General features: G+C 45.1%; 1 protein-coding gene across 1 annotated transcript; it reads right to left on the bottom strand.

The window, feature by feature from the left end:
* Positions 1-34,876: 34,876 nt before the first annotated feature.
* Positions 34,877-80,652, bottom strand: ACSF3 (acyl-CoA synthetase family member 3). Its single transcript, XM_044270593.1, has 9 exons — positions 80,274-80,652; positions 75,088-75,243; positions 69,212-69,366; positions 68,776-68,921; positions 59,022-59,134; positions 58,054-58,180; positions 41,438-41,572; positions 40,544-40,655; positions 34,877-36,595 (listed from the first exon to the last, which is right to left on the bottom strand). Exons 1-9 carry the CDS (start codon positions 80,346-80,348, stop codon positions 36,478-36,480), a joined length of 1,137 nt encoding a protein of 378 aa, XP_044126528.1. The 5' UTR covers positions 80,349-80,652; the 3' UTR covers positions 34,877-36,477.
* Positions 80,653-144,179: the final 63,527 nt, after the last annotated feature.

The following is a 144,179-nucleotide window of genomic DNA, read 5'->3' as shown; positions in this document are numbered from 1 at the left end:
TTCCAGGAGCTGTACAGAGTTCTCCTTCAGGGTTGCGGAGAGCAGCTATATAGGCTGATTGTTGCTGCGCCTTAGAAACCGTAGCCAGTAATCTACCCGCCCTTTCTCCTTCCTCATAATACGTCTGTTTCTGAAAAAAACGTTTATTTCTTGTGTTCAGTAGCAAGCGTTCATTCAGCCTCTGTTGTGCTCCTCGCCATTCTTCCTCTTGTGCAATAGATGGGTTTACAATATGCCTGGCTTCAGCCCTCTCTACATCTAGTAGGAGGCCTTTTACTTTGGACATAGTCTCGTTTCTTTTTTTGTTTACCTCTACAATTAGTACCCCCCGTAGGAAAGCCTTCATAGTGTCCCAAACTATGAGCTGGGGTTCCAAGGGGAGATTATAAAGAACTCCTTCAGTTTGTCCCCTATACCCGCCACATCCACCAGCACATTAAGCCAGTATGGGTTAAATTTCCACACCCTGTATCCCCGCAATACAGGAGGAAGGAAGGTGGCCGTGACAAGCACAGGGGAATGGTCTGATATTCTATTGGGAAGATAGTGTATGCCCTGAATTAGTTGTCCCATCGCGGTGTTGCCCAGTATTAAGTCTATCCTGGATAGTGATCCATAAGTACTAGAGTAGCAGGAGTACTGTTTTATCTGCGGGTTCCTCAACCTCCAATAATCCAGCAGGAGGGCCTCCTGCAATAATCTCCCAAATAGAGTAATTTCCCCAGGTGTTGGTTGGGTATTAGGACAGAATCTATCTAAAGCCGGGTAAATTACATTGTTAAAGTCCCTAAGTAATATTACCGGGATGTCTGGTGACTCAGCCAGAAAAGAAAGAACCCTCCTAATCACCAGCGAGATATACAGTAGATGCCTACTATAATACAGGGGACCGTAAATATTTTGCCTTGCAGACATATATATCCCCATCTATCTTCATCTATCTTTTTAGATATACATTCAATTGCTATGTTCCTATGGATAAGGACACTTACTCCTCTTGCATAGACAGAGTAGGTGGCATGATAGCAGTGGCATGATAGCAGAGCGAGTAAGTGGGTCTGGTCCTCCATTAAGTATGTTTCTTGAAGGCAACATATCAGAGGTTGTTATTGTTTCATACTATACATTATAGCCCTCCTATTATTGGCTTCCTGACATTCCAGCTGAAAAGCCTCAGCGAACTAGCCATATACATCCCATAGTAACATAAATGAACCCCTCGTGTAACTCCACAGTCAGTGGCAGGTATACGCCGTGCTCTCGGGTTATAGCACAAACCCTTATTGTACTTCTCAAAACCTCATATCTTATAGTTGCAGTCCCCCAGGTTGTAAACCCATAATGTCCCTAAACTTTACCTCTAGAAAGGCTATTTGAAGTGCTGATCTTCCCAGCAGGCCCCCACTAAGGCACCTGTAGGTCTGTGGGACCAAATAGTAGCTGCTGGCAGAGTCAGCCAAGACTGGTTAGCTAGCCCACCAGTAAGAGGGTGGCGCTCCTTATACAGATGTCAACAAAACAGCATTAAATACAGAACAATGCTTATATATAACCACGATTTATAAAGCCATCTACTCCTTGGCTCCCTGCATGTCCCTCGGCAAGCCTTTGAACAAGGCCATCCATTCCTATATACTCCCTGCTGCAGTCTGTGATATCCGTACTCTCCCTTTACATGACCCTGTCAGCATACCATGTTAACCCTACACAACAATCCCCCGCGCCATCATGCCCACATACACTCAGTCTCATTGTGTGTCTTCATGGTACTTGCGCTTGGATGCGAGTCTGTTTATTTAATCCTCCCAGTTCCTGTCTTCTCTCAACTGGCGTTCATGCCGATCCAGCCATCTCATCGCCTCCTTTGATTCCTCAAAAAAGCTGGTGGAACCTAGGGCAACCACTCTAAGTTTTGCTGGGTACAGCATGGGCTATTGAGCCCCCTCAAGCGATGCTTTACATCCAGAAATCTCGCTCTTCTCTTCTGTACCTCTTGGGGATACTCGGGAAAGAGCGACACCTTGTGACCATTGATAGAGAGTTCAGGCAAGTCTCTAGATTTCTAAGAATAATGTCTCGATCTCTATAGTGTAATATTTTCATTAGCACAGGCCGTGGTGGCACCCCCGGTGGTAATGGGCGAGTTGGGACTCTGTGGGCTCTTTCAACAGCAAATAGTGGGGTCAAAGTCTCCACTCCAAACTTTTCCTTCAGCCATGCTTCAAAGAATTCTGTGGGGTTCACCCCCTCTAACTTCTCGGGCACCCCTACCATCCGCACATTGTTCCGGCGTAGCTGGTTTTCGAAGTCATCTTGCTTGGCTGCCACAGAGTCCTACGTTCATGCATGTTCCACTACACCACTTTTGAGTGTTTCTATGGCGTCCTCCACATCCCCCATAAGATCTTCCAGGGCTGTTGTGCGTTCAGCGAGTTTCTTTAAGTTGTGTCTAACAATGGTAATGTCCTCTTTTATTGTTCCCACCTGTACTGTAAGAGTGTTCAACGATTTGCCACATTGGCTCCTCTGAGTCCGAGTCATGGGCCCCCAAATACACTTCTGCGCCACGTGTCTGCAAGACGCTATATCTACTGGGGCTACATATGGCCTCTGCTCTGGCACCGACTGCCTCATTATCTGAGTCCAGGCCTGACTCATCTTGTGGAGGCAGCTGCTTCTTGTGAGCTCCTTTTGAAGCTAGTGTTGATGTTGAGTGGGCATATTTTTTTTAACTTTGCCGCTGCCTCCCGCTGCACCTCCACTGCGCGGCTCAGGAGTTGCCACTCCAGCGCCATCTTGGATGTCTTTATCTGCACTTTTCGTCTCCTTTTTTATAGTTATGGCGAGGAGGTATTTTTCCTGCCAGGTACCAGAGGGATCCTTAAGAGGTCAGGAGCAGGGTAAATACTTTTGCAGCGAGGGGATTCAGAAATTTCAGGATAAACAGCCAAGAGTGCACAGGAGCTCAGCAGACAAGCAGCCGCTCACATCCCTGGCTAGCCATGTGCACAGAGCCTTACATATCATCCAACATGGCAGCACCTAGTCATAAGAACTGGGTATATAGTCAGATGTGCCATAAGAGGCCTGAAGGAGCAGGGTCCAGGGGCGGACTGGGAACTAAAAGTGGCCCTGGAAAAAAAGGTGGCCTGATGTTGCAGGTAGGTCCACATTGAAAGAAGGCACCATAATTAGGCTGGGACAAAAGAAGTGGGAGGGCCAACAATACCATAGAGCAAAGCAACATACCTCCCAACTGAACCAAATACCACAGTGCAGCACAAAATACTGCCACTAAATTCAACTGTATAGATGTCCTGAAGACACCTACGGCTGCTGGCCAGGTGAGTGGGAGAGAATCAGATCATTATGTACCCAGCTTGCAGCAGTGAGGTGGGCTTGGGTGGCCCTCCTATGCATCGGCCCACCAGGAAATTTCCCTGTAGGGTCTATGGCCAATCTGCCCCTGGCAGGGTCACAACCGCTAAACTGTAATAGTGGCCATAGTGGTTGTCAGATGGATGTACATAGTAATATGAGGATAACTCTAGGACTTACTGGAGTCTGGGAATCATTTTTTTTTCTATTTTGCAGGAGTAATCCTTCCCAGTATAAGATGATGCACTCCCTTAATCTCAGGACAGATGAAGCCTCCTTGACCCTCAAAGTGTTAACATCCTGTAATTTCAGTTTAAAGGAAAAATGGGAATTTCAGATGTTATCCAGAACAAACCCCGGATTTTGCCGTTACCATGATGTTTTGATGATATCACCGTGGCTGGTAATTTTCAGTTAGTTAACTCAGTCACGTCCAGGCACAGATGGACTGTGATAGTGTACAGAGGTAATAGGGCCCCTTAGTTTGTGGTCAGCATGGGGCCAAAAAAGGGAAGAAAAAAAAATGATAGATGTACCAAGGCACCACTGTAACTCAGCCTCCCTAAACATCACTGGCACAGCGGCCCTCTCTAGCAATGAGACAGTTACGTAGAAAGGAGAGGCTGAGACAGCTGTCAGTGACTCACACTTACCAGGCACTAAGACAGTCGGGGATAAACAGCCAGAGAGGGAAGAAGGAGAATGCTAAAGACACAGGACATTTCGGAAGACCCATTTGTTGGGTGCCAATGTTTCCCCCTAGATGCAGGTCCAGATTTTTGGGAGGGAATCACCACATTGGGAACCCAGGGCTTTAAATCATCCACCCTGTTTAGGGTCCTATCCAGCGGAAAAGAGGTGGCCATGTATAAATGTGATTCTCTTAAGGAGTCGCTGGCTTGGCTGCTTCCATAACTCTCATGGTCTTCAGTAGAGAAGTCAACGCTTATATGCAGTCAACTCTCCTATATGTGACTGCCTTAGGGGTCATGTGGAGTCCAGATCCAGAGGTGGGAAGGGGGCACCCAACAGCCTGCCTAGATGTCAATACTGCTTATTGTAGTCCCAGAGACGAGGATGGAGTAGTCCATACTGAGGGTAATGGTGATATGTGGTATCACCCTTAGGCCAGACGAGTGATGCATAACACTCGCTTGTCTTCTGGCCAACTGGCCTTGTGCGAAAAACCAGACCAAAATAGTGCATGCTGTAATTCTCTCTGCGGGGACTGATGGTTTGCACAGAAAATCGGGCATATGAATTGGCCCGATGACTATAACAGGTCAGTGTTCAGTCCGTTCTACATTCTGACAGTGCACGGACGAGAACATCGCTCGCCTGAATGAGCTCTTAGACGTTAAATACGTAGAGAGGGCAAAGTGTATGGGTGGCTCGGTGCTCAAGGTTTCCCGAAAGGGTGGAGGTAGTGATACCTTCTGAGTGGGACGCAATGGATTGGGCAGTCATAGAAGATGTTACATCATGAGGTTTACAAATCCCTATTTCCAGGACTAACTTATTACTGACCTATCCTTAGGATGGTCACCAATTTCAGATTGGTGAAGGACCAACTACTGGAAATCCTGCCGATCAGCTGTATTGGCCCCTAAACCAGGCACCAGACCTACACAGTTCTGTATTCTGTATAAGCCGCACCTCGTTACTGACTAATCAGGGCCAGAACAGAGCATTCAAATTCTGGTGGTAAAGCAGCTGAGCAGCAGGGGTTCTAGGACAGTGATGGTGAACCTTTTCGAGACCGAGTGCCCAAACTGCAACCGAATACCCACTTATTTATCGCAAAGTGCCAACACGGCAATTTAACTTGAATACAATATAGTATATCTTTAATGTACTTTATCATATAGCTGCCTGTGCTGTTTATAGTGCGTCCTGTGCTGATGAATGGCAGGAAAAGTCTAAAGCATATTGGTACATCATAGGCTTTTTCCAGGGCGCAGGTGCCCACAGAGAGGGCTCCGAGTGCCACCTCTGGCACCCGTGCCATAGGTTCGCCATCACTGTTCTAGTATTTGGACCCTCTGATCTGATATTTATGGGCTATCCTAAGTATAATCAATCAGTTAGTCCTGGAAAATCCCTTTAAAGCGGTTTTCCAGTATTCTCAAGATAGGTCATCAGTATATGATTGGTGGGGGTCCGACACCCGGGGCCCCCCCGCTGATCAGCTGTTTCAGAAGGCACCACAATCCTGTAAGCTCCTTCTCCGTGCTTACCACGCACAGCTCCAGTCATTGTATAGTGGTCGCGCTTGATATCGCGTTTAGTCCCATTGAAGTGAATCTGTACACTGAAAACAAAGTTTTGAGAGATAAAGTGACAAAATCCAAAACATCTTGCCCCAAAAGGATATCGGCGCTGAAAAAGTAAAGCCAGAAATGATGTGAGATAAAACTGAGATCCCGATTCCTTGTCCCTGTGGACGACACCACAGTTTATGAGGGGACTATGGTGTACCCAAATAGTGCCACAAACACAAAACAATGCATGCATCAAGCAAAGACGTGATACATATAACTGGGCATAGAGACCAAGATGTTATAAACCACTGCCCCGGTGAAAGATGCCATGATCCCAGCCGTAATGGGCACAGGCCGCCAGGACCCCTACCTCTTTCTGCCTAGCTTCGCACCCATGGATCCTTATTAAAAGGGTTTTCTGAGACTTTTATACCGATAGTCTACCCTCTACATAGGTCATCAGTATCTGATAGCGCTGCGGCCTCTCAGTTCACCAAGCCCAGCGCCGTTCATAGTATAGCAGCGGTGCTTGGTAATGCAGCTCAGCCCCCTTCACTTCAATGGCTCTGAGCTGCGCCTAGGCCATGTAGCCGACGAACATGACATCACAAGGCTTAGGCTCCGCTGTGCTACTGCAAGCGACGGTGCCTTTCTTAAATAGCTGATCAGCGGGGGTCCTGGGTGTCAGACCCCCACTGATCAGATACTAATGATCTATCCTGAAGGATAGGTCTTCAGTATAAAAGTCTCAGAAATCTCCAAGGTAAAAAGTCTTGCAGACAGACAAACTTTTTGGACTTTTTTTTAAGATCCATTTTTAGGTTTAGCCTCTTTTAAATAGGAGAATTTGAACAATGGACTAGAAATATGTCATGAAGGGGTTAACAAGCCGTCATGGGTCCCATTTGTGTCTGTAAGTCATTATAAGAGCAGCTGGCAGCGTTCAGCACTGGAGTGTATAAAATCATGATCGATATATTACCTGCATTAGTCATAGTGATCAGCAGACCGTTACTTTCACAGGATGATGTTAGGTTCACTTTCGGGTGAGCAAAAACAGCGTAAAAAGAGCGCCTCCACATCAAGGGCAATCAACGACCTCAGATGCAGTGCAGCACAGGGGATCTTCTTACCACCAAATGAAATGATTGCAGATTTTGGGACCATGATGCACTGGAGCGCCGCATTCAAACTCCTTCTAGGTCACACAGATGATTCCCGACATGTACAGGGAAGGAACTGTAAGCAATGCTGTCTCAGGACAGTGGAAGCCTCAAAACAAAAATCTAAACTGTGTCATCCTCTGGCAAGGGTTCACACCATCACATATCATTAGAAGACGGTGCAGGCGGCTTCATTTGCCAGAGGTAATATGAGCAGGGGCGTAACTACCATAGCGGCAGACCATGCGACTGCTATGGGGCCCAGGGCAAAGGGGGGCCCAGTCTGTGTTGGGATTACCTTCTCTTCTACTGGAGGTGAAAACTTGGTCAGGACTCTACTCTCTGATGGAACAACTTTTAGCAAATGAGGCAGTGTCATTGAAAAGGGTTTAGGCAGAAAACCTTCTGTCCTGTGTGGGGGCCTGGTTTGATCCTTGCTGTGGGGCCCTTACTTCTCTATGTACGCCACTGAACATGAGGGCCCACGGCCTGACCATTAGTTCACGGCCATGAACTCCAGGACTCCATGTTCACCCGTATGAAGTTAACGTAGGGGTACTTTTAAGAATTGCTCTCAAGCCTTGGACTCCTGCATTTCTAATTTGCATAGGTCACAGAAAATATTTTGGGACACTTTTCATATTTATGAAACTAGGTCACTAGTTGTTGCTTGGGGACCAGCTTCCCCTCCCTCCCTTCTATTGCCAGACAGTAGAACCGGCAAATAAAAAAGGGAGTAACAGATGACTGCAGGATCAGACTACACAAAGGGCCTGTTTGTAGTCTGTAACCAAGGAGACACACAGAAGCTGTATAAGCAAAACAGCAGGAGATTCTGATTGGTCGCTGTTATGATTATATTAGGCGACTTTCACATTTGCGACACAGCTCTGCACTGGATGCCGGGAATTCGCTGGACAAAAACCATTGCATGCAGGGGGTTTTGTCTGGCCAAATCCTTTCATATTTGCCGGATCTCTGACGGACCCCATTATAGTTAATGGAGAGGACAGGCATCCTGGTAACCTCCGGCAATGCTATATCTGGCAGGCTGTTCCAGCAGAGAAACTGCACAATTTTGCACACATCCTGGTACGAAGATATAGACTGGCACACATGATGTAACTATACACTTTTCTATGAACATCTGCTTGAAGACTTGTATGTGGCTCATCTTGTTAAGGGGCCCCTTGCTCTATTTCTGCCCTACTTGTGGATGGTACTTTCAGGATTACTGAAAACCGAGCACACTGTAAAATTTACAACAGCATAGCACCACCTACAGGCTGTTAAAAATACTGCATCGAACCAAAAATTTAGATGCTTTTATGAAAAAAAAAAGAATCGAAAAAGAAAAGATTGTTTTCTGAACAGTTACAGGTAATGTCAGTATTATATACAAAATACAAGTAAAATACAATCAGATCATTAAGGAGAACACAGCAAAGAAAACATCAGTAGAGGTACATTCTACTAGTACCAAACACAGACAGTAGGTGGCGACAAAGTACACCATATATGCTGAACCTGAAATGCTGGCCATATAATGAAGCCTTATGTTTGGGTCTCATATATGAGATAGTTCACTGCAGTCGCTAGGTGTAAGGCTGCGTGCATGCGACCATAAACCTCGGATCCGCAAAATACTGATACCACCTATGTGCATGCTGCAATTTTCTCACTCCCTTTACCCAAACTGGCTATTCTTCACTAAATGGACAAGAATAGGACAATTAGGACATGTCCTATATTTTGTAGAACAGCCACACTGATGACATCCGTGTGCTGTCCGTATTTTTTATGGACCCATAGAAATTAATAAAAAAGCAGCAGTCGAGGCTCACCTGGTCATGGTTTGAGATGGAGGCACGGATAATCGCCAGGAACTCGGCAATAATGGAAATGTAAGAAAAAAGGAAATCCAGCTTCCAGACGACCATATAAATGCCTTAATGAAAAAACGTGCTAAAATCCGTACATGTCCGTAGCACGTTTTTCATTAAAGCATTTGTATGGTCGTCATGACATATATACAGTGCATACTTTTTCCCCCTTTTTGATGTTGCCGCATTGTGCTAAAATAAAAAAAAGTTCCAGTTTTAACCCATCATTCTGCACTCAGTACCCCATAATGATAGTAGTGAGAACAGAATGTTTGAAATCTTTGCTAATTTATTAAAAAAGGAAAAACTAAAATCTTGCACTGACATAAGTATTCAGACCCTTTATCCAGGACTTAGTTGAAGCCTTTTTGGCAGCGATTCCAGCCTCCAGTCTTCTTGGTAATGATACCATAAAGGTTTGCACATCTGGATTTGGGGATTTTCTGCCATTCTTCTTTGCAGATCCTCTCAAGCTCTGTCACGTTGGATGGGGACATCAGTGGGCAGCTATTTTCAGGTCTCCCCAGAGATGTTCAATTGGGCTCAGGTCAGGGACATAGTGATGGTTGACTTTCTGGAAGATTCTCCCATCTGCACACACGATCTTTGGCGTTCAGTCAGAGTGACCATTGGGTTCTTGGTCACCTCTCTTACCAAGGTCCTTCTGACCGATTACTTAGTTTGGTGGACAGCCAGCTTTAGGAAAAGTTCTGGTTGTTCCAAACTTCTTTTAGAATTATGGAGGCCACTGTGCTCTTGGGAGCTTTCAGTGCAGCAGAATCTTATTGTACCTTTCTCCAGATCTGTGCCATCACACACTCCTGTCTCTGAGCTCTACAGGCAGTTCTTTCCTCCTCATGGCTTGGTTTTTGCTCTGATATGCATTGTCTGCTGTGAGACCTTAAATAGACAGGGCTGGGTCTTTCCAAATAATTTCCAATGAACTGAACTTACCACCGGTGACTCCAATCAAGATGTAGAGATATCTCAAAAGATGATCAAGAGAAACGGGAGGCAAAAGGTCTGAATACTTATGTCCACGCGAAATTTTAGTTTTACCTTTTTAATATATTTCCTAGTTCCCTCTTCACTGCACCATGCCACATTGAGGAGGAGCTTTAATGGAGCACCAGTTGAACACGCATGGTGCTGCTCCATCCAAAGTCTATAGGACTGATGAACATAGTGTGCAGCTCTCGGCTGTCTCCATCAGTCCCACATGTTCGGCCACTGCTCCAATCAAACTCCTCCACATATCATACATGCAGGGAGTAGGTACTGGAATCGCCAGTCAATAAATTCCCCCCAATATAGCTCTACATAGCAGCGCATCTGTGTAGGTAGGGTACCATCCTCTATGAGTTTAGCAATGGTGGCCAATAGTACGAGAGTTTTCTTCCCAATTTGGGGCATTTCTTTACAATCATCTCTGCAAATCATGAATTTCGTGACACACAGAAGCACGGCGACTTTCTTTACACCTCAGTACGCCATTTTGGGCCCCTCTGAAGTACCTTCTGCACTCTTCTGTGGCAGCCAAAGGGTTAAGGGGATGATAGTCACCTTTGCTTGTCAGTGAGACTTACTTCAAATAAGTTATTTAATCAGTATGTATTGTGCAAATAAACACACCAAGGCGGGAGAGTTGCTGCCGCAGGCCATAGCGCTGCAGAGGCCCTCCTGGCTCCTGCTGTCACAGCTCATATAGTCACAGAAGCTGTGCCACACAGGATACCCGCAGGCTGTGCCATCTTGTCAGCCCACATATGCTCCGCTCGTATGACAGCAGCTGGAGGTAAAAGGCGGTGTCTACAACACGCACACGTACACTGTATGTGTTCATCCCACCTGACCGGCCCCCATCTCTGCAATCGCGCTGCCTCGGTCAGCAACTGGGAGCCCAACCAAGTCCTAGACGCTCTCTCGGAGCCACAGCTGGGGACGAGACTGGCACATACGACCTGTTTTACATAAAAGAAAGAATTTACATACAATAAAAAATGATCCTATTCTCGGCGGATTTAAAAGGCCAGTAAACATAATAGATAAGCGCACAGGAAATGTGACAAAAGGTATAGTCTCATCATCACATTTCATCGGTTAGGTTTATTGGCTATTGCTTTTGGCTTAGTTTTTTCACTAGTTACCTAAATGGCCTCATATCATTTCTACGATCTGAAAATGGGGAACCTATAAAAACAAACAGGACTCATCACAATCAATGGTGAACTTGTTCTCGTATAGCAATGCTCTGCAGATTTAAAGTGAATGTCCATCTTTTTACACCAGGTCACCTTTTAAGTCCAAAATCTTGTGCTGATTCATTTCTTCATATGTCCTATTCTTGTCCGCGCTTTGCGGACAAGAATAGGCATTTATATTGCCAGAGCCCGTTCCGCAAATTGCGGAAGGTAACACGGACGGCTTTAGTTTTTTGTGGATACGCGGTTTGCGGACCGCAAAAAACGGCACGGCCGTGTGCATGAGGCCGAACTTAGATTTTTTTTTAAAATAAAACTATTTTTTTAACTATTTATTAGCCCTACATGGATTGGCGATTCTCTGATGACTTTCATAATACAATGTATCAAGTGTATCAAGCTGTCAGAAGGATACAATGTATTAGTGAAGGATGCAGTGTATTATGCGGTCAGAAGGATACTATTAAGGAGTGCCAAAGGGCATATATGCATAGGGCACACCTGGGGTCCTTCATTGGAACCTATTGCTGTGTACTGACATTGGCAACCCACTATTGACAGCAGCATCTAAGGGGTTTAAAAAGCTGGGATTAGGGCTTCCGCCAATCCAGGCCGTTAGAGCAGCAGCCCAGCTTTTATGTGAGAATTTATTCTGGGCCGCTTAAAGGGGTTGTCCTACAAAAAATATTCTACAGCACCTGCATCAGAATACTTTTGCAATTGCATGTAATAAAAAATTAAGCAAAGCCACTGAATTATTCAATAAAATGTATCAGTATGGCGCCACCTGCTGTTTTTCTTTTCTCATTTCTTTGACCTGCTCACTGAGAAGGCCGCACATGCTCAGTTTCATCCTTCAACTACCTCCTGAGCTGTGATAGGGAGAGCTGAGACACGCCCCCTGAGTTGTGATAGGGAGAGCATGGACACGCCCCCTGAGCTGTGATAGGGAGAGCTGAGACACGCCCCCTGAGCTGCAGCAGAAAAGATACTCCCCTGAGCTGCCAGCTTGATATAAATCTAGCAGAGCAATGAATGGGGAGATCTCTGGATCCATGTGAGGTACAGGGCTGGTTCTAGCTTTGTTAGAAGGAGATTTTCATGCCCTACACGATGTCTGATTTATTTATTTTTTACATTAGTCATGGGATAGCCCCTTTAATGACCGCTAAAAATAGATGAATTGGCAGTCATTAAGGGGTTAATATTCTACACTGCCACTACTAAGTAGATCATATGCAAGTACACAGCCCCATAGTAACAATGAGGAAGCCACTATGGGGCTGATAAGTGGAGGTGCAGAGTTGGACCCCCACCGATCTGATATTGATGGCTTATCTGAAGGATAGGCTATCAATATCCTGAACCTAGCAAACCCCTATAACTCTATGGCTAAGGCTTCAATTCTATGTCACCAGGATTGTCCAAAGACACACTAAAAGATATTTGATAGTTCAAATGTATATACAGTATTGAGGAATGCACCATCCAAGGCGTGGTGGAAACCTCACATCGCCATGACTGAAGGAGCCACATCCTGACAGACATATCATCCATTCCAGATTTAAAGAAAAGGGTGTCATTTCAGTTCGAAAAAAGGCTACAAGCTCCTCTAGAAAAATAACTAGTGCCCTAATTGACTGTCACCTATCCTGCAAGAACTGCAGTTCAGGGCGCCGCAGCAGAGCTTGCCATAATTTGAAGATGTATACACTTCTACCTTGAGGATCAAGGGTTTTGATGGGTGGAGGTACACCCACTGACATTTCGCAGAGGCCCAAACATCATCCATGTGGTGGTAAAAGATACCCAATAAGTCTACGTGGCTCATGAGAAAGCCCCTTCCTTACCAAGCCTTCAGCAAGTCCATTAACCCCCAGCAGAGGGAGCACTTGAGCTGGCACAATATTGGCTGGGTAAAGGTTGGCAGCTGTTCGCACCCCACACTGCAGAAAGGAGTTGCAAAAGCTGCCTTCACAGACCCCTGCAGTCTCCCTGTGGGAATGTCAGCTCCGCAGCAGTGTACACACAGTCAGCCTTATCTTCTGATACGGCTGAGGACACACAGGGCTCCTGTGATACAATAATGCGGGCAGGAGAGAGCTGGCATCACGTTTACAACTTTATTCCACCGCTGGGGATAATATGCAGCGTACGGATGCTGAGTGTATTAAAGTGTTAATGGATCGGGAATGCTGAGCGAGGAGAAGTGTTAATTTTTATGGTGTGTGGAGCGATGGGGGACGAGCGCAGGATGCTACACACAGAGATGTTAACCGTCCTGCACACGTATAGGACTAGTTATGTGCGGATGTGGCTGGAAGCATTTTCAGACCAGTCTAAATGTACGCACTTGTTACTGGTTTTCTGAGAGTCATTAGAGAATAGGATACGTCCGCATCTTCCCACTAAATGAGGATCAGCATTCATCCAGGCGCATTATGTAAAGTAATGCACTTTGATCACATGCACCGCTAGTGGTTTCGCTTTTAAGGGCCCATACACACACAAATTTGTCACTGGGGTTTTTTACCACTAGAAACCACCAGAACAAGGCCTCATGCACACAACTGGATCTGTTTTGCTGTCTGTAAATCTCAGATCCGCAAAGTATGGATGACGTCCTTGTTGCATCCACCTTTTTTTTTGCGAACCCATTGACTTCGAGAGGTTCATGGCCCGTATTGTAAAGTATAGGACATGTTCTATCCTTTTGTGTAACGGACGTACGGATGCTGAAAGCACAGAGATAATCCATGTGCTTTCTGCATCCGTATGTCCGTTCCACAAAAAGACTATGCCTGCAAAATGCGGACCACGGACCCATTGAAAACAATGGATCTGCAAATAAAATGTGGACAGCACACAGACCGCATCCATATTTTGCGGATCTGCAAAACGGATACGATCATAAGCCTAAGACCTAAGTACCAACATTATTATTTGCCACCTGTGTTTTTTGCCAAAGTTTTGCTCACAATTGTCTCGATATCCCCCTGCACCTCCGGAGGATGCACTTCATTTATGGCAAGGTGCAGGCCTCGTCATAAATGGAGCACATCCGCCAGCAGTACGTTGGGCCTAGATTGAAATCTACGCCGGCTCATAGCGGACATACATTTCAATCATCGTTTATGCCAGTAAATCATATGTAAATTATGGTAAATTTGCCCGGACGGATTGTCCCCTTTTGGAAAGTGAATGGCTTTCAAAGGTTGCAAACCCACGGCATGCTACTTTTTTACACTAGAAAACTGTCATAGGGCTATTGCAAAGGACTCCTAGTCTCTTACCACTAGTCAAAATGCCTGAAACAACGCCAAGAGCTCTGGCATGCTGCATTTTTAAAAAGACGCTAGAAAGACAAAAAAACAAAACAAAAAACAAATGACTCCACCTAATGAACAAATGTGGCAGGAGCAAAAGTTTAATAAAAAAATAAATAAACACTTCCGTGTCATGCGTTTCATATTTCTCAAAGATCTTCAGCCAACATCTGGGGATGGTAATTTTACTAGAAAAAAACACAGGTGCAAAAAAATACTACTAAAAATGTAAAAGTGCAGAAAAAACGCCAGCAAAATCCTACGTGTGAACCCACACTAAAGGTGCTCTCCACTTCAATGCATAAAGAATTATGCAACAAAACAACACCCCTATATCAACGCTGTATTAGAAGATTATAGGGGCACATTTATTAAGACCAGCGTTTTAGACTCCAGTCTTAATAACCCCTATATCTGGCGGTGGATCCGCCGGAGTTATGATCAGGCGCCGGCGTCTACATAACTTTGGCTTCTAAATGTGCAGCTTCCTTGTTGTCTTACATTTAGACCATTTTCTCCTGCCCCCGTCCACGCCAAGCCCACTTTATTAGACCTGTCACGATTGCGGCGCAATCTGTGCCAGAAATACACCTAATTTTGACGTATTTCAGTCCTTGTTTTAGTTTTCCAGGTGCCAGACAGGACTACCACCTGCAAGGAAAGACACAACAATAAGCACCCATAGTGGGCACCACAGCCCACCTCGGAATATACCTGGAAATTGCTTCTATAGTAATTTCCTAAGATACTTTTTGGTAGGATGCATGATATAGATTACTAGGAAGCAAAGTGATAGGTGACCCCCCCCCCCCCCCCCAGCCCACTTACCAACCATCTTACCGCCAATAATAACTTGATATTAGTGATATACGCACACAGCCATGTCATGGACCAGACAAATATTAAAAGCATAGGCTGTCAGAGCTCAGAAGTATAGGAATTAAAGGGCATCTGTCAGCAGTTTTGTCCCTATGACACTGGCTGACCTGTTACATGTGCGCTTGGCAGCTGAAGGCATCTGTGTTGGTCCCATGTTCCTATGTGCCCTCATTAATGAGAAAAATTATGTTTTGATATATGCAAATGAGCCTCTAGGAGCAACGAGGGCGTTGCCGTTACACCAGAGGCTCGGCTCTCTATGCAACTGCCGATCCCTCTCCACTTTGACGGACAGGGCCAGACGTGATCACATTTACAGAGAGAGCTGTAATCCTCTTACATCATCCTCTCCAGCTCCCGAGATCTCGCGCATGAGCAGTTCACCGCCGGGCCCGGGCATGTGCACTGTGATAACCAGGGCATCGGCTCAGTTTGCAGCAGTGCGCGTGCGCCTAAAGCGGATGCCCTCAGTGGTAATCGCAGTGCACATGCCCGGGCCCGGCTGTGAACTGTGAATGCGCGGGATCTCGGGAGCGGGAGAGGATGACGTAATATGATTATAGGCCTGGCCAGACGAGGCTGGGGAGGAGTTAGGAGCGCAAGACGCCGAGGGGCCTGGGCACTTACAGCCATAACGCTGCCCCTGGGCACTTGTGAGCCCTCACATGCATACCATTAAAACCTTGTTTTTGCAGCTTTAGAAAATCGGAACTGTTATGGTTGTGTATGTGTGTGTGCGGGAAGGCAATATAGACAGTGTAGAATGTGAAAGTCAGTGACAGACTCCCTTTAATAGTCCAAAATTGTGGTGACAGATTCCCTTTAAATGTAAGGTCTACAGAAAAAATTTAAATAAACCACATGGTATTGGAGATCTCAGGTGAAGCTGCCGGAAAGGGATCGCAATACAATAAAAGGCTAAAATCTTCCCCTAAGATGCTGTGCATGAAGCTGGTAATAGACGTCATTTAGGAAGAAATGCCGCAAAAAACTACTGATCAGGAAGCAACGAGGAAATGGACCCCGCTCGTCACCTTCATCTCCCGCCTGTCACTCTTCGCGCTCTCATCACTGCTGTCTGTACATCTATCTTTTAATCTCCGTGCCCTTGACAACTGTCACTGACGGATATTGTGCATTGTGTTTAGAGGACTAGACAGTTACAAGAAGAGCGCAGTCCACCCCCGATCTGGGCTTCACATGAGCGCACATCCTATAGCCCCAGGCGCCACCCTTCTTCCCCTCTCTGACCCGCCTGCTGCCATGCAGGACAGGGGCAGCTGAGCAGATGTTGCCTGCCACTGGCACTCTCTAGCCTGGGCATAGCCACATCACATCACATTATGCCAGAGCGGCGCACAGCATATTCTGTCTGTCCTCCACACCAGCTGAAGGATTCACGGTGCCCTGGGCACTAATACTACAAAGGGAGAGCCAGGGCTGAAAAACAAATCTCTCCACCCGCCTCCCATTGCCATGATAATAAAGTGAATGCATGCACTCACCTTGTATACATAACCTCTATATAGTCAAGGTAGTTCATGGCTGTGTGTACTGACAGCTAAAACCTTGGCTCTTCCTGTACCTGTAGTGCACCCGATCTGGTGCACCTACCTCCTAAGCTTTATCCTTAGACTTCCAGACGTCTAATGTCTTCTCAGTAGCAGCGTTTCCTGCATCATTTCGGTGCCAGTTTTCATCGTCCATAGTATAGAACATGGACATGCTTCCTATCTATATCACTTTAAGGGCACAATGCAGCAGATTCAGATGGCGGCCCTTCCTAAGGTCATAGCCATAGGGATAGCAAGATAATAATTGCGGCCAGCCCCTGACATCTAAGGGGCCCATAGTGTACCAAGTCTCATTAGAAAGCAATATGATCATGTTCTAAATATAAAATAAAGTAATCACGCCACAAACGCATATATGCATTATATAGATTGTATATGGCATGGCATGATTAGATCAGATGTGGTGGCATGAAGTCATGGGCAGCAAAGTGAGGGTATTCGCACTGGAGTCCAGTGGACCTAAGCCAACAGGACGTCATAGCAGATACAAGTACGTCATCCTCAATATAAGGCCTCATGCACACGACCGTTGTTCCGTTTTCCGTGATTTTCTGCGCACCCATTGACTTTCAATGGGTCAGTTGAAAACTCGGATAATGCACCGTTTGTCATCCGCATCCGTGATCCGTGTTTCCAGTTCGTCAAAAAAATACGACCTGTCCTATTTTTTTCCCGGACAACGGTTAGCGGACTCATTCAAGTCAATGGGTCCATGAAAAAACACGGAGGCACACAAGATTGTCATCCGCGGCCGCGTCCGTTTTTTTCCTATCATTTGCAAGGCAAACTTGACTTAGATTTTTTTTTTACTTTCCTTCATGTCTGATGATCCTCCAAAAATCAAGGAAGACACACGGAAACAGAAACGGATCACGGAACAACGGAATCCCCGTTTTGCGGACCGTGAAAAAATACTGTCGTGTGCATGAGGCCTAAGAATGCAAGGCTTCTTCTAGGTCTAGGCGGACCTGTAGGTGTCAGGCCTTGTTTTACCGCTCGGTGTCAGCACTTCTATGAAAGCTCAGTGCCCAATGTCTCTATACATCTAGATGTCAGTAATACATAAAAGGTAAGGTGCAAGCACTCAGGGCTGTCCAGGATTAGAAAGGCATGGCTGGCTGCTTTCTTCCAAAACCAGTGCCCCCCCTGTCTACAGGTTGTGTCTGGTATTGCAGCTCTGCCCCATTGACTCTAATAAAGCCATGCTGCCATACCAAAAACAACCCAAGGACAGGTGGAAGAAATCAACCATGTTTTTCTCGCAGATCTGCTAAATATAGGCCCTTCCTGGACATGTGCGATTCTGATTTAGTATCTAGTGACAGTGCAGCCTAGATTGGAGACATTATTATTATGGCAAAATCCATTATAATTTAAAAAATCCACTTTTTTGTGGCAAAACTTAGTAATACGCTTAAATTTACTCATTTTATACATATTTTAAAAGGATTTTCAAGTACCGTATTTATCGGCGTATAACACGCACGGGCGTATAACACGCACCTTCATTTTAGAGGGAAATTTCAGGAAAAAAAATTAAATTTCAAATAAAGCCTCTGATCTGCCCCCTCTGGTAACGCAAACCCCCCCCCTCCCTCCCCAGTATTAATCATTGGTGGCAGTGGCCACAGGGTCCCCCTCCTCCCCCCCATCATTGGTGGCAGTGTCAGTTCCTCGCTTACCATGGCAGCCAGGAGTCACGCTACTGAAGCCCTGGCTGCCATGGTATGTTAGTGAGCAGAGAGCAGCGCATGATACTCACGTGCGCTGTGGCCGCCGGTCGCTCCTTCTCATAGGTCTGTGCGGCGCATTGCTAATGCTGTAAGCATTAGCAATCCGCCGCACAGACAGAAGAAGGAGCGACCGGCGGCCACAGCGCACGTGAGTATAATGCGCTGCTCTCTGCTCACTAACATACCATGGCAGCCAGGACTTCAGTAGCGTGACTCCTGGCTGCCATGGTAAGCGATCGGAGCCCCAGCATTACACTGCTGGGACTCCGATCGGAACTGTGGGATATGGCCGGCACATTCATTGGTGGCGCAGTGGCCACAGTCCCTCCCCTCCTCCTCCTACTCTGTCCTCGTTGGTCTTCAGCGGCAGCCGCGCACAGTGGGGAGGGAGGGACTCCTTCCTCCTTCCTCCTCCCTCCTCCCTCCTCCTCCCTCTGCTGTGCCGGCCGGCTCAGTCCTGCCTCTCTGGCCTCCGGAGGACACGTTTCAGCCCTAATCGGCGTATAACACGCATACATCATTTGCCCCCTATTTTCAGGGGGAAAAAGTGCGTGTTATACACCGATAAATACGGTACTCGAAGGGGCTTTCCGGGATCTGGTCCCTTCTTAATTAGCTCCTGATGGCTCATGCACACGAATGTATTTTCTTTCCGTGTCCGTTCCGTTTTTTGAGGACCGTATGCGGAACCATTCACTTCAATGGGTCAGCAAAAAAAAAAACAGAAGTTACTCCGTGTGCATTCCGTTTAGGTATGTCCGTTCTGCAAAAAAATAGAACATTCGGACAAGGATAGTACTATTTTATTAGGGGCCAGTGGTTCCGTTCCGCAAAATACGGAATGCACACGGACGTCATCCGTATTTTTTTGTTGTGCATGAGCCCTAAGGAAGGACACATCCTCGCTTGTCACATGAGTCATTTTTAGGGTCCATTCACACGTCTGCAAGTGTTTTGTGGTCCGCAAATTTCGGATCCGCAAAACACAGACACCGGCGGACCGCACATGCCAGGCACTTTAAATAGAAATGCCTTTTCTTGTCCGTATCTGCGGACAAGAATAAGACATGTTCTATGTTTTTGCGGAACGGAAGTGCGGATGCGGACAGCACACTGTGTGCTGTCCGCATCTTTTCCAGCCCCTTCGGAAATGAATGGGTCCGCACCCGTTCTGCAAAATTCGGACCCGTTCATGCGGATGTGTGAATGGATACAGAGGATAAACACAGAGATGCTCCAGGATTATTTTATGGAGAATACAAGTATTTGGGGACAGGTAGTTGCTAAGTGCATGGGTCTCATCTTCAGTGCCAGATGCCGCCTTATGGGAGAAAGTGATGCTGCGACCCCAAATCCAAGATAACTGGGATACAAAATCTTGAGGAATAACCCTGCAATCTGATTGCGACATGAGACACACAAGTGGCACATTGTGCATATAAGACAAAGCAGGAATATCACTGTCTATGTATCACCGTCTAACGTTATGAGACCACCCATTTCAATATAGGAGCCTTGGAGCTTTAAGGAGTGGGGGAAGGTGGTATGCTATTCTTATATTGTATAGACATACAGATGAGGACGGTGCCCTAAGAAAAACAGGCAGAAGGGCATTAATGCCACCCCCCCCCCCTTTACAAAGTACCAGAAGTATACCGTGTGTTGTCAAGGGAAAGAATCCTGTGAGGATAGGATGAGCTGCACATATAGCAGTAATAAAACCAGCCGAGCCTGGAATTTTTATCTGGCAATAAAAGATAATGTCAGCTATAAAGAAACTTGGAAGCCCAGCACCCCCCGGGCACACATTCCACCGTCTGCTGATTGCTGCAAACACAGCACGGGCAGAGCACAGGGAGTGTGCACAGCAGAATACAGGGAGCAGACAACAATATAGCGGGCACACAGGACACAGGGCAAAACGCCACGGGAGCCAAGAGGGAGTGACCTCTGAGCCATAAGTGTTCATTTTGACAGACAAGTAGGGCACAGGGCGCACAACGGGCATATAACGGAGTGAAGAGTGCAGGGCTATAGCCCGCAGAACACAATGCGACTCCACGTTGGGGGGGGGGGGGGGGGCAGGTATATTGTAAAAGGATAAGCATGTCCACAACAAAAGACCAGCTTAAAAGAACATTACACCAGGAATGCTAATAGATACAGCAAGGGCAAACTAATGTCATCAATCAGGGCATGGACAAATGGCAACGCCATGGCAAGAAACAGGGGGCACTGGATGCCACACGCAACAATGGGCATGAAAGTCATGACGTCAACCATGCAATCTGTAGGTTATTAAAAAAGGTACAAGAAAACCCAGTTGCATGTAATTTATTGTTCCCTGGATCCTTTCACATGAACGATACGGATTGGCTCCGGATGCGACTAGGGGGGCGTTCCGTGAAACTCGCACCATTCTGCAAGCAAGTTCAGTCAGTTTTGTCTGCGATTACGTTCAGTTTTTTCCGCGTGGGTGCAATGCGTTTGATGCGTTTTTCACTCGCATGATAAAAAACTGAAGGTTTACAAACAACATCATTTGGCAACCTTCAGTGAAAAACGCATTCCATCCACACTTGCTTCCGGATGCAATGCGTTTTTCATTGAGGCCAGGACTGTGTGAAAAACGCAGAATATAGAACATGCTGCGATTTTCACGCAACGCAGAGCCATTGAAATGAATGGGTCAGGATTCAGTGCGGGTGCTATGCGTTCACGTCACGCATTGCATTCACGCGGAAAACTCTTTGTGTGAAAGAGGCCTACAAGTTGTTATCCCACGATTAATGGATCCAGAGATCTCCACATTCATTGCCCTGCTAGATTTATATTGAGCTGACAGCTCAGGGGGCGTGTCCTTTCTGTTGCAGCTCTGTCCTTATCATAGCTCAGGGGGCGTGTCTCAGCTCTGCCTATCACAGCTCAGGAGACAGTTGAAGTATGAAACTGAGCATGTGCGACCATCTCAGTGAGCAGGACAAAGTAATAAGAAAGAAAAAGAACAAAGAGCAGGTGGCGCTATACAGGCACATTTTATTGAATATCTTGGTGGCTATACAAATTTTTTAAATTACATGGAATTACAAAAGTATTCAGATCCAGGTGCTGGTTTGAAAAATGCTGAATATATTTTGTGGGTCAACCCCTTTAAGTGTTTTGCGCAAACTTTCATGTGTCTCTTTTACACAGGAGAGGCCATAAAGCCTTTGGGGCACGACCAGAGAGACCATTGGGTTATTGTTCACCTCTTTTACCAAGGAACTTTTCCCCTGATTACTTATTTTGGTGGGGCAGCCAGGTCTATGAAAAGTCCTGACTGTTCCCAACTTCTTCCATGTAAGAATTATGGAGGAACTTTGGGAACTTTCAGCACAGCAGAAAATTTTTGTACCCTTCTTCAGATATGTGCCTCAAGACAATCCTGTCTCTGAGCTCTAAAGGCAGTTCTTTCCTCCTCATGGCTTGGTTTTTGCTCGTATATGCATTGTCAGCTTATATATAGACAGAGGTGCACGTTTCCAGTCAATATACAGTACAGACCAAAAGTTTGGACACACCTTCTCATTCAAAGAGTTTTCTTTATTTTCATGACTATGAAAATTGTAGATTCACACTGAAGGCATCAAAACTATGAATTAACACATGTGGAATTATATACATAACAAAAAAGTTAACAACAACTGAAAATATGTCACATTCTAGGTTCTTCAAAGTAGCCACCTTTTGCTTTGATTACTGCTTTGCACACTCTTGGCATTCTCTTGATGAGCTTCAAGAGGTAGTCACCTGAAATGGTCTTCCAACAGTCTTGAAGGAGTTCCCAGAGATGCTTAGCACTTGTTGGCCCTTTTGTCTTCACTCTGCGGTCCAGCTCACCCCAAACCATCTCGATTGGGTTCAGGTCCGGTGACTGTGGAGGCCAGGTCATCTGGCGCAGCACCCCATTACTCTCCTTCATGGTCAAATAGCCCTTACACAGCCTGGAGGTGTGTTTGGGGTCATTGTCCTGTTGAAAAATAAATGATGGTCCAACTAAACGCAAACCGGATGGAATAGCATGCCGCTGCAAGATGCTGTGGTAGCCATGCTGGTTCAGTATGCCTTCAATTTTGAATAAATCCCCAACAGTGTCACCAGCAAAGCACCCCCACACCATCACACCTCCTCCTCCATGCTTCACGGTGGGAACCAGGCATGTAGAGTCCATCCGTTCACCTTTTCTGCGTCGCACAAAGACACGGTGGTTGGAACCAAAGATCTCAAATTTGGACTCATCAGACCAAAGCACAGATTTCCACTGGTCTAATGTCCATTCCTTGTGTTCTTTAGCCCAAACAAGTCTCTTCTGCTTGTTGCCTGTCCTTAGCAGTGGTTTCCTAGCAGATATTCTACCATGAAGGCCTGATTCACACAGTCTCCTCTTAACAGTTGTTCTAGAGATGTGTCTGCTGCTAGAACTCTGTGTGGCATTGACCTGGTCTCTAATCTGAGCTGCTGTTAACCTGCGATTTCCGAGGCTGGTGACTCGGATGAACTTATCCTCCGCAGCAGAGGTGACTCTTGGTCTTCCTTTCCTGGGGCGGTCCGCATGTGAGCCAGTTTCTTTGTAGCGCTTGATGGTTTTTGTGACTGCACTTGGGGACTCTTTCAAACTTTTCCCAATTTTTCGGACTGACTGACCTTCATTTCTTAAAGTAATGATGGCCACTCGTTTTTCTTAGCTGCTTTTTTCTTGCCATAATACAAATTCTAACAGTCTATTCAGTAGGACTATCAGCTGTGTATCCACCTGACTTCTCCACAACGCAACTGATGGTCCCAACCCCATTTATAAGGCAAGAAATCCCACTTATTAAACCTGACAGGGCACACCTGTGAAGTGAAAACCATTTCAGGTGACTACCTCTTGAAGCTCATCAAGAGAATGCCAAGAGTGTGCAAAGCAGTAATCAAAGCAAAAGGTGGCTACTTTGAAGAACCTAGAATATGACATATTTTCAGTTGTTTCACACTTTTTTGTTATGTATATAATTCCACATGTGTTAATTCATAGTTTTGATGCCTTCAGTGTGAATCTACAATTCTCATAGTCATGAAAATAAAGAAAACTCTTTGAATGAGAAGGTGTCCAAACTTTTGGTCTGTACTGTATTTACCACAGGTGACTCCAATCAATGTGTTGAAACATCTCAGAGATGATCAAGAGAAATGGCAGACCCCAGAGCTAAATTTCAAGCGTTGAAGCAAAGGGTCTGAATACTTATGTCCATGTGAAATTTTTGTTTTTCCTTTTTAATAAATTTGCAAACATTTCTAAAATACTTCAATAAATATGAGGAATGTCGCACTAGATTGAGATGGGGATCCAATAGAAGAAGGGGTCTTTCTTGTAAATCCCCAAAACGCGTCTGGTATCCCCCCTATTAAACGGAGAGGGTCTGCAAGTCCGAGGAAGTCTGGAGACTATTTGAGTACCAGTGAATTGCCGGCATATACAAGCGCTATTACACGTGAGACGAACTTAACCACGTGGAACAAACAATTCTACTGGCGCCAAATTCAAACCTGAATACTACCCCTTGAGACTGAAGGCTTCAACAATACGCCAAGTGGAGGGGTCACCATCCAGCATTAAGAATCCTCGGGTAAGATCTTGCATAGCCCACCTAAAGCGATCGCCTCCAATACAGCGGGACGCCGCTGTGCGTATAAACAGCTGATTTACTGTCTAAACAAACTGGTATAGCTGTATACGCTTGGGACCTTAATCTTTTCAAACACCTGCGATAAGGACTGGTACCGGAGTGAGCATTAGTGTATGGAGGAATAATATTGAATATCAACTTGTTCCAAGGAAATCCTTACACTTATTGGGATCTTATTTATATCGATACTCTTAAATTTAATATATTTTTATCTACATTCTTTTCTGTTTATTCTACCATTTTATTATTTTAATTATTATTACCACTTATACCGCTTAAATAACTTATCTGCCCTTTTACTGCTGATATTTTACTGCTGACATTACATTGTGATTGTTTTACTAGCTGATATTATATTGCGATTATTTTACTAGTGTGTTACAATAAAGATCCCTATACTTTAAGAGTGTGCCCCACTTCCATTTTTTATATATATTTCTAAAATACTGCTTTCACTTTCTCATTACGGGGTATTGAATGCAAAACGATGGGGGGGGGGGGACTAGATTTTTTTTTTTTGGGGGGGGGGATTTTATCACAAGGAGCAACATAACAAAATGTTAGTCCTGTCGAAATCTGAAAGGTTTGGCCAATGTAAGACATCTGCTCCTCGGTCCACTGAGCAGTGTTAATAAGAAAGCGAAGGTTGGACGGCACAGAGATATTGCAAAATTTCTGAAAATCTCCTTGTGCAATATAGGATCAACAAAAGTCACAAAAATTAGGATCTGAGAATACAGAGACATCTGCTAGAATGACATGCCATCTTTACACTCCTAAGAAGTACAAAATCTTTTTGATGCAGATGTTTTACTTGTTTTCCCTAGTTCTTCAGTCCTATAGATCAGATAATGCATTAAATTGTCTCCAGGAAAGCAGAAGAGCGTTATACAAAGCCTGGGCGACTCTGTGACTATATGTGGCTCCTTTCTGCTGAAACGGGATGCTGTAAAATAGACAGTCCCTGAATCAAGTTTCTGGAGGGAGCATAAATGACTAACATAGGAAAGAAATACAGCCACAGACCGAGGTGAATCTTCAGCACTTCTACAGATTGTGGTTTTAGTTACCAGTCATGTGCTATAGGTCATCATATTTTTGTCCACAAAACACGTAAAAAAAAAATTATTTAAAGAGTTGTTCTCATCTGGGACATTGATGGGATATCACTAGGATACGCCACAAATGTCAGCAGCGTGTCTCAGAGGTGGGACCCGCACCTGTCTCCAGAAAGGGATCCCGAACTTTCGAGAGAGTAGCACATACAAGGCCACCGATATGGGAGTTCCGAAAATAGTGGAGCTCGAGTTCGGCTATTTTCAACAGTCCCATAGCGGTGAATAGATAGGTGGTCACGCTTGCTTGGGTATTTTCAGAAGTCCCACAGCAATGGACGGAGAGCAAGCCACGCATGCGCAGTGTGCTCTCCTTCACTTCGAGGACCCCGTTCTGGAATAGAAGTAGGTTCCAGGAGTGGGACCAACACCTATCTGACATTGATGGCCTATTCTAGTGATAGGTCATCAATGTCCCAGATGGGAATACCCCCATTGAATGCAACATACATTACTCATGGTGGGTTTTGAGACAATTTTGTTGCTTTTTTTTGCACTTAGGTTATGCCTAATGCAGGGTGTGAGAGGGGCAGCAGATGGCAGGGATTCTTCCTTTGTATCCCTGTGCACCACGTAAGATCTGCATTAGACATGACACATTTTGCTTGGCGAGCTCCTTTAAAATTGGACAACAAAAAAAAAGAAAAGAAAAAACAGCTCAAGGACTTGGGAGAAGCTATTTCTATGCTGGAGACCTGAGGGTCCTATTGACTAGCGTACTTACCAAGTGGAATTGCACTGTAATATGGGATTCACAGGCCCTGGACTGTGTATGTCATTACTCTTGCAAGAATTAGTCCTGTCACTGGTCTAATGGGGGAAGTGGCATGTCACCAGTGCTGTGGCTAGGTCAGAAGGTTAATTGTAGCATGGAGGGCCAAACACTCCCACTTTATATCCCATTTATCACAACTGATTCATCTGGAATTATACTAATAATTCGGACCCCCAGCCCCCCTAACTCAAGAGACAAAGAAACACACATATTCCCCATCATTACCTACGGCTGAACTGGCCCAGGGATGGATCGTTAGCAGCCGGCCGGCTATTTATTCCCTGCTGGGTCCTGCCTGTCACAAGAGCAGTTATGAATGAGCCTCTGCTGCTCCGTATTGATCAGGCTGCCAAGTCCAGGAGATGTCACCAAAATCAGGGCCACACTGGGGACCAAAGCCAGGGCATTAACTCTTCGCGGGGCTCAGGAAAGCAATGGAAGCGTAGAACCGTGATTAGTTATATGATGATATTTGCCATAATGAAGTATACTTCTTTTTTTGCGGTGTTCGTCGCCTGGCACGACTTGTCTTGATCACACAGAATTACCTATGGTTTTACATAGGACTGCAGGTAAACCTACTGTCATCTTAGCCTAGAAAGTTAACACAATGCACAAAGGCATGTAATAGGACTGCGATCACAGCGCACTGCACGCTACATGTCTGATTTACGGCGTGTACATAATGTTCCATGTTACATGTTTTGTAATTGCAGAATAAAGCTTAATGGTACTTGTCGTATATAAAAGATATGACAGCTTTGTGAATAATTCCAGTGCAAGTCTGGGATAATTACAGTACAGAAACGCTCTGCAGGTAATTAGGGTATAATGCACTCCATGTTGTCCGGCTGCTCTGCAGATAATTACGGTATAATGTACTCCATGTTATATGACTGCTCTGCAGGTAGCTATGGTACAGCAGACTCCCTGTTGTATGACAGCTCTGCAGGTAATTACAACATAATGTACACCATGTTATATAACTGTTCGGCAGTAATTACAGTGTAATGGCCTCGTGCTATATAACTGTTCTTCAGATAATTACCATATAATGTACTCTATGGTATAGAACTGCTCTGCAGGTAATTAGGGTATAATGCACCTCATGCTATATAACTGCTCAGCACATAATTACAATATAATATACAGACCATATTACATACCTGATCTCCATATAGTTACAATATAATATAGACCATATTACATACCTGATCTCCAGATAATTACAATATAATATAGACCATATTACATACCTTATCTCCAGATAATTACAATTATAGAACATATTACATACCTTATCTCCAGATAATTACAATATATTATAGAACATATTACATACCTGATCTCCAGATAATTACAATATAATATAGACCATATTACATACCTTATCTCCAGATAATTACAATATATTATAGAACATATTACATACCTTATCTCCAGATAATTACAATATAATAGACCATATTACATACCTTATCTCCAGATAATTACAATATAATATAGACCATATTACATACCTGATCTCCAGATAATTACAATATATTATAGACCATATTACTACAATATTGCGGCTCTGATGAGAGTGGTACGAGACTGGCTACACTCTACGTCGAAATACACTCTGGTTACGCTGGACCAAGCCTTTATTCCACATATAGCACTACCGAACCTACTGCATATCTCATTCGGAAATCTCCCTCAAATAGTAAAAACAAATCCTCTCCTCATGACAACATGGCGGGCATGGTGCAGGGCAAGAGTTCTGTGTAAATTACATGCATCATTTTCGGTGCATCTGACACTAGTAAGGAACCCCTCATTTCAGAACGGATCTTCCCACTCAACGTTCAAATGCTGGCAATCGCAAGGCATCACCAACATTGACAAACTTATAAGCACGCAAACACGAATGGTTAAACCACTCCAGGACTTGCAGAAGGAATACCCACACATAGTTTTTCCCTTTTTCCCATACTTACAAGCAAAAAGCTATATCAATGAAGTGATTTCCGCCTTGACGGAACGTGAGTGGAGTCCATACTTTAAAAAATGGTTCTCGAATCCCAATGAGGGGAAGAAACAAATTTCAACAAATTACAAATTCCTCCATGTACCAATTGACTATTCCACATCCACAGTTCCCATGACTAGATGGCAGACAGAGGTACCACAAGCCACCCCATCAGTGATACTCCGGGCACTGGAATTCTCATACAAACATTTACCTGTAGCAAGATACACAGAGATGATCCTACAAATCTGTCATAGATCATATCCGACTCCGAGAAGGGGGTTTAGAATGGGTATATATGACACCACCAATTGCTTTAAATGCGGGACTTTGGACGCTGGACTTTACCATTGTCTATGGGACTGTCCAATGATAAGAAAGTTCTGGGACAGAGTCATCACCTTCACTAACGCACACTTGACCAATTTTACCCCACGCGACCCACTTTGGGCGCTGTTCGGTTATTTGGATAAGGACAAATACAACTGCACCCCGGGATGTAGGAAACTGCTACACTTTGTGGCAGCGGCGGGCACCAAGGCAATTTTGCAAGTCTGGCTTCAGCCCACAATTCCCCCTTTTAAATTATTCTTGGAGAAACTATCTTATATCATGCGCATGGACTGGGTGGAGGCGTCACACCAAAAAGACAAAAAAGTAGAACATTTCTTTCAGGTGTGGGAAAGCTTTATTAATATACTGCCGTTACATATCCGTAAGGCCATACACGAATGCTTTTCGGGGACCACATGGTTTCTGCAACAGATGACAGCTGGCGAAGAACCGGTTCTACTATCCTGATTGGGGGGTGGGGGGGGGGATCATTGAGCCCAAACAGTCCCGAGCATCTCCGTTTTTGTTCTAGCCTTTTCTTTATTTGTCTGTGTCGTTCTCTAATTCACTACTACAGGGTACAATAGGAATGAGACAATATCAGGGCATCTACCCCGGGAGCCCACTGGGGATCATATCAGTCTATAATATTAAGGCTCTCTCGGGGATGGCGGCTATTGTATCCCACGGAGGCGGACGGCTAATACTGACAGCTTAGTTGGGTTTTTGTCAGCCTCTGTATGTTCATGGACACTACAACTGGTAACTTTGCACTTGTAAGAATGGATACCAATGGTAGCAGTGCGACACTGCCTTTGTTTGTATGTTTATTCTTTAAATATTTGAAAACTTAATAAAAACAGTTAAAGATATTATAGACCATATTACATACCTGATCTCCAGATAATTACAATATATTATAGACCATATTACATACCTGATCTCCAGATAATTACAATATATTATAGACCATATTACATACCTGATCTCCAGATAATTACAATATAATACATACCTTATCTCCAGATAATTACAATATAATATAGAACATATTACATACCTGATCTCCAGATAATTACAATATATTATAGACCATATTACATACCTGATCTCCAGATAATTACAATATAATATAGAACATATTACATACCTTATCTCCAGATAATTACAATATATTATAGACCATATTACATACCTGATCTCCAGATAATTACAATATAATATAGACCATATTACATACCTGATCTCCAGATCATTCCAATATATTATAGACCATATTATATAACTGATCTGCAGATAATTACAATATAATATATACCATAATACATAACTGCTCTGCAAGTAATTATGGTATAATGTACCCGATGCTATATAACTGCTCTGAATGTAATTACAATATCATGTACACCATATTACATAACTGCTGTGCAGGTACCGGTAATTATGGTATAAGGACGCCATGCTATATAACTGTTGTGCAGGTAATTGCGTGATGTACTGCACTATTATATACCCTCTTTGTAGATAATTATTGCATAATTTACTCCAAGATATACGACTGCTCGGCAGATAATTATAGTATAATTTACTGCATACGGTCTGCAAAAAAACCCGGAACAGACACGGAAAGAAAACAAGTTTGTGTGCATGAGCCCTTATTCACACGTCAGTGATTCTGAGCCAAAACCAGGTGCGGCTCAAAACACAGAACAGGATCAGATCTTTCCCTTATACCTTGTGTCTGTGGAGGCTCCACTCCTGGTTTTGACTCACAATCACTGATGTGTGAATGAGGCATAAGACTTTTCATGTCCCTATGTCAGACAGCAAGTCCCTATTGGGTTTGAGTTTTCTAATATGAGCAGCAAGGAAGAGTCAAAATCGGCACTCACCACTTATAAGTCCTGTCTCTTTATTCTTCACATCAAACCATTAGGCGCACAGAGCATGCGGCATTGCAGCAGGGCCGAGGCGACGGCCGTTTAGTTTCCTCCTGTTTGAGATGATAACATGTGGACTGTTTTCTAATACAACTCAATGCAAATCAATATAGTCTCTTAATTGCATGTGTACTTACATTGGCGTGTGATTCATATTTGTGGCTATAACCTAAAAGAATAGGCGGCTGAAGACATAATGACAGAACACTTGTAGTTCTATCTGCATACTTCCCAACCATGGTTTGTCTCACAAAATAGACCTCAAGGGGGGGGGGACAGGTTTTATTCAAACGTGCCCTAATAATGGTCATTTCTGGGACGTCTAGAATATGAAAATATTTTGTGACCAGGGAGTCAAACGTTAGATCATATGAACTTGTATTGGATTACGGCTAGGGATGAGCGAACTTGTGTTTCAAGTTCGGCGTCCAAGGTTCAGGTTATCTAAGAATTCCGTCATGAATGGTCCTTGGTAGCGGATTCCATAACGGAATTCTTAGATAACCCGAACCTTGGACGCCGAACTTGAAACACAAGTTTGCTCATCCCTGATTACGGCTTTGTGAGCAAGGCCATAGGCAGTGATGGCAGAGCCATGCAGGCTGCCATCTTAACTCACAAGTCCAGCGATGCACAGGTAAGTCCTTACCTGTGCCTGTGCCACGAGCCGGTCTAAAATGAAATGCGGTCTCTGGGTGCAGGCAGTTCCGAGAACAGCCCGATGAAGGCCCCCGGAGGCTGTTCTCGGAACTGCCTGCTCCCGGGAACCGCATTTCATTTCAGACCGACTCCCGCACAGGCACAGGTAAGGACTTACCTGTGCATCGCCGGACTTGTGAGTCAAGATGGCACCCCGCATATGTTCGCAGGCGAACACGGCGAACTGGCCATCGGGCTCATGCACACAGCCATTGTCGTTTCTGCAGTCGGCAAATTGCAGATCCGCAAAACACGGATACTGGCCACATGTGTTCCACATTTTGCAGAACGGAAAGTCCTGCCCTCTGTAGAACTGTCCTATCCTTGTCCGTAAAACAGACAAGAATATATAATTTTGTGGCGCCATGGAACGGACATATGGATGTGGCTGTTCACATCATTTGCAGCCCCATTGAAGTGAATGGATCAACATCTGACCTGCAAAAAATGTGGATCAGATCCAGACTAAAAATCTGTCCGTGTGCATGAGCCCTTATGCTGTATTATGTTTAGAGGGTGGTCACCTGAAAATAATGGGGCACATTTATTTCAGTGTCTGCGCCTTTTTTCAGGCGTTAAATGCTGATTCAGATTGTCTTATTTTTTAAGTCTCATTTACCCACCAATTTTGCACCTTGTTTGTCTAATTCTTATTTTAAAACTAATCTTGGAGTGGTCTTCGTTTTGCGCCTTTTTTCCGATGTATTTATGTCGCAGGACCTTTTTTGCGCCTGAATACGGTCTTTTTACTCCACTCCTGACCAGGCTTATTTTTCCCGTCTGTTTTGAAGGGGAACTTGCACAATTCTTTACACTGAACAAGACATGAGTTAGAGATGAGACTTTTTTTCCCTGTCATTTGCGCAATTTTTTTCATGCGCAAACCAATGAAAAAAGTCTTAGTGAATATGAACCTGAAGAAAACAATCACTAGAGGTCAGACTTAAATCAAATACAATTTAAAGGATAACTGTAATATTTTAACTCAAAATTCAATTTTCATGTATGTTGTTGCTGCTGTGGTGATAATCCATAATCACCAATTATTGTGTTCACATACCACTTGTTTAATAAGATTCCGTCCATAGCAACCGCTCCTCACAAGACTTCTTTCTATCTTCTCATGATGGCCGCCGATGCCCTTACCCTGAGGCTAAGACCTCCCTCCCTAACTACCCATCATTCATTTAGCTCATGTCGGGAACGTGCAGCATTGCTCCAACCAATCGGCTTTCTCCAGACTTAAACACGCCCTCTTCCTCCTGAGTAATCGCAAACTTTTATCGCAAATATTCTAATCGAGAATTTTTATTCCAAATATCGGCACTATCCCGGTCCGACGGGAGCGCGCACGCAGCGTTCGGGACTGCCCACTACCAGTGATGGCCAGTTCGCAGTGTTCGCCAGCGAACACATGCGAGCTGCCATCTTGATTCACCCGTCCGGCGATGCACAGGTAAGTCCTTACCTGTGCTTGTGCGCGAGCCGGTCTGAAACAAATGCAGTCACCGGGAGCAGGCAGTTCCGAGAACAGCCACCAGGGGGCCTTCATCTGGCTGTTTTCGGAACTGCCTGCTCCCGATGACCGCATTTGTGTTTCAGACCGACTCCCGGCACAGGTAAGGACTTACCTGTGCATCGCCGGACTTGTGAGTTAGGATGGGAGCTCGCATGTGTTCGCTGGCGAACTGGCCATCACTGCCCACTAGTACGTCCTCCGTCTTCTGTATATAGAAGATAGGAGACAGAGGAAAAAATGCTGTTTTAGCTGCACCACTGAAATGCCTGGGGGAGGGACGAACATGCTGCAATTACTAGGTAATTCAATACCTATACAAAAGTATTAACTAGGGAACTAAGGTAAACTTAGACCAATCCAATTACATTAAAAAAATATATATAAATATGACAGTTACCATTTAAGGGGTTGTCTCATCTGAGACAATGGGGGAATATCACTCGGATATGCCCCTATTGTCTTAAAGGTGTGTGTCCCACTGCTAGGACCCGCACCTATCTCCTAAACGGAGCCACGAAAGTGGTGCACGCGCAGCCGCCCTCCATTCATTTCTATGGGGCCGCCAAAAATAGCGCTCGGCTTTTTCCGTCGGACCCATAAAAGTGAATGGGAGCGGTGGCCGTGCATGCGCGGTGCACTCCCATTCACTTCTATGGGGAGAGCGCTTAGAGGTAGCCGGACCGAAGTTCTCCAGCCACCACTTTGTCCGCTCTGTTCTCGATATAGGTGAGGGTCAGTGCGGTGGGACCCACACCTATCAGACAATGGGGGCATATCCTAGTGCTATGCCCCCAATGTCTCAGGAGGGAATACCCCTTTAAGCTGATTTATAAATTTACAAATACACCAGTCTTTTTTTACTCCTAAAAAAGGAAAGCTTAATAAATGTGTCCCGATGCCCAGTAATCAGCGGCAATCTGTGAAGTAACATAGCAGCAGGTGCTCAATTCCCCTGCAGGACCCCCTCAGAACACATGATGCATTGCATGTTGCCCATTGAAATCAATGCTGTCCATGTAATGCATTAATGTGCTGGGTCCCCCAGAGCAGAGTGGCAGTCTCGCAGCCTTGGTCTTGTATTAAGGGGTCTCACAGCCTTGGTCTTGCATTAGGGGGTCTCTTTGTGTCAAACCAACAGGAATGGAATTTCTCACGATACCAAAGTTTCTGAGCACAACTTCCATCCCTCTGCACACAGTTGTAATAAGTACGGCTTCACGTCTGTAAATGCTTAATGATGAACATATTTATTTTATTTTGCTAATATAGTCAACTATCATTTCAAATTAAATTTAATAAAACTAAACCAGGGAGTATGATCGGTCTCTTTATTATCATTTGTTTCTGCCATCTGTGTCTCTGATGTAAAATGTTCTGTCCCAGGGAATAGTGAGGACTGTGCGTGCATAGCATCGCCCGCTCTGTTTGTGTACTCTTAAAGGGGCATTCCCATGGGACATGCCATACACATCTGACAGAAATGGGACCCACTTCTTCAGACAGAGACCCCAATTCCCGTCCAAGCGTGCACCCACAGAAGTGAATGGAGAAAGCTGTGCACATGTATAGGCCCCCCCTGCATGCATTCTCAGATTGGATGTGGCATCCAGCGAAAGAAGAGGAGCCGGTGGACTTATGTTCTAGAAACAAGTGTGGGTCCCAGAGGTCGGTCCCTTTTGTATCAGATATTTATAGCCTATAACCCGATCCACATTTTTTGAAAATCGCACGTGGACCCTTTCATTTCTATGCGGAGAGCACAAGCATGTCATATGTCATCCATGTGCTGTCCGCATCAGTGCAGCCATCCCACCAATTATAGAACATGTCCTAGTCTTGTCTGTTTTGTGGACAGCAATAGGTATTTCTACAACATTGCTTGTGGAAAGTGGAGGATGCACGTGGCCAGTGTCCAAATTTTTCAGCCCGCATGTAGGAGGCATTACTAAGGCCTATAGGAACAGTGGAAACAGCAAAACAGTTTCCAGAATAAAAACAGCAAATACACTGTTAGGCATCTTTCACACGTCCCTGTCGGTGAGGACATCTGTGACAGGATGGTCCGTGGTTCATCTGTGAAGCTGTCTGAGAAAAATCCATGTGGCGTTTTCTGCCCTCTGTGTGTCGTCCCTATTCCACGGACACTGCTAGGCTGAATTTCCAAAGCATCTCCTACCAATGGTCCATGGTTTTCACGGACCAAGTACGGATGGCATCTGTGTTGCGGCTGTGGTTTTCATGGGACCGTAGGCTATAATGTAAATGAGGGATCCTTAAACTTACGGTCCGTATGTGCGAATACATATATTAACATTAATGGACACGAATGACGTGTGAAAGGCATGAGGTGATGAAGTGAGTCAAAAACATGAAACAATTTCCAAATAATTTATAAAAGCTGTTTCCCTGCAATATTTAAAAAAACAAAACAAAAGTAAAATTGCCAAAGAAAATTTTGAATATACTTACTTAAAGGGACACTTCCATCAAATTTTTTTATCACATACTTACAACCTATAAGTGAATATTCTATGACATTTTTTATTTTTTATAAAAACCAGCTGGATGGTTTTCTGGATATAATTAGGTGAAATCACTCCATGTATTCCACTTCCTGTTCTGATTAACATTGGGGAGATGCATCTGTTCTGACGTCTGATGAAAAATATATTTTTTCTTTTTTTCCTTCTCTAAAACTTAGGTGCGTCTTAGGTGCGGCCCACAAATTGGGGGCCGCAACGCACGACCACCCGCCACGGGGCAGCCGCAGCGGATCCATTTTAATGGGTCCGCGATCTGGCTGTTCCACAAACAGATAGGACATGTTCTATCTTTTTGAGGAACGGAAGTACGGGACGAAACCCCACGGAAGCACTCCGCAGTGCTTCCGTAGGGTCCCGTTCCGTGCTTCCATTCCGCATCTCTGGATTTGCGGACCCATTGAAGTGAATGGGGCACTTGTTGGCACATGGTCTACATAGGAGTTTTATATCTCAGTGATGACTGCTACAGGACATTTTGTATTTAATTTTTCATTGTATAGTACTGCTGAAATAAAAAAAAATAAAAAAAAGTTTCAATAAATACTGAATTTAAAAGATACCACTCTGATTAAAGTGTCCTTTGTTACTACCTCTGTTTCTATGCCGCTCCTTGTTTACATGGGTATATGATCATGTCATGTCCATAGTACCTGAGAGGTGTCATCCAAGGAACAAAAGGACATCAGGGAAACGGGATGGGGGGGTGTTTAGATTTTCATTTTATTTTTTATTTTCAAATAAGCTCTTATAGAAGATGGGTTTCAAGGAATTTTAAATTTTTATAGACTACTTGAATTCAATTTGCAATCAGTGCAAACCCCTAAAAGGTCACATTCACGCAGAGATTATAACGGAGATCCAATACTGTGATTTGGGTCAAAGAAAAAAAAAAAAACATGGTAAGCTCATGTGCGGCAGACTGAATGCAGAAATTGATCTGTTCCATACATGTAAATAGATTAGCGTCGCAGAATGTGCAATTTTCGGATTTCTGAAATGCAGAGGAGTGGGACATTCCAGCCTTTGTTTCATATCTGCTCTATCTAGCATAGTAGTAAGATTGTGTAATGTAATGTGGCATCTCTAATACAGAGCACAGCTCCTTGAGAGTAGAAAACAAGCACAGCACTCAATATCTGGTCTGGGAGGTACAGATAAAGCAGAGCTGAGTCTGTCACTTGGCACAGCTCTTGGTGATATCTTGATATGTTCCCAGTGGTGTTTCCAAAGGATTGCGGAGAAGCCTATGGTTTTATATTATCGCAGCGCAGGTGGTGGAATTGCAAGTTCAGCTCTGCACCATCTGTATACTGTCCTTACAGTATTCTTTGTAGACCCATGTATACTTTCCTTGATGTGATCAGTGTGTGAAAGATAGACTTGGTGCGTGCGCTGTGTGTTCAGGCGGGTATATTCTGATCCCCCCTCCCTTCTCACTGTGGATAGAAGAGAGCCAGCAGTTGTTTTTTATTGATTTTTCCCATCTGGTTTCGGGGAATTTCTTCCACCCGGATGAGCTCGGCAGGAATGCAGTACGGGGCCATGACTGCCCTAAATAAGAGAAGGGAACAGGGCTTAGACACATGAATCACGTATGTGCTGGGTCTGACGTGTCTGTAGGAATACCAGAAACCTATGGCAAGCCACAAGAAAGCTGCTAATGTAATAGTAAAAAAAAAAAGAGACATAAGGAAACATATGTGAGTGAAACACAGAAAACAGTAACAAAACAGTCTTTAACGCGGGGCAAAAGGGGCAGCTGCCTCTTCAGCCCCGCTGGCCACTGGTGAAGTGGGGGGTGGCAGCAGGGCACAGAGAGATGAGCGCTTCCATTGTGGAAGCGCTCATCTCCATAGTCATCTGTATCGCCGTCCTCAGGACAGCAATACAGATGGAAGTGCTGCGGCGGGGCAGGGGAGGGAGAGGCGTCTCCCTTCCCCTTTCCTCTGATAGGCTTGCAGCCTATCAGAGGGTGGTGCAGGCGGCGCGATGACGTCATCGCGCTACCTGAGCCGTACAGCGCGGAACACAGGCCGGAAAAGTCCTGCATCGCATCGCTGCCAGCCTGATGGAGGTAAGTATAAGTGTTTATTATTTTTATATGGTACTACTACTGGCACATGATTGGGGGGCATCTTTGGGTGCACCTGTTACTGGCACATGATTGGGGGGCATCTATGGGGGCACCTGTTACTGGCACATGATTGGGGGGCATCTATGGGCGCACCTGTAGGAGCACTATTACTACCATGTGTGCTCTAGCAGAGAATTATTCCTATTGATGGGACTTTTGGGAGCACTATTACTGAGGGGGCACCTTGGCATAGTATCCGCTTACCACAATTATTTTTGGGGGACGTTACGTTGATACTATTAGTGTCAGGGGCACTATTTGCTGGGCGCAGTTATTTTAGGGCACTGTGTGCCAATTATTATTAAAGGGCACTATCTGCATGGTAGGGGGTTTATCTGTTTCTGCCACATAATATTGGGGAGCTCAGCAGCCCAGTATTGGGGGTGGTAGGATGATTTGTCCAGAAGATGGGAGGATGATGGAAAAGTAGTAAACTAAGATTTTGTTTGTCAAACTGCAGAGACGAGAAATGACTGAAAAATGGTGTCTGGTCTGAAAGGAGAAGATGAGGAAAGAGAACATCTACATCAAAGGAGACGTCACTGGATGTAAGAGGTATGTGCGCTGTATTACCCTGTATGTAGGGGTGGATGGAGGGGTTAGTAGTACAGTACTATCTGCACATTGAAAAAAAAAAAGTAATCTGCAAAATACTATATATTTGTGTCAGAAGTTGTGCTTTTTTTAATTTTTAGAATAATGATACAGCCATTTTATTTGATACTTTTGTGCATATTCTTTTTTTTCTCTATATTAAGGGACACTATAGTCACCAGAACCACAACAGCTAAACGTGGTAGTTCTGGGGTCTATAGCATGTCTCTGCAAGCTTCTTAATGTAAACACTGCCTTTTCAGAAAAAAAGTCAGTATTCACATTACTGCCAAGGAACACCTCTAGTGGCCACTCATCATTATTAAAGGGAACCTGTCACCGGGATTTTGTGTATAGAGCTGAAGACATGGGTTGCTAGATGGCCGCTAGCACACCCGCAATACCCAGTCCCCATAGCTCTGTGTGCTTTTATTGTGTAAAAAAAAACGATTTCATACATATGCACATTAACCTGAGATAAGTCCTGTCCCTGACTCATCTCACGTACAGGACACATCTCAGGTTAATTTGCATATGTATCAAATCGTTTTTTTTACACAATAAAAGCACACAGAGCTATGGGGACTGGGTATTGCGGATGTGCTAGCGGCCATCTAGCAACCCATGTCCCCAGCTCTATACACAAAATCCAGGTGACAGGTTCCCTTTAAAGTTTACTATTCTACGAGGTGTGTGGATTTTTTTTTTAGTGTGTGTGTGTTGTGGAGGGCGTGATTGCATGCTAGGGTGTGGGAAGGCGGGATCCAGGGGCCCAAGTAAATTCTTGCCCAGGGTCCAATCAATATTAAAGACGGCCCTGGTAACAGCTGCTGCAGGACTACAAGTCTCAGCAAAATCACATTTTAAATGCCAAGTATACTTCACCCAATTCCAATGCTCATTCTGGCAATGCGCCTGGTGAAATGCAAAGGTCACAAAACAGATTATGTACGACAGATCTGCAGAAGGTTGGGAGTTAAAGAGCTCAACTGTTCACAAATGTATCCGTCTTGATGCATAGATTCACTATGGGACATGGCTGGTATTTTGTGATGCTGAGACTATAGGCAAGCTGCAGGGGGGGGGGTGACAACTAACATGTCCATTCTTAGGGCTCATGCACAACAAAGTATTTTCTGTCCGCTTCCGTTCCAGTTTTTTTGCGGACCGTATGCAGAACCATTCACTTCAATGGGTCCGCAAAAACAACGGAAGGCACTCCATGTGCATTCCGTTTCCGTATTTCCGTTTCGCAAAAAAGTAGTGCATGTCCTATTATTGTCCGCAAATCACAGTCCGAGGCCCCATTCAAGTCAATGGGTCCGCAAAAAATACAGAACGCACATGGAACATATCCATATTTCATCCGAATTTTGCGGATCCATACTGTAGAAATGCTATGCCCAGCCCATATTGCTCATGTGTTTGGTGATTAATAAGTTACCGTTTCAGTTTCCGATCCGCAAAAAAAAACGGATCGCATATGGAAACCATACCGATATGTTTTGTGGAATAACGGAACGGAAGAGGACTTAAATCAGAGGAAAAAAAAACTCAGATATGGAACAAGGGATCCGTGAAAAACGGACCGCAAAAAAACAACGCTCGTGTACATGAGCCCTTAAAGTGGTTCCTGGGTGGAAACCGCGGCCGGAGACCACACTCTGATTAGCCCCATTAAAGGTGCTTAATCAATGCAGTTCAATGATATGTAAAAATGTTAATCCGCTGCAGACTTTTTCCGCCATGTGAACATACCCTTAGCACTCTGAATTTTCGTTTCTATGCACAATGCTAAATGCACTTGTAAAGGTCAATTACTGACAAGACTCCTTACCAGTGTAAGGGTACTTTCACACTTGCGTTAAACTTTTCCGGTATTGAGTTCCGTCCTAGGAGCTCAATACCGGAAAAAAACTGATCAGTTTTATCCTAATGCATTCTGAATGGAGAGCAATCCGTTCAGGATGCATCAGGATGTCTTCAGTTCAGTCACTGTACGGTTTTTGGATGGAGAAAATACCGCAGCATGCTGTGGTATTTCCTCCGGGCAAAATTCTGGAACACTTGCCTGAATTAATTTCCATTGAAATGTATTAATGCCAGATCCGGTATCAAGTGTTCCGGTAAAACAGATCTGATTTCCAGGTCTGTGCAAGCGCAGACCTTTAAAAATGTGAAAAATAATAAATACTGGATACGTTTTTCCAGAAAAACAGATCCGGAATTGCAATGAATTTGTCAGACTGATTGGGATCCTGATCAGTCTGCAAATGACATGCATTTGCATACCATTTTTCTGATCAGGCAGGCAGTACAGGTAACTGAACTGCCTGCCGGAATCAAACAACGCAAGTGTGAAAGTACCCTTAGGATAGAAGTGACAGGAGTAACAAGCAGGTATGAGCTGCACTTCAGGGATACTGAAAGAATACAGAGTGAGATGGGTTCTGCAGAGCAATGTATATGGACTCCCCAATAAAGAAAATGAGATTAACTAGAAAATAAGCATAAGTTTCAAATCATTTTATCCCTTCCCTATCTGTGGTTAATAGAACATAAGATGCAGCCACAATGAAGAAATGTTGAGGTGTTTGCTGAATATTTGTTCCACGAGTCCTTTCATACAGTGAATGTAATAGCAATAATGCTTTTTACCAGTCACCAATGAGGATTTATAGGAACGCCAATGAAACAATATAAGGAATTGGCAGAAAAGAACACATCCCTTTAAATATCACACCTTCTTCCCTACCTCATTATCTACTCACCTTCCCCATTCCTTCAGTTTCTTCAAGGACAGTGTATGGCCATCCCGTAGTTTCACAATGGCTGATACACGCTGCCCCCATGTTGAATCTGGAGCTCCGATCACAGCCACATCTAGGAACAGAAGAAGGAAATTTCATTTTAAAGTTTGCTGAACTCACTTAAAGAGGTATTCCTGTATAATGAGGGGGCTCCCCTGTCCCCGTTCTGCCTGGATGCATCGGCCAGAGGTGGTCAGGACTATGGAAATTGCCTGCTCAACTACAAAAGTAGCTATTATATGCAATTTCTGTAGCCGAGCAGGCTATGCTTCTCAATTTCTGTAGCTGAGCAGACTATGATATGCTATTTCTGTAGCCGAGCAGACTATGATATGCTATTTCTGTAGCCGAGCAGGCTATGCTTCTCAATTTCTGTAGCCGAGCAGGCTATGATATGCTATTTCTGTAGCCGAGCAGGCTATGATATGCTATTTCTGTAGCCGAGCAGGCTATGATATGCTATTTCTGTAGCCGAGCAGGCTATGATATGCTATTTCTGTAGCCGAGCAGGCTATGCTCCTCTACTTCTGTAGCTAAGCAGGTTATGCTAATTCTGTAGCCAAGCAGGCTATGTCATGCTATTTATCTTGCTGTGCAGGCTATGCTCCTCTACTTCTGTAGTTCCCACACAAAGGAATGGGAGTTACAACGTAGTAGAGTGAGCTGAAAAGTTTCCACCTTGTCAGAGCCGAAAACGTGTCAACCTCCTCTTGCTATTGCATCCAGGCAGGACAAAGTCAGAGATGGAGATCGGCAATGGTCCCATCGGTGTGAGCACATCTATCACACATCAATGGATCTGCCATGAATGTTTAAGATGAGAATACCACAAACTACTAGGCATAGTTTACACACCTGCAATGCTAGGATGAGCCAAGAGGTGGCGTTCTACTTCTAAGGCGCTGATCTTATACCCTCCACTCTTTATGATGTCCACTGAGGTTCGGCCAAGAATCCAGTAAGAATTATCCTTATAGACGGCCGTGTCACCTGAGAAGAAACGCGTACAAACGTATAAATTACAGACTGCATTCAAAAAGGGATTACACCTGCAATCTGACAAAATAAAGCATCTGCTCTCTCTTAATATAAACTATGAATGGATGGCTATAGTTTTAAATGATGTCTGAGTCGCATGTACAGCTACTGTACCAGTGTATGGCGGTATCTCCAGTATACACACTAACCCCTTGCACAGCTACGGTACGGGTTTAGGACTTCCTAGCACAGCTACTAATGTAGATATCCTTTATTGTACCAGGACAGATAGTGTCACCCTCACTGCTACCATGGCACACACTGGTAAAATAACCGTACCAGTGACAGATGACACCACCTGCACCGCTGCCGATGTCTTTGTGTACTGTGCTGTTACTATATGCACAGATGACATCAGTTGGCAATAAGTATATTGATCTGAGTGAATAAATATCCAGTTTATATATTGACAACCACCTTCCTAGCTATGAAAGACCATTTTGGAGAGATCATCATGTGACCGCCCCCATTCAATACCACTGACTAAGCCTAGCTATCAGGTTAAGGCCCTTTTCAGACGAGGGAGTTCCACACTTCAGACTCGTAGCGTAAGTATGCGGCAGCTCCCGCCCTGACCTTTCAGCACTGCTGGGTTCGCATAGCATTATATTGATTTATGATGCTATGTAACCCTTACAGTTCTGGAATGTATATTGACAGCATTATGTCAGTGCTATCCAATACATTCCAGAACACGGGCGAGAATTCCGCGCGGGGGCAATGCATGAGGTGAACGCATTGCACCCGCACTGAATCCGGACCCATTCACTTCAATGGGGCTGTGCACATGAGCGGTGATTTTCACGCATCACTTGTGCGTTGCGTGAAAATCGCAGCAAGCTCTATATTGTGCGTTATTCACGCAACGCAGTGAATATATATTTTTTTTAACTCACCTTAGTCCACTTGTTCGCGTAGCCCGGCATCTCTTCTGTCTCCTTTGCTGAACAGGACCTGGGGTGAGCATTAATTACATGAATAGGACCTGTGGTGACGTCACTCCGGTCATCACATGTTCCATCACATGATCTTTTACCATGGTGATGGATCATGTGATGACCGGAGTGACATCATCACAGGTCCTGTTCATGTAATTAATGCTCACCCCAGGTCCTGTTCAGCAAAGGAGACAGAAGGAGATGCCGGGCTACGCGAACAAGTGGACTAAGGTGAGTTAAATAATTTTTATTTTTTTTTAACCCCTCCAGCGCTATTTTACTATGCATTCTGCTATTATTTTCCCTTATAACCATGTTATAAGGGAAAATAATACAATCTACAGAACACCGATCTCAAACCCGAACTTCTGTGAAGAAGTTCGGGTTTGGGTACCAAACATGCGCGATTTTTCTCACGCGAGTGCCAAACGCATTACAATGTTTTGCACTCGCGCGGAAAAATCGCGGGTGTTCCCGCAACGCACCCGCACATTTTCCCGCAATGCCCGTGTGAAAGGAGCCTAACAGTGAATGCAGATGAAATATGTTAAACTGGTGTAAACTGACCCATTGACTTTAACGGGTCAGTGTTCAGTTCAGGGCTGTCCATTCCTACACTTGGACAGCGCCCAGATACGAAAACTGCATCAGAATTCAGTATAAAGGGGCAATTTATTAACAATTGTGTTTCATAAGCCAGTCTTAATGGCAAAAGATGTGCCAAATTATATATTGGTAACAGGCTGCACTCCCCACACACACGTATACACGTTTTAGAAAAATGGCGAGTGTGGATTAAATGGGCCCACAGGGGAAATAAAGCATTACACGTTACCCACTGAACTCAACAAGCTGTCCATGTAAGGACTCATGCACGACTGTACTTTTTTCCGAATGCGATTTTTTGCAGATTGGATGCGGACTGGTACAAACCCCCAACTGGTTACCTCCCCTCTGAACCCTTACTGAAGGCTAATGGCAATTCATTCATAACTTCTAGTGCAAATAATAAACGAACGGCACAACATAGAGACAATAGATGCTTCATAACTGTTGTTACGTGGGGAATGCATGAAGCTATTAAAACAGACATGTCAGGAGAGGGAACAGGTCCTCTTTAAGTCAATTAAAACCAGATGGTGACACACATTGTTAGTTCTAATAAATCTGGTTTATTCTGATTGTAGATTTTGATTTTATTTCCTGGACATGATTATGGGGGTGGCCATCTTGTCTGAGCAGCATTTAGAGTTATGCTTTACAGCAGCCACCACAGGCCACAGAAACAACAGACTAGAGCAGGCTCATTGACTCCTATGGGAGTTTTCTAGGCATGCTCTGTGATCTGTGCAGAGGCCATTGTGCAGGTAGGGGAGTAGATAAGCTCTGACGCCACCTAATGTGAATGGTGGATTCTGTTATATACAGTATATAGGTGTTATATGGCTTAGGGCCAGTGCGAAAACTGCAGGACTTTATTTTTATATATATGTTGACATGGGAACTGAAGAAATTTGTTTAAAAAAATATACATACAAGCAGAAGGACCCGGCTTTCCACTGGTATATTTAATTTAATTTAATTTAATTTAATGTTTCTGTGTGTCGTTAAAAGATATCGACAGTATCCCCCATAACAGTGACTGCTACAGTACCCCGTCCCCTTAACAGTGAACTCCACAGCGCCTTACTCCTTAACACTGACCCCCCACAGTGCACCGCCTCCTTAAAATGGGACCTCCACAGCAGCCCGCCCCTTTAACAGTGAGTGTCACAGCACCCCACTCCCTTGACATTGACCTCCTCAGGGGCCCGCCCCCCTAACACGGACCTCCATAGGGGACCGTCCCCTTATCCGTGACATCCATTGTTCCCTTCCCCCTTAAAAGAGACCTCCACAGCACCCGTCCCTTTAACAGTGACTGCCACAGTACCCAGTTCCCTTAACAGTGACCTCCACAGTACCCCGCTCCCTTAACAGTGACCTCACAGTACCCTGCTGACTTAACAGTGACCTCCACAGCCCCTGCCCCCTTAATAGTGATCTCCACATTGCCTGCCCCTTTAACAGTGACCTCCACAGCCGTCTGCCCCCTTAACACTAACATCCATAGTGCCCACCCCTTTAACAGTGACCTCCACAGAAGCTGCCCCTGCCCCCTTAACAGTGACCTCCACAGCTCCCTGCCCCTTTAAGGCTAGGTCTACATGACATGTGTCGCGCAACATTTTGTCGTACCAATGTCGCGCAACAATTTTTATAATGATAGGCTATGGAGTCGCACTGCGACATGCTGCGACTGCGACACGACAGTCGCCAAAAATCCATCCAGGATGGATGCATGTAGCAGTGTAGTTGTGCCCTATGTGTTGTGCGACTTATTGTCGTCATGTAGCCCTAGCCTAAAGCTGACCTACAGCAGTGAAGAAAAATGGCTGGGTTGCTATGGAAAACTGGAGTAAAACTGTGTATATGTGGAGACTAAGGGCCTGCGAGCTTCTATAGGCTGATAATGGACATGTGACTGTGTGTATGGCAGTTGGGATATGAGTGAAAGACTTGCAAGCTTCTATTGGCTAATGCAGGTCATTTTTGGGGAATAGCTCAGGAACTGTACGTCCTAGAGAGCTGAGACCCTCCCGGACACCTGATGTACCTGTGTGCCAAATTTGGTGAAGATCGGTCCAGTTGTTTGATCGCGCATAAAGAACAGACAGACAGATTAGCAGATGCTAAGTCTTTGACTTAAAACAGCGCAGTGTTTATTCACACATAAATAAAAATGACATTTCGTCGTCTTGGTGTTCATTTACACCATGGCAAGTCCACAGAACAAAAAGCATTCACCTTGTCAGAGGTTTTGGCAGTAGCAGTCACGAACAGGCTTTAGGGCCTGCTTCTCAGCAATGCAGCTCTCAGTCCTTTAGTACGGCACACATCATGCAGATCTCAAACCACAGAGACCCCACAGATTCCCTGTGAAATGGAGGATAATCCACCCCAGCTGAGACTGCTGGCTGGGTTTTATATCCCTATTCAAAACCCGGCCTGGAACGTGGGGAACAGCCACCCACCCTACACTTTGGTTGCTCCCAGTAAGAGCCGGCCCGTATCGGCTTTACAGCCACACTAAATAACCAATAGTGTCAGTCAGCTTTAGCTGCCGCTGACACTTAAAATTACCGGCTCTTACCTCACCGAGGCCAGGAACCTCGGTGACACATACCTTCCTTGCGCTTTCCTACTATATATATATATATATATATATATATATATATATATATATATATATATATATAATATATAATTTTAATATTAAAATGTTTACTATACACGATTGTCATGTGATGAAGTAATTTTGGGTCATGTGACCAGATTGAAAACATGTGGAATCACTGATTGTAATTCACTTGTATTGAAGTGTGGGTATATATACCCTGTTATTTGCACTGTTATGTAGCTTGATAAAGGCCTCATTGAGCAGGCCGAAACGTCGCTTGGATTAAAGTTTGGGGTCTTAAACCCGTACACCAAAAGCTGGAAGTGCTGCCTCATTATTTACTTTTTATATATATATATATATATATATATATATATATATATATATATATATATATATGAGATAAAAAAATGGGTGAAAACAATAGGTCATTTTATGAGGACACATTCACTTTAAGAAATGGGTCACCATTCAAACATGGAATCATCCCTGTGGATGCCCCGGGTATAAGAACTTCTTCTGGGCACCTCACTCAATGTTATCTGCCCTGGCTAATGTATAGTCCTTGAAGCACTTTGTTTAGTGTGATCCTCCCCATGGGTGCCCCCATACATCAGATTATCCAATGATGCTACAGCAGTTTACCAGTGAGCACCCAGTTCTGGATGTCCCAAACGCTGGTATCCGTCTCTGTATGTTCTACCAAGTGACATTTGTGCCCGGCTTTCCAGTTTACAGCAATTGCTCCCAGTCTACCCTGTAATGTACACGACTCTCTATCCCAGCCTGTAAAAGGCATTGAGATAATCTATCCCCAGCCTCAAGAATGAGGTCTCTGAGGAAGTAAACACAGCAGGCCTCCCCAGGGCAGCAGGGAGGGGGGCTCAGAATGAATTAAGAGACTTTCACATCATCTATTTCCCGGAGTAGTCCGTGTAACTGGGGACTGGTGATGCAGCCGCTGGAATGGATCTGGAGAACAACAAAAAAATCTGATTTGGGGCCTATTTTGCGGTCCGCAAAACACAGACACCAGCCATGTGCGTTCCGCATTTTGCGGACCGCACATGGCCGGCACTTTAAATAGAAATGCCTTTTCTTGTCCGTGTCTGCGGACAAGAATAGGACATGTGCTATTTTTTGGCGGAACGGAAGTGCAGACGCGGAATGCAAGTGCGGATGAAGAACACTGTGTGCTATCCGCATCTTTTGCAGCCCCATTGAAAATAAATAAGTCCGGATGTGTTCCGCAACGTTGCGGAACGGATCCGGACTCATTTTGCAGACGTATGAATGGACCCCAACTGTAGTGTGAGCAGAAAACACTGGACAGAGATATGAAAAATAGATGGGAAACGGACCGGTGCGTCCAATGGCATGTTACTGACTGACACCACGGGCACAGAGAAGACTTGGGCACAAAATTAACATACATTTATGTTGTTTACAAGTAAATGAATGGGAATCTACAGAATAGTTCAGAGGGGTCATTTATCAGCAGCATCGTTTATATGATTTAGATGATATTTGATTCTGGTTGTTGGTGGCACCTTAAACGGGTTGTGATCAGTATCTGATCGGTGGGGTCCGACTGCCTAGGTCAGTGACATCACGCTCACCGGTCACATGGCCTAAACACCGCTCAGCAGTGCTGTGCTTGGTAAACTGAGAGCAGGCCGCAGCCCCTTCAAACAGCTGATCAGTGGAGATACCGGGTGTCGGACCCCCACTGATCAGATACTGATGACCTATCCTGAGGGTGGGTCATCAGTATTAAAACACTTGGACAACCCCTTTAAAAAATTAAAAAGGAACTTTGTTAGACCTTGTATTCCAGTAGGTACACGTTATCCTCTTTCCACAGGATATGGGATAACTATCAGATCGGTGGGGATCCTACTGATCACGAGAACGGGGGGGGGGGGCTGTACTATCTGCAGGCCCCTTGCAGTGGGGCGGACTAAACGCAAGTGTGCGCACAAGATCAGGCCTGATCGGGCAAACACTGCGTTTTTTGTAGAGCCTATAGAACATGTACTATTCTTGTCCGCAATTGCGGACAAGAAGAGGCATTTTCTATATAGTTCTGGCAATGTGCGGATCCGCAAAATGCGGAAAGCACATTGCCGGTGTCCGTGTTTTCTGGATCTGTGGATCCGCAAAACACATACGGACGTCTGAATGGAGCCTTACAGGGGGTGATCAATGACAGGGGGGGTGATCAGGGAGTCTATATGGGGTGATCAGGGGTTAATAAGGGGTTAATAAGTGACAGCGGGGAGTGGTGTAGTGTAGTGTGGTGACTTACAGAGCTGCCTGTGTCCTCTGGTGGTCGATCCAAGCAAAAGGGACCGCCAGAGGACCAGGTAGCAGGTATATTAGACGCTGTTAACAAAACAGCGTCTAATATACTTTTTTAGGGTTAAAAAAATCGCATCTACAGCCTGCCAGCGAATGATCGCTGCTGGCAGGCTGTAAATTAACTTCTCAGCCACGCGGTCACTGTGAACGTGCGCGCATGCGCATGTTTACGCGAAATTTCGGCTCTTACGGGATGACGCGCCGATGCGTCCATGAGGAATAACCCGGCAGCCCGCATCCCTGTGTTAGGCGATCGGGAGAAGGTTAAAGAGGACTTTTCATGGGTCCAGACATTATGAAATAACTAGCGGATTATATAAGGCACAGTGCAGGGATGTAATATTGCTTACTAGTTTGTCTGGGCACTGCTCCGTTCGCCCGCTGGTATGCTAATGAATAGCATTGGTACAGGGAGGAGGAGACTGCCAGGGTTTCTCAATGGGCGTCTCCTCCCTGGCTGTAGAGCTGTCCAATCACAGCGGAGAGCGTCACAGCCAGTGAGAAGGAGACGCCCATTGATAAACAGGTCAGTCTCGTCCTACCAATGCTATTCATTAGCATACCAGGCGGTAATAGTGAATGGGGCACAGCGGGGGAACGGAGCGTTGCCCAGACAAACTAGTAAGCAATATTACATCCCTGCACTATGTCATACATAACCTGCTAGTAATTTCATAATATCTGGACCCATGAAAGGTCCTATTTAAGGCCTCAAGCACACGACTGTTGTTTGGGTCCACATCTGAGCCGCATTTTTTGTGGCTCGGATGAGGACCTATTCACTTCAATGGGGCCACAAAAGATTGTTGTCCCCATCCGTTGCTCTGTCCCGTGGCCCTGCGAAAAAGATAGAACATGTCCTATTCTTTTCCATTTTGCAGACAAGAATAGGTCTTTCTATAATGGGCGGCCCCTTCTGCAAATTGGGGAATGCACATGAGCAGCATCCTTGTTTTGTGGACCGCAAAACATGGTGCGGTCGTGTGCATGTACCCTAACATTGTCTCTGCCCTGTACAGAGTTCAATGCATCCCAGATGATGACTGTGACTGGATTTCTCATTCTGCAATTCTCGTGGATGTAAACAGAAACTATCCCAAGTTAAAAATCCTATAAAAGAACAAAAAAATTCAGCAACCATAAAAAAAAATAAAAAAAAATGTAAGAATTATTGCTATCAATGATGAGAACCGTAATGATGCAGCATTTTTCGGAATGATGAATTATTTACCCTACACCCAGGTGTACTTTACTGATGCATTGTATAAGAACATATCTGGTTTCCGTGTTTTTGTTTTCCTTTTTTAATTCACCGATTGGTGATAGACAATTTTTTTTTTCTCTCTTTAATTCGGGAATACACTAAGGGGGTTCTCGCCCTCTGTGTCTTCTCAGTGGGGACTGTGTCTATCTCGTGTGTGTGGTATCCCCCCACGATTCACCCCCTCCCCTCTCACACACATAAGGAGCCGCATCAATAGTCCTCCATCTGCTCGCATACATCACACTCTTCATCTCAGTTTATTAGCCGGAATAAATCATAAATATTTCATTGTACATCAGCGAGGCCCGGCGGGGGGAGACAAGCCATCCATCTCACACCCGCTCCCGGAGACCTGCCACCCGCCAATAACCCTTTCACTCTATTAAACAAGATTGATACAGTGCTGGAATCTGCTCGTAGGGGGACACAGGGGGCCAGAGCTCTGGGGACCCCGGCCGACCAGCTCTGTACAGGAATTCACAAAATACGCTGTATTAGGAGAGAAGTGAGCAGCGGCTGTTTAAAGTGTGCGAAAAGGCAGAGCGCAGGTAGAGAGAGCAAGAATAACGCACTCAATAGAATACAGTAGAAAGGAAAGAGATCCAGTAAGGCCTTACTTCGAACTTAAAGGGATAATCCAAGAAAGACTACTTATTGGCTACAATATTCACAGGATAGGTTATACAATGTGTCTGATCGCTCGCGGTCCAGAGGGAACAGACGGCGGTCGAGCATGAGCACTGTCATTCCGTTCAAGCCGAGTAAAGTGCTCCATTATCTCTGGCAGTCCTATAGAGTTTGAATGGGGCAGCAGCACCCATACTCAACTGCTGCTCCATTCAAACGGTGGACCGAGACCCCCTTCTTCTGATCAATGAGGGTCCCTGCGGCTGGACCCCCACTGATCAGACAGGTATCACCTATACTGTGGATACCTGTCATTCTGGGAGTACCTGAATATGACAACATTTGAAACAAAGGTGTATGAGTAAAGAAAAATATTATGTAAATAAAGTTTAAAAAAATGTCAATATACATTTGGTATTAAAATTAAGGAATGAATAAAATAAGCACTCACCACCTGGTATAATATCAATAGTTTAACTCTTCAATAGTTTTTTTAAAAATTGGTAACATACAGCATTAAAACATAATTGTGTGGCTATTGGTATAATTGATGAATATAGCTAATATTTTCTAGCTGATAGCTAAAGTTGATAAATATCGCTGATCACTTGATGTCTGGAATATGTGACCTGCCTCCAGTATACCTAATACATTAACACCATATGTGCAGATACATATAAAAATATCAGATAAAAATGAGAATATCAAAAATAGCGAAAAGTGTATAAAAAAGTGTCCATAGTGTGGTAGAACATAAAAATAGTCCCCAAGATTTTCCAAAAGTATTCCAAAGATTTTTCAAAAGATATATTGGTTCGCAAGAACAAGTGGCAGAGTACATGTACCAGAGTTGGTATTAATTTCTGACAGATTTCCAGATCTCTGCTTGCAGTCATCCAGTAGAAACCTTCAAACTTCCAGCGGGTATACATCTGTCCTGGTCATGTGATGGACACACAAGTAATAGCTGTACTGTAATGAGTCGGGCACCTGTGTGTCCATGAAATGACCAGGACAGATTTGTACCCGCTGGAAGTATACAATGAAGGATCCTACTGGATGGCAGCAAGCAGAGATCTTGAGAGCTGCGAGGACTTGATACGTAAAGCATATAGGGATATTGGATAGCATTTCATTAAGCAAGGAATTGCCATTATTTGCTGAAACTGCACTATTAATCTAAAACTAGTAAACTGTCTCTTTCAGCTCATTTTACACGTTTTTGCAGCAAAAATAAAAATAGCTAAAAATTTGCATTTTTCCTATACAGCTCAATGTACAGATCTTTGTTGTAATCTAGATAATATGATACAGTATAATAAATGAAATGAAGAAATGTTACACGGACCTAAAAGATGAACTTTACACCTCATTACTGTCCCCAGCAGACAGTAATTACAGTTCATATGATGCATTAAGACCCTCTGGAGTCAATTCTTCTCGCACTGCAGCTCGACTGGCTGCATCACGAAACAAAATGACATGCATCTACAGCAGGGGTGCACAACCTTTTTTGGTCTGGGGGCCGCATTGTCACATCGCTCTATTTCAAGGGGCCGCAAATAAAATAAAATAAAATGTTGATCGGCGCTTATCTGCCTATTACACAAGCCAGTGCAAAGTGACTGGGGAGGACTGATCGCCGCCTTCATTTAGATTACACAGGGAGATGTGCTGCAGATAATCGGACATCTTTTATCCTGATAAAATATGCAAATCAGCCGAAAAATGAGCAATTCCTTGTTTATCGACTGATCAGCTGCACGATTATACCAGCCAGATATAAGATATGAGCGCTTCTATCAACACTAGTTCCCAGTAAATTGTCCCAAATATCATGCTGCAGTATAGCCCCTGAAACCGAAGAGTCATACTTACCTGCTCCCTGCCGCTCCGGTCCTTCGCACTGCCCCCGCTGTTTACACCTGGCAGTCCATGGACATGGTCATACACCACTCCAGTCAATGACTGGCTTAGGCTACTTTCACACTTGCGGCAGTGTGATCCGGCGGGCAGTTCCGTCGTCGGAACTGGCCGCCGGATCCGCCGATCTGCTGCTGCCTGAAAGCATTTGTGAGACGGATCCGGATGCGGATCCGTCTCACAAATGCATTGCAAGGACGGATCCGTCTCTCCGCTTGTCATGCGGACCGACGGATCCGTCTTGTACATTTTTCGCATTTTTACCGATCTGCGCATGCGCATGCCGGAACGACGGATCCGGCATTCCGGTATTCTGAATGCCGGATCCGGCGCTAATACATTCCTATGGGAAAAAATGCCGGATCCGGCGTTCAGGCATGTCTTCAGTTTTTTTCGCCGGAGAAAAAACCGTAGCATGCTACGGTTTTCTCTTTTGCCTGATCAGTCAAAACGACTGAACTGAAGACATCCTGATGCAAACTGAACGGATTACTCTCCATTCAGAATGCATGGGGATATGCCTGATCAGTTCTTTTCCGGTATAGAGCCCCTGTGACGGAACTCTATGCCGGAAAAGAAAAACGCTAGTGTGAAAGTACCCTTAGGCGGTGATGTGGCCACAAGCAGCATGTCACTTCTGAAGCCAGTCATTGACTGGAGCTGTGCGAGTAACCATGGCCATGCACTGCCAGGTGTAAATAGAGCAGGAACCAGAAGATGGAGGCAGCGGGGGCTGCGCAGAGGACCAGAGGGGAGTGGAGCAGGTAAGTATGAATCTTCTATTTCAGAGGCCATGCTGCAGGAACTTGTTAAAAATATTTTTTACCAGAAAAGTGACGACATTTCCTTCCATCCTGCCTCAGCTTTTCCTTCACTGCAGAGGACGGAGCTCACTGGTTATTACCATCTCCTGCCAATCCAGTTATAGGCGCCCTGCAGTAACCAGTAAGCCCATTACCTTGCTAGTGGGGAAGGCGCCTATTGGTTAACGCTTGAATGACCAGGCCCGAAAAGGCCTTAATGACCAGACACCTTTTTGTGATTTAGCGCGCGTGGTGGTTCAAATGGTTGTAACTATCTTATTTGTTGGACTACCAAAATAATTTTTGCAACAATTTTTATTTGGGGGAAACTGTACAAAACGTTTTTAAAAAGTATATTATTTTCAAACTATAGCTCCTTATTCTTTAAATATGCAAACTGACACCAAAATAAATTATTATAATTAGTTCCCTATTTTGTGTAGGCCGTTTTGTTATATAATATGAAAAGTTTCACGTGAATGGGGCGGTAATGGTGACGGTTTTGATTGGTGTGGGTGCTTTTTATTTTATTTTATTTTATTTTATTTTAGGTCATAAAAAGACCTTGGGGGACACTGTCACATTTGTAAATTTTGCACTTTTAATTTGCATTTTATTGTAATTTTTTTATAATTTTATTTTTAAAAAATTTAAATTTTCTATTATTTTATTAACGACTTCACATCCGCCCATAGGATATAAACGTCCTATGGGTGGATATTTCTCTCTGAATGGACATTCTGGAATGTCCATTCAGAGATGGCAGTTGTGGTATTTTTTCCGGCCAAAATCCTAGAATAATACCACACTTCCATAGAGATGCATTAATGCCGGATCAGGTACCAAGTGTTCCGGAAATTGCCGCGTCGCTGGATCCGGTTTTCCGATCTGTACATAGGAGGAGCAGGTTTCTCTTTTGATCTTTGAAAGAAAATTTAATACCGGATCCGTTATTCCAGATGATACCGAATGAGACGGATCCGTAAAAAAAAGTTTGTTTGTTCACGGCTTGCCGTATGCAGCAGGCAGTTTCGTTGCCAGAACTGCCTGCCGGAATAAAAAACCGCTAGTGTGAAAGTACCCTAGGCCAACCAATACTTGGTATAGAGTTAGACAAAAGTCTCTAGCCGTGCCCCACATTTATCATCCAGCCACAGCGGTGAATCTGGAGCAGGCTCAGACAGCCCGTCTAAGTTTACGCCTTCTATCGGACTAGTAAATCTGGGCCCGAGTATTTTGGAAAAATGTTGCTGCAGTTTTTCATGCAGGTTTTTTTTTTTAGCCAAAGCCAGAAGTGGATTAAAAAGGGATGGAAAATATAAGGGAAGGACTCAGGACTCAGTTTCTTTTGGTGATTCCTGTGTTCAGGGTCTTCATTTGTAAGCCAGTGTGAAATGCAGCTATAAAGGAGCCAGCACATCTGTGCGTTACTCTGAAAGCCCATTGATTTCAGTGGGAACTGTGTAATGCTTCAAGGGGAGTGAACACTTGCTGCTGGGTCCCTTGATACGCTGTGGTTGATTGCTGGGGGACAACCTGTGATTATCTTATAGTTGAACAACGCGACTTACAAAAGGTGATTGTCCTCAGCAATTCAATCACTGCAACTTGCTAAAATGGAATGACCCACATTTACTGATGTATTTGCACCAAAAATCCATCTACAAAAGTGGTGCATCTAGGGTTTCTACATCTTTTTCTGTCATGCTTGAACAGGGGCAGGGCTTAATGGAAAGTAGGCGGGGCTTCAAACGGAAGGGGCAGGCTAAAAAAATGACCTTTTTTAACCACAATTTTGGTGTAAAGATCTGTCTCAAACTAAGCCAACCAACAGTTGGTACAGAGTCAGAGAAAAGTGTCTATCCCTGCACCAGATTTATCATCCTCCCGCCTGAGCTCCTGTGAGTGCAGGTCTAGACCGCCCGCCTGAGCTCCTGTGAGTGCAGATCTAGACTGCCCGCCTGAGCTCCCGTGAGTGCAGGTCTAGACCGCCCGCCTGAGCTCCTGTGAGTGCAGATCTAGACCGCCCGCCTGAGCTCCTGTGAGTGCAGGTCTAGACCGCCCGCCTGAGCTCCTGTGATAAATCTGGTGCAGGTCTAGACCGCCCGCCTGAGCTCCTGTGAGTTCAGGTATAGACCGCCCGCCTGAGCTCCCGTGAGTGCAGGTCTAGACCGCCCGCCTGAGCTCCTGTGATAAATCTGGTGCAGGTCTAGACCGCCCACCTGAGCTCCTGTGAGTGCAGATCTAGACCACTCGCCTGAGCTCCTGTGAGTGCAGGTCTAGACCGCCCGCCTGAGCTCCTGTGAGTGCAGATCTAGACTGCCCGCCTGAGCTCCCGTGAGTGCAGGTCTAGACCGCCCGCCTGAGCTCCTGTGATAAATCTGGTGCAGGTCTAGACCGCCCACCTGAGCTCCTGTGAGTGCAGATCTAGACCGCTCGCCTGAGCTCCTGTGAGTGCAGGTCTAGACCGCCAGCCTGAGCTCCTGTGAGTGCAGGTCTAGACCGCCCGCCTGAGCTCCTGTGAGTGCAGATCTAGACTGCCCGCCTGAGCTCCCGTGAGTGCAGGTCTAGACCGCCCGCCTGAGCTCCTGTGAGTGCAGATCTAGACCGTCCGCCTGAGCTCCTGTGAGTGCAGGTCTAGACCGCCCGCCTGAGCTCCTGTGATAAATCTGGTGCAGGTCTAGACCGCCCGCCTGAGCTCCTGCGAGTTCAGGTATAGACCGCCCGCCTGAGCTCCCGTGAGTGCAGGTCTAGACCGCCCGCCTGAGCTCCTGTGATAAATCTGGTGCAGGTCTAGACCGCCCACCTGAGCTCCTGTGAGTGCAAATCTAGACCGCTCGCCTGAGCTCCTGTGAGTGCAGGTCTAGACCGCCAGCCTGAGCTCCTGTGAGTGCAGGTCTAGACCGCCCGCCTGAGCTCCTGTGAGTGCAGGTCTAGACCGCCCGCCTGAGCTCCTGTGAGTGCAGGTCTAGACCGCCCGCCTGAGCTCCTGTGAGTGCAGGTCTAGACCGCCCGCCTGAGCTCCTGTGAGTGCAGGTTTAGGCCTGAGCTCCTGTTATAAATCTGGTGCAGGTCTAGACCGCCCGCCTGAGCTTACGCCACCTTTACGATTAGTAAATCTGGGCCAATGTGTTTTCAAGGGAATCTGTCCCCACGATCTTGGAGTATTGTCTCTAGTAATACACAACTAGTACTAAATTTTTCATTTTCATACCCAAAGTTGGGAATATACAATCTGGACTGCTGTGTTGCATTAACACAATCGAGAAGTCTCCTGTGCATGCGCACACCAGTCCTGACAACTCATTTCAGAGCAGCTTTGAGAGCTGACTGTAGGAAAAAATAGTGATCTGGACTCCTTATCTTCAAGACTACTCATGTAGCGATGCATATAACAGTCTAAGATTGTGGTGACATCACCAGTGTCAAGATATCTGCTAGCTGTCAGTGAACAGGAACCTTTTTGGTTACATCCATAACCCAAAAGCTCATTGTGGTCACATCCAGTTGAGACAGGTGCAGGACTCTTCACAAGATTGATTATTTTATGAAAAAGGTAGAACCTCATTGCTGATTGGCTGCATCCAAGTATCAATCACTAGAGGTGACCCTTAAAGGGGTTGTGTCACTTCAGCAAATGGCATTTGTAATGTAGAGAAAGTTAATACTACAAGACACTTACTGATGTATTGCAATTTGTACATATTGCTTCATTTGCTGCCTAGATTAATTTTTTCATCACATTATACACTGTACGTTTCCATGGTTACGACCACCTTGTAATCCAGCAGCAGTGGTCGTGCTTGCACACTATAGGAAAAAGCATCAGCCTATGCTCACTCCCGCAGTCGCAGCCACCAGAGAGGCAATCGCATTTTCCTATAGAGGGCAAGCATGGTCACCCCACTGCTGGAATCCAAGGTGGTCGTAACCATAGAAACAAGCAGTGTATAATGTGATGCAAAAATGAATCCAGCCAGCAAAGGCAGCAATATCACAATACATTAGAAAGTGGCTTGTATTAACTTTTTCTACATGATATGCAGTGGCCGGGTTTGGGGTGACCCCAACGCTATGCTGGGTCCCCCAGACACCGTCGAGGTGTCACCACGTGTTGCTGCTCTCCGGAAGGGATGGTAAGGCGTGGTGCACCCCAATGGGAAATAAGTCCAGAGAGTCAGGGTCTGCAGTAAATCAGGGTGCTTCTTTATTGGGGGAATTCAGATACAAATCAATACAGGCGAGGCATTGGGCTGGCTTCTCCATTCTCCTCCATGGCAGAAGAAGGGTTTGATGCTGAGGAAAGGCCTGAGCTCGCTGTCCTTCTTTCTCTTCAGAAGGCTGGTACCTTGTCCAAGGCTGGTGATCCAGGGTCTGGCCTCTTCTTCTGGTCACTCAGTAGTCTGGCAGAGTCTCCTCCCTGGCAGAAGAAGGTTTTGATGCTGAGGAAAGGCCTGAGCTAGCTGTCCCTCTCTCTCTCTCAGAAGGCTGGCATCCTGGTCAAGGGCCCACGGTCTGTAGCTCAGTAGTCCAGGTGGCTCCTTGGTCACAGGGCTGGTGACCCATGGTCTGTGGCTCAGTGTTCCAGAGTCTTCTCCTGGTCACTCATGCAGGCTAGCATGAGTCTCCCCTCCCTAACTGCAGCACATTAGGGGCTCTGACTGCTCTCCTTATATACAGTTTTTGCTGGACTAGAACCTTCTAGTGGGAGGGGTAGGAGTGGAGAAACTCAGCACAAACAGATACAATGTTTCAGCTCCCGTCTGATATAGACTTACATTAGAGCTTCAATGATACTCAATAGCAATGACACAGCAGATTTTCCAGACAAAAACAAGTTTCCAGACATAACAACAGAGCTAAAACCAGACATTTAAAAGGCCAGGCTGTCTGCTTTTTGGTGGTAAACAAGTCTGGGTTTTTTCCCCTCCAAAAACATGGCCTTCTTTACACCCTATGGCAGCTATGGAAAATTACCAGCTTCTCAATCAAAGCCCTAACAGTCTCTCAGTATTCATTAACCCTTTCCACAGAGCCATGTAAATTCAGTGATAATGAACAGAAAATATATCACAACATATAAAATGCAGGTACACAGTATTAAACAGTATAAGTTAACCCTTTCAAGAGAAATAAAGTAAGAAGTTTTAACTTTGCATAGGGGATATAGGCAAATGTCCACAAACGTCCAAATGTCAAAGTACTCCCTGCTCTAGGGCACTACAGATACATGCCACTTGCTGAAGTGAGACAATCCCTTTCACTTATATATATATACCGCCAATCATTTCTCCTACCTGTTCTGAACCAGCCATCTGGAGTGAAAGCCTCTCTGGTCTCTTGAGGTTTGTTCCAGTACTCATTGAACACAGCCGGACCCCGTACCTGCAGTTCTCCTTCTCTGTCTTCAAAACCTGGGAAGACCTTAAAAAAGCAACACCTGAAATTAACCAATGCCGGATAAGACAACTACCCCGCCCCACCCCTAAAGAAAAAATACTCCTTCTGTGCAGCTGGTGTTGACCTTGCATGATTTCTACAGTTTTGGTAACGCTCCCACATCTTTAGGAAAACATCTGCTGTGCGCGGCATCTGCCAGTTGGGAGTCTTGGCACAGGCTGGCGCCAGTTGGCAGAAGGAGAAGGGTGAGGGTGGAAGGAGGGGGTTTGAATAGAAAAGGCGAGAAAACAATAATGCAAAACTTGCATCCTGTATGTCTGCTTGGTTGTGTTGGCGTGATAAACCCATTCAATGCCAGTGCAAAAAAAATAAAAAAATGTTAAAAAAATTAACTGGAGGCTTCTGTTTGTTTCTTATTGTCTACATCTAAGAGTCTATGCAAAATGAATGATCACAATTTTTTTTGTGCATATTGGTTTTTGCAACCTATAAATACGATAGAGAATTTGATTCTGATCTTGTAATAAATTTCTGCAGGGAGGGGGTAAAATAAATCAACAAGTTGCGGTGGTGTCATTTCATTTTAAGCCATCTGTTGAAAGAATAAATAAAATCAGGACGCAATATCATTCCCCGCAGATTTTTACACGCCTTGTGAAGTTACAGGAAATGTGGAATGAAGGAAAAATAACTGACTGAGAAAAAAAAAATTACAGAATATTCATCTCTCCTGATAAACTGTTTGGTATTAACCTCAGCTGAGCTCTTTGTGTCATAACCTGCTATTTCATCCACAAGTTTGCAGAAAGCGATCAGGTGATTACAGGAGGAGAGATCGGACAGACCACAGACGATGCGCCGTTACCTCTGTGCCAGCGGCATCTCCTTCAGCGTGGACAGTATAGGAGCTTCCTTCTTTCTGAGGGATCTCAGTGGCTATACGGACACCTACGCCTGGAAATGGGTTACCCACCGAACCTGGCAAAAAGATAAAAAGCTGAAATTTAACACTATCATCTAGTCTAGATTTGGAACCTTGGGTGTAAAACCGGCCATAGACATCAGATGACCATTGATCGAAATAGCTCTCCCATACACACGCATGCTCGGCTGACACACCTCTCTAGTGGGCGGCTTATCTCCTGAGAACACAAAGGATCAGGCATGTTTAAATCCAAAATGCCTGACCCTTCTGTCTCCCGACATCTGCCATCAGGGGAGAGTCAGAAGGCCTCCACACACATTAGATCAGAACTCCCACCATGCCCTGCTGCAGGCAGTCTAAGCATGCTGGGAGTTGTATTTTTGCAACAGCTGGAGAGCCTCAGGTTGGCCATGCCTGCATTAGATGGACAGTTGATCACACCGACATACATCTAATGTGTATGGCCTGCTTAATGAGGTTTTCCAGGAATTAAATATTAAAAGGGTTATCCAATACTATAAAAATGTCCCCCATGTGCCGGGCCCCTCACAGTGAATCTACTTACCTGGCTCCCAGCACCGCCACAGCTGCTTCTCCCGGTGTGAAAACATTTGGTGTCAGGGGGGGGAGCAGCCAAAAGGCAGGCAGGGACGGGGAAGAGCCTCCCTAGCGTCACCCGCAATGCTAGAGAGGCTTATCCCCGTCACACCAGATGTTTTCATCCACGCATGGCGATAAGCAGTAGCGGTGATCAGGAGCGGGGAGCCAAGTACGTATATTCAGTGTGAGGGGCCGGGCATATGGGGGACATATATATAGTATTGGATAACCCCTTTAATGACCTATCCTTAGGTCTGATCGGTGGGAGTCAGACTCCTGGCACCACCACCGATCAGCTGTTCGAAGGGACTGCAGCGCTTGGACAAATGCTACAGCCTCTTTATAGTAAACCATGCACAGCGCCGCACATTGTATAGTGGCCGGGCTCAGTACTGCAGATCAACCTTATTCAGTTAAATGATGAACAAGGACCTTCAAATTCAGATCAACAGGGGTGCTGGGGTTCAAACTTACCGGTCAGATATTGAAATCCTATCCTGAGTATAGGTCAGCAACATTTAAGTCCCAGACAACCGCTTTAACTCTAGAAAATACTATGGTGTGCAGTGAGGTGTAGGTAGGAGTGAAAAATTTGGTGGTGGCTTTTGGTTGTTTAGCACCGCCATGTGTTTTATACATTGAAAACTATATCTGCTAATTGACACTATTAATATTTCCCCAAAAAGAACTGAAATTGCACTAAAACACAGTGGGCGGAGGACTTATAGATTTAACTATTGAGACCTATGAGTTCTATTTTAAGTCCTAGGCATCCATGTCATCCGTATGTTGCTAATGTGAATCCAAGTGTAATTGGAAATGCAGTGGTCACACCTCAGTATGGATATCATAAGCTAAGGCAAGAGTGACTGCTGTGGTGGTGCATAAAATCAGGCTGGGACCTGCCGCACCTTTCATCCATATGCTTCAAATATCTATCACGTAACTGTTTGGCCAGATCAGGGATGGGCAAACTGCGGCTCTCCAGCTGTTGTAAAACTACAGCTCCCAGTATGCCCAGTCTGCCTACAGCTATCAGCCTACAGCAGGGCATGATGGGATTTGTAGTTTTACAACAGCTGGAGAGCTGCAGTTTGCCCATCACTGGGCCTGATAAAGCTCAGATTACATTAGCATCAAATCTTCTGTTTCTGACAGATCCACGAGGACGGCTAGGTCAAACTATGACTCACAGCATGCTCTATTCATTTCTATGGAGTTCTGAGAACAGCCAAGCAACATCTTGGGAGTCATAGTTTTACCACAGCTGGAGCGCCAGAGGTTAGCCATCACAGCTATACAGTGTTGTTTTTTCGGCACTGGCATACTGCAGCTCAGCTCTCATTCACTGTAATGGGAGCTAAGCTGCAGTACCCCTGCGTGGGCACAGCACGGTGTACAGAGCTGTCCGCTTCCTGCTCCACACACTGGATAGTTTCCAGCATGGCAGATGATCAGTGTGGGTTGCGGGTGATGGACCCCCAAGGATTTGATATTGATAACCTATCCTAAGAATAGGTGATTAATATCCATAGCCCGGATAACCCCTTTAAAGGGAACCTGTCACCGGGATTTTGTGTATAGAGCCTGAGGACATGGGTTGCTAGATGGCCGCTGGCACATCCGCAATACCCAGTCCCTATAGCTCTGTGTGCTTTTATTGTGTATAAAAACATCGATTTGATACATATGCAAATTAACCTGAGATGTGTCCTGTACATGAGATGAGTCAGGGACAGGACTCATCTCAGGTTAATTTGCATATGTATCAAATCGATGTTTTTACACAATAAAAGCACACAGAGCTATGGGGACTGGGTATTGCGGATGTGCTAGCGGCCATCTAGCAACCCATGTCCTCAGCTCTATACACAAAATCCCAGTGACAGGTTCCCTTTAAAGTATAAGTACAATTAGTGTCTTATTTTAAGGTTTCTTTCTCTCTTTCTTAGCCTTGCCAAGTAAGGCCCCATTCACATAAAAAAGTACGGTATACCAAACGGCGCACAGTTTTTCACTGTATACAGTTGTTTTAAATAGTCTAGTATGCTATTCCATACCGTTTTTATTTTTCAATTAAACTTTTTGTACAACCAGATACAAGTTATGATCTTATTATCACAATGTAAACAAATAGAAGAAACATTCAAGTAATTTGACAACTTTATATCCCGCCTCCCATACCTCCATCCCACCCTGATAAGAAATCCCCCCCCCCCCCCCCGACTCCAGCATTGGTAGACCAGTTGGTAATTACATAGTATGGCCATTAAACTTATGGGGACATCTGCGTTTTAAGAATACCGCGTTCTCATACATCAGCATGGTGTTAACCTTATTTTGAGAAATTCCTCCACCACTGGGGGGCTCGTTTGGATCTAGTGTAATGCTATCAGTTCCCTGGCTAGCCTCCCTATTGCTATCCTACCTGCCTCGGCCGCTCCAATCTCAGCCACATATCCTAAAATACATATTTTAGGTTCTCGAGGAGCCCGGACTGAGAAGACTCTCTGGATTAGTTCTAAAACCCTCATCCAAAACACATCCAGTCTTGGACATTGCCATATCATGTGCAGTAAGTCCGCCGGTTCCATCTGACATCTCGGACATTTGGCATCTGCTCTGACACCAATACGGTGTAAAAACACTGGTGTTTTGTAAACCCTGTGTATAATGAACAGCTGTGATGATTTGCCATTTTCACTCAACGACGTTTTCGGTACTGCCCATTGCTCTTTTGATATCTCCCCTACATCTCTCTCCCATGCTCTCATTCTGGATAGTGGGTGGGAATCCAGAAATGTATCTAAAAGCATTTGATAAATTGTAGATATTATTCCTTTTTTATCCCCTCCCGAGACCATTAGGTGTAGAGTGGCGTCCCTAGAGATCACATCCCTACTGGTTTTAATCATGGAGTTGTATGCATGTCTTATCTGCAGATATTGGTAGACGTCGTCCTCTTGGTATGCAGTACACCTCCTGTAGGTTAGTGAATGTATTCCATACCTTTTATTTGGTACACCGACCCGATAGAGGCTAAAAGGACAAGTCTTTTGGCCTCCGTCAGGTGAATGGAACCAGTGGATATGTTTAGCATGTTTGACTGGGACTCATAAGGCTAAGTGTATGGCCGTACAGGGGCGGGATTTCCACTGAGGATTTTGCAGCAGGATTTCACCCTCTGCAATGCAAATTGCGGAAATCCACAGCATAAATTGACGTGTCAGCAGATTCAAAATCAGCACCACAGGTCAATTTATGCTGCAGAATTATTAATTTTTTGCAGCGTTTAGATGAGATTTCCGAAAATGTAATCCACATAGCCTGGTCCAAATCTGGCGTCTTTACGCCCTGTGTGGACTTACCCTGTGTGTGCTTTACTAACATTAACAGGCATCGAGCCGTCCACATTTTACATTGACATAAGTTGACAAAGAAGGGAACATGGTTATATAAACATGCTATAATGCATGTGGACAGCAAAAAAAAAAACAAAAAAAAACCCCACAAAAAACTAAAATCTGGAAGCACGTCGTTCATATACTCTAGGTAAACACAGCCCTTGATGCACGCGGCCCCCCAGCCCCCAATACGGAGGCTGCTTGTGAGAGCGGAGCTGTGTAATTGAGGATGCTGCATGCGCCGGGCTCAGGGGGGTCCACATGCTGCTGTGTACGGAGGGGCCCTGGGAGGATTGAGACAGGCCGGTGATAAGACACACTGCGATCCGCCTGTCACAATGCGCCAGGTCCCCGCTGGAGCAGCCATTAGCCAACTGTGATCTAAACCTCCAATTAAAGCACTGATTAGACCCGGCGAGGCGTGAGCTACCCATGAATAATTCATAGCTATGTGCGTGAAAAAGGAGAGAGAAGAAACTCAAATGCAGCAGAATTAACCCTTTCTGCACCTCACTTAAAGGAAGCAGCTGAAAGAGCTATTGTATCCTTTTTTTAGAGTATCCCAACATGGTGAACTGGTGATGTACAAAGATATGCCCCCCCCCCACAACCATCATGTGACAGGCTGGCATCATGAAAGGGTCTATGCAAGAATTTTTGTGCAAGCGCCAGTATGTGCAAAAACTTGCAACTTTTTTTCCCCCCCTTTAAGGAGATTTTCTAAGATTTTTTTTTAACTGATGATCTACCCTCTAGATAGGTCATGAGTATCTTACTGGTGGGGTCCGACACCCGGGACATCCCCGCTGATCAGCAGCTTGAAAATACAGCGGCACTCATGTGGGCGCCGCGGCCTTCTCTCTGCTTTTCCTAGGCCAGTGACAACACGTTTATTGATCACGTGGCCTCGGAGCAGCACAGCCCCATTCAAGTGCAATACCAAGCACAGCCTCTATACAATGTCAGGTAGTGAGACGGCAGTGAGGCTCACAGGAGCGCTGCTACCTTCTCAAAACAGCTGATCGTTGGGGGTCCCAGTGTCAGAGCCCCAGCAATCAGATACTGATGACCTATCATGAGGAAACCCCTTTTAAATTACAAATTACACTGTAAATTACTCCTGACATCTACACCAGCTCTTGCCCACCATAGATTTCTGATTCTGGCATATGGACCTTCTGAGCTGTGCCAAACCTATTAAGGGTAACATAGCAACATAGTAACATAGTACATAAGGCCGAAAAAAAGACATTTGTCCATCCAGTTTGGCCTGTCATCCTGCAAGTTGATCCAGAGGAAGGCAAAAAAAAAAACCCTGTGAGGTAGAAGCCAATTTTCCTCACTTTAGGGAAATAAAAAATTCCTTCCCGACTCCAATCAGGCAATCGGAATAACTCCCTGGATCAGCGACCCCTCTCTAGTAGCTATAACCTGTAATATTATTACATCCAGGCCCCTCCTGAATTCCTTTATTGCACTCCCCATCACCACCTCCTCAGGCAGAGAGCTCCATAGTCTCACTGCTCTTACCGTAAAGAATCCTCTTCTATGTTTGTGTACAAACCTTCTTTCCTCCAGACGCAGAGGATGTCCCCTCGTCACAGTCACAGTCACAGTCCTGAGGATAAATAGATGATGGGATAGATCTCTGTACTGACCCCTGATATATTTATACATAGTAATTAGATCTCCCCTCAGTTGTCTTTTTTCTAAAGTGAATAACCCTAATTTTGATAATCTATCAGGGTACTGTAGTTGCCCCATTCCAGTTATTACTTTAGTTGCCCTCCTCTGGACCCTCTCCAGCTCTGCTATGTCTGCCTTGTTTACAGGAGCCCAGAACTGTACACAGTACTCCATGTGTGGTCTGACTAATGATTTGTATAGTGGTAGGACTATGTTCTCATCACGGGCATCTATGCCCCTTTTGATGCAACCCATTATCTTATTGGCCTTGGCAGCAGCTGCCTGACACTGGTATTTGCAGCTTAGTTTGCTGTTTATTCAAATTCCTAGATCCTTCTCCATGTCAGTGTTACCAAGTCTTTTACCATTTAGTTTGTACGGGTGACTTGCATTATTCCTTCCCATGTGCATAACCTTACATTTATCAGTGTTAAACCTCATCTGCCACTTATCTGCTCAAGCCTCCAGTCTATCCAGATCCATCTGTAGCAGTATATTGTCCTCATCAGTGTAAAATTACTTTACACAGTTTAGTGTCATCTGTGAAAATTGATACTTTACTATGCAAGCCTTCTACAAGATCATTAATAAATATATTGAAGAGAATAGGGCCCAAAACTGACCCCTGAGGTACCCCACTAGTGACAGTGACCCAATCTGAGTGTGTACCGTTAATAACCACCCTCTGTTTTCTATCACTGAGCCAGTTACATACCCACATACAGACGTTTTCTCCCAGTCCGAGCATTCTCATTTTATATACTAACCTTTTATGTGGTACAGTGTCAAATGCTTTGGAGAAGTCCAGATATACGACATCCATTGATTCGCCGCTGTCAAGTCTAGAACTTACCTCCTCATAGAAACGGATTAAATTAGTTTGACATGACCGATCCCTCATGAAGTCATGCTGATATGGCGTTATTTGCTTATTTCCGTTGAGATGCTCTAAGATAGCATCTCTCAGAAAACCTTCAAGCAGTTTACCCACAACAGATGTTAAACTTACCGGCCTATAGTTTCCAGACTCTGTTTTTGGACCCTTTTTGAATATTGGCACCACATTTGCTATGCGCCAATCCTGTGGGACATTCCCTGTTAGTATAGAGTCTGCAAATATCAGAAATAAGGGTATGGCTATGACATTACTTAATTCCCTTAGGATACGGGGGGGGTGTATGCCATCCGGTCCTGGCGATTTGTCTATTTTAATCTTTTTAAGTTGCCGTTGTACTTCTTCCTAGGTCAGACAGGACACTTTTAATGGGGAATTTATTTTTACATTCAGCATGTCATCTGACAGTTTATTTTCCTCAGTGAATACATTGGAGAAAAAAATATTTAACAGCTTTGCTTTCTCCTCGTCGCTCTCTGCGACTCCCCCCTCATTACTCTTTAAAGGGCCGACACCTTCAAATTTATACTTAACATTTATATAATTGAAGAACATTTTAGGGTTAGTTTTATTCTCTTTGGCAATTGATCTTTCAGTCTCTAGTTTGGCCGCTTTTATTTGTTTTTTACATGTTCGGTACTTTCACACTTGCGACAGAGTGATCCGGCAATCTGCATGCAAACGGACAGCATTTGTAGACGGATCCGGATGCGTCTCACAAATGCATTGCAAGAACGGATCCATCTGTCCGTTTGTCATACAGACAAACTGATCCGTTTCTATTTTTTTTTTACATTTTTAAAGGTCTGCGCATGCGCAGACCGGAAGGACGAGTCCAGCATTGCGGTATTTTTATTGCCGGATACGGGACTAATACATTCCTATGGAAAAGAAAAAATGACGGATTCGGCATTCAGGCAAGTGTTCCGTTTTTTTATGGCCGGAGATAAAACCGTAGCGTGCTGCAGTATTATCTCCGTCCTGATCAGTCAAAAAGACTGCACTGAAGACATCCTTAAGCATCCAGAATGGATTGCTCTCCATTCAGAATGCATGGGGATAAAACTGATCAGTTATTTTCCGGTATTGAGCCCCTAGGATGGAACTCTATGGCGGAAAAGAAAAACGCTAGTGTGAAAGTACCCTTAGGCCAGGCTACACGGCGAAGTGTGTTGCACGACATTTCACGTAATGTATTTCAACGGTGTCGCAATGTGACGCGACAGTCGCAGTGTGTCGCATTGCAAAACCATTTAAATACATTACATGAAATGTCACTGTGTAGCCGTATCCTTTTTTGTCATGAGACACATGTTGCTGTGTAGCCCCAGCCTTAGAGGCATGCATATCTTAACAATTTTGGTGCACCTCACAAAACTGCAAATCAGAAATGTCAGTCTTGATCGATTCCCCCCTTAAATCTATGGCCGTGGATTTGTCTAAGATCTGTCTAGAATTTAATATCTATGGGGCCCTTTAAACTTGCACCATCAAGGGGAACAAGGATTAGAAAGATGGATTTTCCTTCTCTGATTCTTTCTTTTTTTTTTTTCTCTAGAAACAAGCATCACTAGGTGAGTATGACAGTTATCAGCTGTAATCTGTGGGGGAATCTGACAGTAAGTGTTACATTCCCCTGCAGTGCCCCCACAGGGGAAATGAAGAAGTACACAGTCCCCATTCAAATCAATGGGATATCTGTATAACATGTGACAGATCTTTCAAAGTAAGAGGTGCTCATTTAATCCACTCTACTCTCTGGCCAAAAAATAAGAATCCTGAACCGAGGAGCCCTCTCTATTAACTCCCTATCAGTCTGGTTTACCTATAGTCAACTTTATTTACTGAAATGTTGAAAAGAGATTCTGTCACCAGGATTAACGTAACATCAGGTAAGGTAACATAAGATAAAATAAGATAACATCAATTAGGAGTCCCTTGGCGACCAACTTGCTTGAAATTTCCGGTTTCCTGCCACACGCCAAAGACATACTGATAGGGACCTTAGATTGTGAGCCCCATTGGGGACAGTGGGATGCTAATGTCTGTAAAGCGCTGCGGAATATAGTAGCGTTATATAAGTGCAAATAATAAATAAATGTAATAAAAGTTTACAGTTAAAAAATAAAATAAAAATCTAGTGACCATTTCGGTTTGAGCAGGTCGTCTTTAACTTTTTTAAATCTTCACCTTAAGGGTCCATTCACATGTCAGTATTTTTCTATATCGTTTTTTGCGGATCCGTTGTTCCTGAAAATGTTTCCGTATGTCATCCGTTTTTTTTCGGATCCATTGACTTTGTATTGTACCAGGAACCGATTTTTGCAGATAATAATAGGACAAGTTTTATATTTTATCAGATTTTTTTTAGGACCCATTGAAAATGAATGGGTACGCAACTGGTCCGCATCTGTTCCGTAAAAAACGGAATGGATCCGGAAAGAACCAACGGACGTGTGAATGGACCCTTAGAGTGATTTGGAGCTCTGTATCAGAAAACTGGTGCTGGCAACTGGTATAATTATATATTGAGAAATTAGTCAGCAAAGAATTCTGGACCGACTGTAAAAATAATAGGAGAATAAAACGTAAGGTTTACTTTAAGACACCTGAACGATTATTTGGAAAGATCTGGAACTTAATACTTATCCTTAAATACAGTTGTACTGATGATAAGGGAGGTAAACTACAGTAAATGTTAAAGGGGTATTCCCATCTGGATAGTTACGACACATCCTCTGGGACCGGCTCCTATCTCAAGAACAGGGCTCCATCTTGCGCCGCCATGAACGGAGAGGAGGCTGCACACATGCGGCTCTCTTCATTTACTGCTACAGGATATACTTGGCATCCTCTCCATTCATGGTGGTGCAAGATGAGGCCAGGTAGGAGGGGATCCCAGAGGTGGGACCTGCACCTATTGGGACATTTATAGCGTATTCTGTGACTATGCCCAAAATGTGCGGAAGGAACAACCCCATTTAATAAAGACTGGTTCTGAACGAAGCAGGTGATGAACCACGTTTCAGTAAAGAGGAAACTAGGAGGATACGATTAAGTACATATTACAGCCTTCCATATGACAACATATGATGTTCTAGTTGGTTACCTGGCACACGCGGTCCATTGAGTGGGTTTGTAAGTGCCATGCCAATTTCAGTCATACCGTATCTCTCCAGAAGAGTGTGACCAGTGATTTCTCTCCATCGCTCTAAAGTCGGAACAGGAAGAGCCGACGACCCAGACACCATCAACCTGAAGGTAACATCCAAACACAGAAGAACGTTAACACATTCAGAAACAATTCTAATATGCAATGACCTCAACGGTAAAGTAAACCTGCCAAAAGGGGAGTCTGAACAGGTAGGGACCGCACCTCTTAGATTCCCATTACAAGAATGGGGTTCAGCCCCTACTCTCTCCTTCTCACACCCTGTCTTCAGCTTGTAACCAGAGGTTCCTATAAACCATCAGCAGATATTTACACCATATATCCCTACGGTTGGATCCACTTAAATTTCATCTGTCATAGCCTGCACCATTACCTGATCTTCTGCTGGCACATTGCCTTCACAAAGTCCTTAATGCCTGGCTTAGCCAGGTGACTCTCATAGTAATCAATCAGTTTGCTGTAGATGGTGGGTACGGCCATAAAGACGTTGATAGAGCGCGAGTCCGTGCTTAGAAAGTGTTCCCAGACCTAAAGAAAAGACGACAACTTACTCACTGTGGGAAGAGTAACAGCTTACAGGTACAGGTACACTCCAAAATTCGGAACACGAGACGAAAGCAGGCTGTAGTCTTTATCTACAGATTTAAGGGGGAACTACTCCAACAATGGTATCCTGTACAGGATAAGGAAATTGATTTTTATTTATTCTTACCAAAAATTGTTTCAAAGCCATGGTAATTAAGAGCTAAGGAGGTTGTCTTAAAGACAGTTCTGTATCTATAGCATTACATACATCTGTTATGTTGCAGTACTGAGTGGAGACATCACAAACATTTACAGTATTTTCCACAAGATCACTATTTTTTACTAAAAACTTTTCCTTGATGTTGGTATTAGGTGGTTAATACATTTGTATATACAAATTTGAATAGAAAGATGGCATGTCCACCTCCTTTTATCCAGGCCGGATATAGAGCGGCAATCAATCACACGTAAATGATGACGCATAAACATTTATCCTGACTGATCTTCCTCCCAAAAGATATCTATTTCCTATGCAATTAAGTGGGTTAAAATGTCTAGGCACAATGAGGCAGAATCCTAAAGATGGCTACTTGTATGGTTTTATGTCTGCCCCCCCGGTTGACCTAAGGACAGATAACTTCACTAAACCCGGATGCGCCAAATCGTGCAATTAATGCCGGAATCCCCCTAAACTGTGGGAGGCTGCCGCTTTAGTCATTTCTATGGGACTGCTAGAAGTAGCCGAAATAGCTCCATTCATTATCATAGCACATGCTATGGGCCCCTGTTCTAGTGATCAGTAGGGGTCCCAGCAGAGGGACACCCACCTGGTTAACAGTTATGCCATATGCGCTGGATAGCTAATGTGCCATTATAGGTTGTCCGCTGTCTTCATATCTGCTTTGGCTCTAATATGGTAAAACTATGGGGGCATCATATTTATGTGTGGGAGACATAGAGGGCGTCAGTACTGTGTGCAGAGCATTGTTACCAAGAAGGTGGGGGGGCTAATAGGATATTCTTAAGGGCTCATGCACGTGAACATGTTACGGCTGTATATACGGGCCCCGGCCGTTTTCACTTGAATGGGTCCGCAATCCGGAAGGTGCGGTGACAAAACGGAGGCACGAAACCCCACGAAAGCACTGTGGAGCCTCAGCATCGCACATGTTCTATTTTTTTTTTGCGGTGTGCACGGATCCCGGACCCATTCAAGTTGAATGCGTCTGCATTAGTGATGAGCGAACTTCTGTTTTAAGTTCGGCGTCTAAAGTTCGGCTTCCGGTTAGCGGAGAATCCCGATATGGATTCCGAATACCGTTGTGGTCCGTGGTAGCGGAATCAATAATGGCCGATTATTGATTCCGCTACCACGGACCACAACGGAAGTCGGAATCCATATCGGGATTCTCCGCTAACCGGAAGCCGAACTTTAGACGCCGAACTTAAAACAGAAGTTCGCTCATCACTAGTCTGCATCCCTCTGCGGAAACCGCACAGATGTGGCCCATGCATTTGCAGTCCCTAATGTACGGAACGGCCATGTACATGAGCCGTTATACTGTGCAAACCCTTTAAACGCTGGAGAATAGGAGCACGTTCAGTTTTCGTAGTTTTACTTCATCCGCTATGGAGGCACAGCAGGTACAAAAAGTCTCTACTGCCTCAAGCACAAATTACTGTACGACTAATGCGCACAAGGACTAAACATCTAATGGAACCAAGACAATACACTGAAGATAATGCAGAGGAGATACCTGCAGTAATGACAGGACTGCGCTGGCTTTACCTGTACGGTATATGGCTGCTGTATATGCACAAGCTGACTAAATATATTTAGTGCATTTATACACTCCCTGGTGCTCCCATTCCCCGACTCCCATGCCACGAATATATGGCTGCTAACAGAGGCTGACAGGCCGCCCCATTCCTGCCCTGTGCCACGAGCAGAAGTCTTCACAGGGACTGATTAAAGGTGAATCTCTCCCCGCCGCAGCACACGGACGCCCTCAGTGTTCTTGTACAAAACTCCAGGCTTTCTATTCCCCAGGGCGGTTTATAGTCTCAGCTTCCCTCCTGACCCTCCATCACCTCCTCCTCCTCCTTGTTCTTCACACCGCTGCTCCAGAACAATTCTCTTTAAAGCACTGGAAGTATTAACGTGCTTTACTGCCGCTGAGAGAGACATCAAAACCGACGAGAAATCTTCTAATTCAGCGCAGCTGGACGAGAAGACGGATGCTGGAAAATGTACGCTGAGTGTTTAGACCGCGCGGCCGGGTCCACACATAATGGTCATCTCTCAGATCGAGGGCAGCCAGAGGCTTTTAAGTGACAGAATAAGTAAAATATGCCCTGCAGTTCAAGAAAGACTGGACATTCTATAAGGCTGTACGCTCAAGGGCCATTTTTGCTGCTTTTTTTATTTTTTTTGCTGCGATTTAAGCAATACTGTCAAAGTGGTACATGTGAATAGGCCCCAACTAAGTAAAGATATACAGTTAAAGGTGTTGTCTGCTTTTTATTATTGATGACCTATCCTCAGCATAGGATTGACTACCGGGTCATTTCTCCTAGCACCAACGCAATTGTGATTGAGTAGTGCAGACCCCAACTTTGTTTCCCTACCCGCAGGATAGGTCATCAATAGCAGGCTGGTGGGGGTCCAACTCTTGGCATCCCCGCTAATCAGTTATTCGAAGAGAAGGCCGCGCTCATATGAGCGCTGCCTTCTCTGCTGGGTTTACCTGCTCGGAGAACAAGTGTAATTACAAGTATGGCATCCTCATTCACTTCAGAGGGACGGCCCTGTCTGTTCAAGTGAATAGGACGGATACATCCCATGGAAGTGAATGGAGACCCCATACTTGTAATTACACCTGTTCACCACTGCAATGACTGCGGCAAGCAGGTAAACATTGCAGAGAAGGCAGCGCTTGGAACGAACACGGCCTTCTCTTCAAACAGCTGATCGGCGGGGGCGCCGGGAGTGAGACCACCTTCACAATCTGATATTGATGACCTATCATCAATAGTAAAAAGCAGCCAACCCCTTTAATGAACATTTGAGTTTAATACTTTTAAGCGATGGTTATGGGCCCCACCGATCGGCAGTCCTGTGTGGCTGTTACACATGCACATTGTCACGCCATTCAAAGTCTATGAGACTGACGGTGACGGATATAGCAGAGCGAAGCGCTTAGCTATCTTCATTAGCGCTATAGACTAAATGGAGTGGCAATGCTCATGGGACACACTAAACCTCCACCTCTTGTGACAGATGAGGCCCCCATGATTACATGATGAGTTTTAAATCTGAAAAACATTCCTTTAAAGCGATTATCCAGTGTGGCGACATCACACTACCGTGATCCCATCAGTAGTCATTGTGCATTCTCTCCAGTGGAAATATGAAGAGGGGTCATAGTCTGCAACCACATTGCTTGCAACTTCTGTAGCCCACGCTGCAGAAAAATACCATGAAGAAGGAGTCACTCGGTCTCTCAAAACAGGGCACCTCATAGTTGGCCGCGACCACAAAAAATGTTAAAGTCCTTACAAGTGCTGTCTCTACTTTGTGATTAGTCTATAACTATGCTCTGCGAAGTCTATGGGGTTGTTTACACTGCGTTTCTTTCCGGCAGAATTTTAAAGCGGACACCGCACCAAAATTTCGTTAGCGGCCGTGTTGTTTCTGCCTCCTAATCTTTTCTCTAATCTGAAGATTGTGGAGCTTGTCCCTTCTCGGCGCGGCTTTAAACTTCTGAAAAGAATGGGAAGCAGAAAAGACCCAGCTGCTGCAGAATCAATGGGGGTCCGACGATCAGTTGTTTTAAGAGACTGTGGCACTCGGGTGAGCACCGCAGCCTCTTCACAGCTTACCAAATGCTGTGCCGTCTATTGTATAGTGGATGTGTATGGTACTGTAGCTCAGTCCTATTCATGGAACTTGGCTGCGTCTAGGCTAGGGGTGGGCAACCTGCAGCACTCCAGCTGCTGTGAATATACAACTCCCAGCATGCATACCGGTACTTGCTCTGCTCGCCTCAGAACTTTCATAGAAGTAAATAAAGCATGCTGGGAATTGTAGTTTCACAACAGCTCGAGAGCCGCAAGTTGACCACCCCTGTAAGCTATGTGACCGATGAACATGATGTCACTGGCCTAGGAAGAGGCTGCAGCACTCACCGAAGTGCCCTGGTCTCTTCAAACAGCTGAGCAGCGGGGGCGCCAGGAGTCGGACCCCTACCAATCAGATGCCGATGACCTATCCTGACAAAAGGTCATCAGCTTTACACACTCAGACAACGCCTTTAATAGAATTTCTTACATCTGTTACACTTAAAATACATAAAATGTTTTATGAGAAAATTCTGGTACGTTATTTCAATGAAATTAGTTTGTATGGAATAATTAAAGACTATAGACACCTTTGGAGCATTGTTTTAGTGCAATGCATGTATTTTTGTCTGAAAAGCAATTTTTTGCAATAGGGTTTTATTAAAGATTTTGTACCGTTTGGCTTCTGCAGCTTCTACGCACGTACAGTACATAGCAAGCTGCAGAATACCCTTCACCATGAAATCTGTCACAGTTGGCTCGGTCCAGTTGACCTTTGATTTGGTCATAAATTAATTTAAAAGATCAATCAGGAGAGAGGACCTGGAATGCGAGCCGTCAGACAAGCTCTCTGATAGATTTCACTGTGAACAGCACTTTGCAGCTTGCCGTGTACTGTAGTGTGATACATAGCAGCTGCAGAAGCCATTTTTATTAAAACCCTAATACAAAAATTATTTTCAGCATCAAAAGTATGCATTTAAAGGGGTATTCCAGTGGTTTGAAGTTATTCCCAATCCATAGGATAACTGTTAAAACTGTGGGGGCCCTACCGCTGGAACCCCCACCATCACAAAAATGGGGACCTGTACTCTGTGGAACCCCCCCAAAATGCACAGAGCGGGCAGTTGGACATTTGCACTGTCGCTCCATTCATTTCTAAGGGAGTTGTGGTTATAGCTATCTCTGGAGCGCCCAGAGAAACAAATGGATCAGCGGTGAGCATCTCGACCGGACGCTCTGTTCATGTCAAGGCACTGCACGGGTATAGTGTCTCTATTCTCATGATCAATGGGGTTAACAGCAGTAGGACCCCCACCGATCTAATAGCTATCCCCTAACTGCAAAGAACCAAAATATTCCTTCAAGTAAAAAAAGAAAGAAAGAAATGTTCATAGCCTTTAATGATCTATTCACATGGAGCAGTATTCAAACATGTATTTACATATACAAAAGGTTCCCTGGTAAATGTAACAGCTGGCCGAACCTGCAAAAAATGGTAATACATAATCTGTCACTAATTATTATTATGCCCTTCACAGTTCCGGCATTTCAATGTGCAATGCTGGCAGTTTTGAATTTGCACCCGCTGCAATGCTTCATCCACCTGACTATAATGGGGATGTATGTGGCTACATGACATTATTATCGGCAGTCTGAGCAGCTCAGAGAAGGGGAGACATTATTAACCTCTCTGTCGGACATTCCCTCCACAAACACTGCAGTCACTCTCTCCCGAGCCTGACATGGCTGACAACAGAGAACAACAGAGTGGATCGGTGTAGATGACGCAGTTCAGGTTTACGCTCCCTATAAGCACAGTGATTATTTTATAAAGGTTCAGTATAAAATCTCAGGTCGCCCTCGACTCCAAGCTCTCCTTACCTCCTTTGGAGAGAATTCAGGGAGCATGACACAAGTCGCCCCCACCCAAAGAGGACACAGCAATTTGTTGACCACTCCGTGCACGTGATGAAGCGGCAGAACGTGCAAAATACAATCCGATTTAGTCCACGACCATTCATCGATCAGAGCCGTTACCTGTGTGGAAGATAAGAGCAGATTAACAGCGAGTGATGAGGGGCTGAGGTGAGGAAGGTCATTCTAGTGGTAAAATACAATCAGAGCATGGAATAACGATAATCCAAAGCAGGGGGGCACAATCTTTTCCAGTCTGAGGGCCACGTTGTCACACTGCCGACTCCCAAGGGCCCAGAATCAAACATAAAGGGGCATTACTGCCTGAGACTTACATGACATATTAGGATTTTATGTCATAAATGTCTGAAAGGTTCAGATTCCACTTCCAGGATGCTGGAAGAGGAACACCTTATATCTGATCGGTGGGGGTCCGACTCCCTGCAACCCCCTTCCGATCAGCTGTTTGAAGAGGCAGTGGTGTTTCGGTGATAGCTGCTACCTCGTCCTAGGCCACTGATGTCGAGTTCAGTGGCATGTAAATGTCTGGGCATCCGTGGTCACGATTACTGTTATTGTGAACAGTTAAGGAAGTTGAAATGCTAAAGATGACACATTGGGCACCCTGCATGGTTAGTACCTATCTAGTAGCCCCCGCTTTGGCAAGTATCACAGCTTGTAAACGCTTTTTGTAGCCAGCCAAGAGTTTTTCAATTCTTTCAACATCATTGAAAATCTGACAATAGACCTCAAAAAGAGCAGTACATACAAGACAGCCCAGGAATCTCACAGAATTAAAAGACCTTTGCAAGAAGAATGGACGAGAATCCCTCAAATAAGAATTGAAAGACTTTTGGCTGCTACAAAAAGTATTTACAGGTTGTGATACTTGCAGAAAGATGTGCTACTAGGAACTAACCATGCAGGGTGCCCAAAGTTTTGCTTCGGCCCTTTTCGTTATTTTTAAAATGTAAAAGATGAAAATACTTTTGCATGTCACAGTATGTGCTGCTCAGTCCCATTCAATTTAATAGGCCTGGGTTGCAATACCAAGCACGGCCACTATACAATGTACAGCGCTGTGCTTGGTAATATACTAGGAGACCTCTTCTAACAGCTGATCAGTGGCAATGCCAGGAGTTGGAACCCCCACCAATCCGATAGTGATGTCCTATCCTGAGGATAGGTCACTAATGTTTTACTTCCACAAAACTCCTTTAAAGGGGTTGTCCAAACCGCAACTAAAACTGAATAAATAGCTGAAATGTGTTTAAAATAAAGAAAAAAAAATACTCACTTCTTGAAAGCAGCTGATGGTCCAATCCGTGGTCACATGCACAGATGCAGCCGTTCACTGGTCCTAGCTGTGACGGATCCCTGAGGGGGCTCAGTGGTCACGTGGCTGAAGCCAGCGAATGGATGCAGTAGGTGCACATAACCACAGACAGGACACCACACTTCCAGTTCACAGGGGACCAGAAGCAGCGGACACAAGACCCTCGCTGCTGGAACAATGCTGCATGCAAGAGGTGAGCTGACTTTTTACCATTACATTAAGCACATTCCCAGCCATTAATTAACTTCAGGTAGGGGGTGAGACAACCCCTGTCTGACTGATGTAGCTGAATTTGCAGACGGATGCCTTCACGGGCCAAAGTTTCCCCTGCAGTGGTCTAATTTGTGGTCATGTATTACTGAGTGAAACTCTGGCTCATAGAAGGCAGACTTCCCCTCTATAATGTACATATGCCAGAATAGTGGACAACTATGGAACATCATATAATAAAAAGATACTCCAACTAAACAATTGTGATCGCAAGCTACCTGAAGGAGAAAAGATACACAGGGAGTGGTGCCAAGCCCCGGTATTAAAGGATCATTCCAGTAGATAAAAGTTATCGCCTATTCACAGAATAGGGGATAACTATCAGATCGGTGGGGGTCCTAGAGGTAGAATCACGAGAACATGTGCCCCGTACCCCCAGCAGAGCCCCTGCTGCTGCACTGAAATGACTGGGTAGCCAGTCGCACATGCGCGAGGCCGCTCCATTCATTTCTACTATGTGAGTTCCGGAGACAGCCAAGCCCTCTACTACTGTGACCGCCGACTCCGGTCATTTCAGGGGAGCAGTAGGGGGCCTGCAGGGGGTACGGAACCTCCGCTCTCGTGATCGGTGGGGTCCCAGCGGTAGGACCCTCTATGAACTGATAGTTATACACTAGCTGTCTTATGATCGGCGGGGGTGGAATCTGACTGGTTGCTATGGGCAACTAAACCAGTTCGATAAATCTCCCCTTAAGTGTTTTTGCTCTACAGACCCGAGTTTGTTTCTTACAGTTTAGTTGGAATATAATTATATGGTGGTCACTGTTACCAAGGTTTTCATGGACAGTGACATTTCTCACAAGCTCTGATCCAGAAGAACATCGCCTCTAGTCGGATCTTCTACAAACTGGCCCATAAAGAGGAGGAATTGTCTCCCTTTTGCAGCAGAGGCAGAACCATGTTCCCAATCTACAGTATGTTGGGATAGTTAAAATCTCCCATTATTACCGCTGTGCTGGCCTGTGCCGGCCTCTCCATAGCTGATCATCTAGCTCCTCGGTGATATTGGGGGGGGGGTCTATAGTTCACACCAAGAAATATTTTTAAATTATTTTCTTCCCTCTGTAATTCCCACCCACAAGGTTTAAACATCTTCACAACCTTCATCCACAATTGTTTCCATCGCACTTACTTTCATATCACTCCTGTCATACAGACGTACTCCACCACCTTTGCGTTTAGCCCTATCGTTTCTGAAGATTTACAGCCCAATCATGAGAAGAGTCCGGCCATGTCTCAGCAACACCAACTACATCAATATGTTTCTCCACTACCAAGGCCTCCAGTTCTCCCATTTTGCTTGCTAGACTTCTGGCATTTGTCAACATACATTTTAAGATGGCACCAATTGTTACACTTTTAGAAAAAAAAACTTTTATTTTATTTTTTATGATCATTTTTCCTCTTTCAGATTTGGTTTATAACTGACGGATCTCCTTTCTCACTTTTCTGATACTCCCCCTCCCCCCCCATGTATACTGACCCCTCTCTAACCTGTCTACCTCCATATTTATAGCCATATCCTCCCCCCTCATCCCTAGTTTAAATGCATTGCCACCTCAGCCAGAATTCTCTCCCCCAACACAACAAGGTGCAAATTATCTGCGGAGCCTAGTTCCTTAATTATTCTTAAGGACCTTCCATATACCATTTATTCTGTCATTGGTACCAACATGGACCACTACAGCTAGGTCATCCCCAGCGCCTCCCAGTAATTTATCCACCCGTTCCACCACATGCTGAACCCTGGCACCAGGAAGACAGTAAACCATTCGGCTGGGGCGGTCTTGGCGTGAAATTATTCTATCAGTCTTCCTGATTATAGAATCCCCTATAACCACTAACTGTCTAGGCCTAACTGCACTACCATCGCCCCCGACTACTAGCTGGGCTGTTCTCCCGGCTGTTAGGGAGGCTACCATTTCTGAAACTGACAGCCGTGCACCATCGTCCAACTTGGCAATTTTGCTTGGAAGCACAGAAAGAGGATTGGCCTTCCTCTTCTGGGATCCCTTTCTACTCACTCCAAGTACATTAACCAGCGCCTTGCCTGTTCCTGCTGATCCACCACCTGATCTCCAACTTCCATATTCCCCCCACTAACTGCTTGCTCCTCTCAAGACTGTCAGGTCACCCTCAGTATAGCATTTTCCTCTTTCAGATGGGCAAGGCGCTCACATCTTTCACAGCGGTACTCACTAGGGGTGGGCGATATGGCCTAAAATCTATATTGCGATATAATTTTAAGCATGTGCGATATATATCGCAATATATTGTTTTCTATATTTGGGGGGGGGGGGGTGTTTAAACTTTTTTTTTTTTCTTTTTATTTAATAACTATTAGCCTCCTTAAGGGCTAGAACCCTTGTCATATTCACCCTAATAGAGCTCTATTAGGGTAAATAGGACTTTACAGTCTCCTTGCTGCCCTGTGCTTTGTGCACACAACAGCAGGGAGCTGACCATGGCAGCCAGCCTCTGATCAGCCCCCCAGCCTCTGATGTAGCCCCCCCAGCCTCTCATGTAGCCCCCCCAGTCTCTCCCTCTTATGAGCCCCCTCTGCTAATGCAAACCCACCCCCCCCCCCCTCCCAGTATTAATCATTGGTGGCAGCGGCCACAGGGTCCCCCCCCCCCATCAGCGGTGGCGGTGGCAGTGGGCCCCCCCCCTCCCTCCCCAGTATTGATCATTGGTGCAGGGGCCCCCTTCCTCCCCACATCATTGGTGGCAGCAGCAGTTCCGATCGGAGTCCCAGCAGTGTAATGCTGGGGCTCCGATCGGTTACTATGGCAGCAGGACGCTACTGGACCTAGCTGCCATGGTATGTCAGTGAGCAGCATTATACTCACGTGCGCGGTGGCCGCCGGGCGCTCCTTCTTCTGTCTGTGCGGCGCATTGCTAATGCTTATAGCATTAGCAATGCACCGCACAGACCTATGAGAAGAAGAAGCGCCCAGCGGCCACGGCGCACGTGATCTATAAGCATTAGCAATGCGCCGCACGGACAGAAGAAGGAGCGCCCGGCGGCCACCGCGCACGTGAGTATAATGCTGCTCACTGACATACCATGGTCGCTCCGTGGTCATATCGCAGTCCGGCGATATGCACAAAATCCATATCGTGGCACAAATTTATATCGCATATCGCCTACCCCTAGTACTCACCCTGGAACACCTGCTCCAGTTGTGCACACATGTGGCAGCCTGTGTACTTAAGGAAACCTCCAATGTTGCTAGCCATTATCCCATATAAAAAAAACAATGAAGATGAATAAAGTAGATGACTTACAGGTTCTTTGCTCCTTGTCTTAAACTCCGGTTCTTTAATTCCACTTATTCACAAGCCACTTAGTGTAGCAAGCCGAGCGAGAGCAAGCTCAGAACTCTCACTTCAGCAAATGGCATTTATCACTGTAGACCAGGGTGGGGAACCTTTTTGCTGCCGAGGGCCATTTGGGGGGGCAATAGAAAATTCTCAACTTAAAATTTTGACGGCTATATTTGGTCAAACATATATCTGATGCGCACATAGATTTCTTTCTTCTTACCATAGCACTCAGGTTTTGGTGGGTGCTGAGGACACCTTTTGGTCTTCCAGTAGTTCCACTGGTATAAATAATCATGGCCCCCCTTTCTTTCCAATCCAGGTTTAAATGATGGTCTTCTACATTGAAAATGTCTTCTGTAGTGCTGTTTTGTGGAAAATCAGGCACCAGTAAGGTTTTCTATCCCCAACTTGTCCGCTAAAGGTGCAATTACTCCTGCGTATGTCGCCTCCGCAAGAACCACCTGCACTCTGTGAATCCTTCAAAATGTACTCTAGCTCAAGGGGTGGGTGATTTTTATAAAGCGGGACGGCAATGGCACCACTCATCCATGCCGCCCACTGACAAACCACATAGGAGGAGTCATTTGGGCAAAGGAAAGCCACTCTTTCTGGGGGAACGTCATTTCTAGGGTTACCCAGGACACGAGCAATTTCTTTAGACAGAGCGAAGCTTCTGCAATATAAATCCTGGTAACTGTGAGGTCCATGTTGATCGACCAATGCTGTTCTGTTACCATAGGCTGGAGCCTTATAAAAGACTGGGGTATGCGGCTGGCTCGGACTGGGTACTGGAGTATGAAGGGAGCAGGAAAGGGTGCGGAGACAGTGCAGTCTTACTGTGGATAGTAAGCGGTGACATCTTCCTGCCATTTCCTCTCACTTGTGACAGTAGAACAGCAGAGCATGAGGATCCGATGTCCACTCCTAAAGGCAAGTTCATTTCACCTATAAACCATGATGACAAAATGAAGTTAGGCGATTCATTCGCACTGCAAAAAAAAATAAAAAATTTAGATTGCAATACTTAGGTTAGTAACTAGTGTTGAGCGAACTTGTCGGCATCTAAAGTTCGGGTTATCGAACAATCACGTTATGGATTCCGCTACCACGGACTATAACGGAATTTAGAAACGCGATTCTTCGATAACCCGAACTTTAGACGCCAAACTTAAAACACAAGTTCGCTCAACACTATTAGTAACCTCATACAATCAATCTGGTCTCTAGATCTGCACATTATTTCATCTGTCGAGGCAGCAGCCTGTGCTCCAGAGCTGCTCCTCCTAATGTCAACTGCAACCACAGTAAACCATTACGGTCGACGCAAGAACACCCTTCTAGTTACCCACACTAATTCATGTCTGTTCTCTTTCTTCCCCCTCCACATCCATTTCTGCCAATCTAGTATATTCTACTTCCATATTTACATGAGGTAATGCACATCATTTTATCAGTATTTCATTCATATTTACTAATGTATTATGACCATATTGATGTTAAAGGGCATCTGTCAGCAGATTTGTACCTATGAAACTTGCAGCTGAAGGAATCTCTGTTGGTCCCATGTTCATATGTGCCCGCATTACTGAGAAAAGTGATGATTTAATGTATGCAAATAATTCTCTAGGAGCAATGGGGGCGTTGCCATTACACCTAGAGGCTCCGCTCTCTCTGCAGCTGCTCTGCGCAGGACCAGGCAGAGTTTCAATCATCATTACACCTACTCCTGTCAATCACAGTGCAGGGGCGCAGCCTCTAGTTCTCATGTATGTCCCAATGAGCCACAGTCATCTACCTTCAATGTGATCAAAAGTGACCTGGAGTAAGCACAACATTTATTAACCCCTTAAGGACGGGCTCATTTTCACCTTTAGGACCAGGCCATTCATTGCAAATCTGACCAGTGTCACTTTAGGTGGTGATAACTTTAAAACGCTTTGACTTATCCAGGCCGTTCTGAGATTGTTTTTTTTTTGTCAGATATTGTACTTCATGACACTGGTAAAATGGAGTAAAAAATAAATCATTTTTATTCATAAAAAAAATACTAAATTTGCCAAAAATTTGAAACAATTTGCAAATCTCCAAGTTTCAATTCCTCTACTTCTATAAGGCTACTTTCACACTTGCGTTCAGAGCTGATCCGTCTGGTGTCTGCACAGACGGATCGGCTCCTATAATGCAGACAATGGGATCCGTTCAGAACGGATCAGTCTGCATTATAGTTTAGAAAAAATTCTAAGTGTGAAAGTTGCTCAGACGGATCCGTCCAGACTTTACATTGAAAGTCAATGGGGACGGGTCCGTTTGAAAATTGAGCCATATTGTGTCAACTTCAAACTGATCCGTCCCCATTGACTTACATTGTAAGTCTGGACGGATCCGTTTGCCTCCAAACGGCCAGATGGACACCCGAATGCTGCAAGCAGCGTTCAGGTGTCCGCCTGCGGAGCGGAGGACAAACGGTGCCAGACTGATGCATTCTGAGCGGATCCGCATCCACTCAGAATGCATTAGGGCTGTACGGATGCGTTCGGGGCCGCTTGTGAGAGCCTTCAAACGGAACTCACAAGCAGAGCCCCGAACGCTAGTGTGAAAGTAGCCTTAGAAGTAAATCTTGAAATTTCTCTGAAATTTTCAAAAACCAACTTTTTAAGGACCAGTTCAGGTCTGAAGTCAGTTTGTGAAGCTTACATAATAGAAACCACCCAAAAATGACCCCATTCTAGAAACTACACTCCTCAAGGTATTCAAAACTGATTTTACAAACTTCGTTAACCCTTTAGGTGTTCCACAAGGATTAATGGAAAATAGAGATACAATTTCGAAATTTCACTTTTTTTGGCAGATTTTCCATTATATATTTTTTCCAGTTGCAAAGCAAGGGTTAACAGTCAAACAAAACTTAATATTTATTGCACTGATTCTGTAGTATACAGAAACACCCCATATGTGGTTGTAAACTGCTGTACGGGCACACGGCAGGGCGCAGAAGGAAAGGAATGCCATACGGTTTTTGGCAGGCAGATTTTGCTAGACTGTTTTTTTTTTTGACACCATGTCCCATTTGAAGCCCCTCTGATGCACCCCTAGAGTAGAAACTCCAAAAAAGTGACCCCATTTTAGAAACTACGGGATAGGGTGGAAGTTTTGTTGGTACTATTTTAGGGTACATAGGATTTTTGGTTGCTCTATATTACACTTTTTGTGAGGCAAGGTAACAACAAATAGCTGTTTTGGCACTTTTTTTTTTTTTTTGTTATTTACAACATTTATCTGACAGGTTAGATCATATGATATTTTTATAGAGCAGGTTGTCACGGACGCGGCGATACCCAATATGTATACAATTTTTTTATTTATATAAGTTTTACACAATGATTTCATTTTTGAAACAAAAAAAAATCATGTTTTAGTGTCTCCATAGTCTGAGAGCCATAGTTTTTTAAGCTTTTGGGCGATTATCTTAGGTAGGGTCTCATTTATTGCGGGATGAGATGACGGTTTGATTGGCTCTATTTTGGGGTGCATATGACTTTTTGATCGCTTGCTATTACAATTTTTGTGATGTAAGGTGACAAAAAAATTGTTTATTAAGCACAGTTTTTATTTTTTATTTTTTAAGGTGTTCACCTGAGGTATTAGCTCATGTGATATTTTTATAGAGCCGGTTGATACGGACGCGGCGATACCCAATATGTATACTTTTTTTTTTTTTCAAGTTTTACACAATAACAGCTTTTTTCTAAAAAATAATTGTGTTTTAGTGTCTCCATATTCTGAGCCATAGTTTTTTTTATTCTTTGGGCGATTGTCTCAGGTAGGGGCTCATTTTTTGCGGGATGAGGTGATGGTTAGATTGGCACTATTTTGGTGGGCGTACGCCTTTTTGATCGCTTGCTGTTGTACTTTTTGTGATGTGACAAAAAAATTGTTTATTTAGCACATTTTCTTTACAGTGTTCATCTGAGGGGTTAGGTCATGTGATATGTTTATAGAGCTGGTTGATACGGACACGACGATACCTAATATGTCTATATGTCTTTTCCCTATTTTTTACTTTTTTTTTTACTTTATTTTTGGAAAAGGACGCATTTTTTTTTTTTACTTGAAACGTTTAATTTTTTATAACTTTTTTTTTTCACTTTATCATTTGTCCCACTCTGGGACTTCAACATTACAACATTACAGGGTCTAATCCCTGTTTCAATGCAGCACGATACATCTGTATTGAACTGTTAGTGTCTTAGGCCTCTTTCACACTTGCGTTGTCCGGATCCGGCGTGTACTCCACTTGCCGGAATTACACGCCGGATCCGGAAAAACGCAAGTGTACTGAAAGCATTTGAAGACGGATTCGTCTTCAAAATGCTTTCAGTGTTACTATGGCACCCAGGACGCTATTAAAGTCCTGGTTGCCATAGTAGGAGCGGGGAGAGGGGGAGCGGTATACTTACAGTCAGCGCGGCTCCCGGGGCGCTCCAGAGTGACGTCAGAGCGCCCCATGCGCATGGATGACGTGCCATGCGATCACGTCATCCATGCGCGTGGGGCGCCCTGACGTCACTCTGGAGCGCCCGGGGAGCCGCACGGACGGTAAGTATACTGCTCCCCCGCTCCCCACTACACTTCACCATGGCTGCCAGGACTTTAGCGTCCCGGCAGCCATGGTAAGCACTCTAAAAAGGCTAAACGTCGGATCCGGCAATGTGCCGAAACAACGTTTAGCTTAAGGCCGGATCTGGATCAATGCCTTTCAATGGGCATTCATTCCGGATCCGGCCTTGCGGCAAGTCTTCAGGATTTTTGGCCGGAGCAAAAAGCGCAGCATGCTGCGGTATTTTCTCCGGCCAAAAAACGTTCAGTTCCGGAACTGAAAACATCCTGATGCATCCTAAACGGATTTCACTCCATTCAGAATGCATTAGGATAATCCTGATCAGGATTCTTCCGGCATAGAGCCCCGACGACAGAACTCTATGCCAGAAGACAAGAATGCAGGTGTGAAAGAGCCCTAACACTGTAAGGCTACTTTCACACTAGCGTTTTACTTTTCCAGCACTGAGTTCCGTCCTAGGGGCTCTATACCGGAAAAGAACTGATCAGGCATATCCCCATGCATTTTGAATGGAGAGCAATCAGTTCAGGATGCATCAGGATGTCTTCAGTTCAGTCATTTTGACTGATCAGGCAAAAGAGAAAAACCGCAGCATGCTACGGTTTTATTTTCGGCGAAAAAAACTGAAGACTTGCCTGAATGCCGGCATTTTTTTCCATAGGAATGTATTAGTGCCGGATCCGGCATTCAAAATACCGGATCCGTCTGGCATTGCCTGATGACACCAGAAAAACGGATCTGGTATTGCAATGCATTTTTCTGACTGATCAGGATCCTGATCAGTCTGAAAAATGCCTTATCAGTCAGAAAAAATGACATGCGTTTGCATACAGTTTGCCTGATCAGGCAGGCAGTTCAGGCAACGGAACTGCCTGCCGGAATTAAACGACGCAAGTGTGAAAGTACCCTAAGATGCTAACAGCTGTCTAGGAGACCCAGCCTGGGGTCTGGGCCTCTTAGGCCTACATACATGCCAGGCCCCAAGCCTTGGAATGGCTTGGGGCTGCCATGGCAACCATGAGGTGAGGGAGCGCAAACCTCCCATATGCCGCGGTCAGCGCTGACCGCGGCATATGAGGGGTTAATTCACCAGCATCGGCATCATCACCGATGCTGGTGGATGCAGCAGGGATCTGGCTGTCAGTAACAGCCTGATCTCTGCCGCTGATAGCGGGACTGCACGTGGGGGAAGAGAAGGATCGCAGGACGAGAATGCTCGTCCTCTAGCGCTAAGTGCCGTCGATTTAGGACGAGCATTCTTGTCCTGGGTCGTTAAGGTGTTAAAGGGGTTTTCCCAGATTTTTTTTATTGATGGCCTATTCTCAGGCTAGGTCAAAAATATCTGATTGGCGGGGGTCTGACTCCCGGCAATCAGCTGTTTGAAAAGGTAGCACCATTTCATTGAGTGCTGCAGCCTCTTCCTAAGGTCTCTTTCACACTACCGTATGGCTATTTCAGTGTGTTCCATTTTTTTGGCGGACCCATTGACTTGAATGGAGCCACGGAAGCCACGGAACGTGATTTGCGGGCAATAATAGGACTTGCGGAAATGTAATGCATACGGAGTACATTCAGTTTTTTTGGCGGAACCATTGAAATGAATGATTCCGTATATGGACTGTATATGGAACGCAAAAAAACAGCTCGCAAAACGAAAAAAAAAAAACGCAGTGTGAAAGTGGCCTAAGGCCGGTGACATCATGTTCATCAGTCACCATGGCCTAAGTTCAGTGCAATTCAAGTGAATGGGGCTGAGCTGCAATACCAAGCGCAGCCACTATACAATGTACTTGGTGCACTGCCTCTTCAAACAGCTGATTAGCGAGAGGTCCCAGGATTTGGACCCTATTAATCAGATACTGATGACTAGTGTTGAGCGAACTTGTGTTTTAAGTTCTGCGTCCAAAGTTCGGGTTATCAAAGAATCCCATTATGGATTCCGCTACCACGGACCATAACGGAATTTGGAATCCATAACGCGATTCTTAGATAACCTGAATTCGAACTTTGGACACAGAACTTAAAACACAAGTTCGCTCAATACTACTGATTACCTAGGATAGGTCATCAATATCAAATTCTTGGACAACCCCTTTAAATATTGATTAACTGCCAATTTAAATGAGCTGCACTGCCCGGACAAGCACTGTGGTCTCTTCATAGTGTACATTATGTCTGTGTAGGCTTCACTGAACAAATACTGACTAAATTAAAGCTTCCTTAGTATTAAAAATAAAAAAAAACCCTGCTAAAGGAAGATCCGAAGAATTTATTAAAAGGGATCATCCTGAAACCGGACAACACCTTGGTTCAACCAGCAATAAAGAACACGTATGTACTTATCCATCTTGGATGGATTTTTTGCTAGTCGTGCAACACCATAGACTATCATTGTAGAAATTGTTGCATGAGAAAATGTTGCACGACATATCTCATCATGTAGTCCTAGCCGGCTACTTTCACACTGGCGTTTTGGCTTTCCGTTTCTGAGATTCGTTCAGGGCTCTGACAAGCGGTCCAAAATGGATCAGTTTTGCCCTAATGCATTCTGAATGGAAAAGGATCCGCTCACAATGGATCAGTTTGCCTCCGTTCCGTCTCCATTTCGCTCTGGAGGCTGCCTGCAGCGTTTTGGTGTCCACCTGACAAAACTGAGCCAAACGGATCCGTCCTGACACACAATGTAAGTCAATGGGGACGGATCAGTTTTCTCTGACACAATAGAAAACGGATCCGTCCTCCATTTACTTTCAATGGTGTTCAAGACGGATCCGTCTTGGCTATGTTAAAGATAATACAAAGGGATCCGTTCTGAATAGATGCAGACGGTTGTATTATCTGAACGGATCCGTCTGTGCAGATCCATGACGGATCCGCACCAAACGCGAGTGTGAAAGTACGACCTACACTGACTTCTATGTTGGTAAAGCCACCTGCAACCAAAAATCCAGCGGGGCTCTCACCTTATTGGGCCAGGGCTACACGATGACAATTTTTCGCCCGACAATTTTTATAATGATAGTCTATGGTGTCGCGCTGCGACTGAAATGCAACAGTAGCAAAAAATCCATCCAGTGGACACCATAGACTATCATTACAAATAGTAATGCGCGACCTATGTTGCAGTGTAGTTGTGCCCTATGTGTCGTGTAGCCCCGGCCTTACTGCGCGCCACAACACCACGCTGTGACCAAAATCTCCAGGCAGCCCGACCCTAGCCCAGGCAGCCCTACCCTAGCACAGGGCATAGCAGTGATTAGTGCACGTAGGTATCACAAGAAACAACCCAGTTTATAGGCGTCCATACACACAGCTGCCGCACAGCTCGGCAGTAACGCCGCCATGCTGTGGAGGATAGCTAGGTGTGAGGATGACTGGTCACTGTACACACAGCACAGACACGGCTGTATTATCAATGCGTGTCGTCCTCCACACTATGTAACCCCACGAAACGCTCTCTCACCTTGTGTCACTGGGGGACCGGTCCGTCCCTACACAGCTCCTCCGGAAACACGGAGCAGAACTCATGGTTCCGCCTGCCGAGGAATGCAGGTACTGCAAGCGGCTGGCGTACAGTGGGATTCTCAGCTTGTCGTTTCAGTCTCCCTGTCCTCCTGAGTTATTACAGTGTCTCTGCTCTTACATCTGCGCGGATAAAATGTGTTGTTTTTTTCTTTTCTTGTAATTTCATTTATTATTAATACTTTTGTTATTATTAGGTGCCGCGGTAACGCTAGGCCTCAGGCTGGTGAGGGGTTGCCCATAGCGACCAATCAGATCGCCGCTATCATTTTCAAACCTGGTGTGGGAGAACTCGTATCTGATTGGTCGCCACAGGCGACAGCTCTCCAGATCTTATACATAAGGCCCAATGGGGGAGATTGATCAAACGTGGTGTAAAGGCAAACCATAGCAGCCAATCACATCCCACCTTTCATTTAGAAAATGAAAGGTGGAATTTGATTGGTTGCTATGGGCAACTAAGCCAGTTTTCCTTTACACTAGTTTTTATAAATCTCCCCCAATGTGTCTGTGAGGATGACTCCTCATGATTATATATGTGGGGAAAATGTTGCCCACCTTAAAAGGGTTTGGTTTATAAAAAAAAAAAAAGTGATGTCGAGCCCAGAAAACGTGTTGGCAGACGATTTGGCCAGTATGCATTAACTGCAGGAGTGAGTAAAATATCCTCAGACCTCAGTCTATGATCTGGGCCCGATTTGCAGAGCATAGGCTGCTGTAAACTGCGATCTGTAGTCCAGTCTGCAGGCAGCGTGTCATAGAGCAGGAGGAGCTGAGCAGAACAATTCATAGTTTTATGGGAAATGATTCAGTATAACTCGTCATTTTGGGCTCAGGAGTCCAGTGGGCGGTCCTAATCAGTGATTGACAGCCTTCCCTGTATGAGTCTGTGCACAGGTAGCTGTCAATCAGTAATTAGGACCGCCCACTCGACTCCAGTTTTACATCAATAAATGACAAGTTAAGCCTCATGCAGACGTCCGTGGAACACGGTCCGTGAGATACCGGACTGGCATTGCAGGAGCGCACGGTGTCATAGCTACCAATGACGCCGTGCGCTCCTGCAATGCCAGTTCGGTATCTCACGGACCATGTTCCATGGACGTCTGCATGAGGCTGTATACTGAATCTTTTCCCGTCTGCTCAGCTCCTTCTGCTCTATAACTAGGGTGGCCAGACATCCGGTTTCAGGCCAGACAGTCCGGTTTTCTGGCTCCCTGTCCTCCGTAGGGCCTGGACGGATGCAGGGATGTCCACCCTTTCAGTAGCTCGCGCTCAGACAGCAGCACTGCGCTGTGTGAGCGCGAGCTGCAGCAACTGACTGAGGCTTCTCTCCCCCCAGTCAGTCACTAGAGCCGCAGACATGGCTCCCTGTGGCTGACAGAGGGGGAGAGAAGCACCCCAGATGCCCCCAGCTCACCTTCCCCTCAGAAACTTCTTCCCTCTCCTCCCCCCGTTTTTTTCCCGGCTGACGATGGGGGGGGGTCTTCGCGGAGATGGGGCATGGCTTCACAGAGGCAGGCGTGGTTTATCGGTTTGGAGGCATGGCTGGTGAGGTTCGGCTTTCTTGTGTGAAGCCATTGGCCACCCTATCTATAACACGCCACCCGCAGATCAGACACTATGGGGGAGTTAAAGGAAAACTGGCTTAGATGCCTCATTTTTCACAGCTCCTTTGGAAAATGAAAAGTGGAATCTGATCGGTTGCAATGGGCAACTAAGCCAGTTTTCCATTACACCAGTTTTGATAAATCTCCCCCCGTATACAATGTGGCAGGTTCACTATAAGTAATTGCCTGAAATGTTAACATTTCTTAACTCTTAGGGTACTTTCACACTTGCGGCAGGACGGATCCGACAGGCTCTGGCAGTACGGCAGTTCGCGGTCAGAGGTCGCCAGACGAAAAAGTCGGACATGCACGACTTTTAGTCCGGCGGCCTTTCGCCGTGCACTGCCGTACTGCGTCGGAGCGCCGCCCCCGTCCCTATTATAGTCAATGGGGACGGAGCGGCGTCACAGTGAAATAACGGAAGGACAGATCCAACAGGGTGAACAGCCTGTCGGATCCGTCCTGCCGCAAGTGTGAAAGTACCCTTAAATACTATCTACACCTTTGGAGGCAATTTTTTTAATGAACTGGTACTTTCACCGGTCATCTAATAAACCGTATCACTAAACTGCTAAGAGGTCATAAACATTTATTTAAGCCACATTGTTATCGGTAAGATAAGAACTGAGCTATAATGAGTGTTTCTAATGTCAGAGAGCAGAGATGAGGAGTCCGTCAGCTCCTGGTCTGACGGAAAAGACAGAAAATCCAAAGGGTGCTACTAGAGCATCTCAGCACTGTACAGAAGAAAGGACTCCATATTTTTTTTTAAAAAGACCAATTTTTTTAACTCAAAACAAGTACAATGCAATAATAAAAATAAATTGCTCCCAAAGGTGTACATAGCCTTTAAAAATAACTGTACATTATAGGATTCATGAATCTACATCTATGTGGCACAGTGACTACTTCTGTCGAGGAGGTCCAGTCTTGCTTTCCGAGCCACTCGTGTTAGTATTTCAATCAGATAGTTATATTTGTCACAGAATAAATGTTAAATGTGCAACTCAGACACAAAGTGCTAGTATAGTATAAAGTATAAACTTGTAACTTTTCTTCCTCCACACTTCATGCTGCTGTTCTGTATTCTGATACAAGTGTATGTTTAAAGGCATGGTCCAATTTGATCCGAGTCAGTATCTGATCGGTGGGGGTCCGACACCCAAAACCCCTGCTAATCTGCAGTTTGAGGAGGTTGCGGCGATGCGGTAAGAGCCGTGGCCCCTGGTAGCTTATCAAGCACAGCGCCATCCATTGTATAGTGGCAGTGCTTGGTATCGCAGCTCAGTCCCTTTCACTTGAATGGGACTGAGCTGCACCTAGGCCATATCATAGTTGACTGTGACTTCACTGGCCTAGGAAGAGCACCGTTGCCTCTTCAAACAGCTGATCGGCGGGGGTGCTGGGAATCAGACTCCCAGCGATCATATACCGATGACCTATCCAGAGGACACTACTACTTTTATCAGAACACTACTATATACTGTGTATACAGTATGTGATGTGATGAAACAAGGTTGCAGGGTCTCTAGTTAAGGCCAAGTTAACATCACCGTTTCTTTTTCCATTCTTCTGATCCGACAGAAGAACAGAAAGCAACAAAAAAACGGATCCTGTATTTTAAGCATCCGTTATGCTCAATCTGGGGCGGATTAGCCATTGACCTTACAGGGAAGTTTCCCGGTGGGCCGATGCCCAGGGGGCCTCCTGAGCACTCCTGACAGCTGGCCAGTGGAGGTTTTTAGGGGAGTATTTTGTGCTGCTGGCAGTATTTTGTGATGGACTGTGGTATTTGGCTCTGTTGGGTGGTATCATGTGCCACAATATGGTGTTACTGGCCCTGCCTTCCATCAATTTTTTCGAGGGCCACTATAAGTTCCCAGTCCGTCCCTGTGCTCAGTTATGCACAATTTGCATCTGTTTTAGCCATTTCCTTCTGAGATCCATTATTTGGGAAAAAAGTCCTATACAAAGTATTTTTTTTCCCCCGTCTAAAATAATGTTACTCAGAGGGAAATGACTAAAACGGATGCAAAGTTGTGCATAACTGATCATAACAGATGCTTAAAATACAGGATCCCTTTTTTCTTGCTTTCTGTTCTTCTGATCTATCCGAACAATGGAAAACGAAACAGTGATGTGAACTTGGCCTTAAAGGGGTTCTCCAGGAATTAAGAAAATGAAAATACTTAAATATTACTTTATTATACATATATTTCCAAATACTTTTTATTAGTTATAATGGCTCGTTTTGTTTGGGGAGCAATGATTAGGAGAAATAAAATGGCCGCCGTCCTATTAGTACACACAGAACCTATCCTAATCACACAGGAGGACAAGTTACTTCACAACACTGAGGTAAAGAGCTGCCTCAGCCTCCCGTTTGCTCTGCCAGGGATTCTGATCCTGAATACAGCTGATAAGATCTTGAGCTGAATCTCTATAGGAATGGAGTTCATGAGGAGATATGAAGTACAGTGAGGAGGATGGGGGTTGTATGCAGTCTCCATTACCACAGCCCCACATTGTCCATCCTCTCTGTACCTCATGTCTCCTCATGAACTCCATTCCTATAGAGATTCAGCTGAAGCTCTTATCATCTGTATTCAGGATCATCATCCCTGACAAGTAGAGCAGAGAGGAGGATGAGGCAGCTCTTTACCTCAGTGCTGTGAAGTAACTTGTCCTGCTGTGTGATTAGGACAGGTTTTGTGTGTACTAATAGGACGGCGGACATTTTTTCCCCCTGATAATTGCTCCCTAGACAAAAAAGAGTCATTACAACTAATGAAAGGTATTTGGGAATGTGTTTATAATAAAGTAATATTTAAGTATTTTCATTTTCTTAATTCCAGGAGAACCCCTTTAACTAGAGACCCTGCGACCTTGCATGATCCCATCACATACAGTATATAATGTAGTGTCCTGGGAAATAATAATGGATGGATATAGGACTTGTGAGTGATTTCTACCTCTCAGTTCTCCTTCTCCCATTCGCTTGCAGATTCAACTTAGCCAAGTGTGCCTGCTAACTACTATGGTGATGAGGAAAATGAGGGGCTGCCAGACACATCTGAAGCCGCTTATCACCAAGGTGAGGTGACCAAAATGTCCTCCTCTAATAGTAAATGGCTAAAGATGTTGAACGCTGACTATACTTACTGGGAGAGCCAACCAAAAATGTTTGGCTCCACCACCAGGAGCCTAATGTACAGTATATGGAAGGTGGTTTATGTGCTGGTAGGTATTCGTACAAGGAAACCTAAGAGCCTATGGGAAAACTATGTGAATATGGCAAGACCATCCAATTTCAAACAGATGGCACGTTGGTTAGAAGTCCTTGAACCCTTGGCCTCAATGCGCCACTCTACCAGCCTTAGAAATCCTTACGTCAGAGATGCCGTATTCCCGTATAGCAGGTTTATATGCCATTTATCTCGGCCGTTTGTTGCCATTGCCACGTTTGGACTAGACCGTACACAACATAACTTTATTTCACAGTTATGCCGAACTGTAGACTGTGAAGAGAAGGCTACCCAAACTCCAGCTGCTCCCGGTGGGGCTGCCAGGGTTTTTCTAGCCCCTCACATGTGTGACAATGTGGAAACCTGGTTGGGAAGAGGAACCAAAGCATGTGTCAGCAGCAGATGAGCAAGCACTTGGCACAGCGCACTGCTTTTTAAGATGACAACCCACTTGGCACACAGAACACGTCGGGCACATCTGCCTCTTCCGATAGCAGCTGCGCCATGTGTTGGCACACACAAATATGTGTGGTGTTATTATCCCAGCATGGATGATTGTGTCACCTACCTGTAGCTTTCGATTACTGTCTTCCTTATGTAAACATTGCATAAGTATACACGCCAGTCCTTATGCTGATAACACTAGGTGATAGAACAGCTGCAATGATTTTCCCAAGACTGATTGAACCTACCACTACTTCTGTCTCAGTCAATGTCAACATGCAACTCTTGAATTTACTACTGCTGTGACGCACTAGTAGGTGGAAGGTAGACAGGGGAACACAACTGCACGTGGCGGTCTTCAACGGCACGGTAATGGCTGCCAAGGCTTTCCAGTCATTGTTTTTGTTTAGCTGCATAAAGGATGACTGTTCACCCATTTCCAGTAGTAAAAAAAATATTCATACCCCATTTTTTTTAGCTCAAAGGGGTTGTCCAGTTTCAAGATCAAACCGGACAACCCTCCATATCCACCTTCAATAAAGAATACTATGTACCTGCCAGATCCCACGCCATTGCTCCAGTTCTCCCGGTCAGGCTGTATTTATCCAGCTGGAGAGGTGAAGTCACATCAACAATGTGTGACTTCTGCAGCGAATCAGTGACCTCATCGGGTGCACCGCTGAGGCCAGTGATTGTCTGCAGAGGTCCCGTGTTGTGAACGGGATATCCTCACTGCAGCCAGGTAAATGCAATGCATTTGGAAAGTCTTCAGACCCTTGCACTTTTTCACATTTTGTTATGTTGCGGCCTTGCGCAAAAATTAAAAAAAAGTTTCTCCCATCAATTTGCAGTCAGTACCCCATAATGGGAAAGTGAAAATCGAATTTTAGAAACGTTTGCAAATAAAAAAAAAGGAAAAACTAAAATTTCACATGGGCATAAGTATTTAGACCCTTTGCTATAAAACTTGATATTTAGCTCTGGGGGTCTCCCATTTCTCTTGATCATCTTGATGTTTCTACACCTTGATTGAAGTCTCCGGTGGTAAATTCAGTTCATTGGAGATGATTTCGAAAGACACAGCCCTGTCTATATAAGGTCTCACAGCTGACAATGCATATCAGAGCAAAAACCAAGCCATGAGCAGAAAACAACTGCCCGTAGAGCTCAGAGACAGGGTTGTGTGGAGGCACAGATCTGGAGAAGAGTATAAAAAAAATTCTACTGCAATGAAAGTTCCCAAGAGCTCAGTGGAAGAAGTTTGGAACAAGCTGGACTCTTCCTAGTGCTCACTGCCCTACCAAACTAAGCAATTAGAGGAGAAGGGCCTTGGTAAGAATGGTGACCAAGAGCCCAATAGTCACTTTGACTGTTCTTCAGATGTCCAGAGTGCAGATGGGAGAAACTTCCAGAAGGTTGACCATCACTGCAGCGCTCCACCAATCTGGGCTTTATGGCAGAGTGGCCAGACAGAAGTCTCTCAGTAAAAGACACATGAAGGCCAACTGGAGCTTGCAAAAAAAAGCAACTAAAGGACTCTCAGATTGTGAAAAATCTGATGAAGCCAAGATTGAACTTTTTGGCCTCAATTCTAAGCGTCATGTCTGGAGGAAACCATAGCACTGCTCATCACCTGCCCAATACCATCCTTACAGTGAAGCATGGTGGTGGCAACATCATGCTGGGGGGGGGTTTCAGCGACTGGGACAGGGATACTGGTCAGGGTTGAGGGAAAGCTGAACGGAGCAAAGCACAGAGATAGTCTTAATGAAATTGTGATCCAGAGTGCTCTCGGTCTCAGACAAGGCCAATGGTTCACCTTCCAACAAGACAGTGACCCTAAGCACATGGGCAGGAAAACACTGGAGAAATTTAGGAACAACTCTGTGAATGTCCTTGAGAGCCCTGATTTAAACCTAATCGAATAACTCTAGAGAGACCTGAAAATGGTTGTCCACTGATGTCCCCATCCAACCTGACAGAGTTTGATAGGATCTTCAGAGAAGAATGGCAGAAAATCCCCAAATCCAGTTGTGGCATCATACCCAAGAAGACTAAAGGCTGTAATCGCTGCCAAAGGGGCTTCAACTAAGACCTGAGTAAGGGATGTGAATGTTTACATCCATGCAAGATTTTAGATTTCTAACATTCTAATTTACTTTCTCATTATGGGGCGTTGAGTGCAGAATAAGGGAGGAAAAAAATGTTTTTTTTTTTAATTTTTTAGCACAAGGCAGCAACATAACAGAATGTGAAAAAGTCAAAAGGTCTGAAAACTTTCCCAATGCAGTGTATATCCCAGTTTCATCCTGAAAGAGGACAACTCCTTTAATAGCTACTATGACTCTAAGATCCAACATCCAGTCTGTCTGTATTCACCATTTAAAGAGCCGCTATTTCTAAAGTTACTTCAACCAGGTATAAACACAGATTAAATAACCCTTGAATGCGGCAAATTGACCTTGTAGCCACCAGTGTTCTTCTAATTTTTCACTATTGGGAAGCTGGCTGATAAAGTATTGGTTTGGCAACACCACTGATCAACTGTTTGAAGGGATTATTCCATTGGTGCAAGGGCATCCTCCTCCTCATTTGTCTCCTTAGTGGCAGCGGTGCACGGTATTGCTGCTTGGTCCCATACACCTGAAGGGGATGAGGCTGCAATATCCTGCACTACTGCTACTTAGTAGGCAACGTGAAGTTGGACCAATATCCAATTGTCTAATTATAATGAGGCTGCAGGGTTCACACGAGTGCCACAGCCACAATAGCTGATTGTCAGCGCTGTCGAGAGTCAGATTCCCACCAATCTGATATTGATGGTCTATCGTGAGGGATAGGCTATTCATACCCTGGACCTGAGATCGGTGGGGTCCGACTCCCGGGATTCCTGCCGATCAGCTCTTTGAGGCTGGCCACAGAAGTCCCGTCAGCACCGCGGCCTCCTTGCTGCTTACCAAGCACAGCACCGAACATTGGATAGTGGCCGTGCTTGGTATTGCAACTCAGCACCCTTCACTTGAATTGGGTGAGCTGCACCTAGGTCATGTGACCGAACGCGACGTCACCTCTTCCTACAGTTTTCCCCCAATAAACCTATCCATTCGCTCTAATATTGTAATCACTTACTTATATCATCATTACATTAATACATAGAAAGTTTCATTTATTTCCAACAACTTCTTGGTGCGATATTTTTTGTCAATGAGTGTAACTTTTTGACTGAGATGTGTTGTCTATAACGAATACTCTCTGACCTGAATGACCTGACCTGTATGCAGATAAATATCTTAATTCTTATATTTCTTTTACTACAAAAATTAAATGGAATATCGGAATGAACGTGGTGCTGCCATCTGGTGGCTAAAATCAGCAAAATACAGGATGACTTAAAACAAATGTACAGTTGTGCGCCTTCATCTCTGTGCTGGAATGGAAGAATTGGATCTTAGATTGCAAGGAGCTTGGTCCTGCAAGGGGAATAGGCTTTTTCACTACTGATCCTGGTAGTGGGGTTTCTCAGGGCACAATTATGCCTTGTGTGACCCATCTAAATTCATCTAGACACCAATGGGGGGGATTTATCATGAGGGGAATATCTGAAGTCAGATTTTCTTGAGTCTGCTTGATATAAATTTGTGCCAAATTGATCAAACATTGCATGTTATTGGATGTTTGGCACGTTTTTAACCCATTCACACATAAAACATCTGAGAGCTTTTATGAAGCGGCCTTTTGCAGTGATGGGGAATGGCGATCATGCCGAACTTGTCATTTAACCCCTCAGATGCCACAATCAACAGTGACTGCGGCATCCGAAGATTAGGCTGAGGGTTGCGAGCCCCCGCAGTGAAATCTTGGGGCTCCGATTGGTTACCATGACAGCCTGGGTCCTGCTGGAGGTTCCCAGGGCTGTCATAGTAATCTGCCTGCTGAGCTATGCACAAGGCACAGCTCAGCAGACAGAGCGGCTGAATGCCATTTACCTTAATAGATCGTGCTCACGGGTGTACATAACATCATAGATTACAATGATGCTGTGCACGTCGGGCCGCCCGCGGGGCTATTGTCCTGCACTGATAAGATCATATGAGTGCGGGACAATAGCCCCGTGGGCGGCCCGACATGCCAAGCATCATTGTAATCTATGATGCTGTGTGCTCCCGTGCGCACAATCAATGCCGCTTCGGGACATATGGCCCCGCTCACGGACCGTATGTCTCGGAGGGCATACGGTCGCGTGCCAGAGGCCTAAATGGAACAAGGGATCAAAAGATCACAGGTCTTAGGGGTTAAGTGTTTTTGTGTAAAAAAAAAATTTGGGGGAAAAATTACAAGTTTAAATCACCTCCTTTTTCCAAATTTTACATATAAAAACTAATAAATAATATAGAATAAACACATTAGGTATCACCACGTCCGAAAATGTCTGAACTACTAAAATATAAAAATAATTTTCATGTGTGATGTACACCGTAACAGAAAAAAATGAAAACGCACAATTCGCCATATTTTTGTCAGCTTGTCCCCCCCCCCGCCCAAAAAAAAGTGGAATAACAGTGATTAAAAAGTTGTACGTACCACAAAAACGGTACTAATAAAAATTACGTACCACAAAAAAACAAGCCCTCATACAGCTCTGTAGATGCAGATTTAAAAAAGTTATGGTTGTCAGAAAATGGCGATGCAAAGAAATTTTAGATTTTTTAAAAATGTTTTTATTTTTTAAAAGTTGTAAATCAAAATAAAAACGATACAAGTTTGGTATCGGCAAATCGTATTGAACCGCAGAATAAGGACATCTTGTCATTTTTAGCGCACAGTGAACACTGTATTGTCAAAACCCCAAAAACCTTGACAGAATTTTATTTTCCCCCCACAAATATATTTTTTTCTCATTTTCCAATACAAAACATGATAAATTAAATGCTGTAGTTAAAAAAATACAACTTCTTCTACAAAAAATTAGCCCTATATGAACAGGAAAAAATGTATGGCTCTTGGAATGTGGGGAGGAAAAAACGAAAATGCAAAAAATGAAAATGGGTTTGGTTTTGAAGGGGTTAAACATAACACTTCTGTCTAGAAATGTTTCTCCAGATTGCCACCTTTTTTTGTGACTTTTTAAAAGTCGCAGTTGATGAATCTGGTTTTCATCTATTTATCATATAGTAAAGGGGTCTTCCCATCTGGGACATTGCTGGCATGTCTCTAGGTTAATGTCACGTCATGTCTCGCATGCGCAGTTCAGAAAATAGCTGAGCGCTTGCACAGCCATTATGGGCTGTCCTATAGCAGCAGGAAGAAGCGGTGGCCGCACTGGCCCAGTATGGGACTCCCATAGCGATGAATGGAGAGTACGCCGCGCATGCACTGCTGATCGCCTTCACTTCGAGGGCCCCATTATCTAGAGAGGAGCGGGTCCCAGAGGTGGGACTTACACCTATCTGACGTATGTCATCGATGTCCCAAATGGTCCAACCCCTTTAACAGATGGGAGGGGGGGGGTCCACATTTAGGGCTACACGACACATAGGGTACAACTACATTGCTGTCGTAGTAATGCCACGCAACAATTTTTATAATGATAGTCTATGGTGTCGAACTGCAACATGCTGTGCAGTCGCAGAAAAATCCATCTTGGACTGTCGCAGTCGCAGCATGTCGCAAGTCGCCGTGCAACACCATAGACTACCATTATAAAAATTGTTGCGTGTCTTTTGTGTGACAACGGTCGCCATGTAGCCCTCGCCTTATGACCCTACAAAGAGGGGACAGCCTCATCATTTCGGTGAGGACTGTGGTGGCGCTCAAGGACGCCATCACAGATTTCGGATTGCTGGGGAGGTCAGCAGCCAGGACGCTCTGTGATCAGTTATCATCTTTGGGGAGCCCTTCTGACAAAAAGGGCCCCCCCCCCCCCATGGACAGCCCCATCGCTATGCTTTCATTCATCTATTCCATGTACTGTAGATGTGTATTACCTGTGACTTTTCTATATCACTGTATGACCAGTGCACGGCTGTAATCCCACTACCTGGATAGAGCGCGGAGTGAAATTTACAGCATTTTCCCTCCAGGTCTTCTGCATTGTACACACGTCACGGTATTTTGTATTGTTTTCTTGCAAATGAGTTCACACAAAGTCTCAGCCGGCGGGAGGCTTTCGAAAAGCCTTATGAGTTCATTTTCTAAAGACATTTTTTTTATTACTGTTTATTAGTTGCTTGGAATTGAGATATTTATTCTAAAGATTTGTTGCTCCGGTGAGAAATGATTCTCGAAATGTTTGTGAGAAATTAGATCAGAAATCAGAATAAACCCACGTTCTCATTAATCACTTGACAGCCTGGCACAATGAATACAGACATTCAGAAAACGGAACTTGCTTTATCGCCGCCTCGGCCTGAAAATTCCCCAGAATTAAGTAAGTACTGGTTCCATGTAATAAATCCCTAGGGTATGCCATCCCTTTAAAGGGGGGGGGTTCTAAGATTTTTATATTGATGACCTATCCAAAAGTTATATAGATGTATATCATTAAGCAGAAGACATTATATACAAGATATAAAAAGATATATATAAAAATACATAATAATAAAAGATTGACATGTATATGTCAAATAGGTATATATCTATAATAAGTATGTATAGTTCGGGGAAATACACATGTATATAATTATAATTCATTTGTGCATGTATGTACATATATATGCACACACTTGTATGCACCAAACTGCACATCTCTCAATGTCAAAATACATATATTGATAAGTTAATTACTAATTACTGAAATTACTAAAAACTGATAGAACCTCAGGTTGGATAATTGGGTGCACTGATTCATATTGTGATTCATAAAATCAAAGAGTGGATCGTTATAGTCATCCGTAGTTGTTGTGTTCTAATAAAGGGGGTCAGGGAATTAAAGCAGAATATCCAATACATTTCCTTCCTGCATAATTGCAGGTAGGATTTAGGGACACACTCTATCGGCGTTTATCGTAGGAGAGGTGCATCACCTAAATGTGTCTCCGCAAAGTGTCTCGTGACACTGTGTTTGGCATATTTCTTATAGATATTTGAACGGCGTGAATTCAGCCTATCCCTAATATTCTGAGTGGTTCGGCCTATATATTGCAGCCCACTCGGGCATGTACAGTATACCACATTTGTGGTGCCACAATTCATGTGGCTGAGGAGGGGGATGTTTTCACCAGATCCGTTAATAGTTGCATACTGTGTATCATTGACTATTGTTAAGCAACACTTACATAATTTATGTCTGCATTTATAACATCCTTTAGGGTTCTCAGAATTTTTGGTCCGTTTTGGATTTTCAGCATTGGAATTATCCAATTTACGGCAGGAGGGTGCCACAATTTGTTTCAGAGTTTTTGCCCTCCGATATGTGGTGATCTGGGTACAGATGTCACGGACGGTGTACAGGAAACAAGGCAAAGCAACATGTATAAATGACTCGCTGGATCCAAAAGCTAAGGAACCAAGGGAGACCCCTGCAGAAGACCTGGCACTTTCCCTGGCTGCTCAGCCTATGCAAAGATCCTAATGGTGGAGGTTTGCATATCCACGAACCTTGACTATATAGCCCTGAGCACCCTACAATAGTGAGGGGACACGACCACCGGCTCCCTACACAAGATACGGAGGGAGTCAGGGTCACCTGGGATCCAGCAAACAGAAAATAACAGATAAAGGTACAACACTTAGCTTTGTAGCAGACAGGAGAACAAGGTCAGCATGCACACACACTCCAGGAAGAAGTATAAGCCGCCCAGAAAAGCATTCTGGGGAGGAATTTAAAGGGAAGCAATTAGTCCAACACATGACAGCTGAGAGAGGCTAACGAGAGGAGGAACTGAATACCACAACACAGAAACTCAAGGAGGAGGTTCTGAAAGGCCTCTGTCAGAGCTTCTCAGCTGTCTGGTTGTGACAGTACCCCTCCCTCTACGAGTGGACTCCGGACACTCAGAACCCACCTTCTCAGGATGGGACCTATGGAAAGCCCTGATGAGACGAGAGGCCTTAATGTCCGTCACTGGGACCCACATCCTCTCCTCAGGACCATACCCCTCCCAATGAACAAGGTACTGAAGAGAACCGCGGACAAGACGAGAATCCACAATCCTAGAGACCTGAAATTCAAGATTCCCATCAACCATAATCAGAGGAGGAGGCAAAGGCGAGGGTACAATGGGTTGAACATAAGGTTTCAATAAAGACTTATGAAAAACATTATGGATCTTCCAAGTCTTAGGAAGATCAAGACGGTATGCAACAGGATTGATGACAGACAGGATTTTGTAAGGCCCAATAAACCTAGGACCCAACTTCCAGGAGGGAACCTTCAATTTGATATTCTTGGTAGACAACCACACCAGATCACCAACATTCAGGTCCGGACCAAGCACACGTCTCTTATCTGCCACACCCTTATATCTCTCACTCATGCTCTTTAGATTATCCTGAATCTTTTGCCAAATAGATGACAAAGACGAGGAGAATCTGTCCTCATCAGGTAAACCAGAAGACCCCTCTCCCGAGAAAGTCCCAAACTGCGGATGAAACCCATATGCACCAAAAAATGGTGACTTATCAGAGGACTCCTGACGACGGTTATTTAAAGCAAACTCAGCAAGGGACAAAAAAGAACACCAATCCTCTTGATTCTCCGCCACAAAACAGCGCAGATATGTCTCCAGATTCTGATTGACGCGCTTTGTCTGGCCATTCGACTGTGGGTGGAAAGCAGAAGAGAATGACAACCGAACCCCCAAGCGAGAACAGAAAGCCTTCCAGAATCTGGAAACAAACTGCGTGCCCCTATCAGAGACTGTCTGAAGGAATACCGTGCAATTTGACAACGTGATCAATAAATGCCTGCGCCAGCGTCTTAGCATTGGGCAAACCAGGAAAAGGGATGAAATGCACCATTTTGCTAAAACGGTCCACCACCACCAGAATCACAGTCTTCCCCGAGGAACGAGGCAGGTCCGTTATGAAGTCCATGGACAGATGTGTACAAGGACGGGAAGGAATGGGTAAGGGAAGGAGAGGACCTGATGGCCGTGAATGAGGGACTTTGGCACGAGCGCAAGTCTCGCAGGCTGCCACAAAACCCTCAACCGACTTACGAAGCGCAGGCCACCAGAATCTCTGAGCGATGAGATCCAGTGTGGCTCTTACCCCCGGGTGCCCAGCAAGGACCGTATCGTGGTGTTCTTTAAAAATCTTGTGTCTTAAAGCGAGAGGCACAAACAACCTCCCAGGAGGACAAAGATCAGGAGCCTCTGACTGGGCTGCCTGCACCTCTGCCTCCAATTCAGGAAAAAGAGCAGAGACCACCACACCTTCAGCCAAAATGGGACCCGGGTCTTCAAAATTCCCGCCTCCCGGAAAACAACGTGACAGGGCATCTGCCTTCACATTCTTAACTCCAGGGCGGAACGTGACAACAAAATTAAACCTAGAAAAGAACAAAGACCATCTGGCCTGTCTCGGGTTCAGACGCTTGGCTGACTCCAAGTAGGCCAGATTTTTATGGTCAGTAAATACGGTAATAGGGTGTCTGGCTCCCTCTAGCCAATGGCGCCATTCCTCAAAAGCCAACTTGATGGCCAACAATTCCCTATCTCCCACATCGTAATTTCTCTCTGCGGAGGAGAGTTTTCTTGAGAAAAAGGCACACGGTCGCCAATTGGCAGGAGAGGAACCCTGAGACAAGACCGCCCCCACACCCACCTCAGAAGCATCAACCTCAACTATGAAGGGTAAAGAAACATCAGGTTGCACCAAGATGGGAGCGGAAGCAAAACTCTCCTTGATATCAGAAAACGGCTTACGCGCCTCTACTGACCAAGAAGAAAAATCTACCCCTTTTCTGGTCATATCAGTGAGTGGTTTAACAATAGAAGAATAATTCAAAATGAACTTCCTGTAATAATTGGCAAAGCCCAAAAAACGCATCAGCGCCTTCTGATTCTCAGGAAGCTCCCACTCAAGCACAGCGCGGACCTTCTCGGGGTCCATGCGAAAACCAGAAGCGGAGAGAAGAAACCCCAGAAATTGAATTTCTGGAACCGCAAACACACATTTTTCCAGTTTCGCATATAATTTATTCTCCCGCAGGATGAGCAAGACCTGACGTAAATGTTCCTTATGAGTTTTGAAATCGGGAGAAAAAATCTAAATGTCATCCAAATACACCAATACAAATTTTCCCATCAAATGATAAAAAATGCTGTTCACGAAATGCTGAAAAACGGCTGGGGCATTCATCAAACCAAAAGGCATAACCAAATTTTCAAAATGGCCCTCAGGGGTATTGAAGGCTGTCTTCCATTCGTCCCCTTCTCTGACCCTGACCAGGTTGTATGCCCCTCTTAGATCCAATTTGGAAAAGACTTTAGCCCCAACAACCTGGTTAAACAGGTCCGGGATCAGAGGAAGCGGATACGGGTCACGAATCGTGATACTGTTCAGCTCCCTGAAATCCAGACAAGGTCTTAAAGAACCATCTTTTTTCTTAACAAAGAAAAAACCAGCGGCAACAGGTGACTTCGAGGGTCGTATGTGTCCTTTTCTCAGACTCTCAGAGATATAAGCACGCATAGCGATCCTCTCAGGTTGGGAAAGATTGTATAAACGAGATTTAGGCAGCTTGGCGTCTGGGATGAGATTAATAGGGCAATCGTACTCCCTGTGCGGGGGCAAATCCTGAACTCCACTCTCAGAGAAGACATCCGAAAATTCAGAGAGAAAAGATGGTACAGTCTTAGTAGCAACCTCAGAAACAGATGTCATGAGGCAATTCTCTCTGCAAAAGTCACTCCAACCATTTATTTGCCTCGCTTGCCAATCAATGGTGGGGTTATGCTTAGTGAGCCAGGGCAGCCCCAACACCAGAGGGGTAGGTAAACCGCTAAGGACGAAACATGACACATCCTCAACATGAGCATCACTCACAATTAAACGGATATTGTGAACTATGCCCTTTAATGATTTTTGAGAAAGTGGAGCGGAATCGATGGCAAAAACAGGAATATCCTTTCCCAAAGTGCGCACCTGGAAACCATGAGTTATCGCAAATTGATTATCAATGAGATTGACCGCTGCTCCACTATCCACAAAAATCTCACAAAAAATGTTCTTGCTCTCTAGCGCCACCCTAGCCGGCAGGACAAAACGGGAACTACAAGCAAATGGAAAACCTTCAATTTCCGCCTCAACCCTGCCAATAGTAACAGACGGAACATTTTTCAAAGATTTTTTTCCTGTTTGTTTCTTTATTACTCCCAGAAAACTGCCTGAATCTCCTAGAGGGACAAATATTTGCCAAATGATTTATACCTCCACAACAAAAACAAACCCTCCCATGCGAGCTGAATCTTCTATTGTCAGAAGCAATCAACACCAGCTGCATGGGCTCCTGCTCAGAAGGGGCTGACAGCGACTGAGACCCCTGCGCACAGAATGGGACCGCTGCACAGTCCTGGGACCGAGTATGACAGGAAGGAGAGATCTCTCCTCTCTCTCTAAGACGCCTGTCAATACGAACGGCCTGAGACATAGCAGAGTCCAAAGAAATAGGCCTTTCATGAAAGGCAAATGCATCTTTCAATCCCTCTGAAAGACCATGGCAAAATTGACTTCGGAGTGCAGCATCATTCCAACCAGTATCAGCTGCCCATCTCCGAAATTCTGAGCAGTATATCTCTGCGGATTGTTTACCCTGGCATAAGAGACGTAGTCTAGACTCCGCCAGAGCAATACGATCCGGATCATCATATATCTGACCCAGGGCTAAAAAGAATTCATCCACTGAACGGAGGGGCCGTGCCCCCTCCGGCAGCGAAAAGGCCCAGGACTGAACGTTACCCCTGAGCAGCGATATAATGATCCCCACCCTCCGTTCCTCATCACCAGAGGAATGGGGAAGAAGGCGAAAATGGAGTTTGCAAGCCTCTCTAAAACGCACAAAATTCTCACTACCCCCGGCAAACGTATCCAGGAGCGAGATCTTAGGCTCAGAACAAACTCCATAAACCCCAGCTGAACCGGTCACTTGAAGCTGAGAAAAAGTCCTGCGGAGATCAGCTACCTCCAATGAAAGACCCTGAAGGCGTTCAGCCAAAAGTGAAACCGGATCCATGCTTGAGACGGTTATGGCGGCTTATAATGTCACGGACGGTGTACAGGAAACAAGGCAAAGCAACATGTATAAATGACTCGCTGGATCCAAAAGCTAAGGAACCAAGGGAGACCCCTGCAGAAGACCTGGCACTTTCCCTGGCTGCTCAGCCTATGCAAAGATCCTAATGGTGGAGGTTTGCATATCCACGAACCTTGACTATATAGCCCTGAGCACCCTACAGTAGTGAGGGGACACGACCACCGGCTCCCTACACAAGATACGGAGGGAGTCAGGGTCACCTGGGATCCAGCAAACAGAAAATAACAGATAAAGGTACAACACTTAGCTTTGTAGCAGACAGGAGAACAAGGTCAGCATGCACACACACTCCAGGAAGAAGTATAAGCCGCCCAGAAAAGCATTCTGGGGAGGAATTTAAAAGGAAGCAATTAGTCCAACACATGACAGCTGAGAGAGGCTAACGAGAGGAGGAACTGAATACCACAACACAGAAACTCAAGGAGGAGGTTCTGAAAGGCCTCTGTCAGAGCTTCTCAGCTGTCTGGTTGTGACAACAGAACTGCCAATAATCGGGTCCTTCAAAAGTATTGTCCAGTGTTGTGTTGTTTAAGTATTGATCTAATCTTATTATGGGAAGAGGTGTATCGAGTAATGAAATTATAAACGTATTTATTGCTTTCATGGGTCTGTGGTTTCTTTTTCTCTGCTTTATGTTTGGGGAGTAGGCAATCTTTTTAGGTTTCTTTTTTTTTAATCTTTGGATTTAATCAGAGATAAGGCCCTCCGGATATCCCTTTTCCAGAAATCTGGACCTGAGAGTTTCCATTTGGTCTTTCATTAGCGCATCGTTGAGCAGTTTTTGCGTATTCTCCTCATTTGACCATAAGGTATGTTGCGTTTCCACTTATAATAATGGCAGCTCTTATAGTCTAGGTAGCTGTTAACGTTCACACTTTTAAAGTGTGTGTTGGTTTCAATCCGATTATTGTGAGCCATTAGTTGTAAGTCTAAAAATATGGCGGTTGTCGTATCAATCTGTGCGGTAAAACTCAAATTCCAATCATTATGGTTACTATTTAAAATAAATTCATCTAAAAGTTCCCGTGTGCCTTGCCACATAAAAATAATGTTGTCTATGTACCGTTTATATAACTTAATATTGGGGTGTTGCATGAAACCAAATTGTTCTTCGAAAGCTCCCATAAAAAGATTTGCGTTAAGATGGGGCAAATTTTGTCCCCATTGCGGTACCCCGTTTTTTAATATAAAAACCCCTATTGAAACTGAAATAATTGTGATGTGGGATAAAGGATAAGGAGTCTAGGATGAACCTGTTTTGTTCAAAGGGCATATATGGGTCTGTAGAGAGGAATTTTTCGATCCCGCTGATGCCTAGTTCATGGATTATATCACTGTATAGAGATGCTACACCAAGTGTTACCCATAACATGTTCTCCTCCCATTTAAAGTCTTTCAGGGTCAAAATCAGTTGACCTGAGTCTCGGAGGTAAGAGGGTAGGCCTACTACATATTTCTGTAGCAGGTTATCTACATAAGCTGATAGATTAGATGTTATGGAATTGATTCCGGATATAATTGGCCGACCGGGGGGATTGGTGAGGGATTCGTGTATTTTGGGTAAATAATAAAAATACGGTATGGATGGATGTTCGATTGATAAATAGTTTTTCTCCTGTTTCGTAATAATTTTGTTTGCCTACTGAACTCTTTGGTTGGATCTGTTTGAAGTTCACAATAGTAAGTGTTGTCAGTGAGGATGTTAAGGGCTTCTTTGTGATAGTCCTCTGTATTGAGTATGACTGTTCCCCCCCTTGTCTGCTTTCTTAATTACTATATTTTCATTTTTTGACAGTCTAATAATTGCTTTTCTATGTACTTTAGATAGATTATGTTGTGAGGCGTGATCATATTTATTATCTTCTTTAGAAAAGGTTGCTTTCAAGTCAATGAGGACGAGATTGTAGAAGGTTTCGATGTAGGAACCTCTACTCTCTAGTGGGTAAAAAGTAGATTTTGGTTTTAGGGAAGAATGGATGGGTGTTTGAAATAATTCATTGACTAGGTGTCGATGTCGAAATCCTCGTCTATGTTTGTCGGGGTGGGGGGGATAGAATGTTGTTTTGTCTTTGTACTGAAATGGTGCTGAAGTGTTAATTTACGAATATATTGGTTTAAATCAACAAATAGTTCGAAAAGGTTTGGACTATTACTAGGGTAGAAGGAAAGTCCTCTGCTGAGTACCTCTATTTCTTCTTTTTTTTAAATATAATCTGAGAGATTGAAAATTCCCTTTAATTTGAGGTTTTCCGTTGTACTTTTTTGTGGTGTGCTTTTTAAATTTTGTGAGGATGTGGGTGAGCTTCTTCTAGGTTTGCCTCTATTTTTCTTTTCAGCTGGTTGTGGATTGGGCTGTAAAAGTTTGTTATCTTCTCCTGTGGACGAAGTGGTAATGGAATCTTGGATCGTACAATTGGGTTCTGAGATATTATTAGTGTGAGTAGTTGAATACTGGTAAGAATGGAGCGCGTTGGAGTGGCAACTGGGGAAAGTTGATTTAGAGGGGGGATTTTCGGAAAGGTTGAGAGGTAGTGCTAAAAAAGGTTTCCTTGTTTTGACCCTGTGCTGCCCTCCCTGACCTTTGGACTATTTCCTAGATTTCTCGTACGCTGCCTGCCCCTGACTATGATTTTCCTGATCTCTTGGTGTTCTGCGTCAGTCTAGGTCTGCAGTCACTTGAAAAGAGACTACTCCAGGAGGTCGGAGGCTGGTGGTTCCCTTTTCCAGTGGAGTCCAGTTCCCTGTATAGGAGTTAAAGGGTGAAGACCAGGAGGGCCACTTAGATGATGCCCTTAGTAACCCACATTTGCTTCTGTAACAACATCTTGTGACTTTTATTATCACCGAATCCATTTTGTGGTACTCTGTTTATAGATTTTGTGCTTGCAGACTGCAGTAGATGTTCCCCTTCATTAAATTTCTTTTTCTATGAATTGCCAACTAATTAGTCAAAAGCGGCTGTGCCAAAAAGCTATATTTTGATAGGCAGAGTTACAAATGGTTTCATTATGTCTAGGTTTGGGATGTTTTTTTTTATTTTTTAGTTTTTTGGTACCTACTCCTCAATCTCACCGTTCTCCCCCCACTTTCCAGCCTGTGGGCATTGCTGTCTAGGGATCGTGATAATTGCCCACTCGCCACTGAACATTGACAAGTTGTCCCGTCTCTGGAGTGGGTGTTAACCCGTAATTGGTGCCCCCCTCTTGTAGACTGTAGAGTAAAGTCCCTCAGGACTGTATTTTTGTAATATTCATGTGACAGGTTGACATTAACCCTTTCAGCAGTGACAAAAACTCACAACCCATTTGAGTCTGTTCTCGCTCGCCTTCACCAGGCTTCTTTATAGTCTATTATATTCTTCTTTTATAGCTCATCGCTGCTGCATCATCTTATTATTATTCTACCCAGGCTGTGAAATTTAGAGGACCTACCCTGGCCACCCTTCAGGATTTTCAGGACTTTTTGCTGCTATTTTGACACTAGCATGATGTTAAGCAATTGCTTTCTGCAGGTACAGTACATGGAGAGATATTTTAACGCCTGGAAGGATTTATGCTTCCCAGCTTTTAGATGACAGAAGAGGACAAGTATAAGTGACGTGCACCACCCTCCACAACACTTTTCTGGGTGCGTTTCAGCCTCCGTAAAATCAACAACACCCAGATTGTGACATCCTTAGCAGCCACGTCTACTGTCCCTTAAACACAGTCAACCTTTATTTGACAGCCACAGGTCCTCTATAAATGACCACCACAGTTCCCAGTCTTATATAACCACCAGATGTCCCCAAGTATGACGGGGAGACTGAGGGACATATCTACTAACATCTCTACGTGGTATTGCAGTACGCAGCCCTTCAGGGTGAGGCGAATGGTGAGGTCACAGGGGTAGTTACTAACCGAGGGTGTTTTTTGGTACTCACAGTTTTTCATATACCCTGGGCAGGCGTACAGCAGTGATGGAGAGGCGGGCACATGGATCCTCTGGGGCACTCTCTATGTATAGGGACCAGGCCGGGTGGTAGGTGAGGTGCCCTGGGTGTTGCAGGTTTAATGTGCTGGTGTCAAGATCCCTGTAGGTTTGTGACGCCAGTGCCGGTAACAGTGGCACACCGATTTATTGTAGTAATAATTGAGGAACACAAGTTGCAGTAAACCAGAACTTCCTTTTACTGAAACAGTTCAACTATTTACAGTCTTTAGTTGGTTCCACATGTAAAAGAGTGTCACAGGCAGGCTTTATATAAACGGCAGGCAAAGTCCTTGCAAGATACTCAGAGGGAATAACACTTACAGATCAGGCTGTATTTTTCCTCAGTTCCTGTCTGGCTTTCTCCAAGGCCCGTATGCCCTATTGCTGACTTTATCCTTGGGTAGGGAAACCTTCCTCTGGTATATGTCTCCTTGCTGTAGAATATCCTTCTGCCCTTCAGCTCTCTGTTTGGCTGGAAATAAACTTGGCTCTGCACTGCACTTTTATAGGAACTTAGTTTCTCAGGAGGCAACTTCTGAGCTTCTCTTGCTCAGGAACCTCAGGCAGGCTAGACTGCACTAACTAGCCCCCTGGACTATACTGCACTGACTCTTTCCTGTCTGGGCCTAACTATATATACTAGGGGTTCCCTAGCTCCCTCTACTGTCTAGGAGGAGGAACTACCCCTAACAGGCCTGTTACAGGAAAAACACATAAAATATCATATAAAATGCAATGACCATGTTCCACAGGAGGTGGAGAATAACGTGGCCATATTGACCCTTGTGTAGTGCCCACATTTACCTAGTGGGACACTACAGTATGCAATGTTGTAGGCCGCTATTCCCCAACAAATTGCATTCCTGCTGAGGTTTACTGCAGGTGTAGCTCCCCAACAGGAGAGTCATGGAAAACTTTTGAAAACCAGGTCCCAAATGTGGGGTGGGGGGGACGATAAGTTTTGCAATCAGGCTGAACGATGATTTCTTTCAATGCCATCGCTTGCATTGTCTCTGCTTGTAGTGCTGACTCCTCTTGGATGCACTTGTTATACCTCCTCCAAGACAGTGGGAGATATAACTAATGACCATAGCTTGTGCCCATCACTGAAAGTCCTCCGGTCCCTCAGGACATGACAGGACTTTGTTCCTGGACAGTCGTGTAGCTAAAGGCTCCACAAGTTCTCTTCATGAAGTTGCCCACTCATAATTATCAGCTGCATTGCTGTTAATGTTACCTTCAAACCTTTGTAGCTAGTGAGCAGGACATTGGGATTTGGGCACTGTTCCCTCTAAGTACAGCAATACAGAACCGTAACAAATTAAATATGAATATATATCACTCTAATGTGTAAGCTAAAAAAACTTCCAGATTTATAGGACCACATAACATCCGGGCAAATAGTATTAAACATTTACCTGCCTCCCTGGTGGTGTAGGACAGTGATGGAGTTAATGTCTGTGTGCATGGTGGTCTAGGGCAGTGAAGGGGTTCTTATCAGTATAAACGTTCATTCATGCTGCACAGCACGAATGTCTGTACGCTCGACGTGAAAATATCCGAAGGAAAAAAGAAGTATCCAACCTGCATAAACCTTCATATCTTTATAGGTGCGCTATATATACACGCCGGATACTTTTTTTTCTTTGGTTAATGTGAGTATACCTGGTGGTCTAGGGTAGTGAGTGGTTTAATTCCAGTATCCATAGTGGCTTCTAATGATCACATGTTACCATTTAACAGCATTTTTATGCGTTGTTTATGTAATTTTACTTTTTTACATTTTTCTTTGCAAGACATAATACCCAGAGCACTGCAGTACAGAGGGGTGGGGGGTACACTGTGCAGAGATGGGGTGCAGCCTACAGTGTACATCTGTTCTAACCACACAAGACCCCCAACCAGACACTGAGGTGTCTGCTTCATGATTAACCTTCAGTTATATTTTAGGGATTCCCCGAAATCAACAGGGTGTGAGCTGCCAACCAAAACATCTGCAGACCTTCCAACCTTTGCATCCTTCCACCTTGTTATATTTGTAATTTGCTTCCTGTCAATGTGATAAAAAAAAAAAAAGAGTCAAAACTGAAAATGTAAGGTGAAATGCGTTCTAATGTTGATGCGTGACATACTTAAAAATGGTGGACATAGGCGAAAGCGGGCAGCTGCACACAACTTCCCATCTAATGCTCCACTCAGTGACCCCTACACAGTAACAGCAGTGATGGTCAGTTCGCAGTGTTCGCCAGCGAACACATGCGGGCTGCCATCTTTAGTAAGGTAGACTCACCCATCCGGCGATGCACAGGTAAGCCCTTACCTGTGCCTGTGCCGGGAGCCGGTCTGAAACCAAATGCAGTCACCGGGAGCAGGCAGTTCCGAGAACAGCCCGATGAAGGCCACCGGCGGCTGTTCTCGGAACTGCCTGCTACCGGTGACTGCATTTGATTTCAGACCGGCTCCCGTCACAGGTAGGGGCTTACCTGTGCATCGCCGGACGAGTGAGTCTACCTTACTAAAGATGGCAGCCCGCATGTGTTCGCTGGCGAACACTGCGAACTGAGCCATCACTGAGTATATCCGGTACTTGGATACTGATAGCCTGTCCACAGGATAGCTCATCAATATCTGATTGGTGGGGGTCTTAAACCCTGCACCCCCACAGACCAGCTGTTTCGGGCAGCTGCTGGCACCAGAAAGTATACAATGGACAGAGCCGGAAGCTGTGTAGTGGCCATGCTGGGGACAAGTGGATGGGAGATGAGCTGCGGTCCGCCAGTGTCGGAGACTACACGGCGGTCGGAGCCTTTCGTCCATTGTAGAAGTTCTGGCAGCTGGTTGTCCCCACCGATCTTACATTAATGAGGATGGGCCATCAATATTTAAGTCTTGGAAAACCCTTTTACTTAAAGAATAGCAAAAATATTAAAAGGGTTTTCCAGTATTATGATATTGTTGGTCTATCCAAATAATAGATCCAGTGGAAAGAAGGTCCGTGCGCTGCTTGGATTAGGGACGTGCACAGCAGAAATGCCTGGACTCTTCTCTGCTCTGGATAATAGGAGTAATAGGCCATCATTATCAGATTGACAAAGGCCCGACTCATGCCAATCGCCTAATGGATGGAGCTACTCCCGAACAGCTGATCGGCAGGGTGTCGGACCCCCACCAATCTGATATTGATAGCCCATCCCATCCTGAGGATAGGCCATCAGTATCAAAATGCTGGATAATCCCTTTAGAGAAGTCTTATAATCAAATCCTTCAATTCGGTTAGAGGGGTTGTGCCACGACTGATGTAAATAATGAAAATCAGACATCATATAGCACATGACAATCTCTTTCCAACAAAGCTAGAACCAGCCCTGTACCTCACATGGATCCAGAGATCGCCACATTCACGACTCCAATTGCTCTGCTAAATTATTTTCAGCCTAGCAGCTCAGGGGGCGAGTCCTTTCTGTGGGTGTGTGTCCTTTCTGCTGCATCTCTCTCCCTGCAACTGCCACAGCTTCTAACAGAACGTATGGCTGGTGGCAGCTGAAGATTTAAACTGAGCATGTGCGACCGGCTCAGTAGGATGGACAAATGACAAAGGAAAAGAACAAACAGCAGGTGGCGCTATACAGATACATTTTATTGAATAGCTCACTGGCTATGCTAAATGTTTAATGACATGCAATTACAAAAGTATTCAGATTCAGGTGCTGGTTTGAAAAATGTAGAATATGTTTCATAAATAAAAACCTTTTAAGTACATTAATAATTAATTTATTAGAAGAAAAGGAAATGATGGTTCTTTTCATGCAATTTAAATGTATAAAGTATAACTTTCCTGCTGCTCCTTCCTAGTAAATACTTTATCGTATTCACTGCTCCGTCGTGCTTTGCTTTTACCTGTCTCTGTCAGTACTTGGAGGCATGATGATTGTCAGCTCTTCCGGCCAACAGGGGGCACACAGGCAGCAGCGCAGCTGTCACTCTCTCTGCGGTATTTGTCCAGGGCCGAGCAGTCTCCGTGAACTAACATAAGCCCAGGACAGAGAGGTGACGTGTGTCAGTGTAACCTCTCTGACAGCTGTCACTCTCTGCATCGCTTGTCCTCGCTTTACATGCCATCTGTCCACGAGCCTAGAGCGGGGGAGGGGGGAGGGCAGTTGACAAGTTTTTTAATTTTTATTATTATTATTATTATATTCTTTGTGGGTTGGACTGTTGTTATTTACGAGACAATACGACAGACTCACCTTTAAGCAGCAAGTGTGATCTGGTGCAGTATTGTCTCTCCTCCTTAGAGGTGGGGACCGGATTACACCGACACAGGATGAGCTTTAATGACATCCGTCTTGAATTATAGTAAGGTAACGGTTTGGAAGCCAAAATCAGGAGTCCTCATAAAAGGAGAGAAAAAACAAAAATGACTTCTCTTTTTTGAATTCACTCTTGATTTTGGCTTTGGCTCGGGTTCACACACCGCCACGTCGGTCCACCATTCATTAAGGAAAGAGATTGTAAGTGCGAAGGTAATTTTTCACGGATGACTCCTCTCCTCTCCGACTACTGAAAGAGTAAAATAAATATCCAGACAAAAAAGTGAATTGAAACAATCCTTTATGTATTAAGAAATTTACACAAGGGTCATGAGAATGAATTCAGAGCTCTAGGTTAATGAAGGATTTTTTTAACAATTTTTTTTTTTTTTAAGCTCACTCTCGGAGCAGATGTCCTGCCTAAGTGTCCTCCGCGCACACACACACCCCCGTCCATGGCTTTATCCCTAGATGCACTTATAGGTTGCAGCCATCTGCAGGGTCTCCACGCCACCCCTCCTTCCTCAATTCATTCACTCTTAAACCCTGCATCTGACAGAAGGTCTCTCCGCCAGGCTCATATAGGCTATACGCATTACTATTTATTATCATTGATTGCTATAGCTCCGACATCTCCCGTAGCGCTGTACGGGGTCTGATTGACTTACAGGCAAATGACAGTGATTATCTCATTATCATATTCCGCAGCGAGGGATGAGAGGAGAACGAGAGCATGAGAGCTTACAATCTAAAGGTACCTTAGAAGGTGTCATTTATTGTATTGTACCACCAGAAACCCTTTAAGGCCTTGTTCACATTTCCGTTTTTTACTGACGTGTGCTGTCCGCATTTGCAGACAAGAATAGGACATGTTCTTTTTTTTTTTTTTTTTGCGGGGCCGCGGCACAGAACTACGGATGCGGACAGCACAGACAAGACAAGGATAGGACTGGTCTATTGAGGGCCAGACCTTCCGTTCCACAAAATGCAGAACGCACACAGGCGGTATCAGTGTTTTGCGGTTGCACTATTTGCGAAATGCTAAAACACTGAGGCCTAATCCGCATCATGTCCATATACCCTTAGGATACCTGCACACAGGTGCGGGCTGTCCTGCAGAAATTCCACACAAATTTCTATGCAGATTTCTGTACATTTTTGCACCAAATCCACACCCAAAAAAGTGTGTGGTGCAGTTTTGCCACAGATCTCGCCCTTAGGCTACTTTCACGCTAGCGTTTTAGTCTTCCAGTATTGAGATCCGTCAAGGGGCTCAATACCGGAAAAAAACAACGCTCAGTTTTGTCCCCAGTCATTGTCAATGGAAACAAAACTGAACAGAACGGAATGCTCCAAAAAATGCATTCCGTTCCGTTTAGTTGCGTTCCCATACCGGAAAGCAAACCGCAGCATGTTGTAGTTTGTGTCACGACAGAGGGTAGGGATAAGTGCAGCCCTAAACTTCCACCCCACCTCTGTGCCCTGCCTACTTGGACGGCCCGTCCTAACCGACGGCGTACAACTTGGCGGCAGTCCCTCGCTTAGATATGTGCAGGGGCCTAAGAAGATAACAGAAGTACCAGTAACAGAGTCAGGCAAGTCAAAGTCAAAGCCAGGAGGTCACGTGGGTACACAGGGAGAAATCCGGAGTCTGAAGCCAAGAGGTCACGTCAATTCTAGGGAGGTCACAAGGTCGAGGTCCAAAACACACAGAAGGCACAATACGAAAATGCTGGTGAAGGTAGCAAGACCATTCACTGGCAACCTGTTGCCATCAGGCTGCCTGTTTAAATAGCAGAACAAGTGGGTCAGCATGACGTGGCCAGTGTCACGTGACCCAAATCCAGTCCAGACCATCTGAGCGCCGATAAATTGCGATCGGCGCTCAGTACCTCTTTCAGCTAGGAGGATGCCGGCCGCACTGAGGAGGCGTGCGCAACCGGGTCCTCCCCGCCCCCTGGTCCCCATGGAGACGAGGACGAAGGCCGCGTCCTCGCTCCTGCACAGATGCGGGATGCCGGCGCCGCCGTAAGGAGGAAGTTTGCATTCCGTTCTGGGATGCGGAGCAAGACGGATCCGGCATGACCCACAATGCAAGTCAATGGGCACGTTTGCTCTGACACAATCTGCCAATAATAGAAAACTGTTCCGTCCCCCATTGACTTTCAGTGGAGTTCATGACGGATCCGTCTTGGCAATGTTACAGATAATACAACCGGATCCTGTTCAGAACAGATGCAGACGGTCATATTATCAGTAACTGAAGCTGGATCCCAGTAAAAACGCTAGTGTGAAAGTGGCCTCAGATTGACAAAGCTAATTGTACACGGGATATGTCTAATACCATACACTTTGCTGGTACTGTATTACCCTGCCTTTTTTCCGCGCAAGAGTCCGCATGGAAAAAACGTACGTCATCCACAATGTGTGCAGGTGGCCTTACGCTGCCTTGGCGCACCCTGCGTGGTGTTTATTCTTTACGTCTGGTATTGCATGCTCATTCATTTTGTACAAGCATTTTTGGGAGGAGCTTTATTCTTTAGATATTTTTTTACGTGTTTTTTCAGTCTTTATTTTTTTTTCCCCTTTTACACCATGTGTAGAACATGATGCAGTTTGAAAAAAATGCCATTGACCCCCCAAAAAGAATGGCCTCAAAAAAATGCACTCTTTGTAGTGCATTTCATATTATCCAGTTGAATTTCAGCTAACATCTGGCCCTGGCATTTAAAAAAAAATATGAATAATGGCAAGGAGTAAGGCTGAAATATCTCAATATTAGTCCTAAAAATATTAAGAACTTAGAGAGAAAAAGTAAATTGCTACAATGTTGAAGAGCGGTTTCATCTCTTTTGTGTTTTATTTTTTATTTTTGCATAAATATCCTGTATTTTTATATAAATCTAAATATTCTCTTCCAAAATAATAATAATAAAAAAATTATATATATATATATATATATATATATATATATATTATGATATTAATAATACAGAGAGCACTGACACATTCTGCAGTAAAAGCAATAAATAGTAATAATCTTGGTGATAATAGGAATAATAAAGCAGTAGTAGGCAGGTAATTGCCCATTAGAGTTTACAATCTGGATTTTTCTTCAGCTATGGCTTTTGATCTGGTACTTGACAGATTACGGTCTGGGACGAGTTAACAATTTAACTCCTTTGTGGCTGTGCCCCTTCTGTTTTGGCTCTGTGCCATCTGGAGATCCCGCTGTCCCCCCCCCTCCTCACTTCTCACACCTAATCCCCAGCCTTAAAACTCGGTTGCACTTTTAATGATGATAATGAAGCGTCTGGGGTGTGAACACAGGGCTTCTCACTAGGGGGTATCTTAGCTTATCCAACCTTGGGCTTCCCCGAGCTGGCGACCTTCTCATCTCCACGTTACCTACACCCCAGCTGCAGCGCCGTAGGTCAAGCCTTGTATTGAATTAGAGTATGCGTCGCCTGATGTCTCAGCGAGGTCTCTGCTTCTCAGAGTATACCTAGACAAAAGTATTTTTTTTTCAATAAAATTATTACAATTCTAAAAATGATGGATGGTTTTTCATTCTGCACGTGTTTCCATGTAGAAGATATTTCTATATACAGTAACCATCTATGTCTTTTCGCGTCTCCATTGACAGTGGTGAACGAGGTCATGGGCATCTTCATTGACCATGTGTTCATGAAGTGCCTGATGCACAACCTTATACCAGTGCTCGACCTGATGGCTACAGCCATAATCGATCATGAATTATAAAACAGAATTATATGCTGTCAATTTCATTTTTTATTTTTTAGGGGGGGGGGGGATAACCTAGATTTTGGAGTACTCAGACACTTTCAGACTTGCCCACCAGAGGATCTACAGAGAGGGCCTCAAAGGTCCAGGAGTAAAAAAAAACATTTGGAGCTGCCTTTGGAGCCAATCACTTTCCATTGGGGTCTATTTCTTTGAATCAAAACCTATTTGACTTTATTGATGATACGGGGGTTGGGCCATGAGAATAATTTCCTCTGGAAGCCCAAAGAACCCTAGTCTGACACCAGACTCGAAGACAGAGACTAATGAAAAGAAGACCATATGGCAGAAATCTGCATCTATACAGCTAGTTTGTGTGGCCACAACCCCCATCCCTGGTACTTTGTTCTACCCTTTAGAAGAGTGATGTGACCTTCAACTAGTTCACTGCCATTAGGAAGTGACATGTGGATGACTTGACCTAGAGCCCCCACGGGCTTCTGGCTTCTGTGGTCCGTCCACTCTTACTTGGGGTCTGCACTTGGATTGGGAAAAGAGAACAATTTAAGATAAGCAGGTATTACGCATACACAATAGATGTATGACGACCAACCCTGCTGATTTCGGCAGAATCAGCTGACCACGTGATGTGTATGGGGGCCTGCCAAATTTTCCCCGACAGCAGAAGTCGAGGGAGAGAAGGGTTGAGCATGTTGGCATTCAGCATGCCCAATCGTTTTGTTTTCTGGGAGATAGGGAGATAAGCCGCTGCCAGAGGTATCTGGTTGCAGCCTTTCCCCATTTTCCATGCACACCACAGGCATGCCCAGTTGAGCCAAGCATGCATGTGTATGGGGTGATCGGGAGCTATAGCTATCAGACATAAGAGCAAGAGCCCACAAAATAACCTTGATCTGCGAAATAACCTTGAAGTCTGATCCAAGCTTGATAATGACGTATTTGGACAGAGTTAAGCCGGCCATACACATTCAGTAGCTGTCGGCCAAGCCATTATTTGGCTGACAACTATCCCTCCTGACTCCCCTATACACATACATGTTCAGTTCTGCCAGGAGTGTTTGCGTTGTCAGAAAGCTGCGACCAGCAGGGGCGGACTGGCCATAGACACTACAGGAAAATTTCCTGGTGGGCTGATCGCTTGAGCCCTCCTCATGGCTGCCGGATGGGTACATCTGATCCTCTCATCATTAATTAATGCTAGGAGCATCAAGTACTTATCCGTCTGACCAGTCCCCGCAGATGCCCTTCTGAATTTAACTTTATCGTTATCCTCAGGATGATGATACAGTTGAATAATGCAGCCGAGGCAGCTGTACTTTGTGCTGCCCTTTGGTATTTGGTTCTGCTAGGATGGTATTTTGTGCTGCGATTTGGTATTGGGTTCTGTTGGGGCTGAATTTGGTGCTGCACTTTGGTATTTGGTTCTGCTGGGGTGGTATTTGGTGCTGCACTTTGAGGAACAGGTTGTCTCACGCCCTTTCGATATCTGTAGGGCTGTTCATGGATTCCAGGGTCCGAGGTTCCTGGGTATGAGTTGTCCTACCATCTGGGTCCGCTCATACAGTGTGAGGAGTCAGGGCAAGGATCAGGGTTACAATAGGAGGTGACTTGCTCCCTTATCCCGGGTGTCTAGGCCTAGTTGTCATCCCCGTTTCTCCACGCTGTTCGGTGGGGAGTTTCCCACACTTCCCACCATGACAGTATGTCCCACTAGGTGGCCCTCAAGGACTGGGCAGATGGAACACCCAGGAAAGGAGCAAAGCTCCAGCACTAACAAAGGCTGGAGGACAACTGACCTCAGAATAAGTAGAGCCATCAGGCCACACCCAGAACATACCAAGATCCACACCTTAACCTCGCACACACCAGACTGGGAAGGAACAAAGAGAAAGGGAGCAGAGCACAAACATGAAGAACAACACGTTGCCCCTGGCAACTGCATGCACGACAGACGTGTCACGGCAGACGTGCAACAGTACCGAGACACAGCCGGGGGCGGTATTTTGTGCTGCACTTGGTATTTGGTTCTGCTGTGGCGATATCTTGTGCTGCACTTTGGTATTTGGTTCTGCTGGGGCGGTATTTTGTGCTGCACTTTGGTATTTGGTTCTGCTGGGGCGGTATTTGGTGCTGCACTTTGGTATTTGGTGCTGCACTAAGGTATTGTTGGCTGTTGTCCCTTCCTACTTTTTATACTCTGCCTTCTGTCCATTTGTACCCACCTACAACAAAGGGGCCACTTTTAGTTTTTTTTCCAGGGACCACAAGTTCCCTGTCCACCCCTGGCAACCATACACTTATCTCCATTGAAAACAAAAGGATGGGGTAAAAATATTCAGCTCACCCGATCCTTCCCTCCCCTGACATCATCTGTCGGGGGAGAGTCGGGAGCACCCCAATGCACATTAGACTCTACACAGAACCCGCCGCTCCCTAATATGGATGGGGGGGGGGGGGCCTCTACCCTTTAAATCTAAAATCTGCTGTATCATCATTGTACATTAGAACCCCTTTGATTTCAGCCTTGTAGGAGAAGGAAGTGATAGAGATAAGATAGCAATAAAGTAATAGTTCCGGCACTCCGAATCCATAAAATCACAGCTTAATATATAAGCAATTAAATCCATATAGAAATCGTTGATGCATTTTGGACCTCTCGTCGTCAGCCGTAGCTAACACTACTGAACGGGAGACATCCTCTAATCTCCAGATGTTAGATTTCAATATGCCAGATTGACTGGGAGATTAGTGATGCTACTGGTGTCTAGCTGTGGCTTATGCACCGTACCCCATAGCAATAAACATCCATGATCAGCCGAGTCGGGAGGGGGGAAGATAGCTGTCAACCAGACTCTTTCGGCTGACTCCCATCTTATGTGTATGGCCAGCTTCAATATCTGTCTATATATAAGACAGTCTTGCCACTGAACCCAAGGATCTCACGATTGAAGACTCATCTGGTGAACGTCTTGGTCTTGGCATGGACAGGACAGCAGATGACTTTTTTAACCATTTTCTACACTGCACAATAATGAGCCTCTAATTTTTTGTCATTTAAAGAGCATCTGTTGGCAGGATCAACCCTATCAAGCATTATATCGGACTTACTTAAGCCCCATTCACACTTACAGTGGAAACCTGACATTTTCTGGAGTTAACCCGAAGGGGCTGTATGTGTGAACGCACGCATCCGCAATATCAGTCCCGGACTTTACCCAGACTTTTTCTCCCCAGAGCCCTAGTACTAACTCCGGGTTATGTCCGAGAGAGCGCATGTGTGAAAACGGCAGTAAATGTTCCAGAAAATCACAGTGGCCATGCCTAAAGTTCCCGCACCTGGAACATTTCCTCTGTAGTGAAAACGCATTGAAAATTTCTGGGGTGATGGCTACATGTGTGAAAGGCCAACTCTGGTAAATCTCTGGACCTGAAAATCTTAAAATATTCCAGAGTTTTAGGTGTGAAAACAGCATTAGTAGGGTTGATCCTGCTGACCTTATAATGACCGGTGGGCAGTGCAGGGCCTCAGTCTGCAGCAACTTATTGTTTTGTGTGTCGCTGCAGTCAAGGAGGGTAACGGCTGTTACTCATTTGTAAAAATTGCAAAAAAAAGAAAAAATTTGGTATCCACATGACCATAATAACCCAAAGAATTCATTTATCTAGGGTTTTTATTGTAAAACAGGAATGAAGTAAAAAATAAAAAAATCTTTTTTTTTTTTTTATTATATAATTTGTCCCATCATTTATATTTACCCCCAAACAACTCCCAAAATGTTAACATTTCTCCCGTATAAACAAGGCCTCAGAAATTAATGAAAAATAAAAAATAAAAAGTTGTGGCTGCTGAAATGCTGAAAGAAAAAATGAAAAACTTTTGCTGGTCATTAAAGGGGGTTGTTCACCCCTGGGGATCTTTTCTGCAGAAGACACCCCCTTCCCCCAGTGTGGCTGCACCCGCGGTGGGAATCTTACTTAGGGCTCATGCACACAAACGTATTTTCTTTCCGTGTCCGTTTCTTTCGTTTTTTTGCAGACAGTATGCAGAACCATTCATTTCAATGGGTCAGCAAAAAAAAAAACTGAAGTTCTACTGTGTGCATTCCGTTTCTGTATGTCCGGCAGCCAGTTACAGCAGAGAATGCAGCAGGCTTCTGTTCGGCCCGATTCTCTTCATTTTTCCTGGGTATCGGCTGAATCTCCGCCAGACCCTATTATAGTTAATGCGGCTGGCGGGCGTTCCGGTTGCATCCAGCAGTTGCCGGATCCGGAGAATTGCTGCCAGAGATGTGAAACTAGCCTTACCTATCCCCTGCCTCTGGGCTCCATCGCCTCCTCTTGAGCATCGCAGGTCTTGGTTTTCCCCGGATCAATATCTGGTTTGACGTGGCTCGTGTGGCTGCTGCAGCAGGTGACATGTCACCCATGTGTCAGGTCGCTGATTACACATCACCGTTTAGTTAAGGGCTTATGCACACGACCGTATGTATTTTGTGGTCCAGATGACGTCCGTGTGCATTCCGTATTTTGCAGAACGGAACAGACTGCCCCTAATAGAACAGTCCTATCCTTGTCCGTAATGCGGAACGGACATGCGGAAAAGGAATGCACATTGAATAATTTCCATTTTTTTGTGGCCCCTTTGAAGTGAATGGTTTTACAAAAAAAAACGGACACGGAAACAAAATAGGTTTGTATGCATGAACCCTTTATCAACCTCTACAGGCTCTGTAATTGCTACCATTGTTAGTTGTCACCCCAAATTACCTCCGCTGGGGATGAACTCCCAGATTTTTGTATTATTTACAGGAAATAGTTTTTAATCCCAGTTTTAAGATGAGATAAGATGCCTTTATTGTCACTGTACAATACAATGTAATACAATGTACAATACAATGGAGCAATCCTAGATGCCATTTATGGCATTGCTGTGTGACAGTCGCGCCTTCCCTGCGCTGGCAGGTGACGCGCGCCGGCTAGGAACATTTGAACACATATTATCCTTCATAAAGCCGCAGTGACGAATGAAGAGGGGGTTAAACAGACAGACAGGCCCGGGGTCCATAGAGGACTTTGTAACTTATTACTGTGCTAGACCCGCCTGGCATCTGAGTGTTAATTAACGCTGAATTCCACCAGAAGGGCTCCTGGAAACCCATTAATACTCAATGCATTTATAGTCATTAGTGCTTCAGTATGAATTAATAATGAAGAAGCATCAAAAGCCACTTAAAAGAATACCTGTTAAAGGCAGCAGTCTGTTAACGACTCTGCCACCTCGCACTCACTGAATTACAAGAAAGACAATTTAAGTGAATAATTAATAATGAAATGAAAGGAGCTAACAGTTTGAACAGCCCGAAACTGGAGTTAGGGCATTAACCCCTTCCCGGCCGGGGCGACCACAGGACGTCAGGAACGAGGCTGCGGCTTAGGGAGAGCCCTGTTTAAAGTTCTGAAGGCCGCCGCCGCTTGCCAACGCCGATCCTGCAGAGGCACTTAAAAGCCAGAAAACACAGAAGCGTTAAGAGCTCCCTGTTTGTAATGCTTGTTTGTCATCGTCTTTAATGGTTTTCTGTTGTTAATGTTGTTGTTGTTTTTTTTTGTTTTTTTTAATTGAAGCATCAAAAGGAAAAAAAAAAAAGTTATAATTAGTGTAAAGATGTAAGGGGGGGGGGGGGGGGGGATCATTCTCCTCCACACCAGTTTTTTGGCATAAGAAATCCGGTCTGGGATAAATTTCCCCCCCATAAACTAGATCCTTAACGCTGGGTTCACACCTGAGCGTTTTACAGCGCGTTCAAACGCGCTGTAAAACGCTTAAGACATGAAAACCAATGCTTCCCTATGGGAAGGGTTCACACCTGGGCGTTTTACAGCGCGTACGAACGCGCTGTAAAACGCCCGACGCTCAAACAAGTACTTGAGCTTCTTTGGGGCATTTTGACGCGCGTTTGTGGCCATAGGACACTGCAGTCAATGACACAAACGCGCGTTTACTATTACAAAAAACGCGCATAAAAACGCGCGACAAAAACGCGCGTAAAACGCGCGTTTGAGAAACGCTCAGGTGTGAACCCAGCCTAAGGCTAGGTCTACACGACGACAATAAGTCGCGCAACAGATAGGGCACAACTACACAGCAACATTTGTCACACCAATGTCGGGCGACAATTTTTATAATGATAGTCTATGGTGTTGCAATGCGACATGCTGCGATTTTTTGTGACTGTCGCAGCATGTCGCAGTGCGACATCATAGACTACCATTATAAAAATTGTCGCGCGACATTGGTGCGACAAAATGTCGCGCAACAAATGTCATTGTGTAGACCTAGCCTAAATTGTGTGAAGTGATTGTCCATATTGATTGTCCATGGTTTAATTTTTCCCAAGCATTATACGCTTCTCATTTCCGTGGTTACGACCACCCTGTAATCCAGCAGCAGTGGCCGTGCTTGCACACTAAAGGAAAAAGCGGCGGCCTCTCTGGTGGCCGGGACCATGGGAGGGCAAATAGGCTAGTGCTTTTTACTACAGTGTGCAAGCACGACCACCATGGATGGACTGCAGGGTGGTCGCAACCATAGAAACGAGCAGTGTCTTGTATTAACTTTCTCTACATTATACATGCCATTTGTTGAAGTGAGAAAACCCCTTTAAAGGGGTTTCTTCGTGTGCTGCGTGGCGGTCCTCCCGCTACCGACATCACCTTCTTGGCGGCAGCAGTGATATTCCGTGCACAGGTCACCGCTGCAGCCAATCTCTGGCCTCAAAGGTGCACGGGAAGTCTCTGCTGAGGCCATAAAACATCCGTTGCAGCCAGAAAAACAAAGAGCAGCGGTGAGGACCAGAGCACATCCCAGGAAGAACCAGAGGAGAAAACGGGTGAGTATCCATCCATTTGTTATTTAATCGGTAATCTAACTGAACCCTTTCCTATTTGTAGAGTTTTGGGAGCCCAAGGTGGAGGAAGGTATTTTTAAATCTTTGAGGGAAATCAGATGTAACACTTTAAGGCTCCATTCACACGTCCGCAATTGTGGTCCATATCCGTTCCGCAATTTTGCGGAACGGGTGCGGACCCATTCATTCTCACACAGTGTGCTGTCCGCATCCGCATTTCCGGAGCGTGCCGCCAATCTTCCGGTCCGCGGCTCCAGAAAAAAATAGAACATGTCCTATTCTTGTCCGCAATTGCGGACAAGAATAGGCATTTCTATGGGGGTGCCAGCCGGGTGTATTGCAGATCCGCAATGCACTATGAACGCGTGAATGGACCCTAAAGAGGAGCTGTCCCGTCTCCTGACATGTCTGTTTTTGTAACTAGTTATATTCTCCATGTAATGACAATTCTGGAGCATCTATCCTTATGACTCTACGTTGTGTCATTCCTCTATTATTCCTGCTAGCAGTCTGCAATACAGGTGTTACCAGTTGGGGGTGTATCCCCGCACATTGACACTATACAGTCAGACTGTGCAGGGGCACACCCCCATCAGGTCACACTCAGCTGGACCTTTAGGCCCCTTTCACACGGGCGAGTATTCCGCGCGAATGCGATGCGTGAGTTGAACGCATTGCACCCACACTGAATACCGACCCATTCATTTCTATGGGGCTGTTCACATGAGCAGTGATTTTCACGCATCACTTATGCGTTGCGTGAAAATCGCAGCATGCTCTATTTTGTGCGATTTTTACGTAACGCAGGCCCCATAGAAATGAAAGGGGTTGCGTGAAAATCGCAAGCAGGTGCGGATGTGGTGCGATTTTCACGCACGGTTGCTAGGAGACGATCGGGATGGAGACCCGATCATTATTATTTTCCCTTATAACATGGTTATAAGGGAAAATAATAGCATTCTGAATACAGAATGCATAGTAAACTAGCGCTGGAGGAGTTAAAAAAAATTTTTTAAAAAATTAACTCACCTTAGTCCACTTAATCGCGGCCCGGCATCTCCTTCTGTCTCCTTTGTTGAATAGGACCTGTGGTGAGCATTAATTACAGGACCTTTGATGACGTCACTCCGGTCATCACATGGTACGTCACATGATCATTTACCATGGTGACGTACCATGTGATGACCGGAGTGACATCATCAAAGGTCCTGTTCCTGTAATTAATGCTCACCACAGGTCCTATCCAACAAAGGAGACAGAAGGAGATGCCGGGCCGCGATCAAGTGGACTAAGGTGAGTTAAAAAAATTTTACTTTTTTTTTTAACCCCTCCAGCGCTAGTTTACTATGCATTCTGTATTCAGAATGCTATTATTTTCCCTTATAACCATGTTATAAAGGGAAATAATACAATCTACAGAACACCGATCCCAAGCCCGAACTTCTGTGAAGAAGTTCGGGTTTGGGTACCAAACATGCACGATTTTTTTCACGCAAGTGCAAAACGCATTACAATGTTTTGCACTTGCGCAGAAAAATCGCAGGTGTTCCCGTAACACACCCGCACATTTTCCCGCAACGCCCGTCTGAAAGAGGTCTTATAGCAGGCAGCTTACAAAGCATTCACAAACTTCTAATAGGAATAATAAAGGAATGGCACAACATGCAGTGATGAGATCAGGTGCTCCACAATTGTCAGGAGAGAGGACAGCTCTTCTTTATTACATTGAAATATCATTCAAGCTTTAACAATAATTCACTCTTGTAAACGTTGAGTTAAGATAGGATCACATGGCTTCAATTTCCTGTGGATTTTGGCGCATATTCCACGCTGAAAACGACGGCTGATTGACAGCGCACTATCTGAATATTGTTGGTTTGGCAGCAAACACGTGGATTTCTACAAGCCTCATTCAGGTAAGCTGCAGAAATGTTCTGCCACGTGTGAAGGCAGCCTTAAATGTGTTAGGCCTCATGCACACAGCCGTTGGTCGGCCGGGCCGTGCATTGGGGACTGCAGACGTGGATGGTTCTGTGATCCGTCCGCACCGCAAAAAAATAGAATATGTTCTATTTTTTTGCGGTGCGGAGGCACGGAGAGAAACCCCATGGAAGCACTCCATAGAGGATTCTGTGCCTCAGTTCCGCACCAGACGGGGTGCACATGGCCGGTGCCCGTATATTGAGGACCTGCTGTTTGCGAGCCGCGATATGGGCACGGCAGGACACGGCCGTGTGCATGGAGGGGAATAAAGCCATAGCTGGGAACAGATTAAGCAGCGCAATATAAAAACTGAGGGTTTTCTGGGAGTTGATTATTGATGACTTATCCTAAGGATAGGTCATCAATATTCATCGTTGGGGGGTCCAACTCCCTAGGCCAGTGATGTCACGTTCTTTGGTCACATAGCCTAGGCATAGCTCAGTCCCACTCAAGTGAATAGGCCTGAGCTGCAGTACCAAGCACAGCCACTATACAATGTATGGCGCTGTGCTTGGTAAGATGTGAGTAGGTTGCAGCCTCTTCAAACAGCTGATCTTTAGAAGTGCGGGCGTCGGACCCCCACCTATCAGATATTGATGACCTATCTTAAAGATAGGTCATCAATATCAAACCTCTAGAGAACCCCTTTAACTATACATTCCAATGTCCAGTGTCGACATCTGCTCCTTCTGCTATCAGACAGGGTCATACTGAGGTCTGGAGATTTGGACATTTATTCCTGCATGTAATGGAAATAACCTTTCTGTTCTATTGATTTAGCAAGACGTCAGTCCCCAGCCGTATTACGGATCTGTGTTTCAAGTATCTGCAAAACTTCTCCTGAGGACCCATTTTGTATGTCTGTGTGTCATCACTATGGTATGGTCCACTGGATGCCCCACTATGGAGGTAGGAGTATTGCATCTATAGGAGCATACAGTGATTGACGGAGTTCTGAATGTGTCTGTAATACTGACCTGTAGTGATGTGAGCGTGTCACCATACAGGATCCATGCCTACTGCTTATGGGCAGATGCAGTGAAGCAAATTACCAGCCTATTTCAAGTCTGGAATAAAAAGCTCATTACTTTCCATACAATATGGGAAAGGGTCTAGATCTACAGAAACAACTTTAAAAAAAGAAGCCCTCTGGGGGTTGGAGATCATCCACTAGGTCAGGGATGCTCAACCTGCGGCCCTCCAGCTGTTGCAAAACTACAACTCCCACCATGCCCTGCTGTAGGCTGTCCGGGAATGATGGGAGTTGTAGTTTTGCAACAGCTGGAGGGCCGCAGGTTGAGCATCCCTGACCTAGTGGATGATCTCCAACCCCCAGAGCTCCACGTGATGGGGCTTCCTTTTTAATAAAAAAGTTGTTTCTGTAGATCTAGACCCTTTCCCATATTGTATGGAAAGTAATGAGCTTTTTATGCCAGACTTGAAATAGGCTGGTAATTTGCTTCACTGCATCTGCCCATAAGCCGTGGGCATGGATCCTGTATGGTGACACGCTCACATCACTACAGGTCAGTATTACAGACACATTCAGAACTCTGTGAATCACTGTATGCTCCTATAGATGCAATACTCTACCTCCATAGTGGGGCATCCAGTGGACCATACCATAGTGATGACACACAGACATACAAAATGGGTCCTCAGGAGACGGTGTACGGAGTACGGGTCCTTCAGTTTATCAATGGGGCCGCAGCGCATGGAGTATGGGCAGGAGCGCACATTGCTGCTCATGCCCCCGGGAGTTTTACTAAATGCTGGCATAGCACATGGGTTATGGCAGGATTAGCGGACAGGGCCTGCTTCGCTAAGCTAAAAGCTGACATGCAGGACTCATGGCAGGAGCCCGCTCTGTTAAGCTAATCCTGGCATAGCACATGGTTACAGGGTACCCATGTGCTATGCCAGCATTTAGTAAACCTCCCAGGGGAAGGAGCGGCAACGTGCACTCCTGCTCGTACTCCATGAGCTGCGGCCCCATTTTAAGTGCACAGGGAAAGGGCGTGGGGGGGTATATTAAAATACAAAAGTATTATTATAGCATTAGGGACATTGTAACAAAAATTTTATAAAAAGTTTAGTTACTCTTTAAGCCAGTGGGGTCTTGCTGCCTCGTAGCGCTATCCGGCTATGCCAGATTCAGAAGACATTGGCAGGCTGTTCTCTGCCAGAACAGCCTACTGGATAGCTTTGCCGCAAGTGTGAAGTTAGGCTACTTTCACACTCGCGGCAGAGTGATCCGGCAAGCAGTTCCATCGCCGGCATTCAGGCAAGTGTTCCGTTTTTTTGGCCGGAGATAAAACCGTAGCATGCTGCGGTATTATCTACGTCCTGATCTGTCAAAAAGACTGAACTGAAGACATCCTGATGCATCCTGAACGGATTGCTCTCCATTCAGAATGCATAGGGGACAAAACTGATCAGTTCTTTTCCGGTATTGAGCACCTAGGACGGAACTCTATGCCGGAAAAGAAAAACTCTAGTGTGACAGTACCTTAGCTGTATTTGTTGGAAAGAGCAATTCTTCCAGAAAATAATCCACTGCACGATCTGCCTTCCACTCTAGATAACATTCTGAAGAACCCAAAAAGTGACAACTGCAAAGATCAGTCGCTCATGCTGTGATGGAGACCAGTTTACTCTTCTATGCCCATTCTATGGGCTTGCAGCATTTTTAGACTAAGGGCCCTTGCACACAATCGTATGCCCTCTGAGATATACGGTCCGTGAGCGGGCCATATGTCCCAGAGCAGCATTAATCGTGCGCACAGATTATAATGACGCTGTGCACGTCGGGCCGCCCGCGGGGCTATTGTCCCGCACTCACAAGATCATTGTAATCTCTGATGCTGTGTGCTCCCGTGCACATGATCAATGCCGCTCCGGTACATATGGCCCCTCTCACGGACCATATGTCTCGAAGGGCATACGGTCGTGAGCAAGCGCCCTTAGGCCTCATTGCACAAGACCTGTATTTTCCATCCATGTCCGAATCAGAATTTTTGCGGATTGCATACGGAACCATTCATTTCTATGGGTCCACAAAAAAACGGACAGCACACGGATGTCATCTGTGTGCTGTCCGCATCCGTATGTCCGCTCTGAAAGTTATAAAACGGGACAAGTAGAGTAGTTATTTCTAGTGATGTGAGTGAGAAAAATGCGGACGGCACCCGGCAGGTATTTTTATTTTGCGGATCCGTGATTTGCAGGCTTGCAATATGGCCACAGGCTGTGTGCATGAGTCCTAACTGATAAAAACAGTGTTGATCCCATGCACTTGCATTATGTGTCCTGTGCTGCTCAGTACGGGCAGGCTGCTGTGCCGGCACAGACATTGCAGTGTGCTCAGCGCCAGTCGGAAGGCATGTGGTCTCCATATTGTCCACTGCTGCTGCTGGTTAGATGGGGACTTCCCTGCCCAGGCCGCAACCACAGGTGTCAGGATCCGAAAGCGCCCCCTCCCTGCTTATGTCTCTCCAGCTGCTCCCCTCAAAATTTGCAAGAAAAACCACAAAACCATATGACATGATGCAGCGCCGTTCAGGTGCAGTCCTTTCTAAGCAGAGAGGCTGAGTGTGCCCCTGCCCTGCGTGCGCCGTGCGCTCCTCCGTGGTATAGATACTCCTCTTGTCCGACGCCACTCTCATTAGCTGTCAATTAAGAAGCCTATATCCCGTCGCTCTATGAATGGTGTGAATGGATAAATGCCAGCGTAACATGCGGGCATTAACCCATGAGTGGCCGGGGAGATTTGCCGGAATATTTCGCAACTTTTCCGTGCATCTGCTTGATACTTGGAGAGCTGCCCAAGTTCAGCGTGAGCCGTGTGCCTCTATGCCGTTATCCAGCCTCGCCAGGTGTCTGGTGGATTGCCGGTCTCCGGGCAGAGTGTGAAATGAAATCGACATGTCGTTTCGTGTGTCACATGAGACACGTTACCTGCCCGCGTCGGTTCCGTGTTTCTTGTCCCTTGTCGGATTTTGCCTCCGTTCCCCATTTGCGCCCCCCGTTCTGTCCTCCCTTATATAGAAATCCGATGCTCAGCAGCTGCGGGAGAACAACTTGGCTTTGTCGCTGCCAATTTTTTTGCAGATAGCTGGCACTGGTACCATAGGTCCGGGGGCGACAGGGAGAGGAGGATGGGAGATCACAGACGAAAAGATGGACAGATGCCACACAAGCTGGAGCTGAGAAGGTGCCAAGTGTGGCAGCATGGGGCCAGGGAAGCTGGCACCGCATACCCAGGCAGGCGGGAGGTGGTTTGGCACAGGCGCCATTGAGGATGACACAACATGCAACGTGAGCGAGACAGGCAGAGAAGCAGGAGAGTGAGCGAGAGGGTTAGACAGAAAGAAGAGACTAACGCAGAGTGAGAGGGTGAGAGGAAGCAGGTATGCAGTGGACACATCGGCAGGTAGCAGCCATCTATAGACACCAAGTGGGATCCTGTGCAGCTGCAGCCTGGAACATGGGCTCCCTCCTCTGCAGACCGGCAATGGGGTTGGCGCCGCCGCTTCTTGATTCGGGGCGTCTGTTTGCTGTGGCCTCTCGAACACCCAGACAGAGGGATATCTTAGGATTTGGGCACTTTTCCCAGACATTCCCATCTGCCTCTTTGCTTCCCATATCTTGTCGATTTATTTATTTATTTATTTATTTTGTTGCATCGGAACGCTGTGACTCGCCGTGGAAGTGGCCGCGTTTTCCAGATCCGAAGAAGAAGAATTCCTGCCTTGGGATTTGCTGCATATGGAAATACCGCGCTCCGGCTTATTCTATGGATGTACGCTTTATCGCATTCCAAATTCCAAGAAGGATCCATTCATTATCATTGGTGTCTCTCGTTGGCAGCCATGGCGGACGTGCCAACGTCTCCAGCTTTTCTGCTTGCACCAAGCCTGGAATTTTCGTTCATTTTTATTATTTTTTTAGGCTCAGAAAGAACGAATGCGTCCGTTTTATCTCGGCCTCATCAGTAGATTTTAGGTTTGACAGAAATTTGTGCATTTAGGATGATTTTCGTTTCATTTCCAGTCTGTAGAAAGAAGCAGATAGAAGAAATGTGGTTTTATTTCCTGCCTGTAAGGCGGCGGCGTGGACTCTACTGATAATGCAGGGAGGCAATGCTTTACTCTGACATTTTACATAATGTCTCGTCAGTTGTATACCCAGATTTACCTTGGCATCGTCTTTACACACCCTATACTTTCTCTATGTGGATGCTCAATGCCAATCTGTATGCAAGGAAAGCTGGTAAGATGATGTAATCTGCACACTTGTTCACATCTAGTAGAAAGAGGAGGAAGATTCTTCCACTGCGCCCTCCAAGTAACTTCCTAGCAGGGTAACCTATTCCCCTTACCCTGGCACAGTGCCAACACCCCCTCCCATTACCGTACTACCAATCTATGTAGAAAACCTTTTTTTTTTTTTTTTTCCCTGAATTTCCCTGCAGGGATGTTCTTGCTTAGCACCAATCAAGCAATTTAAGGGCAAGTGCGTAGAAATGTGTGTCTTCAAGGAAAGCATCCTTGCTGCAGGTTGGCGAGATGCGACCCAACGGCGATGCCATTTTATTGGATTTTAGAATTGGGCTTTTAACCACTTATCAATCTATATCTATCTATCATCTATTATCTATCTATGTATCATCTATCCATCTATCTGTCTAATATCTGTCTGTCTATCTGTCTAATATATATCTAATATCTATCCATCTATCTGTCTAATATCTGTCTGTCTATCTGTCTAATATATATCTAATATCTATCCATCTGTCTGTCTAATATCTGTCTGTCTATCTATATCTATAATCTATCTATCCATCTGTCTAATATTTATCTATCAATCTATCTATATTATCTATCTATCTGTCCATGTGTTTATATATGTAGTGATTGAGATTTCAAAAGTTTGGAACGTCGTTCAAATATAAATTTTAAGTTGTTTTCAAGATGGCGGCTGATCTGGTAAGACACATCGGAAATATCGGTGCAGGCGATAACAGTAACGATGAAATTAAGCTACCATTAACATCTCCGTGTTTCCGTCCGCTCCATTCATCTCAGTGGACGCGTTTCTGCAGCGAGGACACGGTTTTCAGCCGGCCACATGCAGATGAGCAGGACAGTCGCGGATCTTTCTGTTGCTTGTGAATTTGTCTTGGGTGCTTCTCCTGGTCATGTAGAGGGTGAAGCCTCTTGAGAAGACCACCCTAAAGTGCATTGTGGAGCGCTCCATTTAGGGATCTGGTCTTCTCAAAGAGGATGCCCAATCTGGATAACATATCTGGAAAATCTGTTGCAGGAAATCTGGTCTGGATCAGGGGGCGATCTTCTGAAAGAGTTGGTCTTTTGTACTTATTTGTCCGGGTTCCTCATAGCCCCCCAGGATTGATTCTCCTCTCTCCGGCGCGCGCCGTCTCCCCCTCTCTCCGCCAGTCTCTTCACACTCTCCCTTCTTTGCTTCTTCTTCTTCTTTTTTTTCATACTTAACAGTTTCTGCCTTGCTGCACAGAGCCGGGTTCCCCCTGAGACCCGCCAGATGTTGCGAGCTCCTCGGCACATCTTCCCCCCCCCGCCTCATCTCATGAAATATTCATAAACCTGCCTGCGTGATGTGCCGGCGGCTGCTGGGACCCAGAACCGGGGCACGTGCCTCACACCGTACACCTGCCATAACCAAACCCCGAATCTTTTATAGACGGTGACACCGCAGTCGGGGGAGGGGGACTGGGTCCTGGAAAAACGGAAAGGTAGACGGGCAGGTAGAGTTTTAGCTGGGGAGCGGCCTGTCAGGAATGGGGGGGGGGGGGCATAAGGAAGATGGCTGCACAGCTGCAGAATGTGCCAGCTACTTAAAATGCAAAATGCTCACATTCCACTTGAGAATGTTCTGCGGCTCCGATTAACCCCTTAAACGCCAGAGGGGAGACATGACGTTAATTACCAGTAAATCCACACAGAAACTGGAGAGGGATGGAAACGCGTGGGCTTCTATATAGAACCACTTCGGTGCCCCCCCAATAGGGACAAGACCCTAAATTATTCACTGGAGTATATCTGTGGAATGATGGAAAAAGGCAGTGCAATAGAGGAGAGATCCGGAGCTCGGTGATTAGAGGGGTGGTGCGCCGTCAGCAATGCTTTTTTATTAGAAGGTACCCCCCCCCCCCCCCCCCAATGCTGACCACAAGATATCCCGGTGCTGGGACCCTGCATCGATCAGCTGTAATGTGCTGTCTACGTTTCCTTACAGCGCCACCACAGGAGATAATAAGCATTACACAGTCCCCATTACAATCATTGGGCTGCCTGTGTAAAGCGTCCTCCAGAGAGAGACACTTTTTGTAGCCGCTATAATGATAAATGAGAGTGCTGAACAGGCCCCCCCCACACACACACTTTTTTTTTACATTTTAGTAAGTTTTCTAAACCAGACCCCCTTTTACTGTATTTATGAATGGATTGACTTTAAGGCTTTAGGAGCTGTCCGACACCAGTCTCGGGTAGGTAGCTTACCTGTAACTTTAATGACTTTATTAACTTTTTTATTTTTACTGTAAAAAGTGATATTTCGATGTGCCATCTATAGGCTGAAAACGGCACACATCAGTCTGTATGTAGGCCTCATGCACCTTGCTGTCTGTAGGTTTTATATCACACGGATCCCGATTCCAGCGAATGCACTGTGTGATTGTGGCATGCAGCATCAGTACCACTCCTCGCCACACGGAGTGCAATACTCTGTACGCTACAACATACTTCTAGGCACACTTATACCTGGGACCGATTGGTCAGTAGTCTACCCCTAGGAAATATGATTACCATTACAGCAACCACAATATAACTTCAGGTCATTCACGCATGAGAGGCCCCAGGGTATCCATCAATCATACCCATAGGCTACAACTCACTCAACAGAGGAGAACAGAGTATCCTTTTGTCCTCTGTTGGGGCGGTATACATTGTCGACTACGCTCTTTTATACAAAGGCATCCAATACCATGGCAGTATCAGTACCACTGTATCCCTATACCATGGCAGTATCAATAACACTGTATCCCTATACCATCGCAGCGTTAGTACCACTGTATCCCTATACCATGGCAGTATCCATACAACTGTATCCCTATACCATGGCAGTATCAGTAACACTTTATCCCTATACCATGGCAGTATCAGTACCACTGTATCCCTATACCATGGCAGTATCAGTAACACTGTATCCCTATACCATGGCAGTATCAGTACCACTGTATCCCTATACCATGGCAGTATCAGTACCACTGTATCCCTATACCATGGCAGTATCAGTAACACTGTATCCCTATACCATCGCAGCATTAGTACCACTGTATCCCTATACCATGGCAGTATCCATACAACTGTATCCCTATACCATGGCAGTATCAGTACCACTGTATCCCTATACCATGGCAGTATCCATACAACTGTATCCCTATACCATGGCAGTATCAGTGACACTGTATCCCTATACTATGGCAGTATCAGTAACACTGTATCCCTATACCATGGCAGTATCCGTACCACTGTATCCCTATACCATGGCAGTATCCGTACCACTGTATTCCTATACCATGGCAGTATCAGTACCACTGTATTCCTATACTATGGCAGTATCAGTACCACTGTATCCCTATACCATGGCAGTATCCGTACCACTGTATCCCTATACCATGGCAGTATCCGTACCACTGTATTCCTATACCATGGCAGTATCAGTACCACTGTATTCCTATACTATGGCAGTATCAGTACCACTGTATCCCTATACCATGGCAGTATCCGTACCACTGTATCCCTATACCATGGCAGTATCCGTACCACTGTATTCCTATACCATGGCAGTATCAGTACCACTGTATTCCTATACTATGGCAGTATCAGTAACACTGTATCCCTATACCATGGCAGTATCCGTACCACTGTATTCCTATACCATGGCAGTATCAGTACCACTGTATTCCTATACTATGGCAGTATCAGTACCACTGTATCCCTATACCATGGCAGATGTTGGAGGGATCTGTAGTATACTTCGGGAAATCCTCCTGGCATACATCTCTGACGTACGCGAGCCTGAATACACCTGACTAGACAATACTTTTAGGTACAACTTGATGTGAGAAGGCTTCAATCATTCAGTTATTCAGGGGTGCACAACGTTTCCTGGTTGGGGGCCACATTGCCAGACTGAATAATGACGAGGGCCGCAATTAAAATTTAAAGGTGTATTAACAACTGAAATATTGTACTTATGGCATATTGCACACACATTATATACCATTAATGTCTAGTTACACTTCTAGGACTCCCATCTAAAGGGATAAATACATGAAAAATACATGTGAGCAGCCACAAGACATAGGCATACATGTCTGTTACCAGATGGTTGGGGGCCGCACAGAATGGTATCAAGGGCCGCATGTGGCCCCCGGGTCGCAGGTTGTGCACCCCCGAGTTAAATGTACCGTGTTGCCAAAATGGCTTCAGAGAAGTTTTGTAGGCAATCTCCCATGAAAACGTAACGGCTTATGGGATGTCCGTACCTTGCCAGTCATTCTTAGAACGCTGCCAAAGTACAGTTCTGTGCCACGCTGTAGGAGGACTTGGCCATAGGATGGATCCATTGGGGTTCATGGTCCATAGCTCTTGGCCAAACACACACGGCCCTTTCTCTTTTATGCTCCTATTACAGAAGATCCTTCATGTCCTTTCCTCTGTGACAGCTTTTCTTCCATCATTGTAAAACGAAATTCAATTTGCATTCATTGTCAGGCCAGTAAGCATCCAGAGAGACTATAGGTACATATGGTGGATATCGAGAAAATCTCATCTGGCGGCCCATTGATAGGATTACTCCAGCATTTCATTCCTCCCCGCACATGGGGCTCTGCATTCCTCTCGTGGGTACGTACCCAGCTGCTATCTGACCTTGTGCGAACCTATTTCCCTAGGCACCAATTTCTCCCCCCAAAAAAATCAATAGCTGCTATATATAGACTGGGTCAATTAGAGGCCTGACGGTGTGTCCCATTAGGCTGCTGCCTGATTAGCCGACCCTGTTCTGTCAATGGTGCAGACTCTGATGAAGCAGTTTTTATGTTGGATAGATGATATTCTCTTGGTAATTTTTTTAATCATGCCTGATGTGCTAGACACAGTGATGACGCTGTTACTATTGGTAGGTTTTTCAGATTCAGAACTCATGCACATGGCCATGTTATTTCTCCATGTTGTACCCTCTATACTCATTGAGATAGGTCCTACTGTACTTCTGCATGCCTGATATCTAATACACAGATAGTGATACCATGCCGCATTAGAGAGGTACAGTCAGGGGCGGACTGGAAACTTAAAGTGGCCCTGGAAAAAACCTAAAAGTGGCCTTAATGTTGTAGGTGGGTCCAAGTGGAGCAACACAAGTAGATGGGGCCAAGACAAGTTGTCGGGGTCAGTAATACAATAGTACAGCACAGATTACCATCCTACAGAACCAAATACCACAGGGTCCCTCTGTGGTGGCCATCAATAGCTGACACGTTCTCTCCTCCTCCAATTGTCTCTAACATGGATTTAGGAGCAGGAGGCTTAGGAGGTGAGATGTCGGCCACTTCACACCAAGCCAGCCCTACCTTCAGCATGCTGCCCGGAATTCCTCTAATAATGTCCCCTATGGTGGATGTACCCAGCCAGCAGCAGTGAGGAGGTCTTGGGTGGCCCTATGGGCATTGGCCCACCGGGAAAATTCCCTGTAGGCACTATGGCCATTCAGCCCTTGGGTACAGTACTTTCTCCTAGAAGCATAGTTGCCAACCACCCAGAATCTTCTGGCATTGTCTTGAATTTTCAGAGGCAATCCTGGCAAGTTTGGCTTGTTCCGAAATGAAAATTGACTGGGGCTTATGGAAACCCCACCCAGAAGTAGGCGTTGGGTTTGGAGCATACCCAGGGATGGATCTTAAAGGGGTTGTCCAATTTATTTTTATTAATGACCTATCCTCAGGATAGGTAATCAATATCAGATCGGTGGGGGTCCGACACCCGGCACCCCGCCGATCAGCTGTTTGAACATAAAACGCACGCCATGCCAGCGCTGCTTTCTTTTCATTTACCTGCTCGCCGTCGCATCCGCAGCAGTGACAGGTGTTTACAAGTGTATAGGAACAAGCCGTCCCATTGAATGTTAATAAACATTGTAAACAATGAAGTGGAGGCAGTATTGGCATGGCACTCACCTTCTCTTCAACCAGCTGATTGGAAGGGGTGCCGGGTGTTGGACCCCCCCCCCGCCGATCTGATATTGATTATCTATCCTGAGATAGGTCATCAATAAAGATAACTTGGACAACCCCTGTAAATGCCCCAAATTTACTAACAGAAATTTTGGTATGTAGCAGCCTTTGATCCACGGAACTTGATGTGTGGCCAAACAATATTACATTTTGCTTAGGTTGGGTTTATATATGATGATTGTCAAATTGGATATATGTATAATAATTGGTTCTGACAGATCAGACATGCCTAAAGGGAAAACATGATAAAATATCACTATAAGAATGGCATATAAATGGTAAGTAATATTTGGACTCCATCATGTAAATGCAGAGCCAAATCGTCCATACTCATAAAGGGGTTTTCCGAGATTTTCTTACTGATGACCTATCCTCTAGGTCAGGGATGCCCAACCTGCGGCCCTCCAGCTGTTGAAAAACTACAACTCCCAGCATGCCCTGACAGCCTACACCTATCAGCCTACAGCAGGGCATGATGGGAGTTGAAGTTTTACAACAGCTGGAGGGCCGCAGGTTGAGCATCCCTGCTCTAGGTCATCCTTATCTGACCAGTAGGGTCCAACACCTGGAAGTGAATGGGGCTGAGCTGCAATACCAAGCACAGCCACTATACAATGTATGGTGCTGTGCTTGGTAAGCTGTGAGAAGGCAGTGGCGCTCACAGACAGCTGATCAAGGAGGGGGGTCCCAAGTGTCGGAGCCCCCAGATCAGATAGTGATGACCTATCTTGAGGATAAGTCATCAGTAAAAAAAAATCCTGGAAAATCTTTTAAGGTCAGGTGTATGAGGGCCTCCTGACTATCCTCAACAACTGCTGTCAGAGGAGAGAAGCATTGAGCATGTTATATTTCAACATGGAAGAACTGAGCATGCATGCTTAGGTGTGCTTACCTCTGCCTTTACTGGCAACAGTTTTAACAAATGTACTGTATTTAAGAAAGCTGGGAACAGTCCTTTAGACTTGTGAACATCATCTGGCCATTGCTGTACAAGGAGTAAGTGTCACTTGTGCACTCTATACAAAGAAATGTCACTTGTGCACTCTATACAAGGAGGTCACTTGTGCCTTCTGTACAAGGAGGAAGCATCACTTGTGCACTTTATACAAAGAAAGTGTCACTCTACACAAAGAAGAAGGGTCACTTGTGCACTCTATACAAAGATGAAGTGTCACTCGTGCACTCTATACAAAGATGAAGTGTCACTTGTGCAGTCTATGAAAAAAGGAAGTGTCACTTGTGCAGTCTGTACAAAGAGGAAGTGTCACTTGTGCACTATTTACAAGGAGGAAGTGTCACTTGTGCACTATACAAGAAAAAAGTGTCACTTGTGCACTATATACAAGGAGGAAGTGTCACTTGTGCTCTATATACAAGGAGAAGTGTCACTTGTGCACTATATACAAGGAAAAGTGTCACTTGTGCACTCTATAAAAAAAGGAGGTGTCACTTGTGCACTATTTACAAGCAGGAAGTGTCACTTGTGCACTATATACAAGAAGGAAGTGTCACTTGTGCACTATATACAAGGAGAAGTGTCACTTGTGCACTATATACAAGGAGAAGTGTCACTTATGCACTATATACAAAGATGAAGTGTCACTTGTGCACTATATAAAAGGAGGAAGTGTCACTTGTGCACTATATACAAGGAGAAGTGTCACTTGTGCACTATATACAAGGAGGAAGTGTCACTTGTGCACTATATACAAGGAGGAAGTGTCACTTGTGCACTATATACAAGGAGAAGTGTCACTTGTGCACTATATACAAGGAGAAGTGTCACTTGTGCACTATATACAAGGAGGAAGTGTCACTTGTGCAATCTATAATAGGAGAATTTCTAAAGTTTTGAGTCACAAAGTTTGTTTTTTCACACGGTTTTCTGCTTCATTGTATTTGGATCTTTTATTTTTATTTTTATCAATTCTCTTTTTATTAAAGAATAGTTATACAAGTATACATGAACAGTAAAACATCATGACAATATACACATTGTAAGACTGGTCATTTATCACACAGAAGCTGTATTGGCAACATCAAGCTCTGAAATATTGCCTAGAGCAGTGTTTCCCAACCAGTGTGCCTCCAGCTGTTGCAAAACTACAACTCCCAGCATGCCCACACAGCCAAAGGATGTCCAGGCATGCTGGGAGTTGTAGTTTTGCAACAGCTGGAGGCACACTGGTTGGGAAACACTGGCCTAGAGAATGTGTGGCGATTTAGGCTAGTTATGATCTTACGAATCTAACAACTGCGCAGAAAGAGAAGGAGGGGAGAGAGAATAGTGAGAACATAAGGTGGATTATGTACCCTGGGATAGGGTGAGGTGAGGGAAGGTTGGTTGGGGGGGGCTAGCCTTGAGCGAAGAGCTGTTAACAATAGTAACGCTAGTGCTATCAATGGTGTATATTTATGGAATCATTTGAGGTCAGAGAACACGAGTGTTTAATGTGTCAGGGCCTCTACCGAGTGCTTAGGGTTCAGGTCAGGTGTATTGACCAGCGATCCTCACATCGGTCATACTGTTTTCTAGGTAGAGAAGCTGCTGGTGAAGGGAGGGGCATTATATATTGAATTTCCTAAATGCTTTCCAAGGTTTCCAAATCTTTAGGAACGTTGAACGGGTATGGGACTCCCAGTGGGCCAGCTCTTTGAAGCGATAAATCTGGTCCACTTTATCTATCCAAGCTGACTTAGTAGGAGCAGAGCTACTTTTCCAAAGATATGGAATAAGTGAGCGTGCTGCCGTGAGAAGCATAGTAGGGAGGTTGTGCTTGGTTGGTGTAAGGGTATTGTTTGGGCACCATAGTAAAATCAATTTGGGGTCTAATGTGAGTTTTGTATGGCATATCTGGTCTATCACTGAGCCCACTTCCGACCAAAAACGTTTAATGAGTGGGCAGTGCCACCAAATATGGGAAAGCGAGCCCACATCCAACCCACATCTCCAGCATTGGGTGGGTAGCTTCGGATTGGTCCTGTGTAAAAACTCTGGGGTTTTATACCACCTCGTCAGTAGCTTATAAGAGTTTTCTTGTATTTTGATACATCTGTTAAAACCATGAGAATGGTTTAGAATGAAAGCTTTGTCCGGATTTGTGAGGCTGATCGTGAGCTCCCTCTCCCAGGCCTCAAGGAAATATAGACTTCGTGGAGTAGAAGATATCAATGATTTGTAGGTTAGGGATAGTAGCTTTCTGGGAAGCTGGGTTGTGTCCAGCAGCTTCTCTTTCCATGATAAAGTTCTATTCAGAGTGCATGGAATAGAGATGTGTCTGGTGTCTCTATGGAAGTATAATAGATGTAGGAACGGCGCTTTCTGAACTTTGGGGAGATCTAGTATTTTGTCCCAGTACAACTTTCCATCAGGTTGGGAAACCTCTCGTAGGGAAAGCCAAGAGAGGCCAAACCCCAGACGGCTCCTCAACACTAGGGTGTATGTGGGATTGTATTAAGTCCAGGGGTGTATTGGGATGAGGGAACTGGAGGTCTTGTGTTTGAAATAGGGTTGACCACACTGCCAGCAAGCTCCTTACCAATGGGGATGAGGGTGAATCTCTATGCGTGTAGGGGCGTATCCCCCAGAGTATCAGCCTCTCCTTGGAGGTTAAAAGGTATCTCTCTAAATTCGAACAAAGGTTCTGTGAGTGGGGAGTACGTAGGGTTATACTCCTGCTCAATGGCACTGCTTTATAATAAGGGTGGATGTCCAGGAGTCCAAAGCTGCCAAACCACTTTTCTCTCGTCAGGAGAGAGTAGGCTATTCTAGAGGGTTTCCCACCCTAGAGGAAGAGAGAATATCCTGCGAACATCAGAAAAGAAAGTGTGGTGGAGCCAGATAGGGAGAGCCTGCAACAGATACAGGAACTTGGGAGCTATATAAGTCTTGAGAAAGTTTTTCCGACCTATCCAGGAGATGAATGGGATTTTCAGGGATTTGAGATGTAAGCATATGGACTGTAGGAGGAGGGCAAAAAGCTCCTCAAGATTAGCCGATATATGAACTCCCAGAAATTGCACACTTTTAGACGCCCAAGTAAAAGGGGTCATCTGTTTTTCAGGGTGGTAACCGTTGAGGTCGGGCATGATATAGTCAGCCCCACGGATTTACTATAGTTTATTTTAAAGGTTGGATATAAATCCAAATTCATTGAAGATGGACAGGAGCCTTGGGAAGGATGTCAGTGGGTTAGATGTCATAATAAGGAGGTCATCAGCAAAAGCGGCAGTTAAATGGTTGTGTGTACCCACTGTTACTCCTTGAATCAGGGGGTCTTGTCTGATCCGACAGAAAAGGGTCCTCATTACTATGACAAATAGGGCTGGTGATAATGGGCAACCTTGCCGTGTACCATTAGGGATACGGAAGGGGGGGGCAGAGTACCGTTGACCTTGACTCTCACTGAAGGGGCTGAGTATAAGGTGAAGATCGTTTGTTTTAACTGGTTGGGTACGCCAAAACGTGACAGAGCTGCCGACATATATTGCCAGCTAACTCTGTCAAACGCCTTTTCAGCGTCAGTGCAGAGTAGAGCAAAGGGTTTATGGGGTTTTGGTGCCCAGGTTATGAGTCTGAGTAAGCGTATTGTATTCTTATTGCCTTGCCTGCCAGAGACAAAGCCAACCTGCTCCTGGTCAATGATGTTGGGGAGAACTGATTGGAGACGCTGAGCTAGGATTTTCGCCCACCACTTAACATCTGTGTTTAACAGGGAAATTGGGCGATAGCTTCTGCATTCCAATGGGTCCTTTCTATCTTTGTGTATTATTGTGATGTGGGCTTCCAGTGCTTGTGTCGGTAAGGTGCTTCCATTGAGAAGGGAGTTGCAGAGCGTTTTAAAACAGGGGATTAGGCTGTCCTGAAAGGTTTTGTAATATTGGATAGTGAACCCATCAGGTCCAAGGCTCTTGCCCGATGGGATAGACGCTAGGACCTTGTGGATCTCTGTTTCTGTGATGGGGGAAAGCAAATGTTCAGCTTGGAAGGCAGTTATTTTGAGTAACTTAAGAGCTGACAAAAAAGCCGATGTAGTTTCTGGGATATTCTTTGGTAGTGGGGAGGATGGAGTGGGCAAATTATACAGATTGGCATAGAAGTTTTGAAATGTCTTTGCTATGTCTGAAGTGGATTTGTGTAGTAAGCCATTAGCGTCTTTAATGGCTGGGATAAAGGAGTCAGAGTGCTGTTTTGTGAGCAGAGCAGACATGAGTTTGTCTCCGCTGTCGCCATGCGCATAAGCCTTGAGTTTGGAGCGGAGGAGCGTCTTAGCTGAGGTGATATTGAGAAGGTTCTTTAGCTCAGAACGTAACTGTAAGAGGTCTTGAGCAAGAGTGAATGTAGCCTGTAGTCTGTTTATCTGAAATATCTAACTTAGAGATCTGTGTTAGTAGGGTATCGAGCGCTAATGAACGCTGCTTTTTGATTTTGGATCCTAAGGCGATAAGTTCGCCCCTGATCACAGACTTGTGTGCTTCCCACATGATGGAAGGGGGAGGTCTGTTCAACGGTGTTTAGTCTGAAATATTCCTCTATGGAGGTTTTTAGTTGAGATATTTCAAGGGTCAGCTATCAATGTGTAGTTCAATCGCCAGCTCCACTCTCTCTGGGGCAGGTCCCTCAGTAATACATGTAGGTAGATTGGGGCATGGTCAGAAAGAGTAATATTTCCGATCTTGGCTCCCGTCGCAAGTGCCATATGAGCAGTAGATAAGAAGAGATAGTCTAGTCCAGTGGTGGCGAACCTATGCCACGGGCCTCTCTGTGGGCACCCGCACCCTGGAAAAAGTCTATGGCGTACCAATATGAATTAGACTTTTCCTTCCATTTATCAGCGCAGGGCGGACTATGAATAGCACAGGCAGCGCAGTGAATGCAGGCAGGCTATTATAGCTAAATGATAAAGTACATGGAATATATACTATATTAGACTGTAGTATTCAGGTTAAATTGCCGTGTTGGCCCAATTAGATAAATGAGTGGGTTTTGGGTTGCAGTTTGGGCACTTGGTCTCTAAAAGGTTCGCCATCACTGGTCTAGTCTATGGAAAGAAGATCTCACATGTGAATAAAAGGTATAATCAATACATGACCGATTAAGGGTTCTCCATACATCTGTAACCCCTAAATCTTTCAGAGCCCTATGGAGATATGTGTGCGCT

The sequence above is a fragment of the Bufo gargarizans genome, chromosome 10, assembly GCF_014858855.1.
Source record: "Bufo gargarizans isolate SCDJY-AF-19 chromosome 10, ASM1485885v1, whole genome shotgun sequence".
Lineage (NCBI taxonomy): Eukaryota > Metazoa > Chordata > Amphibia > Anura > Bufonidae > Bufo > Bufo gargarizans.
The sequence above is the reverse complement of the archived record's forward strand: the minus strand, read 5'-3'. Positions and strand labels throughout refer to the sequence as shown.

Bases quoted from the DNA above. Each gene is read 5' to 3' on its own strand.
- ACSF3 (XM_044270593.1), bottom strand. From the start codon at position 80,348: ATGATTATTTATACCAGTGGAACTACTGGAAGACCAAAAGGTGTCCTC. The intron at 75,244-80,273 runs GTAAGAAGAAAG...TCTTCCACACAG, and splicing joins ACCAAAACCTGAGTGCTATG to GTAACGGCTCTGATCGATGA. The intron at 36,596-40,543 runs GTGAGTAGATAA...TCTCTTATTTAG, and splicing joins AAACTGAAGGAATGGGGAAG to GGCAGTCATGGCCCCGTACT.